This window comes from Phascolarctos cinereus, unplaced genomic scaffold (genome assembly GCF_003287225.1).
Source record: "Phascolarctos cinereus isolate Bilbo 61053 unplaced genomic scaffold, phaCin_HiC Scaffold_2;HRSCAF=192, whole genome shotgun sequence".
Classification (NCBI taxonomy): Eukaryota; Metazoa; Chordata; class Mammalia; order Diprotodontia; family Phascolarctidae; genus Phascolarctos; species Phascolarctos cinereus.
The window spans coordinates 54,505,054-54,625,230 of record NW_027555625.1 but is presented as its reverse complement, the minus strand read 5'-3'; the positions used below and the strand labels follow the sequence as shown (position 1 = coordinate 54,625,230).

Genomic DNA, 120,177 nt, shown 5'->3' with positions numbered 1-120,177 from the left:
TGCTGCTTAAGCCTTGCCTAATTCTCCGGCTTTGGGTGCCCCCTCCCTGTATTGTATTCATTCTACATATGTGCGCAGAGAAAGCTAGGGGGCGCCATAGTGCACAGAGAGCTGGGCCTGCAGTCAGGAAGACTCATCCTCCTGAGTTCAAATCTGCCTTCAGACACTTACTAGCTGTGTGACCCTGGGCAAGTCACTTCACCTTGCTTGCCTCAGTTTCCTCATCTGTAAAAGAAGCTGGAGAAGGAAAAGGCAAACCACTCCAGTATCTTTGCCACGAAAATCTCAAATGAAGTGGCAGCTAGGTGGTGCAGTGAATAGAGCTCTGGCCTTGGAGTCAGGAAGACCTGAGTTCAAATCTGACCTCCGATACTTACTAGCTGTGTGGCCCTGGGCAAGTCATTTAACCCTGATTGCCTTACCAAAAAGAAAAAGAAAATCCCAAATGGGGTCGCAAAGCGTCAGAAACTGAACAACATGTGGACGTGTTCTTTTCCCCATTAGGATGTAAGATCCTGCTAGTAAGTGTCTGAGGCCAGATTTGAACTCAGGCCTTCCTGACTCCAGGCCCAGCACTCCATCCACTGTGCCATCTGGCTACCCTTCAAGGCAAATATCTACGGTCCTATATGATTTAGATGATTATTTAAAGAGGCAACAAGGTTTTTCAGTGGTTAAAATACATCTCTAAAGCTACTAGACTTTGCTAATAATGTCTACATATACTAAGAGCAAGAATTTGGGCTGGGGAGGGGAGGGGGACATTGACCTTGTCTCCTTTATCATTTCTTCTGGCTCCAATTCATTCAAATACTAACCCAGAGAGGAGTCAGGGAATTTCTAAATCTAACTCAGAGAGTTGTCTGCAACAGTGGACTGCAATCTCTACCTCAGGCATAAGAGGTGAAAATAAATTATTGAACTTTAGCCTGGGGGCACAATACCTGAATGGATGATGTTGGGCATGGATACAGAACTGTCACCTTGTCCTTAATAGGAAAAGGGTGTTTCAGCCACTGTATGCTTGAAGACTGGAGCTGGAATGGCCTGCAGACATCCCTGATGGAATGAAGGAAGCCCGGCAAGACAGGAAGACCAGGACAACAACACTATATGGAGACCACCTGACACCCAGTAGAGATGTCCCAGCAAACGTGGGGAAGATCCAGCAAGAAAAGGGTTATGACATCACAAGAGGCCAAATTTAGAGGCGCCTGAGATTGGAGGGATGACTTACTACTCCACAAACATCTTGGCCATACATGGTCCCAAGGTAGGCGCTCTTCCACAGACGTGCTCTGTCTATACGTATTCCTTATGCATGCTCACCCTTCCTGCAGACGGTGTGTTTGTGAAAGAGTGAATGCCCCACATTTATCAGGGGTGTAGTCTACTGCTTTTATTATGCTATCTCATTAAATAGCATCCTTTGAAATACGTCTTCTGGCTGACTAAAAAACAAGTAAACACACTGATGGGGGCTCATGAGCATGGCTTGAGTGATACAAACGCACTGTGTGACTTGTGAATTCAAGATTACCTTGAATATGAGGTAGCTATCCTGGTGGCCCCCACATCTGAGTGATGGGTGCCTCGAGTGCTATGGCTTCATTTGGGTCCTTCATTGTCCCCCATGAGAGGTCAGAACCACTGAACGCCAAAACTAGTGATTTTGTTTCCCTCATGTATATTTCCTTCTGAACCGCGGGCTCATCCCACCAAGCTTCCTGTCTCCTAGTCAGCTATTTGTGGTCCCACAAGTTTGTCTGTAATTCATTATCTGCCACATTTGCCACACAGCCAGTCAGAAAGGCTAATTATCCCTATTTTAGAGGTGGAGAAATGAAGAAGGGTAATTGCTACACTCCTTAGAATCTCCTCTCCATCCCCCCTTTCCTTTTTCCCAGGTTCCTTATCTCTTCCACTTTAAACAGGGCTATAATATATGTAGGAAGATTCCTCAGGGCAAGAATATAAATGAGATCTGTCATAAACCCAATAATCAGAAGAAGAGTTATAACATAACTGGAAATGGAGAGTAAATCAGGAGGAACAGAGAAGACAGGAATGATGTGAGAGATGATCCAGAAGAAGAATCTACCAGACATGGTCACTGATCGGATATGAAGTGAGGGGAAGGGAAGAGTCGGAGTTAATTTGATATTTGGACAAAGAAAAGCCTAGTTTTAGAGGAAGAGATTCTATGAGGTAGAGACGAACCCCAGGGACAGAGGATGGCCAGTCCAAAGGCACGTAGACAAGAGATGGAACCTCATATGTGAAGAACTGTAAGGCTAGCAGAGCTAGACCAAGCAGGATAGCAAGGGAACTAATGTAAAATGCTGGAAAAGTGGATTGGAGGTTATGAAAGGGAGCCACTGGAGTATACATATTGAGCAGAAGAATGACATGATCACACTTGTGTCTGAGGAAAATCAGTTTGGGCAAATATGTGGAGGATGAATTGGAATGGAGAGAAACCTGGGACAAGAAGACTCATTTTAAGTCTATTGCAATAGTCCAGGTGAGAGGTAATGAGGGACTAAACCGAGAGAGTGCTAGTGAGTGGTGGAAAAATGGGTTAGATTTAAGAAATGTGGTAGAGGGGGCAGCTAGGTGGAACAGTGAATAGGACACTGGCCTCGGAGTCAGGAGTTCAAATGTGGCCTCAGACACTTACTAGCTGTATGACCTTGGGCAAGTCACCTAAGCTCTGTCTGCCTCCTTTTCCTCAAATGCAAAATTGGGATAATAATAGCACCGACCTTGCAGAATTATTGTGAGGATAATATATATACGTATATATATTATACTTATGTAACATACATGTGTTATATATTATATGTAATATATATTACATGTGGCATATAGTGTATATAATATTTTATATGATGTGGTATATATTATATATAATCATATATAATATTTTACATATTATATATATTTTGTTCTATATTATATATAATATTTTATATTATATATAAAATTGTGAGGATAAAATATGTATGAGAATATAATGAGATAATAATTATAAAGCACTTAGCATGGATTCTGGCACACAGTAGGTGCTTTATAAGAGCTTCATTTTTTTCCCCCCCTCTCCCCCACCATAGGTCCATTCTCTGGGAATTTAGCTAGGCCAACTGATCAACCAATAAACATTTACCGAACATCTACTATTCTGGGTCCTGGGGGAGAAACATCACTTACCTAAGACGAGCTCCCTTCATGGAGTTCACAGTCTAGCTGATATCTCAGCAGAGGAATCACATGGAAGGAACTGTCCAGCCCACCATAATAATAATAACAACGGCCAGCAACCATCTCATAGTCATTTACTGTTCTGTGTTTCTGAAGCACCTGATTTGACCCTAACACAATCCTATGAAGTGAGAAGTGCCAGGATTATCGTGCCCGTGTTATAGGTGAGGAAACTTCCGCCTCCAGAGAGGCGGAAGTGCTCTGGCCAATGTTGCATAAGCCAGAATAGGAATCCGGGACTACCGACTTCCAAACCAGTTGTCTTTACACTTCACAATGCTATACGGGTGGAGAGCACTGAATCTGAGACAGAAGACTTGGGTTCTAGTTTCCAAGCTTCGAGCAAGTCTTTGCCCCCTCTGCAGGCAGACGGCCTTGAAGGCCACCTCCAGCCAGCACTATAATGCTTCACATACAATAAGTGCTTAATAAATAATGAACTGACTATAGTTGCTAAAGGTCTAATAGATGATCCAGTTTGATGAATGTGACCTACAATAACGCCAATGGTGGGAGTTCTAGGCACTGTGGGTACCTGGCCCATTGCTGCTTTTTCATTCGATATAGTCCTCAGATCTCTGGACAGACACAGATGCTGGGGACAACCCTCACTGTTTAGGAAAGGAGGCAGTGCAAAGGTGGGCAGTAGGAATGCTGACTGGCGTCTGCAGAGAGCCCTGACTTTGGGGCTGTGAAATCACTGACACACCGGGAAGGTCAAAAGGGCCAGAAATGCATTCCGGCGAACCCCACTCTATTGGTCTTCTTCAGAGTCAGTTTGCTTGTTTAGCCTTCATCCTGCCAGGACCAAAGACCACGGGAGAGAACCAAAGGCACTGCAACAAGGAGCCACCCAGCTCCTCCCAGCCTTCTCTCCCGCCTCTTGAACAAAGAGTGTCAGAGCTAGCATCTTAAAGCTGGACCTTAGAGGTTTTACAGGAATGCTCTCCCACCTCTCTGTGAAGTCCCAACTCCAATCTCACCTTCCCCAGAAACCCTTCCGTAGCCCCTTTCCTTCTACTAATAATTACTTCCTATTTATCCTGTTTACAGCTTCCTTTGAACTATTTGTTTGAGGCTGTCTTTGCCATTAGATAGTAAGCTTCTCAAGAGCAGGTTCAGGCTTTTGCCTCCTATAGTATCCCATGCCTGGCACACAGTAGGCTCTTAATAAATGTTAATTAATTGATTGGCTAAGGTTCTCCAGGTAGTAAACGACTAATTCGGATTTGACCTCAGAACCGGTGACAAGTTCAGCACACTTTGCAATGAGGTGTGCCAGTCCCCCCTCCTATGCACCTCTGCCTGCTCCTCTGTTGTCTGGCCAACACATTAACCTCTCCCCTCCACCACAGCTGTGGTGTCTTCCCAGGAAGGTTCGAGCCAAATGCCTGCTTCACTATCTTCTCAGGGACCTTGGTATCTTAGGGTTCAAAGGAACACTTAGGCCAGTCTCAACTCTTTGCCTTATAAGTTGGGCCTTTAGAAATACTACCTGGGGTGGGGGTGGGGGGTAGCTAGGTGGCACAGTGGATAGAGCACCGGCCCTGAATTCAGGAGGACCTGAGTTCAAATCCAGTCTCAGACATATAACACTTACTAGCTGTGTGACCCTGGGCAAGTCACTTAATACTACCTGAGGAATGAGGGAGAGTATCATGCCACCTCCACTGGATTATGTTGCCTCTAAAGGGATGATTCTTTTAGCATATTGGTGTCAGTGGCCCAGTAGGTAAAGCATGAGGCCTGGCATCAGGAAGACCCGAGTTCAAAATCTGACCTTAGACACTTACCAGCTGTGTGACCCTGGGCAAGTCACTTCACCCTGTTTGTCTCTGCTTCCTCATTCATAAAATGAGCTATAGAAGGAAATGGCAAACCCCTCCAGCATATTTGCCAAGAAAACTTCAAATAGGGTCATGAAGAGTTGGACATGAACTGAACAACAAAATACCCTCCCCAGGCTTCACTTTACTCCTCTTTAAGGAAGTGGACCTGGGTGGCCTCTAACTACACGGATCCTTTTATTGTATCCTATGATACTGAACTGGAAGGGACCACAGAGGTCTTCTGGTTCCAGCTCTTCATTCTTCAGATGAGGCCCAGGGAGCTTCAGTGACTTAATTAAGGCCATATAAGGGGTTAGCAGCACTGGCAGGTTACATACCCAGGTCTCTTAACTCAAGGCTGGCCCTCCTTCCACTTTACCACACAAAATCCCTTTATGACTCTATCACCCATGATTAGGAATTGGGCCATGATTCTTAGGCCCAAGGGCAGAGAACACGTTCGCTAATTGGGTTAAAGGGATTAGGGTGGTGTGGTTCCAGAGTAGGGGAGCCAAGGAAAAGACTGGCACGACCAACAGAGGGGAGGGGGAACGGGACCACCCACAAAATCACCTTAGAAGTCAGAAATACAAGGCTCCAGTGTGGCCAATAAATATGACTAGCTGAGGAAGGAAAGAAGAGATCCAAAAAGGAAGAAAAAAAGGGAGCAAAGGAAACTAAAACAGAAAAGAAGAAAGGGGATAGCTGGGGGTTACAGTGGAAAGAGTGATGAATGTCTAGTCTGCTGCTTAATGCCCTGTTCGACCTTGAGCACATCACCCTTTCTCTGGTCTTCTGTGTCCTCATCTGGAAAATGAGCAGGTTGGACTGGTGAGGGCATCTTAATCCGGGGTCCACAAGTTTGTTTTTTAAAAACATTCTGGGGGGCAGCTAGGTGGTGCAGTGGATAGAGCACCGGCTCTGAAGTCAGGAGGTACCCGAGTTCAAATCTGACCTCAGACCAAACACTTGACACTTACTAGCTGTGTGACCCTGGGCAAGTCACTTAACCCCAATTGCCTTAAAAAAGGAAAAAAGAAGAAAAAATATTCTGGTACCTGTATTTTAACATAATTGGTTTCCACTGCAATCTCATCTGTTTTATTTTATTCATTTAAAAACATTATTGTGAGGTTGGGTCCACAGGCTTCACCAGACTGCCAAAGGGGTTCAGGATACAAAAAACCCCAAAAAACTCTGATCTTTACAATTCCTTTAAGCACCAAATCTAACAGAGGCCCGGAGAAGGTAAGCTTAGCAAGTGCATAAATAACTGAATTGGAATAAACAGCACAATCCGGGCTCCTGACTCTCCTACCGACATGGTTCTTTACCCAGTTCCCAGCCTGTAGCTGCCACCTGACTGTGAGGGACCTGAGGGCTGGACAAGTCAATGTTTTATCACTTTGGGCCAGCCTTGATGGCTGAGCCTTGCCCCAGTGAGTGCAGTGAGACAAAATATGACACCAAGGAAAAGTTGGGAATTGGGGAAGACGCAGAAGATGGGAAAGTGGAGACCCTGAACTGTTTGCATCATCTGGTCAGCTCTGGATGAGTGTGGAGCGGGTTATCCAGTCTATGAAGGATCCTGGCCCCTCAAGCGTACCCATTTCTTGCCTACCTCGGATCCCTCTGCTGGCTAGGAGCAGAATCGCCAGAGGAGGAGAAAGAGTAGGTGTATACAGACCTGCGAGACCAACTGCTGGGCAGGGAACCCAGGAATGATAGAGGTCTGCCTGCTGTTTACCTCCCCCCCCGAAGGAGCAAAAGTGAGGGCAGTTCCTTGGGACATTGGGCACTTACCTGATTGCATTCTAGATTATCCTAACCTTGAGGTCAAGCTAAGGAATTGTCCAAAACAGGCCAATTTCCTCTTTAACAAACTAAGTGGAATGTTTGGAAAGGCTAATAAATAAATGCTTGGCCATGGATTGATTGAGACAGAGGAGCCCACCGTTTTATGCCACTTGCCCTACCTACAAAAACTACCAGTTATGGCTCTGGGTTTTTCTGTCTTCCCTGCAGCTGGATTCTTTTATGTTTTGTCTCTCTCAATCAGAATGTGTGTTCCTCAACAGCAGGGCAGTCTTGGATGATCTATTTGTATCATCTGTGTTTACCACAGTGCTTGGCACACAGTAAGCACTTAATAAATGCTTCTTCCCTCATTCATTAATTCATTCATTCTGATGGTGGCTGACCTGGAATGACTGGCAGGGGCTGGAAGGAACAGCCTAAAGGGCTATTTTAGCATTTATTCTTTTCTATTGTCTACCACGCTCATGCAGGTAGCCCCTCAGATATTTATTAAATGAATCCATGAATAAATAATATAACAGCATCCTCAGGTTCCTGAAGACAGGCAGTACAAGGACTACTTTTCCCATTTTGTGAATAAAAAAAGGAAGATCAGAGGGAAGACGACGTGGAGGAGGGGGTCACAGCTCGTAAATGTTCAGGCTAGACTTGAACTCACATCTTCCTAGCGCCATGATTAGCATCTTTGTTCCTAGCTGCCTCTCTCCAAGCACTTGAGGAAATGACAATCTGAAACAAGACTGTTTGAGGTACAACGTCCTGGCATTTCCACAGCAGCATCCATCCATCATCAGACTCAACCATGGACCTTCTTGTGTGGAAACAGGAGAGGAGAAGGAAGGAGCAGGGAGTACACAATATCCTACTTCCTGCCAATCCAGGCTAGCCAGCTCCAGTTTAAGAACCAATTAAAATCATTAATGGTTGGCTGGATGTTGATGACGAACAACTGAGGCACGGGTGGAAAAAGAGATAGGTTTCTCAGCCCTCAGTAAATTCCACATTTGTACATACCCCACACCTGCTTGAGGGATTCCTTTCATTACAAAGAGGCTGTCTGATATTAAAGTGAGATGAGTATTGAACTGGGAATTAAAAGACCCAAGTTCAAATTTTAGCTCTGAGACTTAGTAATTGTGTGATCAATCACTTGTAAGTCAATTAATTTCACTTTGCCTCAGTTTCCTCATCTGCAAAATGGAGATAACACTTGCACCACTTATTTTGTAGAGTTATTGTGAGGAAATTGCATAGAATGGTAGGACGACTAGTTTCTAGCTGGAAAAGAACCTTGAAGGTCATCTAATCTAACCCTTAATTTTACATATGATAAATGTTGGCCTAGAGAAACTATTTGCCCAAGATCTGTCAGTCATCAAGTGTTTATTACGCACTTATTAAATGCTAAGTAATCACTGAAAATACAGAGTAAGATTCCCTGACTTGACTCAAAGAGGTTATATTCTAATGGAGAAAAGAAAAAAAATTTAATGTACATACAAGATACACACAGGAGAAATGGAAGGTAGTCTCAGAGGGAAGGCACTGGGAGAGGTAGGGGGTGAAGGAGACAGGATCAGAAAGGCGTCCTGTAGATGGTGGGACTTGAAGGAAGTCACAGAAGGCAGGGGACAGAGGTGAGAGCAAGGTCACACAGATAGCTGGGATTTGAACACAGGTCCCCTCACTCCAAATCCACCACTCTTTCCAGTGGGCTGTGCTATCCATCAGAGTAAACTTCAGTGTGCCATAGAGATGTGAATAATTGTGAGATCACAGAATTAAAGCTGAAAGAGGAACCAAGACAGCATCTAGTCAGACCCCTTCATCTTCAAAGACTCAGAAAATGAGACTTAGAGAGAAGCAACTTGTGCGAAGTCATACAATCACTAAATGTCAGGAGCCGAGATGGCAAATCTAGGTCCTCAGACTCCAGAATCATGGCAGCCAGGTTCCACCAGGGGTCTGGCTGGTTCTCAGAGCTGGAACACATTTCTTCCTTACATCCCAGAACCTAAGAGACCTGGGCCAGCCTGATGGACGAAGCATCCCATAGTGAATGACCCCCCATTTGCCTGTGTCTTCTCTCCTCTCCCACCCTCTCTCCTTAAAATATTACTCCATTCACCAAGCCATTCAGTTCTGCTATGTACTTAGGACTGAGTTAGAACCAAAATAACAGCAAGAAGTCTGGTAGACACATTGCATTTAAAGTAGAGTGTATCCTACAACCACTACTATTTACTGTCTACGTGACTTTGGGAAATTCATTTCTTCTCCCTGTAAAACAAGGGGTTTGAAATAGATTATCTCTAGAGTGTTGTTGTTGGGTTTTTTTTTACAGAGCCAAAATCCATAATCTTAAAGAAAGAAGAAAAAGACCCATCTGAACAAAGATACTCTTTTTGTGGTAGCAAAGAACTGAAAACTAATGGGATGCCCATCACCTGGGAATGGCTATGTGAATGTAATGGAATATGACTGAGCCATTACACATTTTGAAAAGGATAGTTTCAGAAAAACATGGGAAGATAAGTATGAATTGATGCAGAGCAAAGTATAGAACCAGAACAATTTATTGTTATTGCAAAGACAATCTTGAAAGACTTATTAATAACTCTGATCAGTGAAATAGTCAGCCATGGGTCCAGAGGACAAATAACTATGCTTACAGAAAGGAGACACACATTTTTGGGACATGGACAATGAAGGAATCCGTTCTCTATGCACATCGGTTAGAAGAGCTTTTTCTCTTGTGGGGAAAATAAGATGGAAACTGATGAGATAAATCCCTCACTAATCTCTTGATTGTCAAAGATACTAAAAGGACATTTTTAGCTCATTGCTTCCATCTACTGGACACCACAGACCGCGTCAGCTCCTCTCAAAGAAATCAAAGAGGAATTATCCTAGCTTCAGCCAAGAGTGCAGGGTGACGCTGGCAGCTTTCACATTAAGCCAGGTGGAGTAAGTTAAGTGCTTCTGTTTCCCGCTGCGAGCCGCTCAATTAGTCCTCAGCAGCTGCGTTGTTTCTGAAAACAGCATTTTGAGAAGATGCAATAAAGGAGAAGATCCGGTCAAGCTCCCCAGAGAAACCACGGGCAGGCAAGAGCATCAGAAAACATATGGTTTGCATGTTGGGCTCAGCTGCTTCCAAGTTCAATGTCATGATGACCTGCAGGAAGGGGTGCCTCAACCAGATGGGGTCCAGCCTGCGCCTCCTCAGACTAACAGCTGTGCCACCAGAGTCCCACAAGGTGGGCACCACCAGAAAACACTGACCCTGTAAAGGTAACTAGGCACTAGGGAGCTAGGGTTTGGAGCAGATTAAGATAAGATTGGATTTCAGATAGGAAAAGACTTTAGTCATTCAGCCTAATCTCATGACAGAGAGGGTGAAGTGACCTGTCCACAGTCATGCAGGTCTTCTCAGGACCCTGTATTCAAACCCAGTTCTTTCCTTACCCCCAAACCAGTGTTCTTCTCCCCTGCAGCATACTGCCCTGGCTATAGGCCTAAGAATGACCCTAATGTTGAATTACCGTTAAGTGGCTTAAAGAACAGAATTATGAGCCAAGTGCAACAGCAATAGCAAATAGCAATAGCTTAGCACTGCCAATTTTTGCTGATTTGACTTTCCTTAACCTTCCTATGTCCAAATTTTTGCTTCTCCAAAATAAATATTATAATCACTGGTTCCTACCTTTCTACAGAAATCCCATGATGACAAACTCAGTTGTTGAAAGATATATAAAGATCTTGGAAACCCTCAAAAATAAGCTCTATATAAATATTTTGAAACATTGACCTTCAGTAATGAGTCCCCTTTTCACTGCAACCCATCCTGTGGGATTCTTGTCCCTCTTTGCTTAACTCCTCCAAAAATAAGCCACCTAGCACATTGAAGGCCTTTCTCTAGGTCTCTTTTAATATTTAAAAAATATGTAATATTTTAATAATGGGTATAAATTGTTATATATAATATTTTATATATTGTAACATATAGATAGATGATTTACATATTCATATATTACATATATGAACATTTTGGTTAAGGGGACAGAAAAAGATTTGTGCCTCAAATAAAATGTTGAAGACAGGCAGAGACTGCCCTTCGGATGGCTGTACCAAGAGGATCCATTTGGAGAGAAAAATGATCATGAAAACAATGGCTAGAGGATTGTGACCCATCAGATGACTTGCATAAGACTTTAGGTTACAACTGACAAAATTACAAATCAAAATAACTTGAGGACTATGTAAAGATTAAATAAGGACTGTTAGGTTCATAGATTTCTTGAGTTTTATCTCATAAGGTCATTATCACCGGCAGGCTCTGATTTGGAGCAATGGAAAATATAGGAAGCTAGATATAGGAAGAGAGAATGGTGACTAATAGTCACAAAGCCATGGATATGATTGGCTCCCCTCAGGTAAAGACCTATGGACCTGGTTAGGGTGAGTGAACCAGCCCAATGGGAAGGGCTGCAGGTACTATACTGGGTACCACACCCATGAGCTACACTGGCCATGCAAGTAGGTTCTTGAAAATGTCTGAGATAGAGGACAGATTGGTGATAGGTAGGTGGAGAGATACATGGATAGATAGGTAGACAGATAAGTGGATGGATGGATGGATGGACGGATGGACGGATGGACGGACAGACAGATAGATAGATGGGTAGATATAGATATGGATGGATGGATAGATAGATAGATAGATAGATAGATAGATAGATAGATAAGATAGAGATAATTTATAGTCAAGTATTTCCTTGATGTAAAGCCTAAGCTTTGGAAAAATGCCAGTACCAAAGGGCCATGGCATCATCCTATAGTACCTCATCTTCCAAGGGATTTTATTTTCTCTGAATTTTGATTAATTGGTGAGAACCTTGGACTTTCCCTTGATGGTCATTATGTTAGCATGTACTTTGAACTTAGAGTAAGCCAGAACCCATCTATCTCCCTTATACCCCTCCACATACCATACAGCATTTCCCCAACCCCACCCTACCCTCTTCATACTACTTACTTGTTTACCTTCTTCTGTACAAAATGCTTTAAGATCTAGCATTATGAGGCTTTGGATCTCAGCTGTGTGACCATGTACATCATAACTTCCCAGAGGTTCATGTTTCCACATATTTATACTACTTAGCCTCATAGGAAAGCAACTCCCCACCCCACAAGACATTGTTTAATTGCTAAGAGTTCATTTCTTAGTTACATGAAATGACTTGAACTTTTAAATTGTCAGGGGGTTTTTTCCCCAAAACACCAGGTCTTTTCACTTCTCCCTACACTTTTTAAAAAAATTTTAAGTTTTTATTCTGAACTTAACACCAAACAAAATGTTCATTTCCAAATACGAAGTAAAACAGAAAGACTGTACATGAAGCCACAACTCTCTCTTCTGTACAGCTTGCTTTTCTTTTCAAGTACATAATAAATTCAACATGTTATTTTGAAAGTGGTAGTGCTTGTCTGTTTCCCGCTGACCTTCCCTCTGTCCTCTTCTGCGAATTTTTGAAAAATGCTTCAGTGACCTTCTTTTCTTTTTTTCCTTCTTTTTAAAAATGTTGCTAATTTTACTGCTAATTCTCTTCCTCCAGGACCCATCACCAGGGGTAACTTTCCCCACCCCCTCCATCTTGCCCCCAGCCTCCACTCCCTTCCCAGAATCCAAGAGATGGCATGGAGACTGAGAGAAGACGCCACCCGTTATCCTGATTCTGGGTTGCTTGGCTGTTCACAGGACTCAGATAAATGGGAATCAACAACTCCATTCCTTCCATTTCCCTGCCATCTGCCCTGCCACTGAACCCCAAAGGCCTCTCCGCGTTGCTGTTTTTGTGCTGTCTCTCACAATGATAGCACAAGCTGGGGCACGGTCTTGCTCTCCTCTTCTGTTCCCAATACACAGTACCTGGCACACAGCAGTGCTTAAATAATAAATGTCTTTTTCATCCATCGATTCATTTATGCCCAAAATGACATTTCTCTAGAGAGAGGTCTCTCAGAAGGTGGGCAGCATGTTTCATCAGTGGTCCTCTGGAATGATGGTTGGTCACAACACTCATCAAGATACTTAATTTTTTCAAATTTTTCTTTATAATGCTATCAGACAAACTGCTCTAAAAGTTCTGCTCACTTTACATCAGATAATGCGAGCGGAAAAGCACTTTAAGCCTTAAAGTTCTATAGAAATGATTATTTTTCATACACAGAAGGCACTGTATTTAAGATCAGATGGCAGAAAAGGAAAGGTTTGAGTTCAGATAAGCCCTAGATTGTGGGAAATGAAATCAAACAAAGGTACCTTTTATCAATCCAGTCTCCCGGTTTAAAACTGGAGTATCACACATAATCAAAGAAGATAGTAAACTACCACATTAAGAAGCAAATTTTCCCTCTCCTTAAAAAGGACATAGGTGTAAGCCTGGGAATTTTAATGGGTCCTCCTTTCTCAATTTTAGTAGGTTGTCAAAAGCATTGCAGTAATGAACCCCCACACCCACTAGAGGCCAGACTACAAAAGAGAGTACACTTCTATATGCCAGAAAGAAGAAAAACAAATTCTGGTACAGGATATTTGCAAAGGATACAGAGCCAAAGTCTGCCAGCAAATCACCTGCAAAGAGAAAGGAACAGAATATGCCCTCTTCCCATAAAAGAGAGTCAGCTAGACTGAGATTCTCTTAAACATAATTAAGCTAAATATTTATAGAAGCAATGAGACTCCACGGAGAGTGACATCATCTGGCTCATCCTTGGCTCCACTCACAAACCGCCACGTGACCCCGGCCAGGACAGCTGACTCGGTTTCCCCATTTGTAAAATCTGAACATGTTCACGTCCTGATGTTTGCTGAGTATACTTATGGAACATTTGAGGTAATCAAATCTGGTCTCCAATTATTCAGGGACTTTTGTCCATCTCCAGATCATCTGGATACCAGGAATCAAGGCAGCAGAAAGGAAAATATTTCAAACTCAAGGGTTATAACATATTAAAGTTGGATGGTAGTTGAAAAGGGGACCACTTCAACATCCTCATTTTAGATTATGATACTTAAGGCTGCACCAAATAAAACTGTGTCTCCCAAGGTCCACATTTAATGGTATTTTCTATTAACAGTGCTCAGCCTCTCACTCAAACCAGTCAATTTCAAAAAGGGTTTTGGGGTCAGTAAAGGCTAAAATCTGAGACAACTTTTTTTTTAATCTGTGGCTCAATTTTTCACCTTGAATATGCTTTATTTGTAGGTTGGTTATCAGCCTATCATAAAGCAAGCTGCCAGGCCACCGTCCGCCACTCAGTTGTGAGGTGGTTGGGGAATGCAAATTAATTTCAATGCTAGCTCACACAAAATTAGTGGAATCCTTTCTTCTGTCATGCCAATATAAAATATCAGAAAGCCAAAACAAAATGATTCTGAGATCATTTATCTCTACTACTGTAATAGATAAATAAAAGATTATTAATTTAAGAAAGGTAAAACTGAGGGTCCTGGAGACAGGAGTCAAACCTTCCCCCCAAAAGGAGGCAGGTACACAAGTTTGGAACACTGTACATATTGTAAAATTTTATTCAAGGTATGGATTTTTTTCCTTTTTTTTTAAAATTTTTGTGATAAAGGACAACTCTTTGAGAAGGACAAAGGAAAGTACAGGAGGGAATTTAGGTAACATAAAAAAAAAAATCAACACTTTTTTTAAAAAGAGGTAACTGAGTATGTCTCCCAGGTCAAGTACCATTCTTTACTTGATTCATCAGGCTCAGCATTCTGAACACATTTTTATTGTGATGCCATATAGCTCCCAAATCACAAAGTACACAACAAGGTGTTTAAAATTCATTTATTGAAAACTGAAAAGGGAAAAAAATCAAACATCTCCCCACGTAACAACAGTCTAATGTAAAAAGTACAGAAGCTCAATGAATCCAGAAATTCCCCCCCACACACACACACACACACACACACACACACACACACACACACACACACACACACAAATTCCTCATCATGGAGGACATGGAGAAATCCATGGCCAAATGAATGCTGCTCTGGCCAGAGGGAACCTCCTTGTAAAACAAGCCCTGACCTTGCTACGAAGTAGACTGGTTACAGGGTTTTAAATGATGCTGGACAATGCCTTCAGTTTCAGGATTTTTTACAAATTAAGGACTTTAAGGAAAGACCAACGAGCTATTTCTTCCTCCTTCCCTCCCAAGCATACTTCACTTCCTTCACTGTACCAAGTCTTTAATGGAGGACACCTGTCAAATAACCCAATTTTAACAACTTTACCTTCACTATGTCAACAAAGAAACCAAATTCATAAACCTTGACTTCTGGTGGCCCTCCTTATAAACTGGTGTTCAGTTCTGAGAGTCAGAAGTACCAGTTAGTTCTTAAAAGTGCGAATTCCTATGTGCCCAAAAGATTCTCTTAAAAATATCTCAGCTTTTTTTCTCCCTTGGTGGCTGAAAATGCTGTACATTTATAATTATTTTGTAAAAATTTAAGACAAATTATACCTACTACGTAATAATTTAGAATGAAACTCACATCATTCACAGTGGCATTCAAACCTACATCATCTATTACCTTTTTCTAACATATCTTTGAACATACAATCATGAGTTACTTGCCTCAGAAAGACAAATAAGTTGGCTGTATTAAGGGTGCCGTCAGTACTCAGGGAGGGTTCTTAACTTGGGGTCTGTGAATAGATTTCAGGGAGCCCATGAACTTGGAAGGGAAAAAAAATTACATCTTTATCTTCACTAATCTCTCAAGTGCAATTTAGCATTTCCTCTAATTATGGGTATAAGTAATAAAATATTATTCTGAGCAGAAGTCCATAGGCTTGGCCACATTGTCAAAAGGGTCCATGACACCAAAAGACTTAAGAACCCCCGAATTAATTAGAGAACTAGGTGGAAGAGAAGGGAAGAGAGAGACAGCACCTTATCTCCTCACCCAGGAAAGGGATATGATGACATTCTGCTGAGAAATTTTTAAAGCTGGGACACTGTTAGGGGACACACCACTAGAAATGGTTTTGATAATTTCATAAGTCAAGTGGGTCAACAATTTCTTCAGCAGTTTGCATCTTAATACTTCTACTACCATACCAGACAGCTAGTTCAGCTATGCATGACAAGAGGACAAATGAACTCAAGATAATCCAAAAGCCTAACTCTGGCTAGTTCCCAAGACACTCCCCTACCACGTCAACATAGACACGTCCCCCAACGAGAAGCAGGGCTAAGTTTCCTAACTACTAACAAGGAGAAAAGTGGCCAAACAATGAAGCACAGAAGGGCAGATGAATCACAGAGACATCTGGGCCATGCATGAAACAAGAGCTAACATTTTTATAGCACTTTAAGGCTTACAAAGCACTCTACACATATTACCTCATTTGATCCTGACAATGAAAACTGACTCCCAACAATCATGACTTTGCACAAATGTCCTGGTACCAAGACAGACCTTTCCTGGTGGACTCCAACAACTCTCCCACTATGGGAAAGAAAACGCCTAGACACATAACCCTCTACTCATAATCAAACAGGCCCTTTTCCCAAGCTCTCAAAGAATTGTATAAGATGAAGCAGGGCTATTTCTGGACCAGGTGCAAACCATTCTAGAACACTGCTCAACCCTCCTCTCCTAACTTGCCAACTAGATTTATCACAATTTAAGGCAACATTTCAAAGTCTGAGTAAGGGGAAGGAACAGGGAAAAGAAAGGTTGATATACTCAGCTGAGCTTCTAGTAGACTGGAAAGCAGGCACGGAAGATGAGCACAAAGTTCAATGGAGAGGTGGGAAGACTGCTACCAAACCGTCCCCCCTTAAATTAGCCTTGGTACAAATGCTAACCATGTTTCCATTCCAAGTAAGGACCCAACAGGTCAAGTCGTGATATCCTCGAAAGCCGCTGTCATGTAACCTACATGCTAATTCAACATTTCCATTCACGTCCCATAGGCAGAAAAATCAGTAATGGCTGGTCAGGATGGATCACATCACCTCTCAAACCCAGGAGAAAAACCGAAAATGGACTGTGTTCAAGTATCAAGAGATTTACAGTAAATCCATCCCACTCTAATCTACCACTATGCTGCAAAAGGGGCAGAGTTTGCACATAAAAGTAATCACTGATGCAAAAGGGGGTTGAAGAAGCCAAGAAGCTCTTCAGATGGAACCGCTAACTTGCCCAAAAACCAAACACTGAAGCCACACCACGTGATTCCATGGAGGATCTCAACCTAACCGTAAATAGAACTGCATGCTGCAGACAGTGCTGTGTCCTAGTTTTTCCACAGGAAAATTGAAAATCCTGTCAACTGTTTGATCACCAATGTTTTGGCTTTTGTTGGCAATGTGGATCAAATTCTCACCTCAGTAAAAAGAAAAGCTAACCACAAATTTCAAGATTAGTGTAATTAAACCACTGTGCCACAATGGACCTGCTGGTATGAATTTCTCTCTCCTCCTCACTAGGAAACTTACAGGCATAATACTTTCCACGTGTAATTTTTTTTTTTTTTGCAATTTCCCATTTACGTTGATCTAGCCTGTAATCAAAGAATGGCAGAACATAATAATCAAAAGCTTCTGGGGCAGCTAGGTGGCGCAATGGATAGAGCACCAGCCTTGAAGTCAGGAGGCCCTGAGTTCAAATCCGGTCTCAGACCAAACCCTTGACACTTACTAGCTGTGTGACCCTGGGCAAGTCACTTAACCTCAACTGTCTTTTGAAAAAAAAGAACAGCTTCTGAGAAACCAAAGCCCCCTCAACAGTTAGTGCAGATCAGCCCCTACGGAGAAGTACTAGCTTGGAAGGTGGTGGCCCACCTGAGCCTTCCTGCAGCACACACCTACCCTCCATGACTACAGCATTCCCTACGGCCCAACACAAGCTATTCCTCAGCCAAAGCAGAGACTCACAGTCCAAGGATGGACTGTTACTAAGCTATTTTAATCAATGATCATGGGACTCCCTTATTGACACAAACCAAAAAGGCAGAGAACAGAACGTACATTACAAAGGGTTTGTGTTGATGCTGTCGCCCTGAATAGAAAAGGGACAAGGGTGTACTGACAGCATACTGCAGTAATGACTCTGAGGGAGTCAGCAATCTATTAGGTGAGGTATAAGTGTCTTATACCTTTTTCAGTGAATTTATTTAAACAAGGCTGAAAGAAACCCAAAAGGTACACACAACTAGCGCCTTCAACAACCCTTAGCTTTTTACTTTCTCCAGAATCACTGCCCAAAGCGTCAGGGTGAGAGAGATGTTAAGGCATTTCTTACAGTCGGTTTTGTCAAGCAAAGAACAAACATATCTGGTACAAAATACTTCATTTCTGCTTCAGGCTTTGCCTCTCTGCTTTACTAGGAGAAGAATCCTGGGCAGAAAAGTCCTTTCGGATTCTGTGATTAGAGAAACAGGCTTCTAAACTCCTGGGGGCAAAGTAACCAGTGGCTCTTAGTTCTTAGGCACCTCAGCACGTCCTCTATCAAGTGACCACCAGTGCTCTCTCCGGGAGCAAAGAAGGGCTCTTCAAAATAGCTTTTCAGTACACGACTCTCAGAGTTTTATGAGAATCTAAGACAAATAAAGGATGAGCTGATTCAGGGTGGTGCCCAGGACACTAAATCTGGGACAGTTTTGTTTCAGATTGAAAAACGCCAGTCAGGAGCCGTCACCACATGAACGGAAACATGGAGGTGTTTCATGGGAAATCTAAGGCAAGGGTCTAGTCCCTCCTCAGCAAGGACACCGGCAAACCACCACCCCTTCCACCAAGGCCAACCGCCAAATGGAAGAAACTGGCCAAAAGGATCCGAGAGGACTGGTAACAACCACCTGTGCCACACACAGAAAAGAAGGGAAAAAATGAGCACTCTCTGCAAGAGTCTTATCAACGCAGGAAAAAGCCCCGCTTGGCTATCTCAAGGCAAAATAAAAGGCTGAAGATCATTCTAGAAAGCAAAGGTAAACCCTGGGATTTAGTCATGGTTCTTAATAAAACAGTAAAAATAATGGCAATATTAAAATAGGATCCTGAAAATGGACAAATATTTACTCTATCATGAGATATGCCATCCACAACCAAATGTCCATGATGGTGAAGAATGCTCAGGTGAGAAACAGTACTCACGGCAGGTAATTCATAAAGTATTCAGTATGTCTTGGGGCAAGGTTTCTCAAACCTTAAGACTTAATTCTTATACAAACAAAAGGCCTTTGAGGAGGATGCATTTTGATTGCTAAACAACTTTAGTGGAAACTAGCACCAATCTAAATAGGTTACAATTTTAAGTGATTGTGACAGTGGTTGTCTTAAGATGCAAATCCCTAGGTACATCCCTTACACCTTGTACTCAGAGAATTATCCGGCCTAAAGTCTCATACCTAGCTAGTATCAAAACACAGGGGTATAAAGCATGGCATACACAAAAATGAATGTAATGTTAGCTCTTCACAGATAGCGACATGGAAGTGAACTGTGAAGATGGTCGTCTGAACTAGGGCACGGATGATACAGAACACGAGGCGAGCTTTGTGGGGAACAGGAAGAGGGGGAGCAGACTCTATTTCTTCTTCTAACTCTACTTTGTACTGGTACGTGGTTGCTCCTCCAAGAATCTCAGAGCACTCTGACATTCAAGCGGCAAGTATCATCAGCTTCGTTTTACAAATGGAGACGCTCAGGCTGGAGGTTAAGTGCTTTGTCCAAAGTCTAAATGAGGCAGCAGAAGAACAGGGAAGGAAGCCCAGGCTTCCAAACTCCAAAGCTGGCATTCTGGCCACTGGACTTTACTGCCTCCTGATAGGTTCTACTTACTAGAAATGGACACACCCAAGCTGAATAATTCATATTCTTGTCTTCCAAAGAAATCCAGCTCCAGACAGCCTGCTCCATCCCCTCAGCTCTACCAGTCATCAGCTTTGTTGTTTGTTCCAAGGCAGAACGGCCATCAGGGCATCCGTTTTCTGATCCATTCTCTACCGACTACAACAAGACTCATCACCGTGTACGTCAAAGAGATTTCTGACATGACAGTGCAAACTTCCCTGTTTTCCCTGGAAAGCTGCCAGAAGCCAAAGCCAGGCTCACCCCCCCTCAATCTAACAGCTCCTCTCAGTCTTGTTCTGATTTAGCTTTGTACTGTATGTTTAAGTGGCAACATGCTCAATGTTCTTCTCCAAAGATTACTGGCAAATATACAGGTCTATATTACACACTACACAGAAAGGACTTCAAGGAAGGGTGCGTGAGTGTACACTTCTTTGACAATAAAGTGTGCATTTTGGTAAAAAGGCCTTATTTCAAAAGTGCATGCTGCTTCGAGTCATAGACACCAATGTCTGCAAGTCTTATCTCATCCCCCCAGAAGCCAAAGGAGCTGAGACATTCCCTTCCAGCAAGCCTCTCTCTTTGAGGAGGAGGAGACCATCAAGTTGTCAACGACTGAATGTTCTTGAGCATCTCATCAAAAGCCTCTGGGGAAGGGGGCTCGGCATTCTGGAAAGTGGCCTTGATCCTGCTGTACAGGCTGAAGGATTTCAGTTCCAGCCAGATGAACCCAAAGCGATCCTCGTCAAACAAGATGAAGATGCCTGGAGTCCTCTCCGGACTGGTGAAGCCATGGCCTGCTATCAGGCCTGTGCCATAGAAACTAAGGGGAGAGAAAAGGAAGAGCCGGTGAGGGAAAAAATAAAAGGTGACAAAGGAAAGAGACAAATGAGAAAAGTCTTTTAAAGGCACACAAACAATTTTCTGGGAGAGGGAAGAAAATATCTGAATTTTAGTCAAACTCAAACTGCCTTTAGGTAAACCTGTTTTTTTAAAAATCTGAGAAACACCATGATGACCATGCCAAAAGGGAGCTGTGTTTTCCACATGAGGGAAGTCTGAAGGACTGTGGCCTCTAACAACAGGCATCACATCAATACAACAAGCCACTCTCATGTAAAAAGGACCCAGCTCACAGCAAAGAGAAAATATGTTAGGTGACAATGATCTTTTCTAGTAATGAGGTCACTTACATGCATATTAATGTTTTAGTCTTTTTTTCTCACCTTTGTCTTTGCTAAACCTAATTACTACTGATATAATAGTAATATATTAGAACCTAAGCATTAACCAACAGCAAGTACATAGAGAATGTTTACAATAAATCAAGAGTTTTTCAAGCTCCAACGACAGACGTACCAGGAACTGGGTTAAGCAGGGGAATGTAGATGCAAAGAATGCAACAACCTCTGTTCTCATAGAGCTTGCATTCTAACAGAAGAAAAGAAAATGTCTACACATAATGACTAGGTAGAGTACAACAACGGGTGCCACGTTCCTGTTCCATCTGTGAACACTCCCAGGAAGACAGGGCTCACCTGGGTCTCATGCCAAGTTTTCAGTAGCTCTGCTTGGGCTTCCACTGCCTTTTGCTCTTTTGAGGCGGCATCACTCATAATCTTTTCCCATTCTCCCCCATGGTGTTTTACAAATCAATTTCCAAACCAGCGTTGTCCTTGGCTGCCATGGATCTACGCTTGGCAAGGAGAGGAAGTGTTTGTGCTCTAAAGAGGCTTCTGAGATCATCTGTCCTTCTTGTTGGGGTAATTGCCTTACAGAAACTTAAGCTTTTGCTAGAAATGGTGACAAACAAGGCAAATAGCTTTGCCTTTTTCCATTTCCAGTATTTTTTTTTTCAGTATCAAACAACTCATATGAATAGTTCAGGCTGAAGCTACTGTAACTTTTCAGTGTTGTCTTCTCTTTATCCTTCGAATTGGATGCGGATTTTGATCTTTACTTAATAGTCTGACTGCACAGAGAAAGTTGATTCTGATAACTCTCAGGGATTAATAATACTCCATTCATTTTGTATCTGTTAAGATAATTCACTTTATGTTTGGTTTTGTGATTTAAAAATTTATTTACTAAGTGTATATACTATGTGAACATAAAGAAGGTAATGAAGTACTAACCCCTCAAAGGTTTAAAAAAAAAGCAACTAAAACCAATCTATTGCATCAACGGCCTGCACTGTGGGGACTCGTCATGACCAGCATGCAGAAATACTGACTGAAGGCAGTGGCCATGGTCAAGCCACAGTGAAGAAGAAGAAGGTAAGCTCTCAACTACGGAACATGAAGGAATGTTCGCCTGTGCTAGAGAACAAGCTGAAAGGCCTGGCTAGGCCACGAGTCCATCCTGGGGACACAGGGAGAGGCAATCATCTCAAATCTTTTCACAGCACTACGTAAGTCTGGTGCCAATACAAAGAAGAGACACAAATCAACCCTCGCTGGTGGTCCTTCTGTGCTAACACTCTCTCATGTACCAAAGATGGGCACAAAGAGAAGTGAGAAACAGGAGGATGGGAAGAAACCAGGGACTAACTCCTAGAAATCTGTTAGCAGATCCCACAGGTCACATGCTAAGGTACTCTGTTCTGCATTGTTGAGAGGAGAGGGTGCAGCAGGGAATTCCTATGTCCAGGTGCTCTCCCAAGTACCCCCAAGTCCTGCTGTGAGGCCTCCAGAGCACAGACCTACCTGGAGAACAAGGCAGCCAACTTGACCCCAGCTCCCGGCTCTCCCCACAGTGGAGACCTAAAACTCACCCATCACCATGCAGTGGACAGGTCAGAACTTTACCACACCTACCAATTCACAACTAAGAAGGCAAAGCCTGGCCCACTCTCATCCCCAGATGGGTCCCCTATTTCTTACCACATCCGACATGTTCGAGGATAGTCTTCGTTTCTGGAGATCACGCCCGCAGGTAACACAAAAGGCTGCCCAGCCTCAGATGGAGCTGGCTCAGGGGCTGCTCGTGGCACACCTCCCACAGCCTCCACACTCTTCTCAGTCCCACCTCCTCCTTCTGCGCCCCGAGCGGGAGCGGGCACAGGCTGCTCTGGTTTCTGATAAGCGGGGCCCGGTGGACATTCTCTGGCACTCGGGCGGGCACGGCCCTGCCCTTCTTCCTGCCCTTCCTGCTGCTGCTGCTGCTCCTGACGGACTTGCTCTCGTACCTCCAGGATTATACGAGAGAGCTCATTAAAGTTACGTAGGTTCTCAACATCAGGCAGCTGGATTCGGTGCATGAGGTCAATTTCCACAGTTTGCTGGCCAGCAGGAATATTGGGATCTCCCTAAAAGAAGAGCCAAGGAATCAGAAGAACGTTTTCCAGGTTTTTCTGAAATCCGCCTACTTATCATTTCTTATGGAACAATAGGATTCCATCACATTCATATACCACAACTTGTTCAGCCATTCCCCAACTGACGGACATCCCCTCCATTTCCAATGGTTGGCCACCTGGAAAGACTTACATGAACTGATGCTGAGCGAAGTGAGCAGAACCAGGAGAACACTGCACACAGGTTCTAATTCTTCTTTACAACATGACCAATGTGAAAATATGTTTAATATGAATGTATATGTAGAGTCTACATCAGATTGCACACTATCTTGGGGAGTAGGGAAGGGAGCTATGGGGAGAAAATTTAGAACTCAAAATCTTATGAAAGTGAATGCTGTTAAGTAAAAATTAATTAATTATTCATTCATTCATTCATTCATTCATTAGAATAAATAAATGAATGAATGTTTCAGAGGGTTCATCTGTAAATCCACCTAGCCCTGAAGATTTTTTCTTAGGGAGTTCATTAATGGCTTCTTCCATTTCTTTTTCTGAAATGCGGTTAAGTATTTTATTTCCTCTTATGTATTTTTGTAAATATTCACCTATTTCCCACAGATTGTCAGATTTATTGGCAAACAGTTGGGCAAAATAGTTCCTAATTATTGTTTTAATTTCTCCTTCATTAGTAGTGAATTCACCCTTTTGATTTTTGATACTGGTAATTTGGTTTTCTTTTTTTAATCAAATTAACCAAAGGTTTGTCCATTTTATTTGTTTTTCATAAAACTAGCTCTTAGTTTTATTTATTAGTTCAAGAGTTTTCTTAATTTCAATTTTATTAATCTCTCCTTTGATTTTCAGAATTTCTAATTTGGTATTTAATTGCGGGTTTTTAATTTGTTCTTTTTCTAGATTTTTTAGTTGCATGCTCAATTCATTGATCTCCTCTTTCTCTACTTTATTCATGTAAGCATTTAGAGATATAAAATCTCCCCTAAGAACTGCTTTGCCCACATCCCTATAAGTTTTGGTATATTCTCTCATTATCGTTCTTTTTGATGAAAATTATTGATCTTTCTGATTTGTTGTTTGACTACTCATGCTTCAGGATTAGATTATTAATTTTCAGTCTATCTTTCCATGGCCCTTTGTTGCACATAATTTTTATTGCATCATGATCTGAAAAGGATGCATTTAATATTTCTGCCTTTCTGCACTGGATTGTGAAGTTTTTATGCCCTAATACATGGTCAATTTTTGTGTAGGTGCCATGTACCACCTAGAAAAAGGTATGTTCCTTTCTATTCTCATTCAGTTTTCTCCAGAGGTCTACCATATCTCACTTTTCTAAAATTCTAGCCACCTCTTTAATTTCTTTCTTGTTTACTTTATGGTTAAAGCTATCTAACTTTGAGAGGGGGAGGTTGAAGTCCCCCACTAGTATAGTTTTGCTGTCTATTTCTTCCTGTAACTCACTTAACTTCTTCTCTAAGAATCTGGATGCTATACCACTCGGTGCATATGTGTTTTGTACTGATATTACTTCATCATTACTAATATTACTACATTAGCAAAATGTAGTTTTTTTCTTTATCTCTTTTAATTAGATCTATTTTTACTTTTGTTTTGTCTGAGATCAGGACTGCTACCCTGCTTTTTTTTACTTCAGCTGAAGGATAACATATTCAGCTCCATCCTTTTACCTTTACTCTGTGTGTATCTGTCTGCTTCAAATATGTTTCTTGTGAACAATATATTATAGGATTATACTTTTTAATCCACTGTGCTATCTATTTCTGTTTTATGGAAGAGTTCATCCCATTCACATACACAGTTATGATTACTAATTGTGTCTTTCTCTCCATCTTATTTCCCCCTAGTTTATACTTTTCTCTCTTTCACCCTTTCCCTCCTCACCAGTGTTTTGCTTCTGACCACCACCTCCCTCAATCTGCCCTCCCTTCTATCACCCCTCCCTCCTTTTCTTTCCCCTTTCCCCTACTACTTCACTCCCTTCTGCTCTCCCCTCTATCCATCCCCCTCCCTTTTCTTTCCCCTCCTATTTCCCTATAGGGTAAGATAGATTTCAACACTCAACTGAGTGTGTTATTTCCTCTTTGAGACAAATCTGATGGGAGCGCAGGTTCAAACAATACTTGCTTCCCTTTCTGTCTACTGTAATAGGTCTTTTGCGCCTCTTCATGTGATGTAATTTACCCTATTCTGTCTCCCTCTTTCCTCTTCTCCCGGTACAGCCTTTTTTTAACCCCTTAATTTTTTTAATATCATCATATCAAAGTCAACTTATACCCACATCCTCTATGTATACCTCTTCTATATGTCATAATAAAGATACAGTTCTCAAGAGTTCTAAGTGTCATCTTCCCATGTAGGGATATAAACAGTTTAACCTTATTTACTGAACAGGTTTTTTTTTTCCTCTTTCCTGTTTACCTTTTTATGCTTCTCTTGAGTCTTGTACTTGAATGTCAAATTTTCTGTTCAGCTCTGGACTTTTCACCAGAAATCACTGAAAGGCCCCTATGTCACTGAATATCCATCTTTTGCCCCAAAAGATTATGCTCAATTTTGCTGAGTAGCTGATTCTTGATTGTAATCCAAGCTCCTTTACCTTCTGGAATATCATATTCCAAGCCCTCCAGTCCTTTAATGTAGAAGTTGATAAGTCCTGTGTAATCCTGACTGTGGCTCCACAATATTTCAATTGTTTCTTTCTGGCTACTTGCAGTATTTTCTCCTTAACTTGATAATTCTGCAATTTGACTACAATATTCCTTAGAGTTTTCATTTTGGGAACTCTTTCAGGAGGTGGATTCTTTCAATGACTATTTTACCCTCTGGTTCTAGGATATCAGGGCAGTATTCCTCGATGATTTCTTGAAAGATCCTGTCCAGGTACTTTTGTTTTTTTGATCATGGCTTTCAGATAGACCAATAATTCTTAAATTATCTCTCCTGGATCTATTTTCCAGGTCAGTTGTTTTTCCAATGAGGTATTTTACATTTTCTTCTATTTTTCTCTTTCTTTTGATTTTGCTGGACTCTTTCTTGATGTCTCATAGAGTCATTAGTTTCTACTTGCCCAATTCCAATTTTTAAGGCATTATTTTCTTCAGTTAGCTTTTGTACCTCATTTTCCATTTAGCTAATTCTATTCTTTAAGGAATTTTTTTTTCCATTTGGCCGACTATTTTTTAAGGAATTGTTTACTTCAATCAACTTCTGTCCTTCCTTTTCCAAACTGTTGATTATCTGTTGCATATCTCTCATTTCTTTTCCCAATTTTCCTTCTACCTCTCTTATTTGACTTTTAAAATCCTTTTTGAGCTCTTTCAAGAAGGCTTTTTGGGCTTGAGACCAATTCATTTTCCCCTTTGAAGTTCTGCAGGTAGGTATACTGATGATGTTGTACTGTTCTGAGTTTGTGTTTTGATCTTCCCTGTCACCATAGTAATTTTCTATGGTTCAAGGTTCTTTTTTGCTTCTTGCTCATTTTTTTTGGCCTATTTTGTGGCTTTTAAAACTGAGCTCTCCTCCTAGGGCACAGGGGGCACTGTTCCAAGCTTCTTGTGCTGGGGGCCAAGGCCTTGGTCACTGGCTTTGTGCACTGAGTCCTCAGGTACTGGCGGCTCACTCACTGCACTGGGGTGGCCCGGCCTAGTTGCACCTTTCGTTGCCTGGTTTCCAGGATTGGCAACTTGCCTTCTGTGCTAGAACTGGAGGCTTCACAGCTGGCCTGCTGAGCCAGGACTGAGGGGCCTCAGGTGCTGACCTGTGCTGGGGCTAAAAGCCTCCCCCCTGGCTTACCTGGACACTTTCTGCACTGGACTGTGCTTCCCTTTTACCCAAGTGAGACAGACCTTTCCTGAAGTCCTCCAAAGTTATACTAAGCTGGAAAATTGTTTCACTCCATCTTTTTGTAGGTTCTGTTGCTCTAGAATTCATTGAGAGGCTTGATTTAATGTTGCCTGGGGAGACCTCAGGCAATTTCCTGGATTCTCTGAGCCATCTTGGCTCCACCACCCCAGGGAGGAAAAATCTTGTAGAACCAACACAAACCCCACACTGTCCACCCCTTTGCTCCTATGTCACTTATGTCACTTGTATCAGTATTATGTAGTGCCATCTTTGTTCAAAGGTTTGTAGTCAAAATCAGTATAAATGTGGAGATGTGTACACTCTAGCTAAGTCAGAACTGACTTGCAATTATGCAACTAGTTTATGTTAATCCATGAAAAAACAATGTTGGGGGGAGGGGGTATATGTGCAAAGTTCTGAAGATATCTGAAACTTTTAAAGGACATCAGGATTCCAAAGAAGAGAATGTGAACCTGGGCTAAACTAAACAGCTGGGCTAATTAGTCTGCTAGAAAAGTATCTCTTGCAAGGACAGAAAAATTGGCAGGGTCGGGGTTAGGCTTCTGGGGAAGGAGCGGGGGAGGGGGGAGTACGCTACCCAAACAAAGTGGGATTTAAGGAGGGAATTATTTCTACAAATAATTCATTGGACAAAGGCTAAGATGTGGGGGTCAGACAAAGGCAAGGAAAACAGTCCCAACCTGAAATCCCTGGAAGCAAATCTGAGGCCAGATACTCACCCACCCTAACCCTTAAAAACCCTACCAGCTCTCCATGAAACTGAGGGGCTCAGAGAACAAGCAGTCACTCTTTGTTCCAAGGCTGAAATGGGGTGAAACTAGCTAGAAATAACTGTGACCTCACAGGTGGAGACAGAAGGGAAGCAATCAGAGGAATTAAAATGCTTGAGATGCCTAGAAAGGATTATTTATGTGGGACTTGACTGGGTTAAATACTGGACTGAGCCAAACTCGGTCACACTGGAGAAACATCTTTGCTCTGCACACACTCTCCTGTGGTAGGTAGCTTAAAGTGGTGAAAGCAGGACACCGCCAAGTAGAAAACTCAATCCATCTTTTGCCTGACAACTGCCTGGGCCTGGAGGGAATAGCTCCTTCTCTACAAAAATGCTTTAGTGACATTACTCATCTGAACAGGGTCCAGCAGGCCTACTGGTCCTTGACACCTCCTGAAAAACAGAGCCAACCATCAATAGGCTGGCTCCCCTTGGGATATGTGGCTGAGCCAGTCTGACTTCATCAAATTCCAGAATACAAGAGTTAGATAGGACCTTGTTGGCAGTTCCAAGGTCAGCTTTTAAAGGTCTAACCATGAACCAACAAATTTATAGCTAGAAGGGGCCTAAAAGATCATCTTTCACAACTTATTTTACAACCACTACATGACATAATAGTCCAAACAGGGTTTATAACATGTGAGCTTCTAGGACGTCATCAGCAAGGACAAGATTTGGAAAACATCTTGCCAAAGGGGACAAGAATAAGACAACAGAATTCACAGCTCCAGTAGAGAGAACAATATTCCATGTCTGTGCACAAAGTCAAGCAATTCATCCAAGGCCACCTCTTTAAAGCTGAGATCACCTATGCCAATCCTCCCAGGCAAGGGAACAGACGAATGACCCGCCAGCCACGATCCTGCTGGAGTTTAGATTCCCAAATATAACAACACACTTTGTTAAAAAGCACTAACAGCAGCAGCTGCTCTTTACACAGCACATTATATTAGTACGCTATCTCACTTAAGCCTCACCAGTGCTCTGTGCAGTAGGGACTATCTCATTTGACAGATGAGGAAACTGAGAAGCAGAAAGGCTAAGAGACTTGCCCTGGAGTCGTGCAGTGGCAGAAGTGTGACCTGAACCCAGGACTCTCCTGATTCAGCATCCCAATGATTTCACTTGTAACCAAAAGCTGGGGCACTCAGGCAAGCTAACTGCTAGCGTTCGATAAGCAGAGACTCTCAGGCTTGCTCACCCCTCCTTAAGGTCACTTGTCCAGAGATCTACTCTTACTAGATGCTGCACCCCTGGTAATGGAGGCTGGTGAGTGCACAGAACATCAGCACGTACAGATGAAGACACTCAATCCTGCAGAGCTGAGCACACCTGCCCCCAGGTCACACAGAAAGGGAGAAGCAGAGCCAGGATTCAAATCCAAGTCCTAGAGCAGTGATGGATCTGAGTTCAAATACAGGTCTCCTTACTACAGTCAAGGTCCTGCTTCAGCAAGTCACCCCACCCCCCGGCCTTGCTTTTTTCAAGTGTAAAATTTAAGAGGAGGACTCAATGATTTCCAAGGTCTTTCTCCAATCCTGATGGATCTTTCCACCACCTTGCTCAATTCCCACTGTTCCCTGACCTGATCACACCAAGAAAAGGTAACTGCTGGAAATCACTCTGAAGTCCAAGGAGCCAGCCAGCAGCACAGGCAAGGAGACAATGGCGACAGCCTTACCGTTATCTTCGTTCCTTTGGCACACTTCCCATGGAAGCTCAGCATGACAATCTCCAAGCCGTGACTCCCATAAGTTCCCTTGAAGAGGCCCGGCTTGATGAGATCATCAGGTCTTCTAGGAGGGAGGTAGATCCGCCTGTACGTCAGACAATTGCTGCAGAAGACAGCAACCAAAGGAACAAAAATCAGCAGAGCAGTGACAACCTGCAAGGCTTCTGAATTCTCGGGAGACACTATCACCTATCTCCTCTTCTCTAAGCTTCTTGGGATATCATGGTTTGTTTGGCCACCAAACTGCTAAGACATCTGCTCCCAGAAGATAAACTTCTCCCCTCGCACAGTTCATCAGTCTCATCATCAATCCTCATCTGAAAAACCCTCCCCAGCACACAGAAAAATGCATCTTCCATTTACAGGAGAATCCTTTAAGAATCAGTAAGGCCATTTTGTTATTGTGCTGCAAACATCCCAGGTCTAATTCTAAGAACTCCTGGCTTCTGCTATCCTCGAATAAAAACCACACATGACACAACAGTCTGAACTGGGTTTAGAACATGTGAGCATGTAGGACATCCTCAGCAAGGACAAGACGTGAAAAACAACTTGGGCAAAGGGGATAAGAATAAGACATGGGGGCAGCTAGGTGGCGCAGTGGATAGAGCTCCGGCCTTAGAGTCAAGAGGACCTGAGTTCATATCCGGCCTCAGACACAAGACATTTACTAGCTGTGTGACTCTGGGCAAGTCACTTAACCCCGACTGCCTCACCAAAAAGAAAAAAAAAGACAAAAGAATTCACAGCTCAAGTTTAGAAAACAGTACTTCATGTCTATGCACAAATACAAGTCCACATAGCAAGAATCTGAGATCTCACTGATGTGGTCTCACAATCAATCTGTGACTCAAGAGATGAGGCTTGGAGAGCTGCCTGAGACTCATGCGGGTGAAGGGGCTTGCCTATATCACAAAGCTAGTAAATATCACAATGAGGGATTTGAATCCAGGTCCTCCTGATTCCAAGCCCAATACCCCATCCACAATGCCATGTTTGCCTTCCCAAACAAAGGATATCTAAACAACACTTCCATATGCATTTATTTATATATATATATATATATATATATATATATATATACACGTACACACACACACACACATACATATATATATGTAATACAGAAAGTGAAAGACTTAAGAAGTCTGACTGATGCAATGACCAATGACAATCCAGAGAACTGAGAAAGCATGCCATCTACCTCCTAACAAAAAGGTAGGTGATGGAACTCAAGGTACACATTTGAGATAAATATTTTTTGGACACAGCTGATGTGGAACTTCATTTTGCTTAACTATCCATATTTGTTAAAAGGGTTTTGTTTTTCTTTTTCTTTTTCCCTATCAAGAGAGAGAGGAAATATATGTTAATTGAAAAAACTGAATTTTTTAAATGTATATACATATATATAAATGCATATATACATATGTTAATATTAAGAAATAAAGAGAAAATACAGAGAAAGAGGGAAAAAGAAAAATGCAGAGAGAGAGAGAGAAACTTCATTAAATTCTAACTTTGATGTAAGGGGAGAGACAGAGACAGAGACAGATTCCACTAAAGCCTAACTCCAATGTACAAACTCTGAGGGTCCTACCAAACCAGCAAAGTATCTAGTACAAACTTGGTGAAAGAACGGTTGTCTGCCATTTGAGGACTAGTGTCGCTAAGTACAGAAGAGAGGCTCATGATTGTCATAGCTACAAGTAAACAAGCTGACAGCTCCAGTAATTCTCAAAGACCCCCCTACCAAGCAAGAGAAAGACTGATGTGCATGAACTGTGGTAAGAACGTACACACACTGACTAGATTATAGACCACTAAAGTACTGCAGTATGCATATAAACACAGGCATCTTGTATGTGCATTTGGGTGTCTTTTGCATAGACAAAAATCCAAACAGTCAAAGTCCTCTCAAACAAGCAAGCCATTTGTGGAACTGCACTGGACAGCTTCATCAGTTTCAGAGAAAGCAGGATGCAACCAGGACTTCTTTGCATGTAATGCTGATACTTACTCATATTGACTGGTATAAATGAACTTCATCAAGATAAGCTCTTGCATGTGTTCATGGAAAATGTCTTCCAAGGTCCGTCCCCATTCTTCTCTCAGCCACGTTCGGAATTCCTGCCAAAATAATAAAATTTATAAAACTCTCCACAAAAAAACTGGCATGAACAACATCTCTAAATGACCAACTCCTAGCTGTTCAGTAATGAGCTACGTACTAGTGCATTTCTACTGTGTACTGGGATATAACATTTAACTCTTAAAAACTACACAAACTAGCATGGTTTATACAAAATTCTTAGCTACTAATTTGGCAAAGCATTTTTCAGCATTATTTAGGATTAATACTAACATTCAGCAGATTCAGATCTTATTTCCAAATTATGACAACTTGTCAACTGCTTCGGAGTATTACACGAATCAGCTGCCCATTGTGACAGAAGTGCTTTGAAAGAAAAGTATTATAGAGGCCAAAGAAACATTAACATGAATGTGAAAGTGAAAATGTAAGTGTGCTTATAACACACAAACATTTTACTGTAAATGTTGTGAATAATACCAAAGACAAGGCCTTGGGTAGAGTCAGAACTTGGGTTTCTATGAACACAAAGAACACATCAATACCGACCAATCCAAACAAACCAAGAAAAAGATTCTCTGAAGTATATTTGCTCCAACAATAGCTTATCAGAGCACTGGACCTGGGGATGAAGGGGGATGGGATGAAAAAATCATTAAGAAACGACCAACTTTTAAACAGAAGCCATAGCTCCGCACTCTGAGTAAAATCAAGAAACGATCCCAGAACCTCTATAAAACTTCACACTGCCTGTGAAGTAAATACATGGCCTACAGGCTGGGTGGTGATTTATGACAAACAGCAACATGAGGTGGTTTTTAACAGTAAAGGGGTTGGGGTAGCATGCTATTCCCCCTTCCTCATGGTCAGCTGTTCTCTACCCTAAGCCCACTGGTATTAGATGTCCATGGGCCTCAAGTGGTTTAAAAATAATTTTGGCATGCCACGTGGGAAACATTACTACTACTTATAGCTGGTACTCAATAAATACGTACTGATAGCTTGATGAAGCCACAAGCTCATTTAATAAAGTTTACTTATCCCTACTCGTCTCACACCACTAATAACAGGCATCCCAAGCATAAAGATTCATAATGGATGAAAAATCTAGCTGGATGACTAATATAGAAAATATGTTTTACATGGCTTCCATGTATAATGGGTATCATCATATTGCTTGCCTTCTCAATAGGTAGGGAAAGGACTAGAGGGGGAAAATTTGGAACTCAAATTTTTTTTTAAAGAACTGTTAAAAATAAAGAACTAAAAAATTTCTTCTAAGAACCAGTTGGGTACCAAATTCACTCATTTTACTTCTATAATGAATGACCAATTATGTAAATTTATAAGCTGACAAATTATATATGAGTTTAAATAGGACTATAAAAGGTATCATTTAACTGACAAAAAAAGTTAAAATATAATTGATATTTTAACGACACCCACTCTTCCTGAGGACCCTAGAAATATATTCTTAAAAAACTCAACCCTAAAATAAGACTCCTTGAAAACTTTTTATACAGCTGTTGAGAGGAATAATTACTGACCCTTCCACTAGAATCAGTTGGTTTGCCAAAAGCATCTACAAAGGACAGCACTACTGGAAACAAGGCTCAGAAAAAGAAAAAAGGGGGAGCTATTTTAATGTGTCCTGAACCCCTTTCAACCCTAAGATAGACCACCACATACTGACTAGAGCAGACACAAGCAGTGAGCAGCAAATGAAGATGCTTCTACTTGCCGTCAACCCACCCATGCTGGCAACCTAGGAGACAGCTCCCCACACAGCATGCGGAACCTCCCATCTGACCAAGACCAAAGCCCAGCACAGCAACAGTTTCAGCTTCTCTGGGGGGAAGGCAGGACAGTCACTTTGGGGCACCTGCTCCCACAAGTCATCACCTCAACTGACCAGGTGATCAGGAGCACAAAACACTTTAAAATGTTAAGAGTGGGCACGCTCTGCTTGTCTTTAATTCCTACTGTAACAGACTCTAAACAGGGGAATCAATGGAAGACAGGTTGCTGAGGATGAGGACAGCTGCCAACTCCCCTTAGAGGCATTTATAATAAACACAAACCACCATTTTAACACCATTTTTAAAAGCCGGCCTCTTAGATATTTTAAATCCATGCACTGCCTGGGTCCCCACAACTCAAACTGATGACAAAATGAGGGACAGTTTGGTGTAGTAGAAACAGTGCTAGACCTGGACTCAGGAGGGCCTGGAGTCACGTCCTCCTCTGCCACTGACTAGCTATGTGGCCGTGGGCAAGTCACATAACCTCTCTGAGCCTCAGTTTCCTCATTTGTAAAATAGGGATAATAATGCTTATGTGGTACTGACCTCAATGGGGTTGTTTTGAGGATTAAATGGGGTAACTCACATAAAACACACATTCACACACATCAGCTACTATTAACAATAAAATACGGCACAAAACAGTGTCTTGAAGCCAAATCAGTTCTTTGTAACAGCTTTGTAGTTTACACTGCAGACAGAAGCACTGACTCATTTCAGAAGCCCTAAGGTTCTGTCTGACATGCAAGCTTCTGTACCACCTGATGTACGAGAAGACGGAGGTTCCAAATAAAATAATGTGTCTAACTGTCTCTGAAAGTCCTAATCCAAAAGGAGGAGCCTCACAACATAATGCAGCAAAATTAGCATCTCAAAATTTTTTCTTAAATAACATCACTTCCCCAGCTATGAAATTTAGAATAACTACAAAATGTTGAGAAATCAGACTCAGGAACTTTTTAAACAAGCCAACATATTATCTGAACTAAAAAATATCTTTTGATCAAATTAAATACTTTCACTTTTCAGAGGTTTTTTTAATTTTTCACCTCTCTACAGCTACTTCCAGTCACTTAACAAAAGGGATATAAATGTTAGAGCTTAGTTCATTCATTCTAGGGGAGAAAATCTACACATATGAACACATTCACATCCACAACTTCTAAAAATGCATTAAAATAAAGCTCTGTGCTAAGTATTCTGCTAGTAATGTCTCTACACTCTCCTTCTCTAAGATACAGTAAACAATGAGTAATGTATCTGTTAAGCTGTTCTCAGCTATTTCCACCCACCTGCATCCCAAAGACAGACTTACCTCTTGTCTCCCACCAGACATCCTATGGTGGTCTGTCTGGTTGCACTTGGTAGAAAACTCATCCTTCTTTACAATCTAGTGATTCATAGGAGGAGAAAAAAAGAACTGACAACAAGAAGTATTATGTGAGCAATCTGGCAGAAGGGACTCAAGCACACAACATGAAACAGGAAATCAGTGACACTCCAAGACAGGCCCCCTGGTTTATTCAATTAACCAAACAATCCTATCTTGAAGGCAATTTTGGCAATCGGTAAGTGTGAAAGGTTAAAATGGCAGAAGCACATCATCACACCCTGAAATAACAGTTCCCTTCTCAGAGGCTAGGGCACAGGTGACACTGAAGGAGGAAACATAGGCATTCTGCCCTCACAGAGCTTCTGAGTTAAGCCAAAAGTGGCTATTTGCTATTTAGGTAAATAACCCACTTCTTCTCTCAGGGATGGTCCTGATCATTTGCCAAAATCTAATGTCAAGGGTAGAGTGGTTTACTGTAATGCAGGTTCTCCTACAACAGGAAAGATCCATGGGTGGGAAAACTACCATATGATAACCCAGAGTTCACTCTGAATGGATAATCAATAGTTTCCTTTGAATTATTCTTTCAAGAGTTACATGAAGTCAAAAGAGATTAAATAATTCATAAGAGGGACAGTTTAAAAGACTGTCTTCCTTTCTCCATGGCATAATTACCGGCACAATATACGAGCATAAGCCAAGAACATGAACTCCTAACTCACATGGCATGTGACTGAGCACACGCTCCTAGTTTACATAAACACAGAAGTTTGCACTATGCTTACCTGAATATGACCATTATGAGGCCCTTTGTGACCATACATACACTCAACAGTTGCAGACTTTCTTTCCATTAAATGAATCCTAAATAGAGGTTTAAATCTCATGGGGTCATCAACATGGGGGTCATGGGGAGGCAGATACATCCAACCAATGATAAATAAACCATCTACCTGTACCAAAAGAGAAGAGGCTATGAGAAAGAGTTAAAAATCCCCCAATGACTGATCTCAAATGTTCCCACAACGCTAACCTAGGCTCTTCCAACATGCTGGTGGTTTCCCCACTACCTCCTCCGAGTACAATAGTTTTGAAGACTGCTTTTCCAGTTACCAACAGCTTGGGATCAAGTAGATGGCAATTCTCAGTGACAGAAGGCACCTTCTAATAAAGATTTCAATTACAAGACATTCTATGAATCAGCGTTTGATTGGTCAAAATCTTCTCTGTGAGGACGTGCGGCTTTTAGTTCCAGAGACAGAGGCTGGGAAAATGACACTCTTCAGTTTCTAACTCTTAGGATCACAGGTTTGGATCTGGAAGAGATCTTACAGTACATCTAAGCCCATCCATACATTTCAGTCCTATCAAACAAAGGCCAAAGGAAGTTAAGTGACCTGACTAAATTCACACAGGTAGAATGTTGCAGAGTTTGACTCCCAATCCAGAGTTGTGTGAACTGCATTATGCTACAGGAAGCTCACTGTCTGGGACAAGATAACTGGGGCAGTTATCCTTTCATAAGGAATCATCTATTTCCTTCTACTTATTCACTGCTTTTAGAAGATACATTTTCTCCTTACTCTACTATTCACTGCCAATAAGAAAAACAATCCTTCCCCTTGCTCAAATGAAAGGTGAAAAAAATCTACCGTCCTCATCTCAAAAGTAAAACACTCAAAAAGTAAGCCATATTTTTTTCTCTAATAACATTAGATATAAGCCCCTCCCAAAATGAATTCTTAATTAGTGCTTCTTCTTCCAAGTTGCAAAGGACATTTATCCCTCAGCAGAACTCAAGACAAAGGAACAAAATACTGAACTGGAACAACAAAGATTAGTCAAAACTGTACAAGGTGGTTCATTTAAGGCTACACAACTCCTACTAAGCCAGGGGCCCATCCATATCTGTCTCACTGGCTAGATCTACTTTTTAAAGTGAGTAGAAAAAAGTCAAAAGAGGATCCAATTTATTCAAAAAGAATGTGAAAATCTAAATTTAAAATACTGGAGAGGGGGATGACACAGGTTTATTTCAATATGTATCTTAATCTTCCCTTCCCCCCAAATTACCTTGTCTACAGTAGATCAAGATTGAACTTGTTGTGAGTGGACAGGTAGCTAGAAGCTCAATGGTAAAATGGGCCTGTGAGTTTCAGTGGGGCACTTAAACAATTACTGCATAAAAGAGGAGTGGCAAAGAGCCAGCTCCCCACCTTGGCTTACAGAACGTTAACACTGGCTTTGTACAAGAGGGTGGGCTGAAAAGCAAAAACAAAACTCCTCACGCAGCACCCAACTACATTCCCACAGTTTTATCATAACTGCAGTACACCTTGCAATGAAATCCCACAAGTAATTAAAGGTGTTCTGGAGCTGACACGCACCTGGGGATCCTTGGGAGCAATGCTGCCTTAGGGTTTCAAGTTAGAATCAGAGGGGATAAAGGGCAATTTCAGCCACACCCCCTCCTTCACTTCCTAGCCTAGGGGACAACAAGGGAGATCCTCGCCAACTGAGGGAAGTTCATAACAGGAGTGCACAGGCTTCGGGCTTAGACCCAGGGGTAACAAGAACTCTCAAGGAATGCACTACATCTCTAGGGCCAGACCACAATTCAAAGAAACTCTTCCAGATCAGGAGGTGTCAGAGGAAGCCTCAGGGTCAGGGGCTCATGCCTTGGGTGGTCCCAGTAAACCTCCAAGACTACTTAAAGGGGTTAGGATCTCAGAAGCAGAATTTGGCTTATTGTGATGTAAGTCACTGATGTCAAACTCAAATAAAAACTAATCCCTCTACTGCAAGTTTCTTTGGAAAACAACAAATTAATATTAACTATGTTGTCTTGTATCTTTATTTATTTTGTTAAACATTTCCCAATGACATTTTAGTCTTGGATGTGGGCCAGGAATTTCACATCGCTGATGTAAGGTACTACCCCTTTAATACACAGATGGCAGAAAACACCATATCATACATAGCCCTCAGAGTAACAAATTACCACTATACTACTCAAGATCTCCATTGCTTACTCAGTCATACTAATGCCTAAAATCAATCTACTTACTCCTATTAAAATCCAAGAGTAACTGTCTTTCCTTTGGACCAGAGCTATAAACTTAATAAATCTGTATACTCCTAGAGCAAAGCAAGAATGAATTTAATAAGAGATCAGATAAACCCTATTTCTAAATGCCAATTTCAATTCTTCCAATTTGCCCAAAGTGGCCTGGAGGGAAGTAAGTCAATTTCAGCTGCTTTGCTTCCCTGGTTTTAATGTCACCTCTTGCTGATAGGATAGTAGCCTCCTCTGCGTACTACTCTATTAAATTTAACGTACAGATAAATATACCATGTAATGCTTATATACTTTTAGAAGCACACACGATGTGTACCTGCTCCCCAAAGGCAGGAATCCCAGGGCTCTGGGAGGCTCAGGAGCAGCTGTTCTGTGGAGGCCCCATGGTACCCGCTCTGGGATTCTGCTCTGATGCTTTCTGTCATCACTAGTCAAAACCTAGCCCTAAAGGTGAAGATACATGACAATACCACGTCCCACAGGGATACCAGTATCTGGAGACATACATAGTCAGTTCACTTTGACTCAGACACAGTAAATGGCTGCTGTGTGCAGGGCCTGGTCCCAGGGGCCAGGGTGGCAGGTCGGAGCTGCTCAGGAAAGATCCAAGCCTTGGCCAAGGCCAGCTGGAGACTCTGCTATCTTTCAAACTGAGGCACAAACATATGAAAAAAAATCACCCTACCGCGAATTATTCTCTAGGAGAGGGCCATATTGGTGAATCTTTGCCTGTCACTCACTAGCTACAAGAAAGCAAATATAAACCAGGCTAGATGGAAATGTTTCTCTGACAGTCAACTTCTGTTAATCAGAAAGTCTATTAATAGTAAGATTAAAAAAGCTACTTCTAGTCGCACTTTGATTGATAAGATAATAAAATCTGACTTTGTGAAAAAATACTTATCTAGAATTTCTTGATAATATTCCAAATTTCACATAAGAATAAATGTTGGCATATACTCAAGTTAAAAAAAAATCAATGAATGTTAGTGGGGCCTGGGAGATATATTTATTGGAGATATATTTATATAAAAATATAAGGAACTTAAAAATGAGAACTTCAATGTGAGGCCTTTATGGTATTTCCCCAAAATGTATCAGTGCAGGTATGACCCTAAGCAGAGATCATTCCAACAGCTCTGAACTTCACGTACAAGACAACCACTAAAGACTCTCTGAAGGCGAAAGGCTGGTAGGTTTCATAAGCAAGCCTCTTTTTTTGATTCTTTGTATGCAGAAAGGCTCATGTTAACTAGTGTTTGTTACATAATTAATAACAAGGGGGGGGGATTTTTTGTTGTTTATTTTTACATAAATAAAGCTTCTCTGAGTACTTACCACAACATTCAACAGCCCTCCATATGGCCCAATGTCTGGCTGCCACAATCCCAAAATATGTCTATATCGGTGAAGCACTGGGGAAACAGAGAAATATCAAGGGTACATCTCAAACTGAATACACTAAACTGAATTAAAGAGGCCGACAAAGCAGAAGAGTAAGGGGTGAAGAGGGGAAACATGAGGTCACCACATGGAGCTTTGGGAGGGAAAGTCTATTATGAAAACAGAGCAAGCAGCAAATCTTGTCTACAACTGTTTGGAGAATGAATAATCAAAGATATTTCCAATTACTACAAGTGCTTAACAAATCTTTGAATGACAGAAAGTTATAAGCTTAGTCTGGAGGAGAGGGAGTCCTTTTTAAACAAACATCCCAGAAAGTTCATTCAAACAGCAAGTATTTACTGAGCACCTACTGTTTTCAAGAGATGGTCCCACATGCCATGGGGGTTTTATGCAAGACAGTGTCTTAACTCTACCAAGGAGAGGTGTGACCTGTACAAAACAATAACCCTAGCAGGCAGAGTGGATTAGAAATTACACTGGTTCTGGAAAGGACAGGCTGCACGCCCACCCAACCAGATGGGACTGCACAGGAGAAGCAGTATTCAGGCTGGATCTGGAAGGAGCTAGATGGGCAAAATACCTCAAGAGGGACAATTCCAAGAGGTCCAGAGGCAGGTAAGCCTGGAATAAGTCAAGGTGAGAAAGTCAGGGGGGTGGAAGCACCTGAAGGGGAGAACAGCTAAGCTTGCAGAGGCCCTGAAGGACCAGGCGGCGGTGCCTGGACTTCACTGGTGACTAATGCGAAGGTAGGGGAGGTTCTACATCCCCATGTGCTATGGCAGCTGTATGCGATGGGCTTAGGGCCACAGGAACAGACGGCAGACCAGTGCACTTGTGTAAGCATGAGGTAACTGTGGTAGGTACTGAAAGGTAGGTAACAGGAAGACAGACAAGGACCAACAGAAGAGACATTTCGGAAAGATGAATCAACTTGGTGACTGATTGTCAATATGGGGATAAAAGAAGAAGAGGCAGTAATCGATAATTACTGAAAACATACACATTCAGGTAGTACTGTTTCTTCAAAACTCATCCTGGTAGACTCTATCCTTATTCCAACAATGCTGTTGGGCACTGCCTTTGGAACCAGTCCAGAAGCCCCACCAGAAAACTGTCTCATTAGCTTATAGTCACACCTCTTTCGGGAGCAAATGAAGGATTACCCAGTTCAAGGACCAGACCTAGCTTCAAAAGACTTTTGGTTCTTTCCCAAAATGAGAACTACCCTCAAAGGAAAAGATTTGCCACTCCTGGGGAAATTCTAAAGTATGAGGTGGCCAAGGCTCTGAAGACAGTTCCCCAAGAGAAGTTCTAAAGATTCACTGAGCATCCTTGGAATACATACAGAGGCTTCCCCACTCCCAATGCCACCCCTCCAATAGGATGCCTTGGAAAAGATTCTGGGATGTCTGTTCAAAAAAAAAAGTAACTGTATTACCTTGTAATCACATCTGATATATTCTGGAGGTGGTTACTAGTACTAGTACTACCACTATTATTGCTGCTGCTGCTGCTGCTGCTGCTACTACCTTTAATGGTGGATTTACTGGTACGGAAGGATTGCCCAAACAAACCCTGAAAGATAAATCAGAGACATTGGTATAATTCAAAAATAAATTTATACTTCAGTATTTTTTTTGTTCCAGATCTTCATTTCATCTGTGTGGGAAAAGCTTTTGAGGAGAAAATACCCTCAATGCCCTCTTTCCTACTACACCCAGCCTACCTATAGAGTGTCTGCCTGGAGCACTAATAAGCAGTTCAATGACTTGACCAGATGCAGGACAGATCACTCTGGATCTCAGGCCAGCCCTCTCTACCCCGCTGCCGAGGCTGCCTTTCTTTAGTAAATACACAGGATTAAAAATTGTCACACTACAACACAAAGCTTCTGCCTCATACTGTGTCCTTTTTAAGGGCTAAGCCATAAACTGACTTCAGTTAATAAAAGGCAAAGCACCTGTTTTTAGTTTAAATGAAAGAAAACGACAGGCTGGGATTTGTTCAAGTGAACTTCTGGTATCTGTAAACAGAGCCTGTCCCTGGAGGTAAGCCACAGCTGCTCGTCATTCTGATGCAGTACATCACGTTGCATTCTAGGTGTTCAAATTCAAAGGTCACAGAGACAGAATTAAACTATGATTCAACACATCAAAACACTTCTGGTCTTAAACAATGTTGCTCGGGCCTCAATAGTGGCTAAGTAATTTAAGATCATTTGCTCAAGCCGTCTAAAGCACTCAAATGCTCGTAAACATGGAGGAAAAATGTGTAAAAATTCAATGTGATGAAGAATCAGAGAACTAATGACAAATGATATTAGGAAAAGTCAGAGTTTTATCCCTTTACACCTCCACAAATACTTCTCATGCACAATAAAGTCCTTTAGATTCAAGGACCGAAAGGGAAAAAACAAATTACTAGAGAAATTTTGATGATTACATATTCTTGGTAGATGACATTTTTTTCCATAGTGATACTTAGAACCAAGATTACTGACTTACAACTAACTAAAAAGTTTAAAGCCCTGAACCTACTGAAAGAAACAATGAATTCAGGGGCAGGGGATGAAGACTTTATGAAATCACACTTCCACATTATTTTGAGGGTACTACAACACGATAGTGCTGACCACCACCAGAAGAGTTAAGAAACATAAACCAGAGTTTTAAAATAACGGGAAGTAAAATACAGCAGCAGGAAAGGAAGGCGTGACTATCTCCCAACACAGAACCCAGCCACCAGGGATCACGCGACCTGATTTCTATCTCGGTTTCTAATTGTAGTCAAGTCACTCATCTCTGCAGCCTCAAGCTCCTCATTTCTAATATGTTATGGTCAGAGTATCTGGCTGTAAAGGTCATTTCCAGATCTGTGATTCTCTGTATAAATACTACAAGTAGCCCAATGAAAGCTTTCTCTGGCTTATTTCTATCCTATTCAGAACCTTCCACTTTAAATAAGGTGAATTTATAATCTGATACACCAAAATTCCTCCACAGTGTAAATAACAGAGTGAAACAAAAGTAGTCTCATTCTATCATTCCACAGCAAAGACATTTGCTAAAGACATCGAGAATTTTTAATTACAGAGCTAATTTGTAATACTTAATGTTTAATAAAAGCTTTTTTTAACTTACTATAAGATTTCCAAACCTCCTTCTCTCCCTCTCAAGCTTTACATGATCACTGTCCTACAAAAAGAAAACAGAATACCAAACTGTAGCAAGGAAGACGTGGCTTCAGACTTGCTTCTCATCTCCGTGGCTACACAGCCCTAGACAAGTCACTCAACCATTCAGGGTCTCAGACAACTCCCCGGAATCTGCTCAGGCACAAACGCTGTGATGAGTGGTAGAGGGAATTCCCACACCAGAACTTTTCTACCCAACCTGCAGATCCCTTCACGTAATGACATCCTTTCTGTATTTGTGGAACCAAACTGAACCCACCTTAAAAAATGAAGAATTAAGTTAAAAAAAGGCTCTGAGAATACTTTGCAAAAACTCAAGTCACTAAACAGCTGGCTAATATTTCTCAAGTATTAAAGCGTTTTGGTTGGATTCAGTTCAATTCATACACAGCCACACTTACAAGGATGACACACGAAACCGTTACAAAAATTCAGGCTGGTGGGGACAGCTAAGGGGTGCTATGGATAGAGCACCGACCCTGGAGTCAGGAGGACCTGAGTTCAAATCTGGCCTCAGACACTTGATACTTACCAGCTGTGTGACCCTGGGCAAGTCACTTAATGCCATTGCCTAGCCCCCCCCAAAAAAAATTAATTCAGGTTGGTGGCTCAAATTTACAAAGAAGTCTGTTTTAGACCCTGAGCTTATACTATCAAAGAACAGATGGAACTGTAGTGCTGTCAAACTCAAACAGAAATAATCCCTACAGACATATTAACCTAAAAAAACATAAATTAACATCATCTATGTTGCACTGTATTTTCATTTTTTTAATTAAACATTTCCCAATTACATTTTAATCTGGTTCAGTTGACACCTCTGGCTAAGGTATATCTACCACTTAGGTAGAAGTAGATGGTACAGTGGATAAAGCACTGGGCTTAGAATCAGGAGGACTCATCTTCATGGGTTTCAGATCCTGCTTACTAGCTGTGTGACCCTAGGTAAGTCACTTAACCTTGTTTGCCTCAGTTTCCTCAATCTGTAAAATTAGCTAGAGAAGGAAATGGCAAACCATTCCAGTATCTTGGCCAAGAAAACCCAAAAAAAGAGGTCGTGAAGAATTCAACATGACTAAGAGTACACAACAACAAAAAGGAGAATTCTATGCCAGTAGTAAGGTACATTCTGGCAACTACTCAAGTAGCAAATATCCTAACTGGCTCAACTGGAATAGACTCTTCTCAAGTTAACCTTCAACTGAAGCACTGTCTTGTCATTTGCCAACCCTGGTGAACAGTGTGGCAACAGAAGGGGTATTTTTTAAGTAGTGTTAACCCTTTACATTCATCAATCCCAAATTGTTCCAGATCCCACAGGCGTGGAAGGGAGAGAAGGGAAAAGGCCTCGATGTTCCAACCCACTCTTTCCCCACCATCTCCTCCCTTGCCCCAGAACACATCTGGGAGTTTCCAACTGTATTTCTTCCAGTGAGGTGCAAGATCGCCAGGCCTTACCATATGGATCCCTGCCTTTACACCCGGCAAAATCCCAGGCACTGCCATTGGACCTAATGACAAACTTGGGCCCTTCCACTAAACCTTAGGACTCCCACATCTTCTAGCCAACCTGCAGCTGATCTTTCATTTATGTATGGTCTCCTCCAATTAGCATACTTTATCCTCACAACCACCCCAGGAGGTAGGTGCTGTAATTATCCCCATTTTACAGATCAGAACTGAGGCAGACAGAGATTAAATGACTTGCCCAGGGACCATCTGAATTGTCTTAGGAAGCATGTGAAGATCACCTAGCAAGAGAAGGTACCAAACAAGGAGGTCCCTTCCCAAGCTGAACTGCCAAGCATTCAAACTCAAACTCTACTGCAGAATGTGACTTCCTTGAGAGGAGAGGTTATAACAACCTTTTTCTATTTGAAGGAAGAAGGAGAAAAGAACAGGCATTTATATGCACCAGGCACTGTGCTAGGAGGTTGGACCTTTTTTCCTTTTATTATCTCATTTCATCCTCACAATAGCCCTCTGAGGTAGGTCCTAGGGTGATCCTCATTTTGCAGTTTAAAACTGAAGCAAACAGAGGTTAAGTGACCCGTTCAGGGTCACCCCGCTAGTAAGTGTCTGAGGTCACATATATGAACTCAGGATTTCTTGGGCCCAGGCCCAGAGTTCTATTCATTGCACCACCAGCTGCCTCTTCACACTACATGGCACCTAGTAAGACCTGAAAAAATCTGGATACTTTTCTAATAAGCATTTTCCCTTTCATTTGATTCTCACAACCCCTTTTACAGATAAGGCAATGACGCTTAAGTACATGCCGCCCCAGAGCCCCATCATGAGCAGTCGGTGACAGAGCCAAGTCTAGAACTCAAGGCTCCTGACTTCAAGTCCCATTTTCTTTCCACCATAACATGCTGTTTTACTTACACTGGAAAGAAATCCTTAGAATATGACATATCTGGGAGGCAGCTAGATGGCACAGTGGATGGAGCACCAGCCCTGGAGTCAGGAAGACCCGAGTTCAAATGTGACCTCAGACACATGATACTTACCAGCTGTGTGACCCTAGGCACACTTAACCCCAAATGCCTCACCAAAAAGAAAAAAAGAATATGACACATCTAGGAAGGAAGATCCACATTTTTTCCTGAGGGGCCTTTATTCAAAACGGGCAATACAGTGAGAGAGAGAGAGAGAGAGAAAGAGCTCTACAATCATACTGACACCAACAGGGAGACCTGAAGGGGAAAGGACGTAGCGATGTCTCAACCTGAACATCTACTTTAAACCCTTTAAAGTCTGTATTTTTATTTATATGACTGGGAATTGCATCAAAGGCAACTATAAAAAGAGAGAGACAGAGAGAGAGAGAGAGAGAGAGAGAGAGAGAGAGACAGAGAGAGAGAGAGAGAAAGAGAGAGAGAGAAAACCATTACAGATCATACATATGAGAAACCAGAGTTACCCTGATATTATATCTAAGGTTGGTTAATAAAGCAAACATCAATACCCAAGGACCATGCAATAAGGTATCAAACACTCAAAGACACAGCATGCTCCTCATAAAGTAATTCAAAATGTTATTACATATATCTCCATATTACCTAGTTAAAGCCAAGCTAATTTTCTTTCTTTAAACTATTTTACTCAGTTCCAGCTAAAATATTTCTCTCCCCCAACTCAGAAAATCACTTAGAACAATTTTAAAGTTTCCTATTACTCATTATAACTGCATCTTACTTCATCAAAATCAATTTCATTTATGAAAGGTCACAGCATAACACAAAACACAGGGTATACCTGGCCATAAAACAATCTCACCATTCTGTCACTCAATACATCAAAAACTATAATTTTCCTATGTGGGGATAAGGAACCACTATTCCCAATATAAATATAAAAGCTGAAATACCAGATGTTAGGAGCATTTAGAAAAATTCCTAAATCATAAATTCTCTTTTTGCCAAAAAAGAAGCTCCCAGAGGGAAAAAGGATTAAATATTAAACAGATCTTAACACTCTAACCATTTTTTAAAGTCAGTAATTACATTTGCTTCCAATTAACAAGAGCTTTAGTAACAAAGTTAATATCCCTTTTTTTTTTTAAAAAAAGCCCACACCCACAGAGTCACAGCGCACAAGAAATGTTCTCAAAGTCTACCCAGGCAACTGCAGCAGCCTCTGGCCCTTCTACTGCCCCCAGCACTCCTCGTCCCTGGGTGGGCTCCACCACTCTTCCTCATCCCTTTTCTTAAACTTTCCCCTACCTTCTTCCTATGACTTCTTAAGTGCCTTTGTTCATCAGCTTACTTTCCCATCACCTTCATCCTGTCTTCACTGTTTTCAAGGCTGGTTTCAGCTAATTCTGAGCTTCTACCTCTTTAGAATTATCTCTCCTGCTTAGACTCTACTCCATAGCTAAAAAGGGTTAGGGGTTGAGGGTGAAGAGGAGGGGATGGGGCAGGGATAGGGGTGGAGTAGAGGAAGGGTTAATAATGGAAAAAGCTTGTATCCCCTCTTACCTACTTGTAGCCAGTATCATCATACCTTAGTTACCTTCACTTTTTTGAGCTTATTGTCTATAAAATAATTTTTTTTACTTGTTTGATCTTCTAATTTCACGTGTGTGGAACACTCCTATTCACTTAAATCAGCAACCTTGACCTGTAACTTATAGTTTGAGAAAGTTGAGTTGCTAAGGGCGCCCCCAGAGGGCTAAGTGACCTGCCAGACATCTCAGAGGCAGGACTCACAACCAGGTCTTTCTGACTCCAAGGCTGGCTCTCTATTCACTATGTCACACTGCCTCTCCCAAAGTTCTTTATAACTGTATTAATTATATAAAAGGTATTGTTAAACCAATCCAGATAACTTTACCTTAATGCCAAGTATACCCTCATTCTCTTAAATGAGAAGCAGGTAGGATAACTAATGAGAATAACAGATGGAGATGATACTGATGAAAGTAGGGAGGATCAGCATAAGTTTAGAGGGCAAGTTAATATTATATGGGTCCAAAAGATTTTTTAATATCCAACTGCCACACTACATAATCAGGGACATACAAATTCAGCAAGGGAGCCCATGTAGAACTCACATGCGCAAGGATGACTAACATTTAGAACAAGTGAGCTGCTTGAGCTTCACCGTGAGGGGAAGAGGGAAGAGTTGAGAGCTTCTGTTCATTCTCACTGCCCTGACCCTGCGTGAACCTAATTAACTGTCCAACATAGAGCGCCCTCAGGAAACGTTTAAAATGCTATGACCGGTAGGCTCCGTGGAGGAGCGATCAAAAGCAGTGCCAGACACCTGAGGTAGAACGACTCTCTACGCCTAGTAAACCTTAACCAATGCCAACCATTCAGAAATACTCTCTATAACAAAATAACAGGACATCTTCCTGAAAAGTGATGGGCAGTGAAAAAGCCAAAGAGATCATCAGCTTGCTCTGAGATCCACACAATCCTAACATTCTCTGTGGGTTAGGATCGTCATGCAGCATCTTGAGCGTGCTCTCTGCAAAAAGCATCAGCTGGCAGCAAGTACGTACGGCAGGTGTAAACATCTCTGTATCCCATGTGCTCGTAATCGGGAAGAATTCTCATAAAACGTCCTGACTTCACGCGTGGATTTATACCTGAACAGACACAGCAAGGAAAGCACTCAAGAAGATGTTTCCAATTTTCATGACTACATGCACATTTTCATAGGATGTAAAGTTGTCTTCCTCCTTAGTGCTAAATATAAGACCACTTAAGTTCACCAAGCACAACACGAGGTACAAATGTTCATCATCTTCCAGTCAAGGACTTCGATCCTGCACACCCACTTCCGGGAAACTAGTCCTCCAAAGGAGCAGTTCCCAGCCACAAACCCAGAATGGGATATTAATACATTTTTACAATTCTCTAGGGTCCCCTGCCTTGCTTAAGTGACAGCTTGATCTCACTCCCCACTGCCACTGCAACAGCCTGGACTTAATCTGTTCTACCTCGAGATAAATGAGGTTCACAAGGGCCTGGCAGAGGCAGGCATTGAGAAGAACGGCTTCCCTGACAGTGGACAGTCAAGTGACGCAAACAGAGACCCTCTCCATATAGCTGAAGGTTCACTTTGTCAATCTGAGCAGAGAGGCCAAGATCTGACAACCAGCATTTGGTATCTTTCTACCACCTGTCCTCTGGTAAAGTAAATTCTTCCTTGGAAGCCTCTTATAAAATTCAATATGGCTGCCCCTCGTCCTAGTTTTGGAGAAAGGGAAAGAGAAACATTCAGTATCCCTATTTTGGTAATTCAATTGGTCAAACTATTTAATTGATTTTGCCCTGAAAATAGCTGCTCCTGTTGTAAGGAACAAGAGAAAACTGGACTCTATTTATGTCAGCTTAACTATTTCAAGGTTCCTTAACCATAAAAATAATGATAGTCACCAGAAACATTCTGTGAAGGCTCTCAGTCGATGACATAATGACGTCATTGTTTCTATAAATTGCTAAATTCATTACACACAACATTTCCCCTGACCCATGCTCTGTTACACTGACCTCTACATACACCAGGCGTGTACACATGTGCAATGCGCGCGCACACACACACACACACACACGCACTCTCTCTCTCTCTCTCTCGCGCACGCGCGCGCTCGCTCTTTCCCACTCAATTCCATACACACCTCTCTTCTCCCTTAGCTTTAGCACCTGGCCAGATCCCCTTTCCCACAGGCGCAAAGGCCAGTGCCTGAGCAGACTCCTACACCCTCAGAGCAGATAAGTGAGCCAGAAACAGTTCTGTATCTCTCATCTGTATATTTCCCATGGTCACATGGCACACTGACTGCCTACTAGGAAGATACGAAGGGATTTTCTACTTTGTTCATACTATTATTTTAGCTAAGGTTAAGAGGCAGAGATAAGCCCTCTTGGTTCTCTGAGGGAAGCCTGGGATGGCACAGGCCAAGCGCCATAACCAGCTCCAAAGGACAAGACTGAAGATTCACTTCGTTGTACTGAATTCAGTTTTAAATGAGATGGCAAGTGCTGGACAAGTGGTCAGGGTGATGTGGATTCTGATCCTGCTGCACGATCCTGGGCAAGTCACGCTCTCTCTGCAGTCCCCGCAGGTAAGCAGAGAAGATCAATGCTTGCCTTGGTAAGATGAGACACTCCGTGAAAGTACCCCAGCAGACCTTACAGCAGCACAGGAGGTCTCCTCCTACTGCAACAGAAGTCCCTTGAGGGCAGGGATTAGCTCCCATCTTGTTTTTGCAGCCTGGGCACTTAGCACAGTGCTTACTTATCACAAGAGGGCTTAATAACCAAAGATCTAGGCTTAGGAAGAGAACACTCAAGATTCATAGGAACAAAGCATTTAGCACTGGAAGGAACTTTAGAATCACCTAGTTCCAGGCACCCAGTTTTGCAGAAAACCTGTCCAAGGCCACACAAGACAGAAAAATATCACAGTGAACCTAGATCAATGTGAACTTGGATTCCCAGATTCTAAATCCATAGCTCCATAAGATATTCACATGTGATTTTCTTAGGAAGACATTTATCTCCTCTGTATCTGTGTGATTTGCAGGGATGTGTGTAAGAAGCAGGCTTTGGGCAGGCCAGGACTGCCTTGCCGTTTGGGAACAAAAGGCAGGATGGACACAGGTAAGAGCCCAGGGAATCAGGAACGGGTGGAAAGGTGCAGAGGACAGAGGTCCCAAGTCTTGGCAGAAAGGGAAGGGGAACAGCAGAGAAGAACTGAGAGTGTTCCTGGAATGTGACCAGAGATTAGGAGATAGCCAGCAGGACTGCAGAAGTACCCAGGAGGGAGGACAGGGAAAAGCCACTCAGAGCCCCAGAAGAAGTGAGAGCAACAGCCTCCAGTTAGGGAACAGAAGGAAGACCGCATGTTACGAACAAATGGCACACTACAGGACAGCATGCAAAATGATAGGAGGAAGTCGAGGAAAACCCACGTTTAACTATATGGCCTCTCCTCTATCACTGGAGCACATGGCTCTGAGTTAATCTGGGGTATACAATTTCCTTCAATCCCAAGAGTTTTCAAGAAGATAGGAAATCAACAGAATAATCAATTTATCTGCCTGAGAGACTAGGATTAAAAATTACTCAAGTCTCCTTATTAACGGAAGGGCATGAAATGCACTAATGGTGACATCAGCTCCCCTGGCAACAAGCAGCCACTGACCAGAGTTCTACTCTGACCTAGTGTTGGAAGGGATCCTAGGGGAAGCCCCTACTGATGAATGAGGACACTGAGGCCAGAAAGGGGACTTACTTTCCCCAAACCAGAGAATACTTGTGAAGTGCTTAGCTAAGTACCTGGCACAGAAAAGGTGCTCTATCAATGCTCATTCTCTTTCCCCAAAGTCACATAAGTAACCAGCATCAGAGATGGAATTTGAACTCCGGCCCTCTGCCTGCAGGCCCAATGCTCCCCTAAATGCTGCTCACTTCAGTCTGTGGCTACCAGATGACTTACACAGCCAGCATATCTGAACTGTAGGTCTTGCTAATTAGAAAACAGCTCCATGGGCAGATGCTGTACTTTTTTCCTGACAAACCTGACAAAAAGGCTTGGGAGAGTGGAGGTCTTCTATCGTGGGGCTTTGGGAGGAGAACTTTCAGTGCAGGGGCAAGTCTACTGCTGATATTAACCATGGAAAACTAATCTGCTCATGAGCAGAATCTTGGATAAAACGTCAACACATGGCAAAATTTGTGCCAAAACAGCTTCCAGATGGCTGTTTATGATGGCTTTACAAAAGCTTCCTTACACTAACAAAATTAAGAGGTAGAATTTTTGCCTCTACCTTTCTATCTCCTCCTCTGGGGCTGAGACTAAAAAGGTCCCTAATGCACTGTGAGTAAAACTGCAAATCAGTCCAGCCATTCTGGATAGCAGTATGAACAACTTAGTGCCCCAAAGTCACAGACCCTAGTTGTGATGCCACTATGAGGCCCCAAAGAGATCAAAGAAAAAGAACCACATCTACAAAAATATGAGTAGTAGCTCTTTGTATTATAATAAAGAACCAGAAACTATGGGGGTGCCCATCGACTAGGGAAATAGCTGAACAAATTACGACCTAGGAATGTAATGGAATATTACTACACCATAAGAAAAAACAAAAACGACAGTTTCAGAGAAATCTGGGAAGAAACTGATGCAGAGTGACATGAGCAGAACTCTCTCCTCCTCTGCCTCCATTCTGAATTGTCTTCAAAGGTACTTGGTGCCCAATTCTGTTTACTGAAGGTCCTTTTTTGCTAAGGTGCCCAGTCAGGTCTGCCATCACAGATAATGCCCAAAGTTCCAAACTCTGCCTCACAAAAAACAACCTGTTAAGTTTTAATTTAAAATAGACAAAAAAGGCAACCTCTTTGCTGTACCCCATTCCCTCAGGTTGATGACTTATTACCAAAAAGTAATCCAAGCAAAAATAAAAGCTGATAACAGCTTACACTGTTCCCCTTAGCAGTTCCCTGCTATATCTGAACAGGAGAGGAGCCCTAAGACAAGGCAGAGCCAGTGAGGGTGCAATTTGTCTTGTCATCTACATGAAATTTCACTTATAGGAAAGCAAAGGTAGGAAAAAAAGATCACAGACCTTGGAAATCATCCCATTCTAGGGTCTGTGAATTGTTGTTTGTGGGATTATTTTTTTTTAATTTCTATTTCCATACAAATGGTTTCCTTGGTAATCCTAAATATTTTATTTTTTGTATTTTAAAAAAATTATTCTAAAAAGGAGTCCATCTTTGGGCTTGTCAGACTGCCACACTGAACCTCGCATAAAAGTTTAAGAAATTTGGTCTGCTGTTCCAGTCATGTCCAACTTTTCGTGACCCGATTTGGAGTTTTCTTAGCAAAGGTCCTAGAGTGGATTGCCATTTCCTTCTCCAGCTCATTTTAAAGATGAAGAACTGAGGCCAACAGGGTGAAGTGACTTGCCCAGGGTCACACAGCTGGTAAGTGTCTGAGGCCAGATTTGAACTCATGAAGATGAGTCTTCCTGACTCCAGGTCCGGCACTCTATGCACTATGGCACCCCCTAACTGCTGGATAAAAGTTACAGAACCCCTGCTGCAGTCCAATCTGAGGCCCAAGGAAGGAGAGTGACTTGATCATGGGCGCCAGGGTCCCACACTTATGATTCTGAAGGTCAGCTTCACAGTCTGGAAGAAAACCATGGCTAAACAATTTCTGGAAATGGAAGACTTCTCATTTTGGTTATAGTCTATCCTTCCCAAAGTCTAATAAGTCATGGGTTGAATGCCTCCTAGAGGAAGGCTCTCCATGAATCTCAACAAGCAGCAGATCCTTGAAAGGGAATCAAAGAGCGTTCCTCAAATCACAACATAAATTACTAAAAAACAGAAGCAGCTGTTGCTCCACATAATCCTACGACTTTGCAACACACAAACTCCTTGATTTCCAGGCACACAATTTCTTATCCAGGGTAGGCTGAAAAACGAGGATGCCTACATAACTGGAATATGAGCATAAGGGAAAAATAAGAAGCAAATGTTATCTAATTTTCGGTATCAAGTCTAGTGTTATGTCATTTAAATAGTGACAAATTCCTAATAGCTTTAAGTGGAAGTGCTGGAAAGATGAGACTACCAAATATGGACCATATTATTTGTATTATTAAAAGCAGAAATTAAGTCAACAAAGAGACTTTCACAACAGAAATATTTATAGTAACAAATGAATTAACTCACGTTTGGCATAGACATCTCGACAGGACACACCAGTAATCTCCAGCTTTCGTAAGTTTTCACATACACCATACTCTGAAAAAAACAGAAATTTACTAAAAATTCAATTCAAAAAAGCACAAAGCAAAAACAAGGAATGGGGAAACTCCGGCAAATTTCAGCCTATCCCACTTTGTGGAGATGGTTTGGAATTTTCCCATTGTTCCACTGTGAATCAGTCAATCAGAACTAAATAATCATCAACGTTGCACATTTCCTGTAAAGGTTAAAAATCTAACTCATGAACAGGCTGTGTTCCTAAAATGCATTTGTTTGGAAAATGGACTCTTATTTATCCAGAAAAGTGCCCTTTTTATAGTAGTTATGCTCCCAAAGTATTCCAAGAAACAAAGATTTATCCAACCTATAATGTAGCTGCCCTGGTCAACTGCAGACCATATAATACAGGAGAAAGAAAAGAACGTGAAAGAATACCAAAAATGAGTACAAGGCAGTCTTGAGAGGAAATTTATGAAACAGATAAAATCTGTCTTTGATGCACTCTGGCCTCTGCCCTTTTTGCATGATCCTCCAGCCTTCCAGGACAGATTCCCCTTCACCCGGTCCCCAAGACTCTCAGGATAGCCTAAAACTCCCCCAATGCTGCCCCTCTAATGTTTGTCCTGTGCTTTGTCCTACACAAAGTACTCATCCTTAAAATTACCACTTCTACTCTCCTCCCACAATCAAAACTCCCAGGCCCTCAGTACAGAAGATCTAAGCAAGGTATTAGAAGGAAAGCAGTCTGATTGGGTGAATTCCTACTACTAACTGAGTGAATGACTAACCGTCCCTTAATCATACAACAGGAATTTATAATCTTTTAAAATCTGCTTAGTCCTAATGAAGTGTTAATTGGTAGAGTTTTAGGCAATACAATTCAACAAATATTTAAGTGGCTACTATGTTCAGGACATGTTACAGTCTGATAAAATAAGAATCAAGTAGGGAGAGGAAGGAGGGAAAAAGAGAAGCAGACAAGCTGGGAACATAAGCTGATTTTCCTAATTATCTCAAGCTTCTCAAACTCCGGAACCTACAACAAAACCTAAAAACTCCAGGTTTTCCAGTCATTCCCATGGCACAGTGCCTAGCACAGAGATACACACTTAGTAAATGCTTTCACATTTAACCATCCATCATTCACTCAATCCAGGGCAGCAAGCAGTAGAGGCCTAGCAGGAAGCGAGACAAAGGCCCAAAGCTGCTGCATGGATGAGGAATTTGTAAATCTGTTGTTTCTAAACGAGGAACCTAGCAGACATCTGATTTACGCGCTAGCTCCCTTCTCTATGGACTAGTGCTCCCTTATCCCCCTTCACAAAAATCTACTAGGCCGACACATACATACACGAATGTACACATGTATGCACGGAACCTACTTCAGTGGTTTCAATCTGGCACCACTTGGGCAGTGGTTGCCCGCCAATTTTAGAAATGAAGAAGCTTGGGCTTATACATCCGTAGAGCCCCATGCCAAACAGGGCGAGCACTGCCTGCCTGTCCTATTCCGCTCATTCTGAGTACTGTTACTAAGGCGTCATCCACAGGAATCCATACTCTTTTTAGCTCTTCAGCAGGTAGCAGGGAAAAAACAAATAACCCGTTGTTAAGAAGAACCCAGCCAAATTCAGAGACAATCCTAGAGGCCAAAATGGGATCTCAGTAATGTCTGACGCTAGGTTTGGACAACACAATATAGGATCCAGTTTTAGCTAGTCAACACAGTATGAAAAGGCAAGGAGACGGGGCTGAGAACACCTTCAGAATCACGAACACCTCCCAGGCCCCCTCCCGGACCTGAAATGAGTCTCGTCCCCAGTATGTGCAACAAGGGTCTGCGCAGCTTTGGCCCGAGACCCTCAGTGAGGGTAAACTCATCACACTCTCTGAGGCAGCCGCTCCACTTCTGGTGTTCAGTCATTTTTCAGTTGTGTCCAATTCTCTGTGACCCCATTTGGGGTTGTCTTGGCAAAGACACTGGAGTGGTTGGCCGTCTGCTTCTCCAGCTCATCTGACAGATGAGGACACTGAGGCAAACAGGGTGAAGTGACTTGCCCAGGGTCACACAGCTGGTAAGCATCTGAGGCCAGATTTGAACTCAGGAAGACTCCAGGCCCAATACTGTATTCACTAGGCCACCTAGCTGTGCACAGTTCTAATTGCAAAGAAGTCTGTCCCTGTGCCTCTTTGAAACCACGTAGCCAAAAAGAACAGCCTAGGTGGCAGTGGGTAGAGCACCCGGCCTCAGGAAGACCTGAGTTTCAATCCAGCCTCACACTCTGGGCGAGTCGCTGTTTGCCTCAGTTTTCTCATCTGTAAATTGGGGATCATGACAGCACCTACATCCCAGAGCTGTGGTGGAAGCACTCTGCACGGTGCCTGGCACATAGTAAATGCTCTATAAATGTCAGCTGTTACCACTGTTGTTAATCCATTCCACGGGTCAGCCCCCAAACGCCTGAAGACAGCCATCATGCTGCTTTACGTAAGGATTCTCTCCTCCAGTTCCTCCAACCAAATCTAAGAGAGCTTGAAGCAGAGGCCCTTCGTCATACTGGCTGCTTACCAATGTCCCTAAAGCGCCCCAAACTGGATTCACTACTGCGAAGGCGTTCTGACCACGGAGGGCCACCAAAGGACTAATGCCCCCTTCCCATGCCTGAGCTCAGCACCTCCATTCACGTAACCAAAAATCACATTGTCCTTCTTGTCCGACGTATTGTATCGCTGCTTCATCTTGAGCTTGTTGTGAATTAGGATCCCCCGATCTTTTTCAGAAGAACTGGTATAAAAAAACAGTGTCTAAAGGGCAGCTAGGTGGCGCAGTGGAAAGAGCACCGGCCCTGAAGTCAGGGGGACCTGAGCTCAAATGCAGCCTCAAACCAAACCCTTGACACTTACTAGCTGTGTGACCCTGGGCAAGTCATTTAACCCCAATTGCGTGTGTGTGTGTGTGTGTGTGTGTATGTGTGTGTGTGTGCATATATATATAGAGAGAGAGAGAGTGTATGTGTGTGTGAGCATATATATATATATATATATATATAAAGAGAGTGTGTGTGTGAGTGTGAGTGTGAGTGAGTGTGTGTGTGTGTGTGTGTGTGTGTGTGTGTGTGTATGTGTGTGTCTAGAATGCTATGGCTTCAATGAACTCAGGATGGCCAGGAAAGGGACAGACAACAAAAGAGGTCTGGGTTATTTTAGCTCTATTGGGAGAAAAAAAGGACAAAAACGGAGTGGGACCTCTGCCTATCCGGTGGGTGATAACAGAGAAGGCGGACCAGCTCAAGTGTTTCTTTTTCTCTCTGTGGATGACCTTTACCTTGGAAATGACAGAACAGAAAGGACTAAAAGGGTCAATCCAGCCTCAGACACTCACCTGCTGGGTGACAGCAGGCAAGCCACCGCACCTCTGCCTGCCTGCCTCAGCATCTGCAAAATGGAAATAACAGCACCTACCTCCTAGGGTTGCTGTGAGGATTAAATAAGAGATCTGTAAATTCTATCTATGACCATTACCCAAGATAAGTAAAGAGAGAATAAGAGAGCATCTAGCCACCCTCTGTAAATCTCAGTCACCTTCTCTGACTGTAGCTAAAAGAACTGGAAGGTGGCATTAATGAGCTACTGGCAGGGACAATGGAAAGATCACTGAAAACAGGAGAGGGGCCACAAAATTGGAGAAATGTCCCAATTTTCAAAAAAAAAAGAGAAAACAAAGACTGCAAACTAAAGGCCATGAGCCTGATTTCAATTCCTGGGAAAACTCTAAAAGAAGGGTTCATTTAATAGGGGGCTGGCAAAACTGCTAGAACAGGATCCAGACGTGCCCAAGAGCCAGCCTAGCCTCATCAAGAACAGGTCACTCCAGAGGAACCTCATTTCCTTGCCGGGCAGGGTTACCAAGCTAGCAGATGGCAGGAATGCTCTATCGTTTACATAGATCTTAGAAAAGGTTTTGATGAAGTATCTCCCCTTATTATTATGGAGAAGATGATCCTAGCATTTGGATGGCCAGGCTCAAAGAACAGTTACTGGTTCAATGTCAACAGGGCAGGAATATTATAATGTTTAAGGACTCCACCAGGGATTGATGCCTGGCCCAGTGCTATTTATCTTTCTTATCAATGACTTGGATAAAGACAAAGGCAGTAAGGTTAGCCAATCTGCAGATAACTCAAAGCTGGGAAAGATATCTAACACTTGGGATGACAGGATCTAAAAGGATTACTGGATGGAATCAAAGATGAAATTCAATGTGGATAAATGTAAAGTATTTCATTTGGGTGCAAGAAATTAACTTCACAAGTCAGTCGATAAATATTTATTAAGTGCCTACTATATTTGAGGTTCTGTGCTAAGAGCTGGGGACTAAAAATGAAAAAAGACAGTCCCTGCCTTCAACAAGTTTACAATTTAACACCTGACAAGAAGTTGAAAAGAGGCATGAAGCTAAAGTCAAAGAAGTTCCAAAGTCATGCAGCCATGTGAGAAATGAGGTGGTGTTCTGAGCCGACCTCCCTCCTAAAATAGAGGGTTTGGAGTTCATGAGGAGCAGGTCAAACCAAGGCTGATGGGATCTTGCAGGATGGTGAGGATTTCCCCACAATGAGCTTCCTGGAGCACGTGAAGTTAGAGAGGTCCCAAAGTAATGCCAAAAAAAAAAAAGTGGATGGGACCTTGGGATGCATGAAGAGCTGCATAACTTTGAAGAATGGGGAGTTTATTCCAGTCATGTTCACCATCATGAGAGGCTGGTCATAAAGGACTTTCAAAGTCCAACAGGGAGTTTATACTGGATCCTAAGAGCAACAAGGAGCCACCAGTATTTAACGGGCAAGGGAGTAAGGGAAGTCATTTTGGCAACTGTGTGAAGGACCTGAATGGGCAGAGGGATGTGTTCCTGAACTAAAGTGGTGGCTGTGAGAGAGGTGATAGGGCAACAAAGCCACAGAAATGACAAGGTTTAGCATCTGACTGAATATACAGGATGAGGGAGAATGAGGAGCTAAGGTTAATGCCTGGGAGAATGGAAGAACTGTAGTACTCCTGCCAAAAACTGAGCAATCTGGGAATGGGTTAGATCTGGAGGAAAAGATGGTGAGTTTTGTTCTGGACACGTTGAGCTTGAGACGTCTCCAGGAGATCCAGTCTGAAATGATCGGACAGGCAGCTGGCGATGCTGCTGCACTCAATAAGCAAAGAGAAAACGCTGAACATGTAGTCTTTGGAAAAAACACAAATTACCAACCACACACCACACTGACGTTCAAAATCTCTGAAACAACATCATGCAAATTAAGACTACGATTTTACTTGACTCTGTTATCAAATTGAAAAAAAAAAAGGTTAACAAACTTCACCTCTGACCCAGGAGGATGTAGCAAATTGATGGGATTGAGAATTGGTCCAGTTTTTAAAAAATAATAACACTGAACTACAGAAGTTATAAAAATGTGCATATCCCTTTAACCCAGAGTTTCCACTACCAAGACTATATCCCTAAAAGATTAATGACAGGACCTGTCATTAAAAAAGACTTATCTGCACAAAAGTATTCCAAATAGCACTGTCTGTAATGGGGGGGGGGGGGGGGAACAACACAAACTAGGTTCTAGATAACTGGGAAGTAAATGAACAAATGCAATGAAATATTCTGCCTTAAGACAATTTTTTTAAATTTTTATTCATTTTATTTTTAATTTATGGAATAAGCAATTCCATGACATCATATAATAAAAAAGATGATTGCACATGGAAACTGCAAATCGGTTAGGCACAACTTGCTGTTCTTTTTAAATATATAATGAAGTTATCATGCACATTTTCCCCCCAACGCCGACCTAGAGATGGCTACCATTAGACACAAACAGGCAGACACATGTGAAATTACTCCTACGCACATTCACACGGCCAACCAGCTGCCAAATCTTACCTTTTTCACCCACTCACCCCCATCGCTAACTCTGGATCCCATCTCTCTCCGCATACAGCTGTCACGTGAGATCAGGCCTTCCTGGCCTCTCCCCTAACTGCCTCCTAAACGGGCCTCCCTGCTTCGGGGACCTCCCCCTCCAATCTCCCCTCTCTTCCGCACAGCTGCAGCACAAAGTTAACCAGGCCTTTCTTCCATTCAATAACCTCCAGCGGCTGGCTCCCAGCGCCTGCCTGGAGGACCAAACATGAACATTTCTCGTGCAGTTTTTTGAGTCCTGCACCACCAGGCCTTGACCTACCTTTCTGGCGCCACACTCTGCCAGACAGACAAGCAGGTCACCTCTGCGCTCCTCACACGACGCTCCCTCTGTCCCGTCTCAGTGCCTTATACACCCCCCTTACCTCTGCCTCGCAGAATCTCTCTTCCGTTAAGACAGAGCCCAGCATCACTTCCCATGGGAAGCCTTTTCTGATCCCCTCCTCCAGCCTCCCATCCTCCCCACAGGACCTCGCACTGAACTACTTTGCGCTTATTCTCCTCGTTTCTTCTGTATACACTTGTTTGCCTCCTCTTCCCGCCTCAGAATGTAAGGCCAACTGGTTGTCGTCCCTCCTTCTAGATGAGGGACAATGGCTTGCAAGTGACCTGGATTTAAGTGAGGCAGAGATTCACTCTCTCCTCCAGCCATGTAGCATCTAGTGGGTGACCTTGGCCTTCCTGATTTAACATCTTTCCCAGGCCTTACCATCCAAAGACTAGGAGCTAGGGACAATAAGGAGAGATGGCCTAACTTACCATCACAAACATATCAATGGTGATGGGAAGACACTCCCAAGTTTCTGACCAGAACAGAAAACAACTGCTGTTTATGCTCATTCCAAGTTGTCAAAACCTAAACCACAGCCGGTTGGGCTGGGAGCTATTACTGGCCACTGAATGAAAGCCAGAATGATTGGGGCTTAAAGGCACAATCAAGTAGCTTCATCTGAAACACAAAAGGCTGGTCCAAAGAATATCAGACCCCTTTAAAACCATTTTTTTAAAAAGACTGCTTTTTCAGATCTATATTTCAAGAAATCATAAATGTGGTGACAGAGATAAGCGTGGTAACAGAGAACTACACTTAGAGTTAGGAAATCCTGAGCTCAAATCCAGCCTCAGACACTTACTAGCTGTGTGACCCTGGGCAAGCCACTTAACCTGTCTGTCTCAGTTTCCTCACTGGCAAAACAGGGCTAATAACAGCACCTACCTCCAAGAGTTGTTATGAGCATAAAATGAGACAACACTTGTAAAAGCACTTAATACTGTGGTACCTGGCACACAGCAGATGCTGCAGAAACGTTTGTTTCCTTTTCCCTTCTCCCTTCGTTTTCAGCAGATTGTTTCACACGTTGTATTTGTGTTCCCACCAGCACTGGGCTTAGGCACTTTATTAACTGACTGATATAGCTATGCAAAAACAAAAAAAAATAAAACCAAAAAAAACCCAAACCAAGAACAACCCCAAGTTATAAAGGTCAAAAAGCAACACAAGACAATCAATAAGATGGGTTATACTATGCTAAGTCAATAAGACACTGTGTTAGGGTCAGGATTAGCAAATGTTAAAGATAAGTGATTTATTCTGGGGTTTTTCCATCTTGCAGACTCATTTTTTTCTTATTCCCATATAACCTTGATACTATGCTCAAATACACATATCTGAATCTGTTTGGGTATTCTAAGAGCACAAAAGAACAGATCTACCCCTGAACAGAGACCATACATACAGATAATATTCACAACATACTATATTTTCATTACCCAGTGCTCAGCACACCGCAACCCATAGTAGGCATTTAGTAAATATTGACTGACTGAACTAGAACTGCTTTGAATTAGTATGGCTTAGGGGCAACTAGGTGGCACAGTGGATAGAGCACGGCCCTGAAGTCAGGAGGACCTGAGTTCAAATCTGGCCTCGGACCAAACACTTGGCACTTACTAGCTGTGTAACCCTGGGCAAGTCACTTAACCCCAACTGACATAAAAAAGTAAAAGAAAAAGAAAAAGAAATAGTATGGCTTAGGTCTCTTAAAAAGAAATTTAAATGATGAAAGAAGAGTCAGTTCCTCATTGGCAGAGGTTTATGATTCACAAAAGTTAAAACTTGTTTGTACCAGGTTCTGCTCCTTTTTCCAAGAACCTTTGATTTCCAAAGAGCCTGATTACAAAAGCAAAGATCTTCAAAAAGGGTACAAAGAACATCTGTCCAAACCAGCTCTGGGTCTGAGCTCATCTCTGCAATTGGCACACCACGTACAGAAAGTACAAAGAGTAATAAAAACTGGAAATCTGGCCCTAAACCACAGTGCAGCAAAGGTTCGAACAACTCTTCAGCTTTATACAGCTTGGCTCTCTTTCTTTTCATTTTTGCTTAAACCCGTTTTATAGCACACCTGAAATAATCTGTTATTTGAATGGACCGAACCAGAGTGAACCCGAGTACAAGCAGAAGAAGTCCGTTTACCCCTGACAGATGTTCAGGGATCCAACAACCAGCAGAGCGCTGCACTCACGCAGATATCGACCCGATGCTCGGAGGGGCCGTGGAAAGCAATGGGTCTAGTCAGTATCTGTGTGGCCTTGGCCAAGTCCCCATGGGGCTTCAGGTCTTGTGTATGTCAACGAACGAGCCTGAAGGAGATCAGGGGTTCTCCATTTTTGTGTGTGTCATGGAACCCTTTGTCAGTCTGGTGAAGACTAGGGGCTCCTCAGAATAATGGTTTAATCAAATCCAGCCTCAGACACTTGACACTTAATAGCTGTGTGACCGTGGGCAAGTCACTGCCTAGCCAAAAGAAAAGAAAAAGAATAACAGTTTAAAATAAACGAAGTGCTAAAATTCAATCAGAGGTTAGTGAAAATACATAGGTCATTTTTTTCTTCAAATACACAGACCCCTGAAATCTATCCACCAACCTCTTTTCCATGAAACAAGATGAACAAATAGAAAAAGAAAATTCTCTAAAGGAGAAACTGTAGGTCATGAAGGCAGAAAGCGGAATTTAAACCCAGATCCTCTGACTCCAAAGTGAATGGTCCTTCCACTAGCCCAACCACGTTGTTCTCTTTGAGAAAGATGATGAAATTCAAAGAATAAAAATGAACTTTAACTTCTATTTTAATCTCAATTTCATAATCACCATGAACTTAAGACTTTGAAAAACTCTCCCTCTCAAGGGAGACCAAAGCTGCCTAGAGATCCCACCAAATGCAGTCTCTGATCTGGAGGGTGTCCCAAGCCCCAGAGTGCAGGCCTCACCTCCATACTGCTCCTCCCAGAGCACTTGCAGATATCAGCTAGAGAGTGGAACAGGCCTGGGATATGTGCTGCTGATGGCAATGTCACCAAAAGTCCCTAAACATCTCCACTCCATTATCTGACCTACATGCCAGTCTCCCTGGATCCTAGGCTCCAACTGACGAGCTTTCACCTTGTCTTACAGAGCCCCAAACCCATCATACCACTTCCATCTCCATGGCAGAATCTGCACTCACCACCACCAGCCATCTTTCTCCTCTAGCTCAGAGAACAGTAACCAAATCATTACCGTTCCAGTAACACCATTCAACTGACATTTCTCCCTAGCTACTACTCCTCCAAACATAGCTTCTCCATCAGAATGTCAGTCAGCAAGCTTTTAGAAGCACATCCCCTATGCCAGGTACTGTGCTAAGCACTGGGGTACTAAGAAAGGATGGCCGACAGTCCTTGTTCTAAAGGAACACACAGCATAATGAGGGGGGAGACACTGCAGAGAACTAGCTCTGCAGAAGCAAGCTGTATACAGACTGTGAGTTCCTTGAGCATAAGGACTCTTTCGGCTTCTCTTTGTATCACAAGCACTTAGCAGAGAGCCTGGCACAAAGTAAGCACTGAAATGATTTTTAATTCATTCAAAAACTATTTAAATGGGCAGGTATTAGAACAGGCAAAGGGAGAGTCTGGGAAGTGGTGATGGCTAGTGAATGGTGAGGAGAGGAGCAAGACAAGACATGACTCTCAGCTAAGGGAAAACTGCGGTAGAAGACCAGGGCCAAAAATGGGGACACTAATAACAGAATATGTTTTGTTGCAAGGCTACGTACTGCTCTGACCCAGAAGTCTTTCACAAGTACATTGTTTTTAGTGAAAATCAGGCGTCTCATTTCCAATTCTAGTACCGGTATGTTTACTAGTAAAGGAGTACACACTTATCTACCACAGGCCTTGCACCACATTACCTAAGAACTAGACCATAAAGACCTCTCTAGAACTAAGGTGCCAGGCCAGTTCTCAGAAATGCCTTCTCAAAGAGTCAAAGCAAAAGGCACATGAAAAGAGAATCTCATAACAGAAATAAAAACCATCATTAAATAACGAGGAAAAAACCAGGATACATTTAAAGTTTCCCAAAAGGAAAAAAGTTAAAGGTAATTAAAAATGGGTTGTTTATTGAGGGAGGGAGGGAGGGTCGGGGTAGAAGGGGAGGGAAAGACTGTTCTGTTTTGTATCCCCAGTGTGCCTCATCCAGGGATGAACAAACAATTATTATGGAATCAACACAGAAGAGGCCTTTGGCACATAAAGTGAGGTTTTGTGAAATAGAAAAGGACTACAGACAGCAAAATAAACCCATATCTCAACCTAGATAAATCTATGTATTCAATCACCCTGGGGAGAGGGGGAACTCACACAATGTGGTGTACTGCAAGGAGCCCTATACTTAACAATCAGAACAACTACCTTTGAATAGCGGCACTGCCGGTCACTAGACAAGTAGATAGTTTCCTCAATCTACAAAACAAGGATAATACTGCTATTTCCTACCTCGCAGGGTTGCTGTTCGATCAAACAAGGGAATAATATACACAAAGAATTTTGTGCACTTTAAAGTCTAAACTATTATTAACATTGAACCTCCCTGATAGAGCAATGGTGGGAAGATAACAAAAGATACCTCGGGGAAGTATATTCTTCTGAGAAGATATCCCTGATACTTCTGGGATTAGGGCTGTTTTCTAAGATTTATAGTTAAGTCAGCTGAGGAATAGGAGTGGGTACTCGGCTATCAGATGTCTGCACAAACCAGCAGTTCTCACATTTTTTGGTCTCAGGACCTAGATTTAGACTACTAAAAATTATTGAAGACCCCCCAAAATGCTTTTGTTCATATGGGTTATATCTAACAACAGTCACCATATTAGAAATTAAAATGTCTAAGTATTATTATGAAAATATCTTGGGGGGTCTTTTGGGGGGAGGAGGAGGGTGTTGGGGTGTTTCTTTTTCCCCTTAACAGACCTCACGAAAACCATCTCCGGGATTCGAAAGCGCTTACTGACCAACTACCTTCTGAGAACTGCTGGAACACACAGTGAGTACTCACTGACTCTGGAGGGAGAGCTCCAAGAGCCACACTGGCACCGTTCTAGAGACCCAAATACAAAATGGGAGCTAGACCTTGAAGGAAGGGGAGAACCTGGAGAGGCGGAGGGCTTGGGAGATGGGGAAAAACACCAAAGGCCCAGGCCTTTTTGAAGAAGACTCAATAGTGCTTAGTACTGCCTGAACACAGTGAGGAAAAGAAATTAGGGTAGAGCCCATGTTTTTAAGCCTGGGTAACTATCACACTGCCAAAAGAAAATTCAGTGTATTTTGTTATCAAGTGGTAATTTTGAGACCAAGGAAAAAATAAATAGTAAAAGCAAATGAAATATATATGTATGTACATATATTATATTTGTATATATATGTATGTAAATGTATGTGGTGATCAGAAAATAGAAAAAACACGTTAGATTCATGACATAAATAAAGCAACTCTCCAGTAAGTGTTCCCCAACACTCCTGAAAAGCTCTGATACATACAAAAAAAAAAAAAAAGAAAAATAATTCCAGACTCACTGAACTTATCTTGTAAAGCAAAATACAATGTTCAGCATTTACCTAATGCAAGGAGAAAAATGAATTTTTTAAATAGTGGCTGAGATCAACTTGAAAGCAGCCTATGCATTGTGTAAACTCTACCCTTAAATGCTTTTGAAGTTAATTACATTTGCCAGCAACAAAATGTCCTTCCCTCTAGTCATAATTCCATCCTGCTGAGTAAGATGATGATGAAAAGCCGTGTACCAATGCTTCCAGGCTGTGCCTTCTAAGTAAATAATGCATCTTCACATTGTAGGTTGTCAATTCAAGCACTTGGGTTAGTAATACCCTCCGTGGAGGAACACAATGTAGAAAACTGCTCTCTAGATGTCAGGGAACATGTGTGTTTGTTCAGATGAAAGCCATCTGTTTGCCTCAAATTTCTTACCTCAATATACGGAAGCTTTAAGATCTGTGTAATGAAGGAGACATACTTGCCACCCATGACTGATAAAATCATCCAAACAAAAAGGAACATGAATACAACGTCATTCTTACTCCCACATGCTGAATCACTAACAAGTGACTGAAGTTTAAAAAGGCTCTACTGCCAAAGAATAAAGGAAGATCAGCCAAGTTTGAAGCACTGCTCTAGGATGGATATCTGAAGCATATCCGAGGCAAACGAATGCCTTCAAGTCCCTTCTCTCATCTTTAATCTCTTTTGATCTCCTGCCTTTTCCCTTACTGCCTCTTTAAAAACAAAAATCCAGCACGGTACTGCAGAGTGGGCACTAGCTCCAGAACTACAGGACCTAAGCTCCAAGGTCTGGGGGTGAGGCACTGACCCTCCCTGGGCTTCAACTTCCGCTACCATCCCTTCCAGTGGCACATCTACGAGCCTGCGGACCTGCCATCTGATGCCTCAACAACAGCAAAATACTTCTCCCCTTGCACAGCCTAATTCCTCTCCTAGAATCCTTGCATCCACTTCCTCACCTCCTATTTGCTTCTCATTCCCTTAAAATCTGACATCTGATACTAGTGTTCAACCAGGCCCAATGTCTCCAAGGTTACCAACAATTTCTGGATTGCTCAATCCAATGGCCTTTCCTTCATTCTCATCTGTCTTGATCTTTCTGCAGCTTTCAACACTGTGGACTCTGCTCTCCCTTGGCCATGTTCTTCCCCTCTTCATTTTTCTGTGACACTGCTCTCTACTGCCTGTTGGACTGCTCCTTCTCTGTCTCCTTTCCTGAATCAATGTCCATTTCTTGCGCCTGGGTCCAAGCAGATCCCCCATGATTCTGTCCTGTGCCTTCTGCTCTTCTCTGTATATATATACCATCTCTCCTGGGAATCTCATTGGATTTTTGGTTACCTTTATTAAGCTCCTATAGCATTCCACCACCCCCTAGTCAAAAATCACCAATGACTCCTCCTATTGCCTCTTGGATAAAAGACAAACCTCTCAAATTGGTATCTAGCCCCTTTGCAAGTCCATTCCCTTCTACCTTCCCAACCTTATACCGCATGCATTCACTAACAGGCTAGTCCCCTTATACAATACTCCCACAATCATGCTTTCGCACAAGTGGTTCCTTATACCTGGAACGTATGCCCTCCTCACCTATGCCTTACAGAATCCCTGGTTTTCTTCCAAGAGCATCTCGATGTTACTCCCTACATGTGGCCTTTTGGGATCCTCGAAGTTCTTAGCAGTTTCTCTCTCCTAAAATTCCTTGCATTTACTTACTTGTGTCCATATTGTAAGTTCTTGCATCATAAGCATGAGATTCTTACCCAGTGACCAACAAGAGGATATACTATTAGAGAAACTTAATCACAACCACCTAGATATCCCTATTAAAAATTAAACCATAAAACAAAAGGCAGTCGTAGCTCAACAGAGAAGAGATCACATTTTCTCTCTGGAGAGTTAAATGAAGAGCTGGCATTCTACCTTCCTGCAATATATACTTCCTTCTCACTCCTGCCTGGTTAGAGTCCCTCACTTCCTTCAATACTCAGCTTCGCTGACATCTCCTCATCTCCTTCACTGTCCCTGCTGTCTCTCTAAAGGTATCTTCTACCTATTTACTTCTACATAGGTGCATCTCCCTCCCAGGTGAATACAGGGTCCTTCAGGGCAGAGATGGTTTTCTTCTTCCTTCTGTATCCCCACAAAAAACTAGCACCGTACCCTGCACATAGTGGGCACCAAATGTCTGCTGAACTGAACTGAATTCCTTCGAAGCAGACCAGATGTCCCTCCAAACTTTCCTGTCTGTGTACGTTATCACTATTACCTTTAACACCCAGCTTGAAACCCTGGAGGCACTGTGCCTCTACCTCTCTGCTTTATTCTCTAACCAGTCACCAACAAGCACATTTAGAGCCATCTCCACTCCAAACATTCATGTGGACTACCTGTGCCCGCCCTATGGTAGAGCCTTCTGCGCTCGTGCTAGTCTGATCGTCTGCAGTGAGCCACGCTGCACACCCTGCCCCCGTCGTAGGGATGTCCTTTCAGTCCTTTCTGAGCACAAAGGACAACAACAAAGTGGTCACCAGGCCTTAGGGCACCTGCCTTTGAAAGGTCAGAAGATCATGGAACCTTAGAAACCATCTAGTTCTGTGTCCTTGAACAAAGCTACGTCTAAGCCCGTCCAGAGAGTGATCCTCCTTTACCTTTGTCATTCAGAACAACAGGCACCACTCTGGCATAGCTCTCATCAGGAGGAAGGTTTTCCTGAGATGGAACCAAAATCTTCTTTGCAGCTGCCACCAATTCTGCCTAGAACAAGACTAACTCAGCTCTTCCCAGGAGAGCTACACAGCTCTAGTTCTTTCAAGAGACTCTCATATGACACAACTCCAACGGCCTTAACTATGCTGGTGGCCCTCTGCTGAATGCACTCTAATTTAATCAACATCAAATTATAAAAAAAGATCTTAGGGAAGGGTAAATCTATATTTTTATCATACCTCCAGCTTAAATTCCCTAAGTTGGGGGTATGAGTGATAGGGGATGAGGAGGAGCTCACGGCAAATAGCCTCAATTCTCAGCTGAGAGTGTGGTGGGTGGGGAGCAATGGGAGGTTTGATCTACGTCTCATTGAAGATGAGGAGTGATGAAAAGGTTTGCAAGAGTCCTGGTGGAGAACAGAACAGTGAGTTGATAGTAGGGGGGAGTACAGAGGGATTGCCTGGTAGCAGTAAGGGCTCAGTTGAAGCTGTGCAATATAAATGGCCAGGAAAGCGGGGGGGGGGGGGGGAACCAGATTTCAGTGTAATTGACAGATAAAGGGAGTGGGAGAGGGAAAGATTTAGAATAAAAGGAAGTTTGTTGTACTATGGAACAGTCATCCTACAGGGCAGCAGGAGGGGCTCAGTAATGTTTGGTTGAAGCTTTGGAATGAGAGGGCTGAAGATACGGATAAGGAATCGAGAGGTTGGGGGGTGGGCAATGTGGTTGGGATGATGATCTGCAGGGGATCAGAATTACTGGGATGCAGAGGGTATGACCAGTGTGAGAATGTTCCTCATTCAGTGGAGGGTGCCATTCCTCCTCCCAAAGGAAGCCAGAGGCTAGCGTGTGATGACGTGGGAGGCACATGGTCCAGCGATTATCAGGGAGGTCAGGAGGTCCGGCTTCCAGGGGGAGCGTAGCTGCACCCAGAGAAGGAAGTCAGATCTCCACAGCAAGTGAAAGAAGCCCTGCTCTCCATCAACTTCCTCTTCCCCTTCCTTCAAGGGACAGACACAAGAGATGCAAAGCCTGAGGGCAAAGGCAAAGTTGTTCTTTGCACCAGAGGTTCTCCACATTCTGCTTAGGAGATTGGGCAGGCAGCAGGAGGCAGAAGTTGCCTTGGGCTGACACAGAGGGAAGGTGTTGCTTTGGGGTGGGCGAAAGATGCCTGTGTGGGCAGGCCCTTGCCACCTTCCCTCCGGGGGACACAATGCATCACATCCATGTGATGGATGGAAGGCCAAGGTGTGATTAGAGGAAGGTTTGGCTCTTCTCATCTGAGGAGCCTGGAAATCCAGCAGCCTCAGAAATGGTGGACTCCTTGGGGGGGGGGGGGTGGCACCAGGTACTCAGCCCAGCAGGAGAAGGAAGGTGCGAGGTGGGCAGCTGTACTCTATTCTGGCCAAGTGAGACTCCCATCCGGGTGCTGTGTTTAGTTATGGAACGATGCTGATTAACTAGAGTGCATCCAGCAGAGGGCCACCAGGATGCTTAAGGCCCTTGGAATTGTGTCATATGAGGAGGGTCTCTTGAAAGAACTGGAGCTGTGTAGCTTTCCTGGGGGAAGCTGGGTTAGTCTTGTTCTAGGCAGAATTGGTAGCAGCTGCAAAGAAGATTTTGGTTCCATGTCAGGAAAACCTTCCTCCTGATGAGAGCTATGCCAAAGTGGTGCCTGTTGTTCTGGATGATAAAGGTAAAGGCCTGACTGGAGGTCTTCAAGAAGAGGATCACTCACTGGACATGCTATTAGACATAACTTTGTTCAGAGACACAAGACTAGCTTCTGACCTTTCAAAGGAAGGTGCCCTAAGGCCTGGTGAACACTTTGTTGTTGTCCTTTGTGCTCAAAAAGTAAAAAATTAAAGTACCTTTATAGTATGTTTGGAAATATTTGTGAATTCCCAGAATAACAGCTATAACTATAATAAGTCACAAAAATAAGTTTTGATGCTAAATATAAATAATTTTTAATTGGCTGTGGTTTAAAATCATTTATGCTACTATTCTATCACATTTGCCAAGAAAACTCAGAATTAAGCATTTGGACAACCATATTCCCTTCCTTGGGCTGTTACATGAACACACACAATTGAGTGTTTTAATGGGTGTTCAAAAAAAATTTACACACAAAACAGGCTATAATATCATTGACAAAGAAGGTATGCTATGAAAAATATAAAGGGAATTTACACAAACAGAATACAAATGGCCATCCCCTGATAAATAACACTCAAAAGTTTTACAAAAGGGAAATGGCAGAGTCTAAACAGTCATCTGAAAACAGACAGTTTGGAGGCTTCTGACCTCGTACCCTGCATGCAAATTGGCAAAGATGATGAAAAACAGGAACAGTCAGTGATGGAAAGGGAGTGAGGACAGGCATGCTAATAACCTGTTGGTAGAACTGTGAACTGATTCACCCTTCTGAAAGTCCATGTTCATGAAAAATAACAAACTGTCCATGTCCATTCCCTTTGACCCATTGATCCCACTTAACTGGGCAAATATCCCAAGAAAATAAATACAGAAACCAAGGTCCAATATATAACAAAATATTCACAGCAGGACACTTTCTGTTAGCAAAGGGCTAGAAGAAAAGTAGGTATCCATCAACTGAGGAATGGTCTTAAAAAAACTCTGGCATATCAATGTAATGGACATTAACAGGAAGGAAGAAATGATGAATTCAGAAAAACATGGAAAGATTTAGATGAACTGATTCACAGGGAAACAGAACCAAAAGTAATTAGTCAACAAGCACTGATTAAAGCCCTACTAGATACCAAGCACTGTGCTAGTCACTGGGGATACAAAGAAAATTTAAACCATCCCTGCCCTCTCAGGAAAAACAACATATACACATACATGTACATACTAAACATACAAAGTAAATGCAAGGCAATCTGGAGATGGGGATGGAGAGGACAGAAGCACTCACTAGTTGGCTGGGAGACGAACTCATATAAGATGTGGATGATGAGCTGAGAGCAATATATTAACAATGTTAATGAAAAAGAGCAATAAAAGAATTCTTGAGTAATTGAAAAACCAATAGTGAGATGTGCAGATGACCGTAAAAACTAAAATGGACAATCTGGATAACATCAATATGAAAAGGATTTGCAAGAGCAAAATCAATGCATGACCTTTATAAGTGAAATAGTGAACTAGGGACCATATTTACATAATTTTCTCTGCTAATAGTGATATCAAAAATATACAGATACAAATACGTAAGAAGAGCCATTCTCCAACAGATAAATGGTAAAAAAAAAATGTTAACTGGCAATTTTCAAAAGAAAAAACTCAAGCTTTGAATGCCCATATAAAAATTGCTCCAAATCACTAATAAGAGAAATACAAGTTAAAATAATTCTGAAGCTCCACCTCACATCCATCAGATAGGCAAAGCTGACAAAAGCAGAAAATGACAGTCGCCTGGTAAGGACAGGCATACTAATGCACCGTCAATAGAGCTATGAACTGGTCCCACCATTCTGATAACCCATTTGGGAACAAACTGAAAAAATCACTGCACCGAATACTCCTGAACCTACTCTCAACACGACTAGGCACAGACACCAAAAGAGGTCACGTCGTTGTTGTTTTTGTTGAGTCGTGTCCAACTCTTCATGACCCCATCTGGGGTTTTCTTGGCAAAGACACTGGAGCGGTTTGCCATTTTCTTCTCTGGCTCATTTTACAGATGATGCAACTGAGGCAAACAGGGTGAAGTAATCAGCCCAAGGTCACACCGGAATTCAAACTCATGAAGATGAGTCTTCCTGAGTCCAAGCCCAGTGCTCCAGCCACACTGAGCCACCTAGCTGCCCCTAAAAAGGGCCAAAGCCAGAGGAGAAGAACACATGCATACAAAAATATTTATAATCGCCTTTTTTGGTAGAGAAAACAACTGGAAATAAAAGTGGGTGTCAATTAAAATGGGATGGCCCAACAAATCACGGTTTATGAATATAATGGAATATTAATGCCTCATAAGAAACCTGTATGAACCAATGTAGGGGAAAGTGAGCCAAACCAGAACAATTTACAGAATGACGATAATGTAAAGGAAAACAACTTTCAAAGACTTGGGAATTTTGATCAATGCAATGACACCAATCATGGCTTCAGAAGACTGACTCCTCACCTTTTGAAAGAGAGGTAATAAACAAATGTGGAATGAGCTATACATTTTCAGATATAGCCAAGGTGTTGATTTGTTTTACTTAACTAGATTTAAATGTTAGAAATAAGAGATGGGGAAGGGGTGGAAGTGGGGGGAAGGTAAGAGAACCGGCAGGGAGTAATAGTGATGCCCCACCCTACCCACCAAAAAAGCAAAGACCATTAATAAAACATTTAACAAATACACAGAAAAGGAGACACAAAAACAAGAATTTTACTTCTATCCTGTTCAATTTAATATGGACTTTAAAAAAAGACTCTACATAACAGTTCAGCTTCATATATGATCACCTGTTCTGCTCTTCTCTGTATAGTGAAATATTCCTATTTGTTGATTTTAAGTTCATCATAATAAAAAAAATAATGGAAAAGATCATCGCAGTCAAAGTCAGTTAAAAGACATCAATTAAGCAACTACTATTTGCCGGGCCTGGGACCCATGAGGACACAGTGCTGTCCAGTTGTCAGATGCAGCCCTCCTGTTTACTGGATGGTTTTGCTAACTCTTAAAAAGGAGGATTTCAGTGGGGTGGGGAAACAAAACTAACCACTGAAAAAAACAAAAGGGGCACCTAGATGGTACAGTGGATACAGCACCAGCCCTGGAGTCAGGAGGACCTGAGTTCAAATCCAGCCTCAGACACATAACACTCACAAGCTGTGTGACTTCTGGAAAGTTGCTTAACCCCAACTGCCTCATCAAAAAAAAAAAAAGACAAAATATTTGAGGGACCAAAAAAAAAAAAAAGCAATGGCTTTGTCACCAGGGAATGGAAGAACTATCTAAAAGTGGAACGCTCTGCCACGTTCACTTTAGGGTACAAGATGTTCCAGGCCTGATGATATCCTAGGGCATATGTTATAGAGAGCTAATGAGGTCTTTTCCAAGTATGAAAGTCTCAGATTCTATGAACTGTGGTAGATGAGTGTTACTGACAGCGAGAAATGAATCTTGCATGTAAGGAACCAAAACACAGTAAGTCACATAACTGATGTAGAATCATGTAAGAACTTGGGACAACAACATACAAAGTGACTGCAATGATATAAATGAAAAGAACTCCGAGTAAGTCTGATGACAAATGATAGAACCTATTTCCTTGATTCTGGCACTGAGGTGAGGAATATTGCACAGACTGTCACAAGAGGTTCAAGGGTCAGTTGGTTTTGCATAACTGTTTTTCACTGATATCAGGAAGAGTTCAATGACCAGGGAGGCCAGGCCATACCTATAAATGACTCAGATACAAAAACAAAGAGCATCAATAAAGGGCTCTTTTTTAATGACTGAGGGCAGGGGGAGAGGAGACACAGACAAGCACCAATTAAGCACCTACTAAGTGCTAGGCACTCTGCTAAGCACTTCACAAACACCTCACTGGACATCATTCTCATCCCTGATCACACAGCTGGTACTTTCTGAAAACACGAAGCCTAATAAATGCTCACATCAAACATCTCACTCCACCCTCACAAGAGCCCTGGCAGGTAGATGCTATTATTATCTCCAATTTACAGATGATGAAATGGAGGGAAAAAGAGTTAAATGATGTGCCAGGGTCCCACAGCTCTATCTAAAACTCAGGTCTTCCTGACTCCAGGCCCAGCACTCTGTACACTATGATACACATACCAAAGCAAGGTCTCATCTGCGCTGAGAGTTTCTTCTATCAATGAAATCTCAGCTTCAGCCATCTCTAAACCCTCTCCCATCCCCCAATCAATGAGTGATACTTTACATGACAACAGCACCTTTCCTTCCAACTTGTCTCACTTATTTTCCAGAAATGAAATCTCTCCTCTCCCCATCATAAGTTTGAAAAGGCTCTTGAAAAGTTAGCAGTTCATCTAGACTTGGCCTATAGAAGAGAGAAAAATCAGGTGAAGTACAATGATACAGGCTGGTCTACATGACCTCTGAACATACTGGTCAGTGGCTTTTCTCTTCATTTACTATATGCACTGTAAAGAAAAATTCTGAAGTTTGCCAACAACAGCAAAATCTACCTTATTTCATATATACACAAGATAGCTTTGCATTTTTCATCCAGATAAAAAGCATGATGATAATTACACATTTCCTATTTAGTCATCAACAGAGATCAGTATCATAGGAAAACAGAATTTCTGACTTATACACAACTAATTTAGATGGAAACTCTGGTGTCCTGGATAAAAATAAAGACTAAAAATTTTAGAATTTAAAATATAACTTTCCTCTTCAGCTAAAATATTTCACAAATATTATTGTGAGAATGCTGAAAACATCCATCCCTCACATAAGATATAAACAAGTTCTAGTTACATTTTATAAATGGAAAAGCTGAAGCTGAGAGACATTAAGCAAGTTATACAACACTGAAATTCTAGCATTGATTCTACTCTCTCAGGCTCTATCTACAGGGGAACTTTGCTTAAGAATCACTGGAAAGTCTGCTTTCTGTTCCCTTTTATTGTTTAAAGCCACGGCTGGACTTTTTTAAGCACCTCAATCTTTGTTAGCCATTCAACGGATATGTTTAAGTTTCTCTGAGTTAAAGCTGACTGTAACACTTCCAAAAGTGTTCAGTAAATTGTTAGGCATCAACCAAAATAAATCAAGTCACGGTCACAGACAAAACATACTTGGCTTATACTCTCAGAACACTGAAAAATGATTGCTTATTTATAGAGCTACAAACAAGTTGTTGCAAATGTTCTCTTACCAAAGGAAATATGTTTCAGAAAAAGTGTTTGCTTACTCTTAAAAATCATCCTTATTTCTGAAAGATGACAAATGTTATCTTGTGCTGTGCCTTTCCCAACACACAAAGTCACTTTCTCAAATGGAATTACCCTGCACTGAATACACAATGGCTAATCTGAAAAGCATCGCCATCACAACTACATATCCAGCATATTACTGCACCTGGTATGTTGTAGGCATTCAATAAATGCTTGTTGACTTGACAGCCTCCCCTCTTCTTACACACTTACACACACACACAGCCTTTAATTTCCCCCTTCTCTCTTGACATACAGTCAACCTAACGGATCCAAACTGTTGAAAATGTTGTAATGCTAAGGTTGGGTTTTAGCTTGATTTGTTCTTTAAAAAAAAGGATTTAGCCCATATGTATGTTCTACAAATAAGTCTAAGATAATGTTCATAAGAAGCCTAAAAAATTGAATTCAAATTGGCTAAATATTAAAATTAAGAATTCTGAAATCATCCCTCTCCTACACAGCACTACGTAAAAATACAGGTGTTCTGCTGCCTCCTGAAATTGAACCAATACCCAGAATTCCTTGGTAGCAAAATAAGACAAATTAAAAGAGTCTCTCTTTCCCTATTTCTATTTGGCTTCTTTAAAAAAATTGCTAATTAAAAAGCCCTAACCAAGGCTTCCTTTAAGTCCCAAATAAAATCCTACCGTCTACAGGAAGCTTTCTCCAACTCCCTTAATTCTAGCACCTTCCCTGTTAATTATTTCACATATATATATGAAATATGAAACATATCCCGCATGCACTTAACGAGTTTTCTTTGTTTATATGTTTGCATACTGTCTCCTCTATTGGATTATGAGTTCTTTGAGGACAGGGAAGTCTTTCCAGATCCCCCTCAATTCCGGTGGCTTCCCTCTCCTGATTACCTCCTAATCATCTCTGCCTCCTTTTGTATCCCCAAGACCTACTAGGTGCTTAATAAATGTTTATGGATTGATTGTGCACAACTCAAATTTACTAATTTCTTATCCACAATTAAGATACCATCTTTTAAAAACAAAGATGATTCTACTGATAATATTATCCATGTATGAACTTGAAGTTGTTTTCACAAGAGTTATGCTAGCCTCATACATTTTCATTCAGCCTTGCTAAGAGGCACACATTTGGGCTACTCTGACCAGCTTAACCTGACACCAGCAGAAACATTACATCTAAAATAAAAGATGAGAGGGGCAACAGGGTGGTGCAGTGGATAGAGCTCCCATCTTGGAGTTAGGAGGACCTGAGTTCAAATCCAGCCTCAGACACTTGACACTTACTAGCTGTGTGACCCTGGGCAAGTCACTTAACTCCCATTGCCACACTGAAAAGTAAAATAAAAGATAACACTCCAGGCTGAGAGCAATAAAATCAGAGTTTATTTTAGCAAGATGACCCATAGAACTGGAACAATAATTCCCTATTTACATCAATATTCTCTCTTATATAAATGCATATAAATCCAGGCATAATTGTCACCTGTCCAATTTTGATTTCAACAGATTACCACATTCCTAGAGTCATCCATTCCCGGATTAACAGTTCTCAAGACTTTTCCCTGAGCCCAAAAATTCCTAGTTATGCCTTTAAAGGGGCTAGAACCTTCCTCAAGTTGTGTCCTGCTTCCTATATCTAGCAAGATCCAATGTGCTAGGGAAGTTGTGTTTAATATCTTATCAGATTTTGTCTGATATATACACCAAAAGAAGAAATTATCTGTAGGAAGTCAACATCTTACAGCTTTGACAATGTAAACAAAGCATATTTTAAAAAAAACAAACCCAGTATTCTCCAAATCTCAAAGGTGGAGGGAACACCAGAGATCTAATCCACCCCTGAGCTTCAGTCCGTGGGCAAAAGAAAAGGTGTTTTTTTTTCCCTGGTTTCATTTTTAAATGTTGAAAGAATATATTTGGAGTTAGACAATTTCATCCTGCACTGTCATTTTCATGGAATCAACAGGGTACTTAGTCAACAACACACAACACTGAGAAGCCAGCATATTCCATCCACTCTTTCCATTTCATTACTACTCCTATCTTCTTCACCACTCATTCCCCTCACAGCCCCTGGACCTGGAAATCACAGAATTTGGGGTCCTTGAGACACACACGGCACTTCATAGCCTTCCCCTCAACACCCTTAGGGCATCGCTGTTCCCTCTACAAACTGCCTTCCCCTTGGTGAAGGAGCATTCATTCCCCTCACAGCCCTTGAACCCCAGAATCTGAATTTGGGAGTCAGAAGGTTCCATCTAGAACAACACATCCTGGAAAAGGATCCCATCATAACTACGTGTCCAGCACATTACAGTGCCTGGTATGTTGTAGGTATTCGATAAACGCTTGTTGACCTGACATGACAGCTTCCATCTCTCTCTCTCTCTCTCTCTCTCTCTCTCTCTCTCTCTCTCTCTCTCTCTCTCTCTCTCTCTCTCTCACACACACACACACACACACACACACACACAGAGCGCCTTCAATGCCCCCCTTCTCTCTACACTGGTCCTGCAAGGCCTCACGATGCCTCCTAGTGACTTCTCCCTCAGAGGGCCCTGTAATTTAATTCACACTCACAATCACACAACACAAGGTCCTGTGATTTTCATTCCTTCTTACACACACTATAGGAAGTCTTTCCAGATCCCCCTCAATTCCGGTGGCTTCCCTCTCCTGATTACCTCCTAGTCATCTCCTATCTATATAGGTCCAGAGTCCACAGTGGTTTTTTAGGTCGTCTCCCACCTCCAGGGCAGGGCCCCTCTTTGGCCTCTTTTGGTATCCCCAGCTCTTAGCATATGGCAGAGTAGGCGCCTAATAAACGCTGATTGACTGACACATGGCCTTACCAAGTTTCCCCCTTCCCCTCCCCTGCACACAAACACCCGAGCCTACCTTAAATACACTCACTCCCCCCTCCCCTGCACACACATATACATACATATTCGCCCCTCCCTTGCACACTCACTCCTCCTCTACAAACACATATACAAACTCTCTCCCCCTCCCCTGCACACACATATACACGTACATATTCGCCCCTCGCACACTCACTCCTCCTCTACAAACACACACAAACTCTCTCCCCCTACCCTCCATACAGTCCCCCTCCCTTGAACATTCACTACCTCTCTTGCGCACATACGCCCCCCTCCTGCACACATACAGACTCACCCTTCTCTCGCACACACACCGCCCCCTCTCCCTTGCACATACACTGGCTCTCCTGCGCACACACACACACACTCCCTCCCCCTCCCTTGCACACCTCCCCCTGCCCCATACACACACTCCCTCCCCTGCACGCACGCCCCCGGCCCGCTCACCCTCCCGGCAGCGCCTCCTCCAGATGGTGTCCGTGTTGAGGATGCGCCGGAACTTGGTGCAGACCTGGGCCAGGCTGGGCAGGTCGGTGCCGGGCAGGGAGGCGAAGATCTCCACCAGGAGCTCGGGAGGCAACTCGAGGAGTGAGCAGCGCGCCGGGGCCGCTGGGGGCTGCGGGGCCTGCGGGCAGGCCGAGGCAGAGGCCGGGCCCCCAGAGCCTCCTGCGCCCGCCGGGCCCCCAGTCGCCAGGCTCGCCCCCGGGTCCCCCGCGGCTCCGCAGGCTCCCGACGGCTTCGGCATGGCCGGGGCGCCCTCGATCCTCTCCTCCTCCGGGTCCGTGTCGGGCTCGCTCTCGGCCGCCGCCCCCGCCGCTTCAGCCGAGCCCTTGCGCTGCTGCCGCCTCCGGCAGCCCCGGGACTGACCCACCCCACAAAGCCGGGCACACACCGCCATCCCGGCTCCTGTGTGACGGGGCCCCCACGCCCCCGCCCCCGCCGCTGCCTCCGCGCACGCGCGCGCCTGCGCTGCCGCGCCGCGCAGCCGCCCCTGCCACCCCCGCCGGGGCGGAGTCGGCCCCGGCCTTGGCCAATGCCGCCACACGCCCGAGCGGGCACGCGCTCGCACTCCCGCCTCCCCGGCCTTGGCCCCGCCCCCTATCCTTCTGCCCCTCCTTCCGATGAGGCCAGGCCCCGCCCCCTCTCTTTCCCCGTGTGACGACACAGCTGGCACGCCTGTCCCCCGAAGCCACGCCTCGGTCCTCTCCAATCGCCGGGAGTCCAAAACTGGCTCTTTAAAGGCACTCCCCGCCCCAGGGGTCTAGGTCCCGCGGCTCCCGGGGTACTGCGCTTGCGCTGAGTGAAGCTGGACGAGCCGAGATTTCCACCCGCAGCAGCAGCTGCTCCCCTCAGGGTCTTTAGAGCTCCCATGCGCCACAGGACGTCAACAAGCATTTATTAAGTGACTACTGTGTGCCAGGTGCAGGGTATGCAAGTACAATGAATGAAACAACCCCTGCTGCAGGGAGCTAAGGCATCTATTAAGCACCCACCGTGTGCCATTGACTGAGTGTACAAGCACCATGAATGAAAGGAGCTTAAAAACATGTTAAGCACCTACTGTGTGCCAGGCTTGGGGTCTCTTAAGTACAACGAATGGAACAAAAATCCCTGCTCCGAAGGAGCTGACATTGTAATTGGGGCGAACAAACAAAGGCGTACAAAGGCATACTCGGCATAAGTACAAAGTCAGAGCTGGGGCCCGTGGACTATGTGGACGACTGTACTGTACGAGATGGGTTTCCTTTGCAGCCCAATGCATTTAAAATGTAATCCTGAGACGTCTGTGACCTCCTTGACAGCCTTTCTTTGTCTCCCCAATGCACTTAGTAGGCGCTTAATTGTTGACTCGACTTGTAAAGGGGGACGGGGATATTTCGCACACGCACCGACAAAGGAATCCAAGATACAAAAGCAGTTCAGAATCACCAGCACCACCACGCCTTCATTATCCATAAGAGGAAACAGGCCCAGAGGCAGGAAGTGACAGCTCCCTGCTGCGCTCACAACCGCCCCCAAGATTTTGCAGTGCAGGGCTCTGTCTGCTTTGGCTATCCTTCCTGTACCTTGGCCAGCCTATCTTGTTACATTGCAGCACCCAGCTCCCTGCCCGGCACCGAGCCAGAGCTGGGCAGTGTAATTTCCACTTAGGAAAGGCGATGGGGGGGGTGAGGGAGGAGACAGGGAGTTCTCTCTTTCCTTAACCCTAAAGGCGCCAGGTTTTGCTATGATAATATAGAGAAAACAAGAATTCGCTTTCCCAACTCAAACCTCGTTTCTTCCAGCTCAAGCAGCATCGTCCTTTAACGTCCCTTCAAGATTGGTTCTAAAATAACCCAGGGAAGTAAAATGGTTGAAAAACTGATCGTGGATGCCCCGTGTGAGGATCGAACTCACGACCTTCAGATTATGAGACTGACGCGCTACCTACTGCGCTAACGAGGCTCCTTAGCAACCACTCCCATGAAAGGGCTTTTGAATAAATTTATGAGCCTAGCAGCTGGATTTCTTTTATTCCTTCTTTTCTTTCTGCACTATTTGAAATATATATGTTCCCAATTTTTTTTAAGAAAAGACTAGATTCGAACTTTTAAAATCAATTAAAACCTCCCAGGCGTTAAAAACGCATTCCTTGAATTAAACTGTCAGTATCTTTAGGCTCCAAAGCAATAAAACTAAAAGTGAAAGAAACCAGGTTCCAATTTGCCATCACGTTCTTCTGGGTGGGTATCCGTCTCCATTGTAGAAATCCATTAATAATTTTATAGCTATTAATTATTATAAAATCTATGTAGAATGCAGGTAATATACTTCTCGCAGGATGCAAGTGCTCATTAAATGCTGTTTTAACTCAATAGCTGGCTCTGTTAGCTGCAGACTGTTCTTTCGCCTTTAAAAAAAATAAATTCGTGGACACCCTTCTCTTCTTTTGAAATCCAATTTACCGCCGCCATCAATTAAGTCCTCTGCAGCTGATGCCCAGTGGTTGCAGGGCTCGCTCTAGATGCACCTTAGATAACAAAATTTTTTGAATGATCCTTTGGATTTGAAGAAAGGAGATGATAAACATTTCCTCTTCCTTAATACATTGTATCCTATTTTAAACCTAGGTATGTTTTACATGATCCATTTTCCAGTTCATGCAAATTAATTTTTATTTTTTATTTTTAATAAAGTGTTCTATATTTATATAATATATAATTTTATATACTACATATAATTTTATATACTTTATTTTTCCAATTACTCATAAAACCAATTTTTAGCCTTTTTTTATTTTGAGTTCCAAATTCTCTCCCTCCTTCCCTCCCTTCCCTCTCCCTGAGACAGCAAGCAATTTGATATAGGTTAGACATGTGCAATTATACGAAATCTATTTCCATTAAATTAATTTTTTAAAAAACTTAAGATCAAATAATGATAGAATTGGAGATGATTTCTAAAAATCTCTTAAGCTCTCATAGACTACCATTCCAAGATTCTAAATCTAGTTTTTCTAAAACTACCAATTTTCACAGATATTCTAATAGAATTATGTCTACCAAGACAGTAAACACACTCTGCCTCACCCTAACAGCAGCAGCTTCGAAATAGCTCCAGCTTTTCAAAATTACAAAAGACAGTTATAAAACAGTGCTACCTGCTAGGAAATAATTTTATTTTGTTTTTCTCATATTTTGATATTTCCTTCTTAGCATGTGAGTTAGACTGTTAAATCAACCAGTCAAGCTGGTTTTTGCAGCCATTTGGGGAATGCACTTTGATTAGCCTTTGTCCAGTTATGAAACATAAATAAATATAAAGCAGATTTTATAATGATCTATGTTTACTTCCAATAGAACTCTTACAGATACTTTATCAGGCTTTGATTAAATGACACCATGTACCAATATATGTGTGTATGTGTTTGTGTGTGTATATATGTGTATACACACACATAAACACATACATACATATCTACAGACATAGATGTGTATACATCTGTGCATACATATGTGCATATATTGTATGTATGTATGTATATACATAAGTGTATGTATATACATATTGTATTATGGTGTTGTACATATATGCACACAGAAATGTATATGCACCTGTAAAACGATGCCTCCCACATAGAACTTAATAATTGTCCAGAACTTTATATATGTACATATACACAGATTATTCTATAATTTATAGAAATAAACCCACATAAATTCTTGGCAATTATTGAAGCTCTATGTATGTGAGCTATCACTATTAATAATAATCAATCAATATCTAAATAATATATTGTTGCATTATATTAATATATCTTAATATATTATATAATAATACATAATGACACTAATAATAACAACAACCAATTATTAATAATAATCAATCATTTATTAAGCACCTACTATGTGCCAGGCACTGTGCTAAGTGCTGGAGATACAAAAAGAGGTAAAAGACAGTCCCTGTTCTCAAGGAGCTTACAATCTCATAATAATGATGATGATGATGATGATGATGATTTCTCAAATACAGGCTTGTTCATTAAATATTAAAGCTGGAAGGGACCTTAAAGGCCATCTGCTCTGATTACCTCATTTTATGGTACTCCAAGTGCCCTCATGAATTCTTTATAATGTACATTATGTTAGTGTCTCAACCACAACAGCAACTCTGATCACCAAAAAGCTAAAATCACACACACACACACACACACACACACACACACACACACACTCTCTCTCTCTCTCTCTCTCTTCTCTCTCTCTCTCTCTCTCTCTCTCTCTCTCTCTCTCTCTCTCTCTCTCTCTCTCTCTGGAAGCAAGAATACATTAGTTTTCCATTCTAGTTTCATCTTTTCCAGTAAACCAGTTTTGTAACCTTAGACAAATCCTTTTACCTCCCCAGTCCTCATCTTGAATATAGGGGATTGGAGTAGATGCTCTCTAAAATCTCTTAAAGTCCTAATACTCTGCAATTTTATGATTTTCAAGATTATAATGGCCAGCCTTCCTAGTCTACTAACCAATGAGTATGTTTAATGGGAAACTTTCCATGAATAAACACAATGAACAAGATTCAACAGGAGAACAATGGAGGGGGTTCATCTCATGACAATCGCTCTGTATTTAAATAGATCATCACATGATGATTTAATAATCTTTCTCTTCCCTTTCTGTGTAGAGGAGAGATTTTTTTTACCAGACTTTGTTCCTCCTTTCCTTTTAAGCCTGTCTTTCCATGAAAACCTTACTTTCATCTTTCTTTCACCTTGATTTATTTATCTCTTCTCTTTAAAATATTTTTTATTCAATTCATCTCTTACTCTTGTGTATGGAATGACATACATTTTTATAGCCCACTGAATCTCAGAGATTCATCAGAACCAGGGAAATGTTTAGGCGTTTTAGAGCTAATATTTAGGCCCTGCCCCACAATTGCTTCTTGTCATGACCCCACTATATCAGGCTAATACAGAAGATAGTTTGGGGCTATGTCAGGGTCTACTGTGCAAAACTGGATCTTGCCAATCAGGTGAAGAATTTTATTGCTCTAAGGACAACCTCAATGTCTTTCATCTCTTACGCCTCTTCAGGGAGGCTTGGGAATACCAGTAGACAGGATCACTCATGAAGTTTAAAGAGTAGATGTGAGTGCAGGAGGACAGTAAGCTTTTGCCCTGAAGTTTGGACAAAATGCAGTACAAAAGGCAGAATTTCTTTTTCTTTTTCTTTTTTTTTCAGTTGGCATACATACATAATAAAGGACAAGGGAGTTAACAGCTCTGGACTTCCCCATTTCATTCAACTGCTGTTCTTGAATGTTAGAAGCAAGATGAGCATCAAACCCCAAGCCTCCACACAGCTGCTGAGGAGTCATGGGGAGGCTCCATCAACTCAAGTATTTAGGGAATACAGAATCTCCATCACGGGTTTAATAAGAACTACACGTAATTTTCCAATTCTAAGTCAGATAGATGTCTGAGACTATGACTTTGAATCAGCACCAGACACAGGAAGTTCAAAAGAATAGATCTAATGTTAGCCTGGGGACATTCTACTTGCTTTTGTCAGCCATCCTAAGCTAGCTGTGGTAGCTCATATCCTCGGCTAAGGACTATAAACATTGTCAGCCTGCCCTTGTCAGGGAGAGGTTTTGTTAAGTCACTGTACTTTAAGCAGATGCGAGCTGACTCCAGAAGATGGCCCTGAAGAGCTGAAGCCTAGGTGGTAGCAGAGAGAATTTTGATGAGTACGATAACACAGGGGAGGCTCAGTAGTGACCAACATGATGCCATCACCAGAGAGCCTTGGCACCTGCGTAGTGTCAGAAATACCAATCGCCCTAGCCATGAAGTATCCACGTTCCTGGTCACATGCATCTCTTAAAGGCATCAGAAAGAATATAATATTTGGAGTTAAAGAATTTGGGTTCCAATCAGCGACCTCTGCCATTTACTATCAGTATGACCTTAGACAAGTAATTTAACTTTTTGGTAGAGGAAACTGAGTCACAGAAAGGTTAAGTGACTTCCTCAAGGTCACAGCTATTTAAGTGTCTAAGGCTAGATTTGAACTCAGATGCCTAATGCCACTTCCAGCTATAAATCTATAGCTCTCCAATCCTATTAGCTTCCATGTGTATTCCCTCATTTATTGATTTCTCCAAAGATGAAGTGGATAGAGTGCTGGGCACAGAGGCAGGAACTTTTGAGTTCAAATACAACCTCAGACATTTACTCTCTGTGTAACCCTGGGCAAGTCAGTTAACTTCTATTTTCCTGAGTTTCCACAACTGCAAAATGGGGATAATAATAGTACCTAAATTTCAAGACTGTTGTTAGGATCAAATGAAATAATATTTGGGGGGAAAAAAGCATTTAGCACAGTGCCTGCCACATAGCAGGTGCTGTATAAATACTTATTCCCTTCTCTTCCCCTCCCCACACTAATGGTGTGCTAACCTAAAAGAAAGAATGTACCTCATAGGGGAGATAGGAGTATTTCTTGTTATCTTATTTATAAAGCTATTTTATAAAAGTCTTTTTTTTTTTAACTAATATGCCCTCTGGGTAGCTGGTAAAAGTAAGCAAGTGGATGTAAGCCTGTGGACTATGGTCTACAGTAGATTACAACCCACTAGAACTTGGGGTAGCTTTTCTGGGAATCAACGTGGGAGAAATGTCCCACGTGTTACATTTTGGGGTTCTATTCCAGCTACCTATTTTTTGTTATCCTAGCACTGTAGGAACTTGAGATTTTTTCACCTCTTTTTTATGTACACAAATATATGTTTATGTTTATGAACATAAGCATACATATATTAACATACATAAACGTCAATATATTGCATGCATATTTTCCCTTCTTGGAATGTGGTTGCACAGAAGGATTTTCTAATGAAAACTGACCCCCTAGAAGTAGCTAGGACTTAGCACAATGTGTGTGGTGCATCACAAGTGCTTGATAAATGCTCTTGTTCTTTCACTGTGATTCTTACAGACCAAACCCATGGTTCTGCTATAACTAATGCATTTTTACAGCTGTTCCATAGTCATATATGATTTCAGCTAAAATTAGCACCAACATCATGGAGAAATAGTGACCCTAAGAGCCTCACAGAGGATTCTTGTTATTAGGTACGCCTGATACACAAGGTGGCAAGGTTATTGAGAGAGTTCTCTGAGATACAGTTTAGACAAGGCATACCTGACAAAGACCTGTCCATATTACAATCAGTGGTGCATTTCAGCATCCTTTCAAAGATAACAGTTGGGAAGAATACTTGAGCACTAGTTATCAGAACTTCCCATGGGTACAAGGTACTAGCAAAAAGGCTCAGGTGTCTACTGGAAAAAGAACTCAGAGAAAACAGGGCAATATGCATTCTAGGGTGAAGGTCAACCTATGCAATTAGCAGGGGTACCTGAAAATGGTGAGCAGTCTACAAAGCTGTCATCCCAAATTCAAGAAACCCACAATGCCAAGCAGAGAGTTTTCTCAGTAGAGTATCCAACTCTTCTATGGAGGAATCACTGGAATCTTGGGTAGGATATACCAACGAAATACTATAATAGTGGCCAGGAACTAAACTGGAGAAACCACTGAGAAGCCTCAAGGGATCAGCATTTGATCTTGTACATGGCCTGAAATCACTGGATCCTAAAGTCACAATGTGAGAATGCTCTGAAAGACTAAATCAGAGAAAAACTAGAAGAACATGGAACCTATGACCTATCAGACTTATGGATAGGAGAGCAATTTATTAATAAACAAGAGATAGCATTGAGAGGCATAAAATGAATAACTTCAATTACATTAAATTAAAAAGAGTTTGTACAAATAAAACCAACATAGCCAAGGTTAGTAGGAAAACAGAAAATTGTAAGAAAATTTTTATGGAAATTTCTCAGATATTGTCTCAAATATATGATATATGTAATATACATATATATGATACAAAATACATAGAGAAAACTTTGTCAAATTTATAAGAATACAAATCATTCCCCAATTGATAAATGGTCAAAGGATATGAACAGGCAGTGTCTCAATGAAGAAATCAAAAGTATATAGCCACATGAAAAATACTCTAAATCACTACTGATTAAAGAAATGCAAACTGAAACAGCTTTGAGATATCATCTTACACCTATCAGACTGGCTAAAATGATGGAAGGGGAAAATGACATACGTTGGAAGGGATGTGGAAAAATTGAGACACATTCACTGTTAGTGGAAGTGTAAACTGATTCCCACCATTTTGGAGAGCCCAAAGAGTTATTGAACAAACTATACCCATTTGACCCAGCAATACCACTATGAGGTCTGTTTCCCAAGATGATTAGAGAAAAAGGAAAAGAACCTATGTGTGCTAAAATAATTATAGCAGTTCTCTTTGTGGTTACAAAGAACCGGAAATTAAGAGGTTGCCCATCAATTTGGGGATGGCTAAACAAGTTGTGGTATATGATTGTGATGGAATACTTTTGTGCTATAAGAAATTATCAACTGGTTGATTTTAGAAAAATATGGAAAGTCTCGCATGAAATAGATGAAGAGCGAAATGAGCAGAATCAGGAGAACATTGTACACAGTAACAACAATATTGTTCTAAGAACTAAGTCATTCTGAATGTTATAAATACTGAAATCAGCTACAAAGGACCTATGAGGGAAAATGCTATCCATATCTAGAGAAAGAATTGATAAATAGAAGTTTGTGTACTATGGTTTTGCATACACACACACACACACACACACACACACACACACACACTTGTGTCTAATAGTGGCCTTCTCTGGGGCAAACTAGGGAGAGAGGGAGAAAAAAATTGAAAGTGCACAGCAGAGAAGAAAAGAAAACTTAGAAGGAAGCACAGAAAAGCAGGGTAGCCTTGAAAATAATGTGCAGTATTTATTAACATAGTTTTTCAACAAAACAGCATGAAATGGGAATTCATAGTTTTATATTGAATTCTCTTTTTATGTTGTGATGTGCATGTGGACATGTTCCTTTTTTTGTCTTTTTTTTTTAGTTTAAAATTAACTTAAAATTTTTTAAAGAGTAAATCAGAGGTTCTTAACTTTTTTTGTGTGTAACAGACATTTTGCAAGTCAATATCTTCTAAGAACCCTTCCAGCAATAAACCTATGATCTTATTATCTCCAAGACCCAATGATAGACTACTCATGATTGACCAGATTTGAAGACTCTGAGGACATTTGCTGAGAAATAGAACAATGGGCTGAACCACTCTTCCTGGAAAGACAAAAGATTGAGTGTCCAACGATCATAGCAGCCTGGTGTAAGAACATCACAAGAGTAGCGCCAGAAAAAAGAGTAGAGCTGTATTTTGTTAAAACTGTGGTCTAGACAGACATGGACATGCTAGACTCATTAAAGAAGTGAACAGACTTAGTTCTACAGAGACTGACATCCATTTAACCATCATTAGGAAACAGCAATGGAGTGAGGGATAGATGTCAGTTACCCCAGACACTGAAAAACCTAAGCCAGGACTCACCCAGCCATGCTGTAGATCCTTTCCGCCTAGATTCCAGTGACAATGAAGAGTGAGGAGAGGGTGTAGTGGCATCCTGAGCAGATCAGTGGATACCAAGTGGTAACTGTCATCTAGTCATTTCATGAAAGTTATTAGCAAAAATGTCTTCATAAACAAAGCAGCTTAGGGGTTCTTTAGGTTGGGAAAGAAGGATTGTTCATGTCTGGGTGACATCAACATGAATGTGAAATTCTCTAAGGAAGTAAACAAAGGGAAATTCGATTCTGAATCTGATTCTCACTAACAAGGAAGAGCTGCTTGTTGGAGTGAAAATGATGGGGACTTTTGGAGGAAGTGATTCCTGCCTCCTAGAGCTTGTGATGGAGGAGAAGAAATCTGGGAAGAGCCTGACACACCATCTAGATTTTGGGAAAGCACATTTCAAAGGATTAAAGAAAGGAACACCATGGACTACAGTTCTGCCAAGGAAGTCAGCCCAGGAGGGATGGGAGTTGCTCGAGAATGAAATTCTGAATATGCAAATGGCAATGAGGAGAGAGAAAAATAGGATTTTTTTCTGGAAAGTTGTGGATGCATGAGGAACTCAACAAACACCTTAGATTTTAAAAGGAAATATACAAAAGATGGAAGCAAGACCAAGCAACAGAAGATCCATATATAAGAGAATGATATGAATGATATGAGATATGAGTCCTCACTAAGAGTGTCAGGAATGCTAAAGCTCAGAATGATCAGTGGAAAGCTAAGAATCAAATGGAGGGGGGCACGGCAGAAGAAGTTTCAAAGAAGTAATATGACCTTTGCTTCAGATGAATGAGACACTGATTGATAAAATAGAGAAGGGAGAGCTGCAATTGCTATTTAATTTGTTTTCTTTGCAAAGAAGAATGATCTTTACACTGGAAACAAAAGAACAAACAAACAAAAAAAGACCAAAAAAGAGCTGGCATCCAAGATAAGTAAGGAAAGAGTAAGACAGCATATCTAGTCTCCCTTTGTGAAGTCAAATCATCTGACCCAGATGAGCAACATTCTCTGAATGCATGGAGGAAAAAAATGTAGATGTAATTGATGAGCCACTGACCAAGATGGTAGCAGATGGAAAATGGTAGAGGGGCCACAATATTGAAAAAGCATAGACATTGTCTCAATTTTACAAAAGGGGGTTGGAGATTGAGGACAAAATCTGCAAATTATCAGCCAGTAAGTTTCATCTTCAATCCAGGGGAAATCCTAGAAAGGCTCATTAAAGAGAAGTTGGCAAATATCTAGAAAGTGAGATAGGAATAACAAAGAACCAGCCTGGCCTCTTCAAGAATGGGACATTTCCTTCTTTGAATGCCTAAACTAGTAGATAAAGGTCACACTGTGGACATATTTATCAAAAATTTTTCTAAAATTTAGGTAAATTGGGTTTAAATCAATCTCATACTATTCTCATGAAAAAGATGGAGAGATATAGATTAGACAATAATACTATTGGATGACCAAGCTCAAAGAGTTTGATGTCCAAGTCGTAAGAGATCTCCAGTCAAATACACCAAGGATTTGGTTTAGCCCTCTGCTAATCAACATTTTTATCAATGACTTGGATAAAGTCATCCATGGTATGCTTATCGAATTTGCAGATACCTTATCCAGTGGAGAAGGAAATGGTAAACCACTCCAGTATCTTTGCCAAGAAAACACCAAATGGGGTTGTGAAGAGTCGGACATGACTGAAAATGACTGAACAATAAAAAATGTAGTGGATAACAGATTCAAGATCCAAAAGAATCTTGACAGGCTAGGACAATCTAAGATGGGCGCAGTCTAATAAGATGAAATTCAATAGAGATGAACTCAAGTTCGTGAGTATAATAAAATAGGGAAGCCATGGAGAAATAGCAATTCTGAAAACTGTCTGGGGTTTTATTGGATTGTAAGTTCAATATGAGTCATCAATGTGAGCCTGGAAACTACAAAAGCTAATATGATGAGTTCTATAAAGAAAGGCATATATTCTCAGAACAGGGAAGAGAGAGTTCCTCTCTCATCTGTCCTCATAAGACCTCATCTTAAATGTGGTATTCAGTTCTGGGTACCACGATTTAAGAAAGGATATTGGTAAAATAGAGGGAGTGTGAGATCTCCTCCAACTCTTAGATTTTGTGAGTCTGTGAGAAAAGTCTTACATTAGCAGGAGGATGATAGTATGAAACTGTCAATTGGCAATGGCCCATTTTTCAGAGTCGTTGCCTAGTATATGAATCTATTATGGGAGAAATATCACCCCATTGAATTTCGATGGTAGGTAAACTGCTGCTGAATAAATCTATCATAATGCAGAAATTTTAGAGGCAAAAATCCAAGAACAAGTTCAGGAGGTAGAAAAATAACTCTGAACAAAGATTGGGGTTCTAACAAGGCTTTTTATAGACATAATTACATCAGAGAGACAGAGGAATAATTTTTTATGTACGGCAAACTCATACCTCTTCTTAGGTAATGAAAGTTGAACAAACTTAGGTAGAAAGAATCACGATCTGATACATCCCCTAAGGAAACAGACCTAGTTAAACAGACTGTATAGGTAAACTAAGTCAGGTTACACATTAAACTACATTTGGAGAGTCCACCATGGGCTAATTGAGAGGAGAAAATTTACATCATAAAGATAACCAAAGGCTCCCAGCCGGAAGAATCCTTCCACAAATAAATCGCTAAATCCCTTTGGGAAGCTCAGTCTTTTTTTTTTTTAACTTCTGATTTGAGGAATGTCAAAAAGTCTTCCCTTAATATTATCATTCTATGAGCAAGGATTTTAGCCAGGTAAGGTTAATATGAACAGGAAACAGGCTTTAGTTAGCCAGATGTTCTAAGAGGAATAGCATAATAAAATTAAATAAAAAGAGATTTTTTAAAATCTCATAATAAGTCCCAAAATGTCTCAATAGGGAGTATAAATCTAAAGTAGATGAAAGCACTCATTAGCTGGCCACATCCCAGGAATCCACAGGAGCTTTTTTTTCCTTTAATTTGGTGACTATCAAAAATGTGTGAAGAATTATGCTATCAATGCTAAACCACTCAATAATTTCATTTGTCAGCATATGCTTGGAAAGAACCAAAAACAAAATTCTGGGCAAAAGGAGTCAATCTAGCCTGATCCATTTGATGCAATTTTTTTTAAAATATAGGGATAAGAAAGGGTTTGATCAATTTTCTCATATTTGCACCAATATTGGCATACATATATCCAAGCTACCTATTTGTGCTACCCATTGATGTTAAGAAGTAGTCTTGTACCAAGACAGCAATGGTCACTAGAAAACTATTACACTTTCCAAAAGAGGACTTAATGACAGTAAGACTTTTCATCCCATACACAAACTGGAGTTTGGGTCTTTGAAGCAAGCAGTCACCTAGAAGTTCTGAGACCAGGCTTCTGGAGCTCAGCGTGAAGTATGGACTAAGAATGACTCATTGATGTATTCTGATGAGCACTGAGTTGGACACTCCCAGTGTCTGGTACAGAACTAGTCTCAGAATCTTTGCCTCTGACATACTCCTCAGGATGACTGTAGGCACATCACTGAACCTCTCAATGCTTCTGGCCAACGCTCTGAAACTCTAAGTTTCAGTACAATTGCTGTTCTCTATTAATAGAGGGAGAATGCTCTCTGGAAAGTCCCTACACCAATGAAATTACAAATGCTCCCTCACAACCATGAAACTCAGATAATGAATTCTAGATAAGGAGGATAATTCTGTAGTTGAAAGACTGAATAGCCTGTCAGTGGCAAGCTGGCCCCTGAGAATGGTCTGATTCCTGCACAGACATCACATGCCTATTACGGAGTCTGGTTCCTTGGAGAATAGGAGAAAAGGAACTATGGAGAGTTATCCAAGGGGACCTTAAGAAAAAGGGCCTGTGGGGCAGCTAAGCAGCACAGTGAATAGAGCTCTAGCCTTAGACTCAGGAGGACCTGAGTTCAAATCCAGTCTCAGACACTTAACACGTACTAGCTGTGTGACCCTGGGCAAGTCATTTAACCTCAATCGCCTCACCAAAAAGAAAAAAGAAAAAAAAAGAGAAAAGAAAAAGGGCTCCCCAGTTGCAGACAGACTGTCTGAGCTAAGTGCTAGCACATCAGAGGAGTCAAGAAAACCCCGGGGGGATTTCTGCTCAGAAGGGATGTGGAAAAGGCTAAACCACCTACGAAACAAATGGTGCCTATTAAGACCTCAGAGTTTTCCAGACACAAACTCTAGACGCAATTTTCCAGGGACAAAGTTCTACTTCCTTTGCTCTGCTTCACTGTAACAAAGGCAACAAGATGGGAAAAGTAAAGTATCAGAAAATTTGGACTTATAAGGGACAGAAAGAAGGTCTGATAATTGTGCATTCAGATGGGATATCTGTCTTATATCTTAGGCATTCTGCCGTGAATGGGATTAAGTGGCGGAAAGTGTGAGAGATGGCTACAAGAAGGCCTGTTGAGCTGTCATAAATAATAATAGTTGAATAATAATATTACTAAAATAATAGGCTGTTGAGAAGGGATTTAGGAAGGGAAAAGTGCATATACTTTCCTTGGCCTTTCTGAGTCTTTGACACTGATTACCACCCTGTTCTTCCTGGGTACTCTCACCTCCCCTGTCTTGTGTGACAGACGCTACTTTTACTTGGTTCTTCTGCTACTCATCGGATTGCTCTTTCTTAATCTTTCTCCGGATCAGCATCTAGCATCTCCCTGCTTAGTGTGGATATTCCCTAGGGTTCTGTTCCACTCCCACTTGAACCCGCTCCATGGGTTCAAGCATTATCTTGCTCGGATACTGTCTGTGTAACCCAGGGCAAATCACTTCATTCCTCTGAGCCTCAGTTTTCTCATCTGTCAAATATGGGGTTGTACTTTTCTAGCTCTATTATTCCCATGTAAATAACAACAACAACAGCAATAATAATAATGATAGCAGCTAGCCTTTGTATAGTATTCGAAGTTTTGCAAAGCACCTTGCAGATTTGATTCTCATAACAACCTAGGGAGGTATGGGCTATCATTATCATCCCCATTTTACAGATAAGGTAGAGAGAGATCTGCCCAAGGCCAATGTCTGAGATAGGAATGGAGCTCAGGTCTTCCTGATTCCAGGTGCAACACACTGTACCACTTAGCTGCCTACAACTCCTAATCTACACAGCCAGCCCCAATTTTGCTACTGGCCTTTAGCCTCCATACTGTTAACTGCAGTAGTTGTTGGACAAATCCTAGATGCCCTCATAGGCTCCTTAAACCCAGTATATCCAACAAAGAACTCGTCCTCTTAACCCTGTCCCACCAAACACTTCCCTCCAGTAACCTTGGCAAGAAAACCCCAAGTGGGGTCACGAAGAGTCAGACACAGCCAACAACAAGCCAGGATCACCAGCCTACTTGGAGACACTCTGACTCCCCAAAGCCAACCAGCTGCTAAGTCTCTTTAACGCCTTACCACCACCTCCTCTTGCCTGGCCTCTGTATCCTAACTGGTTTTCCCGTTTCTCCTTTGCCAAATACTCTTCTACTCAGCTGCCAAAATAATCCTTCTCAAGCTGACCAGTCTGATCATTTAGACTCAAAATTTTTTCCCAGTTCCTCCCTGCCTCGAAGATAAAGAATGAAGTCCTCCCACTGGTTATTCCGGCTTTCCCTAATTGATATTCCAGGCAAAGTACACTACGTGCTGTTCCCAGAATTCAAAATTCTATCTTTGCAAACATTCACAGGAGCAGGGCTTCCTCCTCTCCTCTTTTCAGTATCCTGGCCTTCCTTTAAGGCTCAGCTCAGGGGCTCCTCCTCCTGGAGCTGGGGGTGTCCACTCCCTTCTCCAACACCTGGTTATCTTCCTTTCTTCTGCGAAGAAGCTAAACTATTTGGGATCAGGGCCTCTTAATCTTAACTCTGTACTCCCAAGGCCTGGCATAATGTCTTGCCCTTTAAATCTTTGTTTAATTGAATTAGATCATTATTCATTGTGTACTTCTCTGCTATACTCTGGGGGTTATGAAGAAATATAAGACGTGTTCTTACTGAACTTATTTTTATAATTTTTTTTTCCAGGAGAGAAGAAGCAGTCAAGTTGGGTAATAATAGCTAACATTTAAGTTGGCGCAGTGGATAGAGCTCAGGCCTTGGAGTCAGACCTGAGTTCAACTCCAGCCTCAGAAACTTGATACTAGCTGTGTGACCCTGGGCAAGTCACTTAACCCCAATTGCCTAAAAATAACATTCCTATGATGTAGGAGCTATTCATTTCCACATTTTACAAATGAGAAAACTGAGACTGAGAGAGTTTAAGTGCCAAGGAACACAAAACTAGTTAGTTATCTGAGTGTCTGTTCTATTCTGACTCCAAGGCCAGAAGGCTAACCTTGGTACCACCTAGCATCACAACATTTCTGTCAAATTAGGTCAGAGAACTAATTTACCTAAGTCACCAGAAATTGGAGTAGAATGTTGAAAGCTTAAGTGAAGGAAAGCCCAGACACTCCCAAATTCTTTTCCAAGTACCCAAAATTCTGTCAGTTGACAATCTGTGAGTTCCATTATAAGGCTTTTCTATCTTGTGTTGTGTAAATAAAACTTTTCCACAGATAGCACCTAACTTTTGCAGCTTATCATGGAAGTGTGATCAAGGTCAAGTGTCCATGGAGCAGCTATCATATCTCCTCTCTGGCTCCTAGAGATAGCCAAGGGTGTTAGGGAGGGGTTTCTATCTGCAAATTTCTATCAGAGTCTCCATCAGCATATGATTCCTCCCTCGTAGTTGACATCATTGAGTCATATCTTGACTTGCTTGTGAATTGGATTTAAGTGAGGCATTTGGTTAGTTTTGTCTGGCTCTTTGTGACCCCCTTTTTGGGGTTTTCTTGGCAGAGATACTGGAGTGGTTTGCCATTTCCTTCTCCAGATCATTTTACAGATGAGGAAACTGAGGCAAACAGGGTTAAGTGACTTGCCCAGGGTCACATAGCTAGTAAGTATCTGAGGCCAGACTTGAACTCAGGAAGATGAGTCTTCCCGACTCCAGGGCCAGTGCTCTATCCACGGCACCACTTTTACGGGAAGCAGAGTCGCACCAAGTCATCAGCCCCCTTTTTTCTTCCATAGTCATTGAAGTTCAGTAGCAAGACAAAAGTCAGGATAACTTGGCAATGGCTCGGAATGCAGCAGATGACCACAGCCCCTGCTTCAGCCACCTTCATGGATGCTGGAACAAATTGTATTCATTGGCCCATTCTGCTGGGGGGACATCTTCACATGTTTGGAATAGATGCCCTCTCTAACTCATCAGTGGATTTGAAACCTGTTGGTTACCAGCAGCCTGGTTTAGCCATCTGCCCAGACGTTTTTGCAGGTGTGGCTACTGCCCGTGCTACAGCTTCTCAGAGACACAGGTGAGAGTGGGTATCAATCAGCCAGACAATTAGCAGCTAGGTGGCACAGTGACTAGAGCACCAGGCCTGGAGTCAGCAGGACCCGAGTTCAAATCGCAGACACTTACTAGCTGTGTGACCCTGAACAAGTCCCTTAACCCTGATTGTAAATTAAAAAAAGAAAGTTTTCACTAAAATGGTTCAGGAAGAATAATGGATACAAACATTCTCTTCTCTCAAGGTCTCACTCTCCCACAAGTACATAGAGTCTGAAGGGAAGTGGGTTCAGTCTTAGAGAACATAGCTCAAAGAAGATAATTCCCAGCTCCTGTAGTCCTTTTCTCCCCTTAGGTGCTGTAGATAGCTTTCTACTGGGCTTCTTGCACATTCCTAAAGCTGTCTTTTCTTAGTGTGTCTAGTTTATCCTTGGCTCCCGACGCAGACACAGACAGACATCAGCTATTCCAGGGACATTGATGGGCTTCAGATAAGAAATCCAAATCTTCCAACTCCTTGAAGTTCATGAGGTCCTCATCTGGTAAAGGGAAAAGTGGAAGAGACAGAGGCTACTCTCCCACCCTCCTCCCATTCCCAATCCATTCCCTGTGCTGGACTTGGCTGGAAGGACTCTGGACTGTCCTCTATGCTGGCAGACATTCAAAAGATAGAATCCAAACTGGCTCAATATTTTCAGTGGGTAGTATCACTCCACTCGTCCAATGGCTTTTAAGAGCTTCTCAAAAACTCATCTAATGCCCTTGAATGGTTTACTGAATGGTTTATTGATTCAGTAGATGTGTCCTCACCTGGGTAAGGTAGTTCCTTTAAATGGGCTGGTTTGTTTATTTGCTAGAATTGCTTTCTCCCTTATGCTGGAAGACTTTAAAATTCTAGAAGTTAAACTGGCCTGACCTATGGGTCATGACTACATCTCTTCAGCCAATCCAAATCTATCTCCTGTACAGTGTCACTACATTTCATTCAATGGCTTCCCAGGACTTCTCAAACTTAGTTGAATGCCCTAACTTGATTGATTTATTTAATATTGGCATTCTTACCTGGTTAAGTCAGATCCCTTAAGTGGGGGTAGAATGATTGAGTGATTACTCAATTAAAAGATCTGCCTTAACCAGGTGACAACAAGGGATAAGGAGAAAATAGAGATGTCTAGGTTGTGTTCACACCTAATTCCATGCCTGAGATCTATTTAATTGACTTTAATTTTATTTTTATTTTCAGTTCCCTCTCCCCTCCATCTCTTCCTCCACTCATTGGGAAAGCAAGAAATATGATAATCATTATACATAGACAGTCATGCAAAACATCTTGTATACCATTGATTCAATTGATAAATATTGCTGAACCCCCACCATTAGACAAGTTAACCTGAGTGTTCAAAGGGGAGCTAAGGGCCCTTTTATGGGAGAGCAAAATGACCTAGATAATAACATTCTCAGTGTTTCCCTGTATCAATCATGAACCAGAGAGATGTTGTGAGAGGCAACTTGAAAATTATGGTTGAACTCTGGGTCAGGAGGGACACTGACAACAGGACCATCCTTCAAAGGACACATGTCCTTACTGTGTGTGTGTGTGTGTGTGTGTGGACTCCTTTCCTTGGTACAGATCTAATCTTGTGTGATTTTGGTCCATGACTTTCCATAAATTCTCTGTAGAGGATCTGCCCTCACACTTCCTTCAGTTCTCAGAATTCTTTTTATTTATTTTTGGCTAGGCAATGGGGTTAAGTGACTTGCCCAGGGTCACACAGCTAGTTAGTGTTAAGTGTGTTCTCAGAATTCTTAAGGGGTATCAGTGAAGTACTGAAAATTCACCCATTTTCCCTTGTTCTCAGTATTTGACTGACCCACTACCTTTTCTGTTCATTTATGTTGTAGGTCATGTCTTGTACATCACTTCTTGCATGTAAGTCGTTACTGATAAATACTGCAGCCTCCTGCCACCTGCCACAGGCCTTTTGATTTTTGTACCGATTTGTCAGACACATTGTGACCCCCTTTGGGGGTTTTCTTGGTGTGGTTTGCCAAGGGGCAGAGAGGAAGGAGTCAGACATTCCAGAGGTAGGAACTGCAGCAGCACAGGTCCAGGAGTCAACGACAGATCAGTTTGACTAGGGCAGAGGCTTCATGCGAAGTTCTTCAGTATTAAGACGATGAGGGTAGGAAAATGGGAAAGCTAATCCCAAACTGCAGAATGGTCAGAGATTCTGTTTGTTTCTTCATCCCTTGGGCCTAATATAGAGTCTGGTACATAGTACATGCTTACCTGGTTGAAAAGCCAACTTCTTTTTTTAATACCATCAAACTCCCTGTTAATTTGTGACGAAACAGAATTTACTTTATCTTATGGGTCAGGGGGGCTACTAAAGTTTTTTGAATAGGGAAATGACATGAAGAAAATGCTGTTTTAGGAATCTTAATGGGAGTTTCTTGTTGCTAGAAAGATTAGAGAAGAAGGGAAGTGAAGGTAGGAATGCAGTTAGTAGGATATTGGAATAATTATGGCATGAGTTCTGAAGGGCCTGAACTGGGGCACTGCTGCTTTGGAAATAAAAAAGAAGGCACAGGTGGTAAATTCTAGGAAGCACATTCAGGCAGAAGGGAAGTAGATGGGAAAGAGTGAGTCTGAGAACCCACCAATGACCACCGAACTCAGAATCCTAACAGACAATAAAGGAGATTCTGTCCTGTGTATTATATCTTGGCATCAGTTCTCATTCTATCCAATAATCTAGTGTATCTTTTAAAATATATTTTTAATTTTATTGTGAACTAAACAAACACCAAACAAAATGGGCATTTCAAAAATATAAAAATAGGATTATTTATGAAACTGCAGGTCTCATACATACACCTTGTCACTCTTTTTAAGAATAAATTCTAGCTTTCAGAGCTTTCTTCTTGTTGGTGTTTCTGGATGTTTTCCTTTTCTCATCTGTCCTTTTTTAAAGATGCCTCATTGACTCTATTGTTTTTTTCTTTCCTTTTTCTTTTGCTAACCTTTCCCTATTTCCCCTCAACTTCCCTCTCTACCTTCCAATGATGGGGGGAGGGGAGGAACAAAAACAAGGCATTTATAACTAATATGCATAGTCAAGGAAAAGACATTCCCTTATTGGCTATGTCTGAAAATGTATTTCTTAATCTGCACCTTGAGTTCATCGCTTCTCTAGCAAGCTTCATCACCGAGCTCTGGAATCACGGTTGGCCACTGCATTGTTCAGAGTCTAACAGATCCTTTCAGGTAAAGCTAAGATAGATTAATCAATCAACAGACATTTATTAAGCACCTTTTATGTGCCAGGCACTGTGTTAGGAACCCATTAGATGTATAACTATAATGAATGAAACAATCTCTACTTGTAAGAAGAAAGTTGGTTGTCCCCTGCTCGCAGTATATCTCTATGGAAGAAGAAAGGAAAAGCAGGCTTGGACAGTAAAAAAAAATCACTTGTCATAAAACTAAGAACTTGCTCTGCAACAATGGAATCTTTGTGTGAACTAAGGTAGAAGTAAGAAGGAAGCTCAGAATTAAGTTCAAATTTCACAGTGGCTATCCTAATTTTTTCTGAAATAACTACTTCTCTTGCCAAAAAGCTTGATAAAATCATGACTACCCATATTGGTTCTGAGTTTCTAATGGTGAAAATATCATCATCATAGCTACTAGCATTTATGTAGCACTATAAAAGGCTGGCAAAGCACTTTGCAAACATTATCTCATTTTATCCTTATAACATAATGTATAATTTTACAGATGAGAAAACTAAGGATAAGTGACTTCCTAGGATCACACAGCTAGAATGTGTCTGAGGCAAGTTTTGAATTCATGTCCCTGACTTAAACCCATCATCCTATCAACTGTGCCTTGTAGGTAATCCATACCTGTTCCTCACCAGAAAATTCCACGCTGGATGGAGTAAAGAAAATATACTTAAAGGTGGGTTGTCCACTATAAAAGAGACCAAGAGAATACAATTTAAAATAAGGGGCCTGGGCAAATGTGTGGATTTGTTTGGCTTGACTGGGCTTACCTATTAAAAAACATTGCGGTTTTTGGTTTTTGGTTTTCCAACTGGAGAAAGAATAAGTGGTGAGAGAGCTATAAAGAAAAAAGAGGGGCATTGAAGCATTTTACAAACTGCACAGCAGAAAATAGAAAGAATTTTAGAACATCTTTGAAAGTGACACCATGAAACGATTATCTGCGTTTTAAAAAAAAACAAGCAATACATAATATTCAGTTTCATATCCTTCTTTGATTACTTTATATATAGACAAATTCTTTTTTGTGTTTGTTCCATTCAGGATAAAAATTAAAGTGAAATCATGAATTTATTATAAACTTTTAAAAAAGCAAGCCGTACCTAATAGAGACTGGCAGTTTCACAAATAAGCCTTTGTTCTATTTTGCATGTAGAAATAATTTTTATGTGTTAATAATAAATAAACTTAAATAAAAACAAACTTAAAAATGAATTGATCATATACTTTAAAAAAAGACAAAAAGTACATAATAGTATTCACAGAATCACAAAGTAATTCTCTTTACTTCAAGTCTGGAAATGTTCATTCTTTTTTATATGTTTGTTAAAGTTAGAATAAAAATAAAAATAAGGTGCCTTGGAAGATTTCAGCAACTGGCCACCTCTACCCATCATATACCTGGGGAGAAAGAATGATTAATATCTCCAGTTCAGGTGATTGACACAACTTTATGGATCTTGGGACAGCCATTTATCCCAGCCAGGTCCCCTATAATCCTTACAAGCCAGGGTTTCAGCTTATTTAAATGACCACACTGTGAATTCCTGAGCTCCTGAACCTTTGCTGATTTTCTGTCTGGAAGGGACACAGCTGCATCGTGACACTCACAATATCTTTGATGCTTCCCTAACTAAAGTCTAGATCTCAGAGTGCAAGCCAGCCTGACCTCTTCTTTTCTGAGAATAACTTGGAACACACTCTCGTTGAGCAATCCCGTTTGTTTACTTGTTCTAAAGCTCAAGGAGGTAATAGCGTGACTGATGGGAGAGCGAGCCAATAGTAGCCTGGACGGTCATGCTAGGACAGTCGGCCTCCTAATCATCAGAAAAATAGGTGGGGAAAGCCTGGACCGGCAGAGAGAAGTCCCACCCAGGCTTTACACGCCTGGGCAACCATATTGAGTGTGGCACATCAGTTTCACTTTGTTATGTTTCTTTCTTCGTTTGGTGACAGTGACGAATTCTTTGGATGTGCCCAGGCAGACAGGTCCCCATCAGTAGAACACAGCGATATGAAGTTGGATTTTTAGTGGCAGAATTATTTTTTTCCCCGTGATATTATGGATATTTTTCACCCAAATACAAACAGAAATGGAATGATTCGACACAAGTGTCATATGCTTGTTTAGCAGTTTTAAATTTGCAAATTTTCTCTTTTTTTTAATTTGTGGAAAATGCACTAAATAAATAAGATGATCAAAATGAAAAGACGAATAGAGAACCTTTCTAATATATCTTTGCGTTAGGTTCTGTATTGAGCTAGGGATACAAATACAAGTAAACAATAATCTGCCTACAAGGAGTTTACATTCCAGTGGGGAAAGAGACAACACATAAAGTTGTTTTCTTGTTTATTTGGCACAGATTATTAAAAAAAAACATTTACTGATGCATTTTGTTTGCAACACCTAAACTTCTATGCTCTCCCTCCCAGAGAGACATCTCTTATTTTTGTTTTTGTTTTTTCTACTTTTATATTGTTACTTCAAAAGGTAGAATTATGGCATTATTGTATCAGATGAGATATTTCTAAAGTTCTTAGCACAGTGCCTCACACATAGTAGGTGTTTAATAAATGCTTATTCCATCCCATTTTAGTCATTTTCTTAGAATAATTCAAAATACCATGGATAGTTTTGTTAACTTAAAACATTTTTAAAAATCAAAGACAAAATATCTATCCCATGTCCCCACCTTTCATACTCAAATATTTTAAGATGAGAGTAAGGGAAATATTTTTTGTTGGAAGGTTGGGGTAGAAGGAGGGAAACAAACTTAAAATATATTAATTTTCTGAAAATTAGGAAACAGAATCAATCTTCTGACTCTGAACATTTTTTCAATTTTTTTGCTGTTGTTAATAACATTGTTTGACACAATTCCTAACAAACGCAGAAACAAATTCCTCCAAAGAACCTCCCAGAAAATCGTAATCTAATTACAGCTGATAGTCAAATTCTATAATATACAAAAAGGATATGTATTTTAATTTTACTGATATAGTTCCAGAGGCAGCTAGGTGGTTTAGCGGATAGAGTGCTGGACCTGAATTGGAAAACTTGAGTTTAAATCCAGCCTGAGATACTAGCCGTGTGACCCTGGGCAAATCATTTAACCTCAGTTTGTTTTTATCCACTAGAAAAGGAAATGGCAAATCATTCCAGCATCTTTATCAATAAAACCCCATACAGGTCACGAAGAGTTAGATATTACTAAACAATAAAGTACAGTTTTAACTTTGTCCATTGTATCTGACCTGAGTTTTTTTGCCTTTTAGTGCTTTTTATTTGCTTTATAGTCTTTGTGCTTTTGCTATTTTGACTCTGTTCCCTTCACTCTTTACCTGCCTGTGTAGTAATATTCCATTACATTAATATACTAAGGGAGGATATGGATATATACAGGAGTACATTTGGGGGGAATCATCCAGGATTGATTTTTCCCAGGCCTAGGCTCCTTGCAATACCATATAGGTATAGTAGAGTCTAGAAAACAAAAACAGGCAGAAGGAAAATTGATGGAAGAGGTTTAAGGACCTGGATATCTACAGATGACAGATGTCAGAACAGATTCCTCCTCAAAATTGTACTACAAGGGTTATATTTTGCTGGGCTCATTTCAAATTAGGTCAACAAGTATTTATTAACTTCCTACAACGTGCCAGGCAGTGTGCTAGCACTGGGCATACAAAAAACAAAAAAATAAACCAACAAAAACAATCCCTTCTCTAGGAAGCTAACAGTCTAATGGGGGAGATAAGCAAGTGGAAATGTAGAAACAAAATATAGACCAGATAAATTGGAGATAATCGTCACCGAGGGAAGGTGCTAACAATAAGGGGGATGGGGAAATACTTTGTAGAAGGTGGGGAGGGGAGGGAAATAAGAAGGAAGAGTATTCCAGGCCCTTGGAATAGCCATTGAAAATGCAAGGAGTCAGAACAGTAGAGAGGCTGGATCATCACTTATATGGAAGAAGATTGGAAAGCTAGGAGAGGGCCAGGTTTTGAAGGGATTTAAAATTTTAAAGTCAAATAGAGGGTTTTGTATTTGATTCTGGAGGTAATAAGGAGTCACTGGAGTTCATTGAGCAGGGGATAACATGGTTAGACCTATGCTTGAGGAAAATCCCTTTGAAAGTTGAGTGGAGAATGGACTAGATCAGGGACAGCCTTGTGGTAGACCAACTATTACAGTAGTTTGGGCATAAAGTGATGAGGTCCTGTGCAAGGGTGGTGGCAGCAGCAGAAGAGAGAAAAGGGCAGTACGTGAAAGATGTTATAAAGGTTAAATCAACAAACTTTGGCAACAGACTGGATAGGGGAGGGAAAAAGTGAGGAACTGAGGATGATCCAACCTAGATTGCAAGCCTGGGTGAACAGGAAGATGGTGGTGCCTTTGAGAGAAATAAAGAAGTTTGAAATTGGGACTGTAGGTCAGGAGACTGATCAGGGCTTGAGAATCATCAGCATAGAGATCCCTAGAAGTTGATGAAATCAAGTGAAAGAGTACAGAGGAGGAGAGAAAAGGACCCAGGACACAGCCTTGTGGGACACAGATTGTCACCTGGATAAAGATGTAAGCAGAGGAGATTGAGTGGCCAGAGAGGTAAGAGGAGAAATAAGAGACAGCAGATTTGAGAATCATCAGCATAGAGATGGAAGTGGAATCTAGAGGAAATAATGAGATTGGCAAGCAAAATAGTACAGACGATAAAAGAGAAGAGGGCCCAAAACAGAGCCTTCTGGGGATCCCCATGGTTAAGAGGGGACTCACTCGGATGAAGATACAGCAAAGGACACAGAAAAGCAGTCAAACAGGTTGGAGGAGAACCTGGAGAGAAGAGAGTAGAAGAGGGTTATTGACAGTGTTGAAGGCTGTGGAGAGGTCACCAATGAGGATTGAGAAAAGGCTATCAGATGTGACAGTGAAGAGATCATTGGTAACTTTGGAGAGAGTAGTTTCCGCTGAATTCTGAGGCTGGACTAGACAGCTAAAAAGAGAGTGAAAGGAAAGGAAGTAGTGGCCATGAAAGAGAGGAGAGATATAGGATGAAGGAGGAGAGATAAAGGACGGGGGAACAGATGGATCAAATGAGGGGTTTTGAAGATGGGGGAGATATAGGGGAGGCAGGGGTTTGAGGTTTGAGGATGGATGAAAGATTTAGAAGCCCCACTGCAGTAAGTGGGAGAATGAGCTGATGAGGGAGGTATAAAAGGATACTTTTTAACCAATCAACAAGCATTTTTAAAAACAATTTTCACGTTAGTCATGTTGTAAGGAAGAATTAGAACCAATAGAAGGAACCATAAGAAAAAGGAAACAAAACAAAACAGAAGAAAAAAAAAGAAAGAGCAAACGGTATGCTTTGATCTGCATTCAGACTCCATAGTTCTTTCTTTGGATGTGGACAGCATTTTCCAGTCTTGAGACTTTTTGGAGATGTCTTAGATCCTTGCACTGCTGAGGACTAAGTCTATCAATATCAGTCATTGCACAACACGGCTGTTACTGTGTACAACATTCTCCTGGTTCTACTCACTTCACTCAGCATCAGACCATACAAGTCTTTCCAGGTTTTTCTGAAGTCTGCCTGCTCATCTTTTCTTATAGCACAATAGTATTCCATTACATTCATATACCACAACTTGTTCAGCCATTCCCCAATGGGATGGGCATCCTCTCAATTTCCACTTCTTGGGCCACCACAGAAAGCGCTGCTATAAATATTTTTGTACATGTGGGTCCTTTTCCCATTTATATGATTTCTTTGGGATACAGCCCTAGAAATGCTATTGCTGGGTCAAAGGGTATGCACATTTTTATAACCCTTTGGGCATAGTTCCAAATTGCTCTCCCAAATGGTTGGATCATTTCACAACTCCACCAACAATTCATTAGTGTTCCAATTTTCCCACATCTTCAATATTTGTCATTTTCCTGTTTTATCATGTTGGCCAATCTGACAGGTGTGATGGGGTACCTCAGAGTTGTTTTGATTTGCATTTCTCTAATCAATAGTGATTTAGAGCATTTTTTCATATGACTATAGATGGCTTTAATTTCTTCATCTGAGAACTGCCTGTTCATAACCTTTGACCATTTGTCAATTGGGGAATGACTTGTGTTCTTATAAATTTAACTTAGTTCTCTATATATTTTAGAAATGAGGTCCTCATCAGAGACATTGGTTGTAAAAATTCTTTCCTAATTTTCCCTCCTAATCTTGGTTGCATTGGCTTTGTTTGTGCACAACAAGCATTTTTTAAGCCTCTGGTATGTGCCAGGCATTATTAGAAACTACAAAGGCACAAGACAAACAAAAACAAAACAAAACATTAGTCCCTGTCCTCAAAGAGCTTACATTCTATCCCTGGAGATAATGTGTGCCAAGTAAGTATGAGCAAAATCTATTAAAAATAAATACAAATTAGTGGGGGTGGGGGAAGGAACTTTCATTCCTGGAGATCAGGAAAGGTTCCATGTAGGTGTATTTGAGCTGAGCTTTGGAGGAAACTAAGGATTCTAGTTTTGGTTTGGGCCTAGAGTTTTTACATTAGGCAGATGTAGTAGAGGTAAGGCTTGAATAATTTACTAAATCTGCTTATTTCACCTGGCCTACTCCATTCCATCCTCAGTAATACACAAGAGATGGGGCATATCCTGGACCTTGACGTCACCCACAAATGCATGACTTCTACATTCCTGAGCTCTGAAATTCCTTTATCTGAGTGCAATCTATTATCATTCCACCTTTCCCTTTGCCCTTCGACCCAAACCCTGTTCTTCCACTATTTATTACCTCCAATCCTTTGACCCTCACCTCTAGTTTTCTCGTGTTGCTCTACCAGCTACATTCTTTTTTTCCCAAAGGCAAGTAGGTGTCACAGTGGACAGAGTACTGGGCCTGGAGTCAAGAAGACATGAGTTTGGGGGCAGCTAGGTGGCACAGTGGATGAAGCACTGGCCCTGAAGTCAGGAGGACCTGAGTTCAAATCCAGCCTCAGACCAAACACTTGACACTTACTAGCTATATGACCCTGGGCAAGTCACTTAACCCCAATTGCCAAAAAAAAAAAAGCTATGAGTTCCAATCTAGCTTCAGATAATTTCTAGCTGTGTGACCCTGGGCAAGTCATTTCACCTCTGCCTCAGTTTCCTCAACTGTAAAATACAGATAATAATACCACCTCAATCCCTTTCCTCTCACTCTCAATTCTCTACAATCTTCACTATTCAGTTAGAGATGTCTTGACCAATCTAATGGCCTTTCTCAATCCTCATCCTTCTTGACCTCTTAGCAGCCTTTGACATTGTCAATCACTTTCTTCTCCATGATACTCTTTCCTCTCCAGGTTTTCCTGACACTATTCTCTTTTGGTTTTTCTTCCTATTTGATAGCTCAGTCTCCTTTTCTGGATTTTCATACAGGATGTGCCCTGTGTACCACAGGGCTCTGACCTGGGTGCTTTTCTCTTCTATACAATTTCACTTGATTTCATTTGTTTCTAAGGATTTAATTATCATCTCTATGCTGATGATTCTCAACTAGCTTTAAGTCATCTCCTGACCTACAGCCTCCCATCTTGAGCTACTTATTGGACATCTAGAACTGGACGTCTGGTTGACAGCTTTCTTTTTTTTTTTCCAGAGGCAAACAGGGTTAAATGACTTGCCCAGGGTCACACAGGTAGTAAGTGTTTGAGGCCAGATTTGAACTCAGGCTGCCCCTGTCTGGTTGACATCTTAAACTCAGCATGTCTCCAGCTGAACTTATATTTGCCTACAAACCGTCTCCCCTTTCAAACTTCCTCACCATACCACCACCCTCCTGGCCCCCCAGGCTCAAGCCCTACATCGTGCCATCCTCAATTCCTCAGTCCGTGGCCAAGTCCTGTAGATTTTTACCTTCATCACATCTCTTCTAACATACTCCTCTCTTCTGAGCCCCATTACCCTTGTGTAGGCCCTCATCACCTCATACAATAGGTTGGTCTTCCTTTCCTAAGTCTCTCTTCAGAAGATTCCAGATCACACTCAGTGATTTCCTAAGGCACAGCTTTTGACGGCATTACCCCCTTACTCAATAAAAGTTTTTAAGGCTTTTCGTTACCTGCCTTTCCCCACCCAATCATTCTTCCAATCTTCTTACACCTTACACTCCCCCAGGTACTCTGGGATCCAATTATACTGGCCTCCTGGCTATTTTTTTCAAACAACACCAGACATTTTCACTGGTTGTTCTCCCATGTCTGGAAAGTTCTCCTTCCTCATCCTTACCTCCTGGCCTTTATGGCTTCCTTAAAGTCCCAGCTGAAAATCCTGCCTTCTACTGCAAGCTTTTCCTGGATCCCCTTAATTCTAGTGTCTTCCCTCTTATTGATTACTTCCACTTAACCTGTATATGGCTTGTTTGCGTATTATCTCCCCCATTAGACTGGGAGCTCCTTTGTATCCCCAGACCCAGGCACAGTGCCTGGAACACAGTAGGAACTTAATAAATATCGATGGACTTCCTGACTGTTGGACATTTGTATGGTGTACCTCTATGTGTTTTGGGGGAAGGGCTGATTCCTAAGAGATGGCTATGGAAACTCAATGAGGACTGGTGATTTTTTTTTTCCTTGGGGGAAGGTACATATCAGTTCTGAGTGGGTCAATGCTAAAGGCACAGAATTGTGAACTTTTTTGGGAAGTGTAAAGTATTGGGAAAGGCAGTCAGCAGTTCTCTTCCTTCTCCACAGTTACCTTGACCTTGACAAAAACCACCCTCCTGGAACTGCCCCCCAGGACCTCTATTTCAGGAGCCCCACTCCCCAGTTTGACTCTCTGGCTTGCCTCTAGGCCACACCCCTCCCAGAATTTCAGGTCTTCATTTATGGTCTTCTGCATTAGGATATAAGGGCCATGCGGCTGCTAACACGTTTTGCCTGGTACTTAGGAAGCGCTTGATAGATTTCTCTGTCTCTGTCTCTGCCTCTGTCTCTCTCTTTCTCCCTCCTCCCCTCTCTCTGATACCCCCCCCCCATTGCTTACTTGTGCTCTACCCCTGGGAATGACGGCCTACATTTTATATTTAATTTTCTGTGTATGTGTTGCTTGTCCTAGTAGAATGTAAGCTCCTGGAGGGCAGGGACTGTTTACTTTTGGTCTTTGTAGGTAGCACCTACTATAGCACTTGGTACTTAATAAGCTCAGCTCAAATGGCACAAGGCCTTTCCTTGTGTCTCTACTATTCTCTGTCTGTCTCTCTGTTTCTTCTCTCTCTCTGTCTCTCTCTGTCTCTTTCTCTCTCCCTCTTCTTCAACCCTCCCCTCCAATTATCTTGTATTGATATGTATTACTTTTGTCTATGTTTTCTCAGCCCCTCCCCCATCACCCAAACACAATGTCAACTCCTCAAGAGTAGGAATTGTTTCTATTTCTTTCTTGTCTATTTTTTCCCAACATGTAGATGGCACCTTGTAGGCCCTTAAATGCATGTTGATTGATTAATGCATGCTTACTGAGCGCAGGAATGAATGCAGTGACTGAGCTGGTTTACATTTTGGAATCTTATCAGGATCTCATAAGATATATTTAGAATTAGAGCTTTAGGCCAAGAAAAACCCTTTGTTCTGGTCCTAAAGACAACAATCTGCCAGCATTAAGTATTTCACATACCAATTAATAAGGACTTTGAGGATATTCAAGGTCTTCTTCACAAAGTTTTAAATTCCGTAAGATTAACTCTTTGGGTTCTGTGTAGACACACCTCTAGACTCTTGATTTGTGGCCATGTTATATATCCCTGAAGGCAGTGTCTATAGTGGAAAGAGTTGGATTCCTTGGGGGTCAGAGGACCTGCATTCTAAAACTAGCTTTGCTATGTAGTATTTTACTACCTGAGTGACCTTGCACAAATCATTTACAATGTGTGGACCTTTGTTTCATCATCTGTGAAATGAAGGGGTTCCAGTAGATGATATCTAAACTATAGCTATGTTTTTTTACTTTAATAGGCTTGGTATTCCAAAACATAAATTCATCCTCTCCCAACACTCAACATAACTAATATATGTTTTCCTCTATGGTAATGAATCTAAGATCTTGTGAATTTGGTAAAGCTTCATGAGATATTAAAGGGATATGAAACATCTTTCTCCATATATCAGACATTGATTTTTTTTCCTGCATTTTAAATATTCTGGCAAAAACCACTTCTTACCAAGCAATGATCATGCCAAGAAAGCTTTCAACAATCAGTATTTGATACCGTTAAAAGCCCAAGAAAGAGACTGCAGTTGTTTTGTTTTTTAATGCCCACAAAATTTTAATAATTGTGTTTTGGAATGATGGTAATTGCCGAATAAAAGCCTGCTAAATCAAAAGAATTTAATCATTACTGTTTTGTTTTGCCTTTTAAAAAAAATTCTAATTATCTTGGAAATTGTAAAGGAGAACCAAAACAAAAGCAGAGACATTTAAGATCATTTTTGACATTAGATCATATGGTAATCTTTTTTTTTTTTACAATGGCTTTCATTTTGATATTGGAACCTCTAAAACAAGGTTGATAAACAAAAACCTCAAACAAATATCTACCCATTGAATCACTGGACATCTGTGGGTGGTCTATTTGTTCCTCTTCTTTACAGTATTAGTTTTCTAAATCAAAAGTTTCAATGGAAAAGGACTATAATAATAATGAAAAAAAAACCTCTAGGCAGAAAATTCTTGCACTTCCACTTTGCTAATGATGTTTATTAGAAAGGACCTCTAGTAATAATTAGAATAAGTAGAATGAGACTAATGCCTGGGATCCATAAAATGGATACTCTATACAAATAGTGACTAAATGACTCAGGGCTACTTGGCAACTCAAGAAACCCACATCATACGCCATGTGAAGCCTGCTATGCACACATCATTGGTTTGGTATGATGAAGTGTGGAGCTAATATGTGTCAGTATCTCTCTTTACCTTACTGACAAATAGTCAAATCCACAGTGACTTCTACTTGGGATGAGGCAAGCAGTTTCCTTGTTTTGCTCATATGGATCACGTGTGATCTGCTAGGAATGCAAAGCAGGTGCTCTATTAATTCTCAATGACCCTGTGTCATCCAGTACTAGGAATTGCACCTGAGATGCCATGGCTACTTGAAATGACATGTTTCCCGGGATCTAGATGCTCCAGTTGGCTAGGAGGGAGGCTTCTAAAGAGCTGAGTGTGCTGCTATCCATAGTCTGATCTGTCAAGTTAACTCAAGTTAACAAGCATTTATTAAGCAACAATTATATGCCAGACACTATGCTAAGCACTGGGGATACAAGGAAAGACAAAGAAAAAATAGTCCTTTCTCTCAAGGAACTCATAATCTAATGGGGGTGAAAATGGAAAAACAATTATGTACAAATAAGACATATACAGGATGAATTTTTTTGGCAGGGTGGGTAGTATGTGGAAGGCAGCCAGGTGGCTCAGTAGATAGAGCACTGGGTTTGGAGTCAATAAGACCTGAGTTCAAATCCAGCCTCAGACATTTACTAGTTGTGGGACCCTGGACAAGTTACTTAACCTCTGTTTGCCTTAATCCAATGGGGAAGGAAATGGCAATCCACTCCAGTACCTTTGTCAAGAAAACCTCATGGGGGCAGCTAGGTGGCCCAGAGGATAGAACACCGGCCCAGGATTCAGGAGGACCCGACTTTAAATCCAGCCTCAGACACATAACACTTACTAGCTTTGTGACCCTGAGCAAGTCACTTAACCCCATTGCCTAGGCCCCCCCTCCCCCCCCAAAAAAAGAAAACCTCATGGACAGTATTGTCACGCTATGGTCCATGGGGTCATGAAGAGTCAGTCACAACTGAACAATGACAGCAGTAGTATATGGAAGGGGGGATGCTAGGACAAAGAATTAACTCAACTTAGTTTCCTTTTCTTTCAAATGGGAATGCTACCATGATGAACGCTAGGTCCAAATGCTACTTGGGAATTACCTGAATATTTACTTGTTCTGGAGGGAGTAAGAATAAGAACTTCAGAATCCTAAAAAATAAAATAAAACAAAAACTTTAGGTTTTTCTTTGAAAATTAACTATTCTAACATACTCTAATATTTGTACTCTTCTTCTTGCCTGTAGTAGGGGTGGGGGATTTTTAAAAAAAATTTTGCTAGTCATATTACCTCATGTTTTAGTTAAATTGAGTGCTTCTTATGAAAAGCACAAGTAGGAAGAGATTGGTCATAGCAAAAAACCCAATCATTATCTTTTAAAAATAGCACCTTTCTTTCTCAGAGCTCACACACTATTAGGATGGACCCTATAATCAAAAGCTTGCTCGGACACATTCTGAAAGAACACTTCATCATCTTGTTGTCTCCATAGAACATTATCCAAACCATTAGTACTGGGCACTTTATGTGATTCTTTATAATGTTAACCAACCAATCTCAATTAACCTTTCTTCACTTTTGGTATAGATGGCAAACTTTGGCATTGTCGTGTTGTGGAAAGAAACTGGTTCCAAAGTTAAAGGTTCTTTGTTCATGAGCTAACCATTGCTGTGTATTAATAATTTGTATGACTTTAGGCAAGATCTTTTCCCTTCCTTGCCACTCAGTTATATCATTTTTATTAGGAGAGGGTTGGACCATATGATCAATCAGCACAAATTAAGTGCTTACTCTATACTGGGATGGGCATCATGCTAAGATCTGTCTTTTCCAGATCTGAATCCCATGAGTCTCTGACATATTCAGATCCAATTCTAGACAATACTGATCTTTTCAAGCTGTAGACTTCAACTCTTCTGGGAGGTTTATGTTAACTTGGGTTTTTTTTCCATGTGTGCTATCTTCCCACTTGGTGTTCAAGTTCCCCAACCCCCCTAACCCCTATTGTTTGCTTTACCTAGCATCACAGGCCTCCTCATCTCAAAAGATGCTTGTGCAATTGTTCTTCTTTGTCCTTTGTTTTTCTGAAGAGGACCAATGACATCACAGGGAGGATATATTGACTCCAGCGTGAATTACATTTCAGTGAAGCAGAGTTGTACAAAGTCATCGGCCTTAGTCTCTTTACCAGAGTCCAGTGGCAGGACAGAAGCTGGGCCTGGGGACGGCCCAGCATTCAGTGTCTTGACATCTTCGACATCTGACCAAGCTCTGAGTGCTCCACAGCACCTGCCTCTGCCACCTTCCTGGCCTTTGGAACAAATTGTGCTCTTCCCCGGCCAGGCGAAGCCTTCATATGCTTGGGGTAGACATCCCCTTAACCCACAGCAGGTTTGAGGCCTTTGGCAGAGTACAAGCCAGATTGACAGGAAATTATATGTACACAGAAAAATTAATAAAAACTAAAGAACAGGGAAAGAGGCTCTGAACCTGGGGATTGTGAACTTGTTTTAAAATATATACATATACACATATGTGTGTGACTATATTTCCATATAACTAGTTTCCTATGCATTTTATTTTGTTCATTAAAAAACTTTATTCTGAGAAAATCATATACTTTACCAGAATGTCAAAGGGATCCAGGAGACAGAAAAAGTTAGGGATCCTTGAAAGAGATATCCTGAGGTCCCTTCCAATTTTAAATTCTGGGGCCCCAAGGATTTAAATTCCTGATCCTATATTTATTAGCTGAGGTGGTTGAAGAAAGTTACATGACCTTCCTGAGCCTCAGTATTCCCATCCGTAAAATGGGGATGATAATGTACGATTGACTTTAAAGTGTCACACAAGCAATTTTGGTTCCCTTTTCCTTTTTTCTTTTTTCCTTTTTTTTTTTTTGGGAGGGGGAACAGAGAAAAAACAAGTAGTCATCTTCAGGTTTGTGGATGTTGGAGACAAATGAGGAATGTCAGCGTTACTTCCCAAAGCCCAAATAGTGGCTTCCCCATGAGATCACCCTTCATCTACTTTGTATACATTTTATATGTATTTCTTTAGTTTCTTCTTGTGGCCTCCATTAGAATGTATGTAAGCTCCTAGAAGGCAGAGGCTGCGCTTGTGTTTGTTATCAAAGCAACGCTATAAATGCTATTTATTCATCATCATCATTAATGGTATTATTATTAGAGAGCATCGTAGGCCCTATGTAAATGTTAGCATTGTTATTTTGTCATCCCCAGCGCTCAGCCCAGTGCCTGGCACACAGCAGGTGCTGCAGACACGTTTTTGTTGTTATTGTTCTGTTGTCTTCTGTCTCTTGGCAGAGATACCGGAGAGGTTTGCCATTTCCTTCTCCAGCTCATTCGACAGATGAGGAAACTGAGGCAAACAGTACTGGTGCCTCGCCTGGGCTCACCCAGCTTCGGGCTCGGGCACGGGAGTCTGGTTGCCTCCAGCCTGGGGCTCGGTCCTGCGTGCCGCCCAGCTGCCCTGCACAAACAGCAGCGATTACGCGTCAGCATTCTGGTTACTGTTACCAGTCTTGTTAGTGTTACTATACCCAGCGCTCGGCGCAAGACCTGCCCGAGGTGATCGCTAAGCGCAACCTTGGACCGCGTACGGCCCCGACCCCGGGACACAGACCACTCCCCAGCCCAGGGAGTTTGGCGGTGGGCCTGGAGGGCGGGGGCGGGGCGACCCAGCACTGCCAGTGGGCCCCGCCCGACGCGATCACTACACACCTATTCAGCGCCCCTCCTCCCCCGCCGCGAGCTAATGGCCGGCCGAGTGAAGCCCATGCCCAGGGCGCATGCGCACTGGCCTCCCGAGCTGTGCAGGCGCAGGCGCACAACCGCCTCCTGCTCCCAGCTCGCGTTCCGCCACGCTCGCTATGGCGGCCCCGAGGACCTCCCGCTAGCCCCGCCCCTCTGTGACGCGCCGGGGGTCACCTGACCCGGCTGCGGGGCTTCGGGGACAGAAGGGAAGTCGTTGCGGCCGGAGGGGCACCTCAGAAGCTTCCGTCTCCGTCTCCGCCGTCGCCTCCTCGGTCTCCGCCGCCAGAGCTCTCGTCGCCCCCGGGCCCGTCGGAGCCGTCGAAGCCCGCTCCCCCTCCCCGACCCTCCCCTGCCCCGCACGATGCCTTCGGAGAAGACCTTCAAGCAGCGCCGTACCTTCGGTAGGTCCCGCCGCGGCCGCGGCCCTGGAGCCGGGAGGCCTAGGGCGGGGGGGGACGCGGCGGGACCCCAGGCCGCGACCAGAGCCGGTTCGGCTCCCTCCTCACTCCTCCCCGGGCCCCGGCCGCCGGGGTCTCGGCCCCTGCCCGGCCCGGGCTCCTTCCACCACCGGGGCTTCTCCCTCGGAAGTCTTGAATTTCCCTTCGCCCTCTCCCCGCCCCTCCCCCAGAAACGGCCGTTTCCTTGGAGCTTGGAAGCTCGGGGGACCCCGGGCCGGGGCTGCACGGCCTCGGAGGGCTCTGGGAGAGCCGGGGTCGCCCCCGACGGAGACCCCTCTGGGGGAGGGGGCGGGGGGAGGGGACCGCGTTTTAGGCTTCTCCTTTTGAATCGTTCCCCGAGTCCAGCCCCGGGTGTGGGGGGGGATTCGGCCCGGCGGCCGTGGGGGTCGTGGCCGACGGATGCGAGCCCTCCGGGCCTAGTGCCGGGCTCTGCCGGGGTGGGAAGTTGACAAAGAAAGCCGAGTCGGGGCGTGGACGGGGCGCACTGGGAGCCGGCTCGGGCTAGCCCCGAGGGTCCGGGAGTGTCCCGGGCTGTGGGGGGTCTGGGGGGCCCGGGGACTCGCCTCCTTTCCCGTTTAGTGGCCCGGAGCGGCTCTTGGTTGGCTATTAACGGTTCTGGTCTTCAGCCCGGCCCCCTTCTATTCGTTGTGCTGACTGGGGACTTGGTGTGGCACTTCGTTAGCGGAGGGCTTGGCACCTTCGGGTTACCTAGAAGGAGAGGTGTCGCACCGGCCGCGGAACTCCTCTCCCAGTGTGATCGGGAGATATTGGAACAAAATAAATGAAAATACAGGACGTCTTAGAAGATGTTAATTTGTGGTTTTCTAAGTCAATCAGGCGGCTCCAGAGGCATCTGTTTCCATTTGAATTTTGACACCTCTGACCTCGGGGAGTGAGGTTAAGTGACTTGTCCATAAGCACACAGCTAGGCCTAGTGTTATGAAGGCCTTGCTCAAAAACTGAGGAACCGTTCTAAGAAACTTTCAATTTAGACTTTTGAGCAACCACAAATACAGGATGGTTTGGACCCCCTTTCAAGTTTTGTTTTACAGGTTAAATTTTCAACAGGTTTCAACAGGTTTTTTGTTCCTTATAAGTTAACTAGTATCTTAATAAAGTGGCAGGAATATCATAAAGATATCAGTCTTTTGAGTTGGTAAGAGTAACAGCGGATGAAATACTGTGAAAGTTGAAATAAACCCTTTGTTTTGGTCAGTGGTTGTTACCTACCAAAGGTTGCTTTGTTGTGAAAGTACTGTGGTGGCTCTTGTGCCATTTTAAAACGAGAATCCTTAAACACACAGCCCTGCAGGCTATATTTTCTCTTTGTGTCTGAAATTGCGCTCCTATTTTTAGCTCCCATAGTAACTTAAATCATCCATACTAGTTTCCCTGCAGATCAGAGTAGGACTGGAAATCATATTTTAGTTCTCCAGGGTTTTAAAAATGAAAAGTCTTGATAACAGTGTTTGCTATAATAGATAATAATGGTAGTTGGTCTTTTTTGAGTGAGGCACTTTGTGCCATAAACAAGAGGAGGCAGTGCTTAATATAAAATGTATATGGATCCTTTATTACCACCTTAGGTTGTAAAGCTTCTGGGTGGGGGGAGGGGGTTTTTATTGTTTGGTTTTGCCTTTGTATCTATCCCCAACACTTAGCCCCACATCTGGTACTTAGTAGGAGCTTAATAAGTGCTTGTTTGCTGTCTGACCTTGAAGGTCACCTCTTCTGGTAACAGCTGGAAGACCTCTTCAGTGTTCTTTCAGCTACACAGGAAAGTGAATTTCAGTATGTCCACTTTTGTCAACTATGGTTTTGAAGAGTCAGGAAAAAGTTCAGCATTCAGTTGATGATTACACATCCTATTAAAAAGCATTTAATTTTTTTGTGCTTGGAGCACAAAACAAAACTTTACCTTCTAATTGTAGTCTGCTAAGCCCCAAACTTCACCTAAAAGAGGATTGTGAGTTAGCAGGGTCAACACATGACTTCGTTAGAAATTATCTTCATTGACTTTAATGAGGTATTAGCACTCAGGAGAAAAAATCTTCAGAATGACAGATATATTCTTTGTTTGGCTTCAAGCCACTTCTGTGCCCCCCCCCTTTTTTTTATTATGACCTGTTCCATTGGGGCTGAGAGCCTCTTGCAAGAAAAGCCAGCAGATTTCATCCACCCTCTTCTGGGTGGAACTGAAAACGTCAGCAGGTCTTGGCTCTCAAGTCTCTGCTTTCCCATTCTCCTGTCAGCAGTCACTCACAGGTATTAAATTTATCCAGGACATCAGCCAAACAGTTACTACTGCAACTCATGCTGTCAAAAGCAGTCTTCTTATTTACAAATCAGATCAGATGAGTGTAGCACACATACATGGAGGCTGTGGAACTTCTGTCCATTTGTAATAGTCTTAGGTTAGTCTTGTGATCTGGGCATGCTAAAACATACTGATGGCTGAATTTGCTTTAGTTGGAAATAATTTGTATACGTCTCAGCTCCCTTTTACTGTGTAAGAGCAGGTTTGTTCCGTAGCTCATTTTTCTGGAACTTTTTAAAAGGCTCTGCTAATAGCTTTCTGTTTGAAGTATCAAATATCACTTAATGGCTAATGCTTTGCCTTAACCCTGATGGTGCTAAATTTGAATCCAAGGGCTGATAATTTTGTGGGATTTGTAACTGTCAGGCTCATAGTAAATTGATTCCTCAACTAGAAGAATCTTCTAGAGCCCAATACACTTAAGTGCAGACTATTGAACTCAGATTGATTTGCTTTCTCTATAAGTGGATGAGATTAATGCAGATAGGAAACTGGTGGACAGAACCACTGATATTCTGTACCTTTATGGTTAACCAGGTAGCAGAACATGGGCCAAAAGGATGTAAAAACAAAAATTTCACTTTGTCAGTAGCTCAAATTATATTATTTTCGTGAAGATCACAAACCCCACATTTAAACCACCAGGGGTTTTGAATTGGTTATCTGCTGGTTTAGCTGTGTGCAAATGTTTTCTAAGAATAATTTACCTGATAAATAATTTGATTTGATAAATTGTACATGGGACCAACAAATTTGTATTAAATCACTTACACTTATTGATTGCATATTTAGTGGGAAATGTGGGTTTCTGGTTCAGGGTCAACAAGGGTCTTTTAGGTGGGGAGTGAGATGGCTGCCAAGACTAGTAAACAGTACTCGAATCTGAGCTATCATCTAGTCATGTTCTGGACATAGATTCCTTCTAGCAAGTGACTTTTTATAGACAGGATCTTGGAAAACACTTGGGGTGTGGTTAAGCAGAAAGAGCCTTGGATTTGCAGAGAACCTGGGTTTGAACGTTGGCTCTTCTAGTGACCTTGGATAAGATATGTGACCCATGGAGACCTTGGATAAGATATGTCTTTGATCTTGTAAAATCAAAGCATGGACTAGAGGATCTCTAAAGCTCCATTTATCTCTAAATCTATGATCCTAATAGGGAGTATCTACCTAGTGAAATTAAGTGGTAACAAAGCTTTGTATAATTACATTTCATTTCATTTGAAATGTGCTAGGAGAGTTTAAAGGAAACGTGCCTTGAATCCTTTGTAAAAGAAATCTTTGTAATATGAATAACTGTTCTCTGATTTATCTGGTAGTAGATTTAAAGGTAGTTGGGCTTTTTGAAAGGGAAACTACAGAACAACACTTGTTAAGGATCATTTGGCTGAATTTTTGTTAAAGGAATCATGGAACTTAGAGGGCATAGTATCCACTTGCAGAAAAACATTCTATTCTGTAAAGGATCCATTGAAAACCAAAAGAAGAAAAACCTCACAACGTAAAAAGGAGGTAGCAAACATGTGCCCTTACTATTAGGCCCATTTTCTTATTTAATTTAGAGCTTCCTTGATTGCATTTCTGTCCTGGACAGTCTTAGCTTTGTTGCTGATCAAGTGAACAGGGCATTGATTGATAAGGATAAGTGAGTCTGGGAAGGTGAGTTCCTAGTTCTGTTACTCGATCATCTTGAGGAAGTCACTCCTGTACAATGGGGATTAGTTATTTCTGCCTCTTATTTATGTTAGCATTACAAAGTATTAAATAAAAAAAGCTGATGGAGTTGTGAACTGATCCAACCATTCTGGAGAGCAGTTTGGAACTATGCCCAAAAGGCTTTGTAAAACTGTGCATGACCTTTGACCAAGCAATATACTGCTAGGTCTATATCTCAAAAAAACATCCAGAAAAAGGGAAAAGGACCTATTTGTACAAAAATATAGCAGCTTTTTTTTTGTGGTGGCTAAGAATTGGAAATCAGAGGGATGCTCATCAGTTGGGGAATGGCTAAACAACCTGTGGTATATAATGTAATAGAATGTTATTGTTCTGTCAGGATGATTTCAGAAAAACTTGTTAAGACTTGCATGAACTCATGCTGAGTGAAGTGAGCAGAACCAGGAGAACACCGTACATAGTAACAGCCACATTGTGGCAGTGGAGAACTGTGAATGATTTGGCTATTCTCAGCAATACAATGATCCAAGACAATCCCAAAGGACTAATGATGAAAGATACTATTCACCTCCAAAGAAAGAAGTGATGTTAACTGAATATAGACTGAAACATGCTGTTTATCACTTTCTTTCATTTTAAAGATTTTATTCGAGTCTTCTTGTAAGAAATGACTAATATGGAAATATTTTATATGATTGCATTTGTATAACATATATGTCTGATTGCTTACTGTCTCAGGGAGTGGGAAGGGGAGAGGAGGGATAGAATTTAGAACTTGAAACTTTAAATAAAAATGTTAAAAAAAGAATTGAAGGGAAAAAAAAACCCCAAAACTTACCACAGCATGCATTCTTAGCCCCATGGAAAACAAAGATGTGAAAGCCTTGACATAAAAATGTCCAATTTCAAAATGATTGAAATAATACAGCTACTGGCCCTCTTTCCCCCCCTTTTAACCAACCAACTAAACCTCCAAACTGCACCCTGAAGCCTTTTGTAACCATTCAGAATATATTGGGTACTTTTAAGAGAAACCTGTGAGTTCATAATGGAGAGCAGGGGGAGATCACTGGGACATCCTAGGCCAGGAAACTAGCTTTAAAAACACACAGACTCCCAGAAATACCTTTGGCTATTTCCTTGCTCCATAAGAATTTTCTTTTTTTCTTAAGTCTAACAATTAGAGAAACTTGTGGCTATAACCAACATCCTTTTTTAAGTGCCTCTTGGAGAATTATTGGACTATCGGCTATTCAGACATTGAATTAGGAGGACAGCCATTTGGCCATCTAAACTGGGAATGAGACCACTGATTGAGGAATATGGAGAATTGGTAATTTTGGGGTGTGGACTATGCTGAAGTAGGACAAAGATAGGGAAGGACGTCAAATACAGACTGCCTGTGTTTTAAGATGGGTGTAGAGAGTGCTTTCCCCCTTCTATTTTATGGCCTCTTGCCTCTTGCTGAGGATCAAAAAGTGCAGTAGGTTAGCGGTATTCACACTAGGCCTTGGCCGTATTTTGGGTTAAAAGGTTTTTGTGAGCTAGCCTAGTATTCTTTGGGAGAAAGTACATTAAGTTCCAAGGGACACTTTTGGAACATTCATTCATAAGTCAAGACTGCTAGTAACATGTAAAAAAGTAGATTGACGATGGTAATATGAGATTTTAAGAGATTACATGATGAATGTCCTTGAGTCAAGTGCTCTTTCTACTCTTGAATGCTTCAGAGGTGGTGCCCCAAGCCTGACAGTTGTGTCTGAGATCAGGGCTTACATGTTGATATCCACTTTATTGCTTAGCCCAGGGTTGAGGACATAGTAGGCATAAAAATAAATACTTGACTAAATTAAGGAGGATAATTTGCTCATGGCAAATGCACACATTTTGCTTTGGCCTCTTAATTTAACTACTGGACAGAACTATTTAAAACCCAAGCATTGATTAGCTTCTTTATGCCTTTCTTTCTCCTAAAAGATTTACCTGTTTTTCTTAAGGGCTGCTTATTAAAAAACAAAACTAGAAACAGCAGGAGAAAATTTCTTTGAACTTCTATGAAATTTAGAAGGGATTCTTCTTGAGATAGGATTTACTACAATTGTCATTTTACTGGAACACTGAGCACTACAGGGAGATCGACTGGTCTGGGGTTTGGATGGTTTTGCTTTTGTGTACTACCTTTGGAGGACAGGTACTTGGCCTGTCTCTTTTGTCGCTACTTACCCTGCCTCTCTCCATATGCCAGATGTATAGGTTGTTGGAATAGATGTCTGAATACTAGGATTTTGCACTGCCATTGTACAGAACAGATGGGGACACTGAATTTCAGGACTAGGCCATGTGTGGGTATGATTAATGACAAAGAGTTTTAACTATATACCTTGAATTTGAGGGCCATCACTTAATTCTAATGGTTTTTATTTCCTTTGCAGAACAAAGAGTAGAAGATGTGAGACTTATTCGTGAGCAGCATCCTACCAAGATACCGGTAGGTAAAGTTTATTTGTTATCGAGGAAAGAATGCTTTTTCAAAGTTGTGGTCTAGATGGAATTTATCAGAGACTTACCATGTATTCTGACAGACATGTTAATATCTCATAGTTGTAAATTTTTTAATTTTTAGAGAATCATCTCCCATTAATATAGTAATGTTTGTTTCATTGTTCACTTCTGGAGTTTCAGGGTGTAGGAGCTATGATTATCATAAAGAGAAGAGGGCCAGCACTGTTAGACTGTTCAAGTGAGGTGTGGACTTGAACGTGATTAGCATTAGGGCTTCTACTTCAAACTGCTTTTTAAATTGTTCTCTTCCCTTTCAATAGAAGCAGCTTATATTGAGTTTCCTTTTAGGAGATAAAGAAAAGGCATTGTTTTATATCCTATAGGTTTTAGCGGAGGGGTTCTTAAGGCACAGTAAAGCAGCATCTTTAGGCTGGCTGATGATCCACAAATCCCCCCTGGACTGCCTTGCTTGCTGCTGTGTTCAGAAAAAGAAAACTAGCAAAACCTTTTGGGCAGTACCCTTTGGCCTTATTGGTTGCTTTACTAATTTGTTTCATGCAGCAAGAGGGCTAGTGAGAAGGAAGCTTAATAAATTTGGGGGAAAGGGGATGGAGAGGGGAATTTTGATAGATTGGTCTTACCTTTCTGCCCAGTGAATTTCAGTCTTTTTTTTTCTTTAGTGCTGTGAACCTCCCCCAACAAATCCTGCCCTTAATTATTTTATATTAATTTGCAGAACACTGGAGGATCTTTATGAGCAGTGGTCCCTTTCTCATTCTTAGTACTTACCAAGACAGTTGGATCTCTTAGTGAAAGAACTGGCAG

At 41.9% G+C, this 120,177-nt stretch overlaps 2 protein-coding genes and 1 non-coding gene across 7 annotated transcripts in view; 1 reads left to right on the top strand and 2 right to left on the bottom strand.

Annotated features, from left to right (window-relative positions):
- Positions 1–14,755: 14,755 nt before the first annotated feature.
- Positions 14,756–77,979, bottom strand: FBXO31 (F-box protein 31). 5 transcript variants are annotated; one of them, XM_020989210.2, is made up of 10 exons: positions 77,499–77,979; positions 52,610–52,681; positions 47,419–47,505; positions 39,146–39,222; positions 35,514–35,681; positions 34,711–34,785; positions 31,522–31,631; positions 29,451–29,604; positions 22,676–23,100; positions 14,756–20,616 (listed from the first exon to the last, which is right to left on the bottom strand). In XM_020989210.2, exons 1-10 carry the CDS (start codon positions 77,947–77,949, stop codon positions 20,394–20,396), a joined length of 1,842 nt encoding a protein of 613 aa, XP_020844869.1. In that variant the 5' UTR covers positions 77,950–77,979; the 3' UTR covers positions 14,756–20,393. The 5 variants fall into 5 exon arrangements, with proteins under 5 accessions (XP_020844869.1, XP_020844871.1, XP_020844872.1 ...); XM_020989212.2 differs by lacking the exon at positions 77,499–77,979 and adding an exon at positions 59,903–60,015; XM_020989213.2 differs by lacking the exon at positions 77,499–77,979 and adding an exon at positions 58,584–58,750.
- A 1,444-nt stretch (positions 77,980–79,423) lies between these two features.
- TRNAM-CAU (transfer RNA methionine (anticodon CAU)) lies at positions 79,424–79,496 on the bottom strand. Its single transcript has one exon. It is a non-coding gene; the product is annotated as a tRNA-Met (tRNA).
- A 33,070-nt stretch (positions 79,497–112,566) lies between these two features.
- MAP1LC3B (microtubule associated protein 1 light chain 3 beta) overlaps positions 112,567–120,177 on the top strand; it is an 11,488-nt gene continuing 3,877 nt past the window's right edge. The window contains exons 1-2 of the mRNA XM_020989209.2: positions 112,567–112,799; positions 119,283–119,338. Of these exons, the coding sequence (XP_020844868.1) occupies positions 112,760–112,799; positions 119,283–119,338 (96 nt within the window). The 5' untranslated portion in view covers positions 112,567–112,759. The remainder of the gene's footprint in view (positions 112,800–119,282; positions 119,339–120,177) is intronic.

What these genes read in the sequence shown, in the direction of transcription:
- FBXO31 (XM_020989210.2), bottom strand. Translation starts at nt 77,949, where the DNA reads ATGGCGGTGTGTGCCCGGCTTTGTGGGGTGGGTCAGTCCCGGGGCTGC. An exon ending in TCGAGATGTCTATGCCAAAC is followed by an intron (nt 47,506 to 52,609) that starts GTGAGTTAATTC and finishes GTGTCTGTTCAG; the next exon opens with GTATAAATCCACGCGTGAAG. An exon ending in CAGAGATGTTTACACCTGCC is followed by an intron (nt 39,223 to 47,418) that starts GTACGTACTTGC and finishes CTGTTTCCCCAG; the next exon opens with TGCTTCACCGATATAGACAT.